General features: G+C 43.3%; 1 protein-coding gene and 1 pseudogene across 2 annotated transcripts; both read right to left on the bottom strand.

Annotated features, from left to right (window-relative positions):
- Positions 1-1,531: 1,531 nt before the first annotated feature.
- Positions 1,532-2,042, bottom strand: LOC147461623 (uncharacterized; annotated as a pseudogene).
- A 20,560-nt stretch (positions 2,043-22,602) lies between these two features.
- On the bottom strand, positions 22,603-94,948 carry HBT (CDC27 family protein). 2 transcript variants are annotated; one of them, XM_086509116.1, is made up of 18 exons: positions 94,774-94,948; positions 77,510-77,582; positions 77,208-77,317; positions 76,704-76,750; positions 76,350-76,447; positions 75,922-76,208; positions 75,653-75,835; positions 75,262-75,358; positions 75,097-75,198; positions 74,263-74,492; positions 39,178-39,243; positions 25,104-25,223; positions 24,461-24,537; positions 24,252-24,371; positions 23,890-23,973; positions 23,675-23,810; positions 23,322-23,603; positions 22,603-23,233 (listed from the first exon to the last, which is right to left on the bottom strand). In XM_086509116.1, the coding sequence occupies exons 1-18, from the start codon at positions 94,876-94,878 to the stop codon at positions 23,180-23,182; spliced, it is 2,271 nt and encodes a 756-aa protein (XP_086365242.1). In that variant the 5' UTR covers positions 94,879-94,948; the 3' UTR covers positions 22,603-23,179. The 2 variants fall into 2 exon arrangements, with proteins under 2 accessions (XP_086365242.1, XP_086365240.1); XM_086509114.1 differs by having other exon boundaries at positions 75,097-75,358.
- Positions 94,949-144,179: the final 49,231 nt, after the last annotated feature.

Raw genomic sequence — 144,179 nt, 5'->3', positions numbered from 1 at the left:
GCTTAAGAGGAATGGAGTCAGAGCTAGGGTTAGAGCCACACCCAGCCTGCCTATAAATGGATAAGGAGGCGTCTGGGCCAATAACAGTAACAGAAATAGGGTCCACATCAAGTAGGGCACTCCATGCCCGATGGGATGGGAATAAGGGCCTCGTTAGAGGCTCTCGGTGGTGAACCTCAACAATTTGGAAATCAACAAAGGTGGACGGCGGCAGGTCGTCCTCCAAGATCTCTCTATTAGACGGATGGTCTGCGCCGCTCGAGAAAAACGGGTTGGCAAACTTAAGGGGGGGGGGGGGGGGGGGGGGGGGGGGCAAAGGGTGTAGTAGAGCCACTCGAAAGTCCCCCTAGACTATCAAAAGATCCAACACTGTCTGAGGGTCCGTCGGCGCTACCGCTTGGAGCGTGATTGGTCGTGCTACCACCTGGTGTCATAAACCGTAGAAAGGCAGAGCCACCGGAGCTATTAGTTTCAAAGATCTGTGAACCCAAACCAAAGCCAATATTTATAGGGTTCTGAGAGGTATTATCCTCCCTAGACCTTTGAGCCATACGTTGGTGAAGATCCTTTGGGAGGTTTTGTGCATTTTTGCGTCGTTCATTCAACCTCCTTCTGGCCAATTGACAAGCTTATCATATTAAAAGAGAGCAACCACCCGCTGGTTTGATACGGGTGGCTCGGCTTAGATGGGCATAGCTACCGCCCGGTGGTGGGATAGAGGCAGCTATTGGGAGTTAGACGACACCCGTTGGCTACATTCCTCAGGGGAGGGCGCTGCATCTGCCCAGCTACGCAGGGTGAGGTTTAGATAGATGATACCTTTAGTCGTTTTCTTTCTAAAAACGATGGTCCATTCTGCAACGAGTCGATATGTAAGAGCCCTATTGAAGGCCCAGATAGGGACCTTGGGCATGCCGGTAAGGTCACACCACTGGCTATAGGCCGCGTATGCTATCTTTAATGCGAGCTGGGTGAAGGCCATTTCAACAAGATGCTGACGCACCTAGGAGTGCATATATACCTCAAGGATTGCCTCCTCAAAGCGTCTTTGTTGGGAAATCTAGGTGCCCATTTGAGAGAAATTTTTTCATTCATAAGCGACCTTTTTTCTTTTACCACCCCCTTTATATGGTTACAATACAAAAGGGGGAGGGAGGATAAGATGGGCTCTGAGTATGAAGGCGTCGGGACCTCCACCAAGAGGACACTTGGAAAAGGGGATGGTATAGGCCCACACTCCCCTTTTCCCTCAACAGGACCCTCCCCAGCAGGAGTAGGGGTATGTGTATAGGTATAGATCATACGTGTACACTGCCAGTATATATTAAATAGTAACATAAGTCAAGAGGAGGCTATAACAATTAGGGTGAGGGCCCCACTGGTTTATCAAAAGGTTGATAAGACAAGAGGAGGATGAGGAAGCTGACCGATTGGAAGACCGTAACACCTATGAGAAACTGAGCAAAAATGAGAATTAAGCGGTTATAAGGTATGGAAAAGCTCAATTTACCCCCACCAAACATGATTTGTTTCACGATACGCCCTAAGTGGTCAGGCGCGTCACAATATTAGTCGTCGTCACTAGCGGATTTAACAAACTCGACCTCTCGGACAAAGAGATGCGCGGATATGATAGCAAGGCATGCGGGAAGAAGGAAGCTCCACATAACCTGAACAACGAGCTGGCGGGTCCTTTCCCGAGTGGCAAACACCTGGACCTTATTTTCACCCGAAGCCCATTTATAGGACGCGACAACCGGAATGGAGGCCCATTTAATGATTCTGATAAGGCCCTCCGGGACAGGTGGTCTGGCCCACCATTCAACGGGTGCAACCTCCGGGCGACTCACAACCCGGCTCCACACCTTGTTACCCACTTCAGTGATGAGCTTTTGGCGCTCTGTATCAGTAAGGGATGTGGGCCCACCTTTCTTAGTCTTACTAACCTTGTTTAGGACAGCAATCATTTGCTTAATAGCGTTGATAGCGGCCTGGTCCATAATATCCTGAAAGACGCCGAGTAACCCAAAGAGCTGGACCATTGACTGAAAGAAACAAACCATATGAGAGATCCCTCCATTAATAGATTGATCAAGACAACCCAGGTAGGGTTGGGGACGATGAACCCATGTGATAGTTGGTGGCGCTCGGCATGGTCTAGGGTTGTTCTGGATGAGGTACGAATAGAGGAGAAAGACAACAGCGAGTAAATAAGGTGGAATCCCGTTTGGTACTTTTAAGCCCATACAAAAGGTAAATATAAGGTTGTTAGAGAGGGGGGGAGGTCGATAGTGTCAATAGTGCCGATAGCCTTAAACATTTCAAGAGCCCTTTGGCAATTCAAAACCCTAGTTGCCACTCCTCTTAACCTTTAAAAATCGGCTCTTAAGTATCTACACACATGGCTCGAAGTGGTTAATTATAGAGAGTAGTGGAGTAAGTCTAACATAGCAGAGTTGCCGAGGGCTAGCTCCTTTCGGACTTCTTATGGCTTAATAATGGTAAAGCCCTAAGCAAGTATAAAAAGACTCCATTATTAAGTCCAAAGCTCTCGAGCTGTGCACCAATTCCCACATAGTGGACTCAACAAAACCGATAATAGATCCCAGTTCCACTTACCCTAATTTAATTAACAACATCAACCATTTATAGGCTACTTAAGAACCTCTCTTCTTAAGCAAGAAAAGAGAAACCAGATGCTCTAATACCAATGTAATGGAATTGGCCTATTAACTTGAGGGTGGTGGAAATTAATGAGAATACTTTTAAGAAATTACTTTGTGAGCATAGCGGGTGAACATAATTGAAGATAGCAACATAATCATAGCAGTTAGTTAACTTGGCATGAACAATACTTTTGCAACCGAGAGAATTTAGAGAGCATGACAGCAGTTGAGGACTCGATTTATGTGGAGCCGGTCCCCCCTCCAATAGGCATTTGTATTATGATTTCTCCCATCAAGAAAGACTACAATACAATCTTTGTGCTCTTTATCACCTAGGTGATGCAATGAAGATGGAAAGCTTCATGCATTAGAAGCATAATATAAACTTTGAAGAAAGCTTTAACTATCCCAAGCCTCAGTCCCAAGACCTCAAACACCTTCAAAGGTGGAGAGAGCTAGCAGGGAATGAGGGTAGGGAAGAGGAAGAAGAAATAGTTCATAGGAGAAAGAATTAGTTCCTCACTTATCATAACTATTCTTGCTAGTATATATAATAGCATAGTAATGGAGATGGAGAAGATGGCAAGCTTGATCATTGAAGCATGGCTCTTGGTTGGATTTGCACTCCATAGCCAAGAGTGTTGATGTAGGCTCTCAACCTCTACTTGCTTGGAGAAGGAGCTCTTGCTTGGAGAAGGAGAGGGAGCTCTTGCACTTTGCACAATACATAATGTGTGTGTGTGTGTGTGTGTGTGTGTGTGTGTGTGTGTGTGTGTGTGTGTGTGTGTGTGTGTGTGTGTGTGTGTGTGTGTGTGTGTGTGTGTGTGTGTGTGGGAGAGTATACCCCCTAAGAAACCCCTAGCTTGCTTTGGTCAACCCCCCTTGTAGCTCATGCTTGAAGCTCATTGGACCCCTCCAGGCCTAGCCAATCACAAGGAGGAGGCATTACAAGCAATAAGGGTAGCCTTGGGACAAGTGTCCCCCTTTCCCCTTTGAGAGAGAGGACTTGATAAATGCAAAGACAATTAATTAAATCTCCTAAATTATCATTGGACCCCTTGGGTGGCCAACCAATAGGCTTCAGGCACACCATGAGGTCAACATGAGGAGGAACTTGACAAGTGTACCCTTTGCTTTCTTTGTACTAGGCATGCCTTGTTTGATTTTGTGTGTGTTCTCTCTCATCCCCCCTCATGTAGGGCTCGCCTCCTTCTTGTAGGGATTGAATTTTGACTTTTGACACCTCAATCCCCTCAAGCGTAGGCTGAGTTCCCAACACAAGCATGGCCCTTAAGCACTTCAAGTTTGTGCTGGGTTCTCACCTCAAGTACAGCCCTAGCATCTCAAGCATGTCAAGCACCTCAAGCATCTCAATCATCAATCACCTCAAGCATCTCAAGCACCTCAATAATCAAGCAGCTGAAGCAACTCAAGCACCTTAAGCTTGGGCCGGGTTCCCACCTCAAGGTCAACCCTAGCTAACCTAAGGTCAAAGGACTTTTACACTAACTATTGGAGGTCTTCAATGAAGCTAATCCTAAGGTCTTATGCTCCATTGGTTAGCCTTGCTCATTGATAGACCATCTCTCATTTGGGCCCCTTTATCATTGGTCCCGTGTTGAGATAGATCTATAAGCACATGTCTATATCGTAACCCTTGTTCCCGTTTATTCTCCCACATTAAATGACCAGTTTAATTTGAGAAAATCATTTGGGTTGGTTAGATATTAGATTTTATGACAAGCTCTAAATCTAGGGAGATCATGCAATCTTATATGCTGAGGGGAAATACAATCATGAGAAAATGCCATTATAACTCTAGAGAGAGAGAGAGAGAGAGAGAGAGAGAGAGAGAATTCTCACACAATCAAGAAAACAAAAGGGGTAGAGCACGTGTTGAACCTAGAGAGTATTAAAAGGAGGACATTGGTATTATTTTGAAAAAGTGTTTCCTACTAAGGAAAAGAAAATCCATGTATACATATGTAGAACAATTAGAAATGGAGGGAGAAAATATTGACCCTCACACGCAAAAATGACTCTCATAAGGCACCATGCACATTAGGCACGAAGTGCACATAGCACATCTTTAGACAGAGAGTGCCTAGAGCACATTATTTATTTCTAAATACACTTGCATGTACTGGCATCATGGAGATGGTACTTAACAACCAACTCATGTGTACGTAACTTACAAGATTCATAAGCTATTGGTTTTCCTTCTTCTGATAGAATGCCATCAATTGCTTGTTCATTTGCATTAGTGAGCACAGTGAATGTTTTTGAGAAGTCGGGAAGTTTTAATATTGGAGCATTCACCAAAGCTTCTTTGAGTTTCTCAAAACTAGCTTGAGCGCGTTCATTCCAAGTAAACACTTTAGCCTTCTTAAGTGTATTGGTCAATGGAGACTAAATCTTTGTGTAGACTTCAATAAATGTACAATACCATCCTGTTAAACCAAAAAATCCACATACTTATTTTACTGATTTTGGTGTAGGCCAAGCTACGGCAACTTTGATCTTACTTGGATCAATATAAACACCATCCTTGGATACAATAAATTCCAGATAATCCACCTTGTCAGTGAAGAAGGTGCATTTACTACACTTAACATAAATTTGATTTTGACGGAGAAGTTCAAGTACTCATCGCACATGCTGTTCATATTGAGTAAGCCAGGATATCATCAAAGAAGACAAGAAAAAAATCATCAAGATTCTCTTGAAACACATCGATCACAAGTTGAACGAGCATTTGTAAGTTCAAAAGGCATAACTAGAAATTCATAATGCCCAAAATGAGTATTGAATCCTATCTTTGGTATATCCTCCTCCTTGATTCGGATTTGGTAATACCCTGACTTAAGATCAATTTTTGTGAAGATAGAAGCTTCATGTAATCGGTCAAGTAACTTGGTATTGCATATTTATTCTTGAATGTTACCTGATTCAATCCATGATAATTATTACAAAGACGTAGAGTACCATCCTCCTTTTGATTAAAGAGAACAAGAGAACTCCATGGAGAAACACTAGGTCGAATGAAGACTTGTTCAAAAAGTTGAATTAGTTACTCCTTGAGTTCTACAAATTCGGGTACCGACATTTTGTATGGCCTACGGGGAATAAGCTTTATTGCATGATCAACATTATGCTTAGGTGGTAACTGTGAAAGCTCTATGGAAAATACATCATCAAATTTTGTTAGCCATTTGGGTTCAGGTGAATCTAACTTCTTCTCCTTAGGGTTAAGATTTACTGTGTACATCATTTTATTCTTCTTACGATTCTTCATTAGTTTAGTAAAGTTCACTCGTTTGAGTTTATGTTTTTCCTGTTTCTCAATCAATGTAACCCTGGAGTTTTGGTCATTTTAAAAAGTCAATGAAGTGTCTTTACAATGTATGTGAACATCAGTGTCCTTAAACCAACCCATTACAAGGATTCCATCATAGACTCCTATGGGTATGAATCTAAAGTTTGTAGAAGTATTGTGACCATCCAAAACAAAATTCAAGTTATCCACTGAAGTAGAAAATTTAACCTTCCTACCCGTAGCTATTTTCAATGTAAGGTACAAATCAGTGTATTCAGGTAAAATGAGATTTATGATGCACCTAAGAGATATGAAAGAATGTGTACTCCCAAAATCAATCAATAAGGTAAAATGGTTACCTTGATGCTCCATTGGGATTTGAATCACTAAAAATTGTTCATTCACTCCCTAATGTTCAATTGCAGCATGAACATATGCATTTGCTTAATTTGCTTTGCCTCGAGCACCTTGAGCTCTGTTAACTTGAGATCTTTCTTAAGGCCTTTGATTTCCTCCTCCTCGTGGACAAGGTTGATAGTTAATATTTCCATTGTTGTTGATGTTGTTGGCGAGAGGTCTTTTCTAGACAAAAGGTGGATTGCCTAGTCTAAAGCTCACTTGGTTTTTGAGGTTGTCTCTGATTTTGGTTAAAGTTCCGTTGACTAAAGTTCCTCTGAGCTATAGACGCAGTCTAGGTCTAAAAATTTTAAATTCCAATTTGGGTTGAAGTTCCTAGGTTCATAATTGTCCACCAGTCCTATGAAGCTTGAATTGATAAATGGATAATCTCTGGACTGATGGTAAGGATCAATACAAGTATAACACAAATGATCCCATCTGGCCTTTATACGCAATAAGCTCCCTCGTCTTTGTTATGAATTTCTAGACCTTTGTTCCTCCTCGGGACGAGGCCTTTTGATTTCAAGAACAGGAGCAGGTTTTGGTTTCCTCTTTTCGCTATTGGTGGATAACTCTAGTTCAATGGGTTTGCTTGCATCAAGGACATCTGCAAAGTTGATAAGATGAAGGCTCTGGAGTCTAGTCTTTGTAAGATTATGTAACCGTGACACAAATCAAGCTACCTTGACCTCTTGAGTCATCCCTGCTGAAGCCTACTTAACAAGGGTCAAGAAATATTGATAGCATGATTCTAGATCTCTGGTTCCTTGGGTACAATCAAGAAACTCATTCATATGTGAATGATAAACTTTGTTCTAATAGTTCTTCTTGAGTTCAGTGGATCTTAAGATAATCCCAAGTTGCTGCATTAGGATCAACATTATTTTCTGTGCAATGGTTTCCTCTTTTCTCTATTGGTGGATAACTCTAGTTCAATGGGTTTGCTTGCATCAAGGACATCTGCAAAGTTGGTAAGATGAAGGCTCTGGAGTCTAGTCTTTGTAAGATTATGTAACCGTGACACAAATCAAGCTACCTTGACCTCTTGAGTCATCCCTGCTGAAGCCTACTTAACAAGGGTCAAGAAATATTGATAGCATGATTCTAGATCTCTGGTTCCTTGGGTACAATCAAGAAACTCATTCATATGTGAATGATAAACTTTGTTCTAATAGTTCTTCTTGAGTTCAGTGGATCTTAAGATAATCCCAAGTTGCTGCATTAGGATCAACATTATTTTCTGTGCAATGGTTTCCTCTTTTCGCTATTGGTGGATAACTCTAGTTCAATGGGTTTGCTTGCATCAAGGACATCTGCAAAGTTGATAAGATGAAGGCTCTGGAGTCTAGTCTTTGTAAGATTATGTAACCGTGACACAAATCAAGCTACCTTGACCTCTTGAGTCATCCCTGCTGAAGCCTACTTGACAAGGGTCAAGAAATATTGATAGCATGATTCTAGATCTCTGGTTCCTTGGGTACAATCAAGAAACTCATTCATATGTGAATGATAAACTTTGTTCTAATAGTTCTTCTTGAGTTCAGTGGATCTTAAGATAATCCCAAGTTGCTGCATTAGGATCAACATTATTTTCTGTGCAATGGTTTCTCCACCAACGCTTGATTGTTTTCTCTGATTTGAACTTAGCAATAATAGCTTTGTTTTCTGCAGACGAATGATCCAAATCAAAGTAGTCATCCATGTGCTCAATCCAACCTTCAAGTACTTTGTCTATATCTTTGCCTTTCTCACTAAAGTTTCCAGGTTGAGACTTGCGAAGCATAGCATCAATTATCAATGATGTTATGTTGAGGAGCAATAGGTGCATTTGCGTTAGCAGCAACCGCAATTCCTCTAGGAGGCATGTAACTTATTGCACCATATCAACCAAGGTCACTCTTAGTACAATATTCTAGTCCGTTCGAAGTTCCTTAAGTCAAATAAAATAGATGATCAAGAATAAGATGAGAGAGATAGTAGGAGAAAGAATAGCAAATAAATTAGACCAATTTCTATACCGCAAAAAATTTAGGGTTCAAAAATCTTGAAGTTTCTAATAAATCCTAATGCCTCTGACATAATGCACCCGATAGTAGCCATTGTGACATCCTTCCACCAATGGATCATAGCTATCCCATTTTTAAGTATATCGGACAGGTGATCCCAATAATCTTTTTTGATCTTTTGTTGAAACATCTCCTCATTAGCGTGTAAATCATACCACTGTTGAGTAAGTGATGGGTTAGTTACACGTACTCTCATTTCTTTGTGAACTATTTTCTTTTTGTAACCGAAGTCTTCCCTTTTATACCATTTGTTTCCTCGAGATACATCTGTGGATGGTATTGCATTCAAGCAGTTTACATGAGCATGTCGTTCATTTACATCATCTCTATAGAAATATCTACTCGAGTTCACTGCCATTGGTTGTGCCTGAGCAAAGTCACTAATGCATATAGGCTTCTCATAGTCATCAAAGATAATAGTGATATTGAGGGTTGTCTTTAAGAATAGGTCCGTAGACTCTATTGTACCAATTGTGAGGTACAATAGAATCGATTTTTGTCATTTGACTTCTTCCAAACCCTGACTATGACTTTCTCACAGAAGCTGTATCTTTGGTTTAGCATGAGTGCCTTCTTACTAATATTGATCTCTTGACTCGGTATGTCCAAAATCGAACGCAGGTTAAGGTAAACAACATATCCTTGTACTTTGAAGCCGCCTTCTTGGATCTTTTCCTTGACCCAGAGTTGTGGATCAACCATACACCTATCAGGCACTTGTGTCCAATATTTAGGTTGGGCTTCAACATACAACTCCCATGCTACATAAGTGTTTGGAACAAGGTAATCTCTAGCCCCTTTTGAAGCTCGAACCACTTCAACTCCCCAATGAATATCGAATCCAACTGCTAATTGAAAAAGACCTTTCATACAAAATCACTTGGGAGTTCATCTAGATAATTATGAAGATCCATCTAAAAGCTAGATAAGAAGAGAGAAAACTTAGTACACATGTGAACCAAAACTGAGTCTATGTACTTTTTATTCATCAAAATTTTGATTTTTATGATTCCATTACAATATTAATGGTGTCTCGGAGCCAACTCTCTAAATATTCTTTTAACTCCCATGACTAGGTATCCTCTTAGACCTCGCATGCAACAACGTGGTCTATAGTTATCTTCTAGAATTTATTTCCCTATGACAATTGCAAGAGCTTCAAACTTATTGGCAACTTCGAAAATCCTTAACATTTGGGAGCGCATTTCCAAGTAGTAGAACATATCTTCTAGACCTAACCACATTCTAAGCTAGAGTAGCCTAAGGTCGGAAAACCAGTCTCTTGGACTATCGTCAATGTAAATAAAGAACAGATGAAAGGGATCTTGGTGACGAGTAAGGTAACTACGGTTCCATCAAGTTGTGTTCCCTGGCATGGTGGCAAAGACTTTGATCTCGATTTTTAAGTAGAAGATTCCCTTGCATCCCTTGATAACTGTGTTCCATACTATCGAACATTATGGCCAAAACCTCATTCCCTTAGCTAAAGCATTCAGACGTCACTTTGGGTGACATTTGTTAGTACAAAACAAACATTCAAAGAAAATTTCAATGCCGTTGTTGAACACTTAAACCACTTCACCGTTACTCAAACCACATACTTTCATTCAAGAAGACAAGTCCAGCAAATACCACCAATCAATGTCACTTATAGATTCACCATGAATACAATATCCTTTCCCAAACAGCATGCATGAATGCGTGCATAACTAATCCGACTAGTATTTCAAGCTTTAGGATATCCCCATAACCTTAAGTATACGCTCTGATTTCAGATGAGAGATACCCTCCCAAGGGGTCTATGCACAAAATATACAATTTACACCTTTATATGATTTTCAATATACATCAGAGTTGCGAAAGCATTTGCATAGGGGAGGAGTTCTCAACGGCCGACCAACAAACATGGAGTTTAGACCATGAGCCGGACTGCATCCAGAGGAACCTAGCAACTAGTTCTACCTTTGAATGGATATTATGAATGAAAGCATCAAGGAAAAATAACATTGTGGATGGTGTGAATATATGTGTACACCACATTGCAGGAAGGAAGAGAGAGAGAGAGAGAGAGAGAGAGAGAGAGAATATAGTGAAGGGTGAACTATAGTGCACAGAGACACGAGAGAATGACAACATAGAATCTTTAAATACCCCATCTAAATGAAACATGCAATTAATGCAATAACAAAATCTGGGTATACTATAACATCAAAAAGAAGTATAACAAGATAACTAGCAGAGCATCGGACCCTGTGTAGGGATCGACAGGTCCACCCATCCACTTCTGCTCTACTACAAAATAGAGAATTTCACTTTTCCAGGAGAGAGCCAAAACACCTCCAACCTACTTGAGCCAAACATAGGAAGGCTGAGGTCTCTTCTCCTCCCTCCATAAACACGAGCTCTAAAAGGATCCCAAATACTAGCAGGTAGTAGGGTATCAACACCAACCATCGGGTGTTTGGACAAAACCAAGGCAAGATCCCCGATGCGTTAGCCATGTAGGTCATTTAGCCCCCGACGCACTAACCGTGTAGACGAGCCTAGAAAAAAAAAAAGAAGACCTAGACAACACCCCCGATCTAGCAAAGCCACAGGTCAATGACCCTTTTATCTAAAGCTAAGCGATGTAGGTGATCCTAGTCTTGTAGCGACGCTGCCATGAAAAACATAACACATAAGTCTAGTCATAATAGAATCTTCCGTATGCACAAACAATCTTTTCCAAACAGCTAGACTATACTGGGCCGCTATGCTTACATGTCATCATAAATCATCCGAATCACTTCATGATCCAATCCCAAAGTCATAAACCATAATCCAATCACATCACACAGGTGAGCACCCACCCAACTCGGGTGAGGCACAACCAATCCTACATAACCACTTTAGAAAACATGGATGTAAAAATTTCAGCAACATAACCATACCAAAGAAAAAAAACAAGAGCCACATCGGATTCCACCATAAAATCACAACCATAATCCATGAGGGATCTTAGCCCTTAACCACAAATCATATTCATATTGAACCAACTTCCACACTTGGAGTTTGACATATCCATTGTAGTCAATTTGAGTCCACACACATGGCCCTTAAGACATGAATATTTATGCATAAAAGGATTTCAACCAGCAACTAAACATGATATAAAAAACCAATTTTGACAACATCCAATCATGCAAAGTTGATGCATCATATTTGCACTTCACCCCTCTATTACATATAGCTAGTTTTAACTTAGAAAAGTGGAAAGCAATCATATCCATGCACATGAGGCATGCAAAACAGCTCTGACCCTTAGGTCAACCTTAAACCATAACTTCACACATATGCGAAAAACAACTTTTGGCCATTTTTTAGAGTATACATAACATGCAAATGAAAGTGTTTGACCTCAAACCAATGCATCAAGCTTAGCTCCATAATATAGAATAAAAATTCATCACATCACTTTGCTCATATGATACTCATACAATAAACGGTAACACAAAAAGAAAGCCACTTTATTCATGTTTGCCTGTGCGGTTCGGGCTGACTAACTATATTCACATAAGTTTATGGACATCTAACTTGAAATCAGCTCATCAAAATAAACCATAAATCATATATAAACAGCTCGGTTAACTCGTAACATCATATGGTACTCCTCGTGGTTAGCACTCCTACACGCCTATGTAAACCCAATTATGGAATGATTAATAACTCGCACACCCAAGATGATAACGGAGACCTAAATACATTTATCATCAAGTATAATCAACCTTTTCAATTTTCTAAGTGGGTTTGCCCATCCGATGAATCTATATAGTGGTTCTCCAAGGAACCTGGGGTCCAAGATTGACCAAGTGTAGTGGGCAACAAGCTATTTTTTGACCATATCTCTTAACTCGTGCATAATTTTCACATGACACCCAAGAGAGAAAATTTTCTAAATGATATGTTTTATCTCTCGTTTAAAGGGTTCGGGATGATTCATAAAGGTTTGTGAGTTATGACCAAAACAATATTCCTACCGCTTTCATGACATGAGACAAAAAGCGTTTTTTATGCACGCACGTGATCATAAACACATCCTGTGCATAAATCAGCATGTTAAACATGATAAAATAATAATGGGACAAGTTCATAAGCACTCGGTAAATCCATACGTACACTCATATATGAAAAAACAACCACCAAGAGGGTATCGGCTATGGAGTTTAGAACCTCTCACCGTGCTTTAGAATTGATTAGGGGTTGTCGAAAGGCTTATTGCTTTTCCACGCAAGAGAGCGGTGATGAGAGCTACTTAGAGGTTTTCACCACGAGAGCCTTCGGAGAGCGCGTACACCGTGAAACGAGAGAGGAGATAGTAAGCAAGTAGAGAGAGAGTATTCTTCTTCTTATTCCTCTTCTTCTTCTTCTCATAAATGAGAGAGAAGAGCTTGCACCACTACGTATAATAGGTACGTATTGCCTTGCGGTAGTAGACGCAACTGATGGCCCTCAAAACTAGGGCTTGCAGGTGATTTTATAGGCACTGGACAAAACTGGAGTGAGCCCCAAGCCAAGAACTAGCGCTACCTTCTCAGCTAGAAATAGCTGCACAGCTTTTCGGACTTTTCTAAAATCATAGCCTCCTTTTTGACAGTCAACTCTTCCACTTACCATTCAATGTTTACAACAAAACTGAAACACTATCCGAGCAACTAATGAAATTGTGACTAGACTATGTCGCACGTTGATGTCCCGACATAATTATGACTTTTTCATACTGCCACGGCGTATTTACGGTACTGCTTTTTATAAAAATAATACCCGTAAAAATCTCGTTTTTCTGTGTGGTCATTTTTAAATCCGACGGAGACTAAAATTAATATTTTTATGTTTAGGTCATCTTAAAATGCACGTTGCTTTTCAAAAACACAGAAAAGCTAAAAAAGACGTAAAAAGCCAAAAAAAAAAAGCAAAATTTTATAAAATTGAACCACGAATTTCCCTTGTCCACAGGAATAAGAAAGCGGACTCATTTTTCACTAAAAAACACTAAAAATCATGAAAAGTCAAAAATAGCGTGAAAATCACTCAAAAAATAGAATTTTACAAAATTGAACCATAACTTCCCTGGAACTTGCAGGTTAAGTATCCGGCCCTGCTTTTTGCAAAAAACACCTAAAAGCATAAAACGCATGAAAAAGCTAAAAATAGCCGATTTTTTCAAAACTGAACCAAACGTCCGCCGTCTGACCTACTGAAACATGGAAACAACCTTGCTTTTTACTTTAGAACATTACAATACTATCAAACAAGCATCTTAAAGAAAAATCTGACAAAACGAACATTGAAATCTTTTTTTCTTATTTTGAAAGAGACCCAAATTATGGGGATCTTACACCACCCGTTTAAACCCAGCCTCAACATAGGTATTCTAAAGATGGTGAGGGTCGAAACTCATCAAATTTTGATATGTCTAGGATACTTGTATATGCTCATTGAAAATCTCTTACAAGTTGGTATGGATAGGTGGATGGTAGATAGGTGCAAGGGAGAGGCTTCCTGAGACTGGGAGGAGAGGTTGGATCTTGTAGCGGAGTGTTGTGTGGGCTACGGAGGGAGGGAGAGAGAGAGAGAGAGAGAGAGAGAGAGAGAGAGAGAGATCATGGGCATTGGGATATTAGTACATCCACAACAACAAAGAAGGGTCCTTTCTTGGAGTCAAGTAATCGTTCACCCCCTCTCGTAGACTCTCAGGCTCACAATCTCTTCATTCAATCATCATGTTTCGGCTATCACTTACAAGTCATGAGTCGCAACGTTTCTCTAGACACTCATCACACCAATCTGTGCACATTGCACTCTAAGACTAATCGTATCTTGATTGATAGCTCACCCAAGCGGAAAAGTATACATGTGGATAGGACTACCCTACCTACTAAGGTAGAGGCAATGGTAGTCCCCTAGTCTATATCAACGTGATACTATCATTTCCTTTTATACTAGTAGCAATAGCGCAATCTTTTTGGGTACATCGGTTTCGTCTTTGTCTAGCTAGAAAGCGTGCTGCAATTGCATGTTGTAGTTTCTTACTTTCTTAGCCTCGATATTTTCTCATGATGATACCAACAATAATGATGGATTGATATATGCTAAATATCAAGCCTAAGGTGGTGTGCATCATCCTTGGCTTCCTAGCCTAGCTGAAAATTATTGAGTTTTCTTTGGAGCCTCCTTTATAAAAATTGATGCTCGCTAGTGTAAATTGTTGTAATGATGATGTTTTGAAAATTATTTCAATGTGTATATAGAACATTTTCTACAAGCCTCAAGAAAAATAGGCACAGGTTGATCAAAAAAGATTTTTTTTTTCTAGCCACAGGGGGACAAAGAGAGAGAGAGAGAGAGAGAGAGAGAGAGAGAGAGAGATTCACACCCTTTGTCTTAGGCCCACCTAGCAAGCCCATAGAGGTCTTCTTCGTAGATGTGAAAAGGACGAGAGAGAGAGAGAGAGAGAGAGAGAGAGAGAGAGAGAGAGAGAGAGAGAGAGAGAGAGAGACTTGAATGCCATGTCCCATTTTCTCTAAGTACAATCTCTAAATAGAAACAAAGACAAGAGTCAATTCGGCCTCGTATTTTTAACCTTCTACTAACCCCTAGACTTTCAACCTTCTACTAATGCTCTATTTTTTAAATTTAAATTCAGTTGATAACCCCTACCTACTAGGCATACACTAACAAAATCTCATGTGCCACAAGGGCATGAGAATCACTCATCCATCGTTTATGTATGGCCCTTTTTTAAGCCCTTGTGACACTACAAATCACCCTATGGCAAACCGTTTTCATGCAAAAACAAGATGTACTCGATTTTTACCATTGGTCACGGATCCAATGCATATAACCTCTGCCCTTGTGGCATGCTTTGAAGTGGCCTCTACTTGAAAACAAAATTCATTGCATTTCACATATTGAATACCATAACTACTTTCAACAAAATAAAACTGGTTGACAGACTATACAAAATCAATGTTCAACATCATCATCACTTGGATATTATAATGATTGACTACTAAACAATCTTGAGCATGGAATCAATGACAATACAAATGGCATATTCAAAAAATGGCACATTAACACTACTCCAACCAAGTTGGACTCATTTACACTTGATTTACAAGAGCTACAAAGATTTTGTTGTTGTATTACAAAAATGGGAAGCTTGAGTACACAAAATTATGGACACAATACTAGTTACACTCATGGCACAGTTGGCCGGCAAGTTGTATATCTTTGGCTTGAATAGCGACCTTCTTAGCATGGATGGCACAAAGATAAGTGCGGTCTTTAAAAAGACCAACAAAACGTATGCTTTGCTGGCTTCTTGAGTTGCTTCCAAAGTCGTCGCTTGCAAGCGCACGTCCATCTTGTAGATTTGCATTATCTTGATATAAGTTATGGTGAAAGGGGCCTTGAAAATTAGCAATGTTGTTCTCTTTTGATAGTGTCATACTTTGGCAAATGCCTTGCATCACCTCCACACTCTTTGCACCCTCCTCATTGGTGGAATGTAAAGCTCGATCAAAGCAAATAATGAATAGCCGCGTTCATAATTAAGACATTAAGTTGATGTGCTAATTTAAATATTGTCGTAAGCAGTCAAAGTACAAAATAACACAAAATAGATAGAAGTTGATAAGAGGCCTAATTTGTACAATGAAATGTGTGCTTATATAGCACTATGAGAGTATAGCCTTAAGCCACATGTCCTAGTGCATGGCATAGGAGGTGGCACTCTTAGGTGAGAGGCAGTGGCATGTAGGTAGCACATAGGAAGTCATGCAAAGTGTAGGGTTGTTTTTCACTCGAGTGTGTGACAGTAGCACCATTAGAGGTAGTTCACATAGGCATAGGATGGAAGTAGGTTTAACCCTAACAATTGGATGATGGGGTGTGTGTGCTCCAAAAGGTGATGAGGGCGTTGGTGGGCAAGCAAGCAGCCCATCATCAACTTTAACCTACAGTACTGCCTCATCATTATATTGCTGCTTCTAAAAACTTGAGCTATCGACTCTCTATTCTTGCTTGCATCAACACTTTCAAACTCCAAGCCTACCACTAGCTGTCATACCCACCCATGCCATTGTTTGGAGCCACCAATTAGCCATGCTAACTGCCTTGCATCAACCTACGACAATCTTGCTTTTCTGTCTGCATGATTCATTGCTTATTGCTGCAAGCTCGGCATTTGCAAAAATTCCCTTTTGAATTAAATTGCAATTTTTTTGGGAGGTTTACCTAAGCATGCATTCCTATTATTATTTACCATCTAGGTCCTCAAAATCTAAAGCTCCAAGGGTTGATTTCCATGTTGCCGTCCCTTCTTGCAAAGACAACCAAATTTTCCTCAAGCCAAGGATTCAAAAGCCTCCAAACTCACATAGTTGAAGCTATCCAGGCATCCAATCAAGGATTCAAGCATTAAGTTTGGAAGGCATTCCCACGATCATTCACAAGCTGAATTAGAAGACCTTTTATCACCAACTTTTCTCATTGTGAAGAGTGACTTCACTTTGTGCAGAGGTGCTTCACAATAAGTGTGATAGAGGATCAAAGTTCAAGGGGGAGCTATACTCACTTGCACAATGCAATCGGCACGTGTGTATACTCAATCCACCATGTATGAAGCACATGTCCATCAAGCTCACACAAACGTGAACCCATGCATCTACCTAAGGAAGCCTTGTATGAACCATGATGTGTTGCATCTATTGAGATCCAGGCATGATGTATCTTAGGCAATCCTAAGATAAAATCAGGTTTAAGGGGACGATTGTTAGGGTTAAATATACTTCCATCCTATGCCTATGTGAACTGCGTTTAATATTACTCCCACACACTCTAGTGGGAAGCAACCCTACACTTTGCATGTGTGTCACCTACATGCCACTACCTCTCACCTAAGAGTGCCACCTCCTATGCCATGCACTAAGACATGTGGCTTAAGGCTACACTCTCATAGTACTATAATATCACACATCATATTGTACAAATTACACATCTTATCAACTTCTATCTATTTTGTGTTATTTTTTTAATGTCAATTTTAAAATTAGCACGTCGACTTAATGTCATAATTATGAACGCAACTAATCATTATCCGCCTTGATGAGCTTTACATGGAACAAAGGTTTGAGGGTGCTTGGTGTGGTGTCACCTACTTTTATTGCTTGTAGAAATGATCCAACTCCTCTTTATGACTTAGGAGGGACCTCACTAATATTGGAAATGTTATACCACCTATTGCATTGTGCTCTCTGACAATTTGGATTTCATCATGCTCCCAGAGAGCCAGATTTGAATCTTATCTCCATCCTTCATCATCATCCCATTGGTACTCATCTATGTGCTCTTGATTTGTTTCTTCTTGGCTGGTATGTATCCAAGATGAATCATCTTCATCATGTTGCCCTTGTAGAGAGACTTCTACCAACATGCCTCTTCTATGTGTGGATCTCTACAATACTTTGCTTGTTCTAGTGTTAGATCTTGGCATTTCCAAGACCTTCTCATTCCCCAAACCTTCTTGACTCACCTTCTCTTCACCCTTCCCTTTGCTCTTCTCTTTGCCCTTCCTCTTCATGGAGCTTTATGCCTCTTATGCATGCAGACAATCTTCTTCAAGTACGTTATTTTTGCGGTGTTCTTTGTGCATGCTATTCTTCTCTTTGGAAGAGTTCAAGTTATAAAGATTTCTTTTGGTCTTTTTATAGTAAAAGAAAGAACAAGTTCACACACAATAAAATCAATTTTAACATTATCTGATTACTTATCAAAAACATGATTCATGAATCATTCTGACACACCCAAAATCTCCCTTGATAGATCCTTCTGGCATGCCATGCATTATGCCTTTGTGGTCTTTGGTACATATGCCATTGTTAAGAATTATTGGTGCAATTAATTGTCACGTCGTCTTTTGTAACGGAAAATTTTGTGTATGCTCCCTACTTTGAGTGCACCCAAATAACTCCACAAAAATCAATCAAACATCTCGGTAAGATAATTAGATGCACTGTGATCACTTTCATGGTGGGTATTCTCAAGTAGACCACTTCCATGGTGGGTATTCTTAAAATAGAACCCCTTTTTACAATAATGTGATTTCTCCATTCCTTGTGTGATCCACATATTAGGTGACTTGTATGTGTTTAAGAATACCCACCACTTCCATGGTGGATATTCTTAAAATAGAACCCCTTTTTATAGTAATGAGATTTCTCCATTCCTTGAGTGCTCCACATATCAAGTGATCCATATGTATTCATAAAGTATGCATTGTTGGCAAACAATATATACTGCATATATGCCAAGCACACTATAACTTAATAAACTATTTAAAGACATAAAAATGCAAAAAATAGCTTCTCTCCCCATGAGGTTATGACAACCCTAGGAGAGACAAGCTATAGATACTTAGGCCTCATACCTTGAGGAGCCTTCTTATTCGCGTAAGATAGCAATGAAATGGTTCTTTGGACCCACTTCTTGTCACATTTTGAAGGGCTTATGGATGCAAACAATTCAACAAAAATATTTGTTTTTTCAATCTCCAAAGTTTACAATGTGTTTCCCTTTGCATTGACTTGCCCTTTGCTTCCATGTGTGAAAGCACGGAATCGGGCATTGACTAAGGTTTGTAAACATCCCAAGTAAAGGTATTGTTAGGAATTTCCTATAGCAAATAACGCAAGCTAGTGCATCAAATAAGATGTAGTAATGGACAAAACATACATGGGATAAAAAAATTATTGGAAATTAATGAAAAACTAAGAGTATTAGACATAGATATAAGAGCTAAGAGCATTAAAAAAAGGGGTCCTACTTATCTATATTTTACCATCATAAATAGCTTGAGATAAAAGTGCAAATACTTTTAAAAGAACTTATCTAGGGAAAATTTCTTGAAGGGAAAAAATATTTGGGGCTTTTCTCGCGCAAGGGGCAACCCATAATGTGGAAGTTTGAGAAAACTGATAAAAGAAATTAGGAGGGGATTGAGAGAGAGAGAGAGAGAGAGAGAGAGAGAGAGAGAGAGAGAGAGAGTGCTCTCTGGTCATGCTGGAGAATATTCCTTGGCTGTCAATAAGTGCCAGTGGCTTGCGTTGATTGGTTGATAGCATGCCTGCCAAGCTTTGGGCTACGGCGGCCAGCCAGCCACGAGGCGGCCAAAAAAAGTGCACGTCAAGTAGGCAGGCCGAAAGATCCATGGTCTAGGGTAAAGGGGCCAGTAGTGGGCCACCTAAGAAGAGGCAGTTGTAGCTTTCTCCTCCAAGCTCAATTTTCAGCGATGAAAAGCTCATCAGATCCGAAATGTCGAGGGCTTTAAGAGGATATAAATTTTGTATTTGACAAATGTGTGTGCTAAAAGATATAATATGATTTATCAATCATGTGTAACAAAAAAGGGGGCCAAAGGAGAGATTGATGTACCCCAAAAGAGAGAAAAAGGAGCCAACAAGGATTGAAATGAAGTGATGACCAATAGCGTCATTTTATTTCAAATGATGTAACCGTTAGACCTCCACTTTTTTGTCTATCTCTTGGGTGAGGTTGTGTGTTATATTAGGTAAAGTTTACCTTTACATTGGGGGTGGACAAAGCCTCCCTGTGGGGGCCGTCCACCTATTGGCCCTTTTACCCTAGAGAGGATACTTGCGGGAAGAGCAAGCAGAGCATGACCCGGGTGGCCGTTGTGTTGGGAAAGGTGAGCCTTGAGCTACACACCGGCCAGCCAGCGATGCTCTGGCCATGAAAAGGCCTGGCCACGTCAAGACTCGAACCCTCAAAAATCAATTTGGCTGATTGGTTGGAGTAGTTGTGCTCATGCCAAGAGTGTTGCGGTAGGCATTGTTTCCACCCAAGTTGGTGTAATTAATGACGGTAGGGCAGTAGCAAGCCAGCCAGCAGGCGGGGACAGCGATATGCTGTTCTAGGCCACCATGGACGTGGGCACCAGAATGAGAAGGGACGTGGACTAAACTGCCAGTCGAGGAGGAGAATGAGCAACAGCCGAATGGTGACCAAGCAGCAGACGAGGAGAAGACGCGGTTGACCCGAGTGGCGACCAAGCAGCAAACGAGGAGCAGACGCCATTGACCAGGGTGGCAAAGGAAAAGGAGCCAATGACCAAGTGTTGCCAATCTCCCACCCCAACTATGGAAGAGCTGTTTATGGTGTGGAATGTAGGAATCACAAAACACAGTTTGAAGAAGAAGAAGAAGAAGAGAGTTTTAACATCGCAGGAAACTATCCCAAGAGACCTTAAAGATCTAGCCGACGAGGAGTTTAGAAGGCCAAGGACAAATGTGACCATAGCGTTGCATTGCAAATGGACTCTGTTCTTGTCCAGGTTTAACCTACCTTGAGATCACCCATCCCCACTTAAATGCCTTGTGCTACTTACTCACTAAGCAAGTAAGCTCAAATCTTGCACTCAAAACACAAGATAAGTTCTGCTAGGCTATGTGGACATTTTTATCTACAAAGACGAGTTTTATGGAATATCAAAGACTTTAAAACAACCTAATAAGTTATGGTGGAAATCATGGTAATGATAGTTTAACCTTGAAAATTTTTATAGAATAAATTTAAACATTGGCGAGTCACAGACATATGATGTGGTTGGTGATCATATCAAATGAACCAACTCAATTAATTCTTTATTTTCAACTACCAAACAATATGTTCTTAAGTTTTGTAGCAGCTTCCTCCTGATGGACAGGAGGAGGGGAGCAGTCTGCTGCTCAAGGGACAAGCCCAAGCCAACCTGACAACCCAAGCAACAAACCACAGTCCCTGGGGGAATCCATTTGAAACCCTCGGTTGACAACCAATTAGGTGTAGGAGCACTGCCAACCCAGAAAGCAACTGTCTTCCCTCCAATTGATCAGTGCGCCTGATGCACAACAAGAAACCTCAAGAGCTTGATCACACCTTTGCAGGTTGGCCCCTTGGCCGTCCAAGTACGAGGCTTAGTCGTCAACAAACTCAACGTTAAGAAGCTCATCTACCCTAACAAGGAGCTCAACTTTCAAGACCACGCAAAAGGAGAATACATCAATATTGCCTTTGCCCTTTGGGCAAGCTAATTTTCATTTAAAAAGGAGACCCACCTCTATAAGGCTTCCCTCTTTGGGCTAGCTGATTAAACGGAAAGTCGTTTCTTTTCATTGGAGTCTTAATTTTCCACACATTACCAACAAAATAGAGGTTTTGTTAATGGACAAGAAAGGAGTGAGTGGAAACAAGGAGTCATTAAATTGCAAGTCCTTACTACCATATCCTATAAATCACACAAGGACTCATTGAACTTTTGAGAGACTTGTGGAGTTTTAGTTAAGCCAAAAAGGATAGACAATGCTGTCATCCTACCCTTTGGGCAAGCCAAAAGAGGACCCTTAAGGACGTACCATATGAGCACCTTAATTTGAACTGCTACCACAAAGACGAAGTAACACCTAGGGGACAAAGGATCCATGGCATGTGCGGATCCAAAAGCCCCTTCCTTTGTCAGAAAGTCAAGGGCCAAACAAAACTAAACCTGGATAAAGGCCCAAGCCAATTTTTATAAAGGCAAACCGAAGCCATAAATGGAGTGCAGTAGCTTGTGGGTCAAAACCAAGGACACCTCCATAACTACCATATGCAGGTTTCATGTTCCTCAAGGTCTGTACTCATCCTGCATCGTTGAACATCCCCCCCCCCCCCCCCCCCAAAAAAAAAAAAAAAAAAAAAAAAAAAAAAAAAACCAAAGAACGTGTCATTACTTGCCAAGGCACAGCTGGAGACCAAACTAATAAAGGTAGCCTTACTGGTAGTTGATGTTCTATGGCTTTCTTGCATTTCCTTGTGGTATTGGAGCTCTAACCTATTGGACAACTTTCTGAGCAATGCATTGGTCACACCATACTTTATCCCATCCAGGCCATTTCTCTCCAGGATGGTTTTGGTAGTGCCCCGACTTCATCCCTCTATTCTATTTAAATCACTACCCAGGGCAGGTAATGCAAAATCATACATGCAGCTACTCATCAATTTGTGAGGAACAGTTTTGTTCTCCAGAAAAGCATTGGAGCCATAAGCAAAACTAGTATTCCACTTATCATTTGTGGTCAAATTAAGTCATAAGCAAAATCATTATGCCATTTACGATTGTCCACACTGGGGATCGGTCCTTCAATACTGGGCAACGCTCCATGGTCTAAAGAAGAGTGGATTGCTTGACACCAACCACAACTTTCGATATATGGTTTTATCTGTCTTTTTGCAAGAAAGGGCAATGTGCCCGCAAAATATATTGCTATAACATTTTCTCCTAGTCAACGCCGGAAATTGGCCATGCATCAGTACAATGGCATGAGCTCTGTTTATGTGTCCTCTTCTTTTGTATAAGCATACAGAGACTGGGTTTAAACCCTGGCCTTCAAGCAGGAGAAGGCAAAACCTTGAAAGGGCTATAACTGACCTTTGTTACAACAAGACTGCTTTTACTGGGTATGCATACTGCAGTCAGCATGAGATATTGTGTACATGAAAATGGGAGACCTTGTCCTTGAGTGACAGATTGGCACAATTTGAAGGTGTGTATAATGAGCAATTGAACTCCTCCTTTTGATAGACTGTAGCTCACAAAACAAAGCTCACCCATCTGCCAGTGGCGCAAGTGTCTTCCACTCCACAATTATGCTTCAACCCTACAAGTTTTCATCTTCTAGGTCATCCGGAACATTTACCTTCTCAATCGCACTCTACAGAACACAGATACACAAGCTTAGTGAGCTTGAGACTATCAAAGAAGATTGAACACAGAAAAGATGATGAAAGTTTAGTAAATACCTTTATGAGATTGACATCAGCACTTGATGGCTTTAAATCTAGGGCAATGCAATAGTGATGCATTGCCTGTTCTGGCATATTTAATCTTTTGTAGATCTTTCCCATTAAGAAAAACACACTGCTTTCACGTGGAGCCACTTCATTGAGATATCCAAGCTCTTTAAGAGCGTCGTCGTATCTCTCTTCACTCATGAGAACATTGGCCTTCTGATACTTTGGAAGAGGGTTTTTGGAATCTGCAAGAATGGCCTGTTCTAACAGGTTTAAGGAATCTCCATTTCTCTGCTCACATGAAGAAGAGACGCTGAGCTACGTTATTAGACATCAACAAATTGCAGCAAAGTGATGCCTACCTTCAAGGCATGCAGAGCCATTCCTAGATAACACAGCAGGACTGAGGAGCGACTGTTGATGAGAAGTGCCTGCCGAAAATGGTATTCTGCAAATTCAAACTTCTCTTGCCGGAAGTAAATGGTGCCAAGCCCATACCTGCCATCATCTAGGGAATTGATTTGGAAACAAGTAAAAGCTTGTGCACCTTCAATAAACCCAGAAAATTGCTATTTACCAGGCATTGTAATGCCGAGGATCAATCCGTATAGCCTGTCGGTAACAGGAGATCCCTTCTTTAAAGTCTTCCATAGCCACGTACCTGAACACCAATGGTGCAATTCGCATAAAACAATGACACCACATATCGCCTATGAGAAGTTCACATAACATGCAATCGATACATCCATGCATGAATCTGTGGTGTGAACTCTTTGCATCAGAAGTGAGACAGTAACATATATGCCGAGGGATATAGATTTAAAGTCTTGATGCATAAGAGCAGCCCAGTGCATGCGAAGTACGCAAATACTTGGGTATGGTGGGAGAATCTAAGAAGCATGCAGAATTTGTGACAGATCAAGGGGTATCAATACATACTCATGGCCACACAATGTGTGAGCATACGTAAAGTACGGATCAAGCTGAAGAGCACGTTGGAAGTACTTGAGAGCAGCTTCATGGTCCTTCTGAAGGCTGAAGCAATTGCCCATCACACACCTGCCAAAGACACAAGCATTTTCATTGCTGCACACTAAGGAATTGCACAAAGGCAAAAGCTTATTTTTCAACGCAAGAGGTTCTCTAACCATGCCTGCGGTGAGAGCCTGTCCATGGCTACTGTTTCTTGTGCAAGGTAGCTTAGTTCGACATCCTTTTTCATGTGCTGTGGCACAAAAAGTCAGCACAATGCTCAAGTTTTCTTGCTGATAAGACATTTTAATAGACACACACCCATGACTTGCGACAATACATTGGAGGTAACTGTGCAGCTTTTGCCATAAAACTTTCTAGAAAGTGTATCTATAACATGTTAAGTCACACCGAGCAATGGGATTATTTTTTACAAATCTGCGATGCATCCCTCATTGCATCTAATAGGAGCAGCTGTCAAATGCTCTATACACACTCAGTCATGTCTTGCTCTACCAAAATGACTATTGAGATGGCACACAATCTGAGACAACTTGCACTAATTGGCTGTTCCAAAATACATTTTGGAACTTTCACTATGCTATGCCATGTCTTAGTCTCCAGCTTTCAAGTGCATTGGTAGTGGGTCTCCTACAAACTTGTAGGGTAAAATATTGGCTCCAGCTTTCAAGTGCATTGGTAGTGGGTCTCCTACAAACTTGTAGGGTAAAATATTGGTTTACAAATTTTTGGTTTAGTATATGATGGGACATTTCTGTACTTCTCCTATCTGTGAAAATAAAGGATGATTACTCTTACATATAGAACAGTGGAATAGGCATCCATGCCTTCCAGACGATAAGGAGACACACGCCTTGCCCAACTGAAAGCCCGCTCAGCTTCAGGATAGTTCACCATCTCAAAATATGCCCTACCAACCTGCATTACAAGAGCAACAGATTCCAGAGTCAAGCCTTCCTGCCTTGTAGAAATGAACTGACAACTGAAAAATTTCATGAAAAGGTAATAACAATCAATAATCGCACAATAATTGAGGAGTGAGGTTGTCAGCCTAAGCATGCGTGCAGCAGGAAACTTTGTAGGCAATTGAGTGCTCTCAGTGCAGTGGTTTGCCTCTATGCAGTACGCAAATTATTAAGACCGATAACAATGACACAGCTGACAATAGACATCACAATTACCGATACAATAGAGCTCAACAATACATTTCCAACCTCTTCTATTTGATTACAATGCTCTTGAACTTGTGATAAAGGCACTTCAGACAAGACTCACTATCTACTGCAAAACTTTACAGAGAGTACACACAGGGTAATTTCAAGAGCAACAGTGGATTCAAATGGATGACTCGGCTTCACCGCCACAGAGGGACCCTTCACTAGCCCCCTTGCCCGCCCCCTACGGAGCCCTCCATCTGACTTTCTGTCTTGCCAAAAGAGAAAACAATCCTTGAGGCGGAGGTTGACAGGCTTCAGGCGACATCTATCATTTGGAGGATTGTCAGCACTCACCCAAGTCACAAGAGCTGGAAAAGGGGAGTTGTTTTTTTTTTTTTTGTGGGGGGGGGGGGGCAGAGGTTGGCAGGCTTATGGACGTGCAAATTCTTGGTCGAGGCTACTACCAGATTGAGTTTGAGGGGCCAGGTATGGTGGCCTAGGTACTGCAAATGAGTCTTGTGGCTATGGGAGTCTCGAGGGCTTACTCCCAATGGTGACACCATGGTTTCAACCCTGCAGTTGATGGAGCTTCCGAGGAGGTAGAGTTTCCAGTGTGAGTCTGCTTCCCCATAAGTACCTCCCCTTACTGTCTCAGATGGGGGATGAATTGGCACATTCATTGACTAGGGCACCACATGCCAACGGAAAAAAACAGATTGAACATACTTTATGCACTTCAAAACAACTAAACTGAAGAGAGGCATGACACACAAGACACAGAGTGGCTGAGTTCCACCCCAAGAGAGCACTGGCCCGAAACGATGGCGCCCCTTTCAGTATTTCTTTATATTGTTTCAACACGTTACAGCACCGGCGGCTCTGCTCTACATCTGGTCCCACTAGAATGCCAAAGAGAGAGCCCACCATTCATATTTAAAGCCCTAGGCCTTCTGAAAGCAATTTATATGAAAAGCTACAAGTCCCAAAAACTAGCACATAGGGTTGCTAGCATGAAATCCAGAAATCCATACAACTGCCACGTCAGCAGCCAGCAACGCAATTCACCGAAGTCCATACAATCTACCACATCATCTGTCACAAACGGGAGCGCATAGCAATATAAAATGTACTCGGATAAATAGAATTTATCACTTAATACTGAAGCCAGAGTATATAGAGAGAAATAGAGAGAGAAATGAAATGAAATGAAATGTTATATTAACGTCTTCAAAAGGCCAAAATGACCTATGAGATCACTCTGTTACAAAATGGTGAATCTAACACCATGTCTGGGTACAAAAGGACTAGATACTACAACTAGAATCCATCCTCATCTGCACTCTCGATATCGAAAGAGTATCGCTCAAATCCTCTGCTGTAGTCTCTGTCGATGTTGTGTAGCCCCTCTCCTCAATCGTGGCCATCTAAATCTCCGTAGCTCTAGTGCTCGGTTGATGAAAATGCCAGTAGTGGTCGAATGAGTGTGGGCCGAGCTCTGCAATGACAACTGCTTGTCTGGCTGTCCCATATCTAGTGAAAAGAAATCTGCAGTCTGTCTCGGGGACTGTCTCTCTCTATCTCTCCCCAATAAAGTGTATCTATATCTGTGTAACTCAAGTAGATATAGCCCAAGACATCTCTGATCCTCATAACTCATGACCCTAGAGAAAGGACCGAAACCCTCTCTGAATAAGCAGTGGGAACGGCCTTGTATCTCATAGTACACTGTGCAATGACATGTAATGTAGCTCTGTCTCTGGCTCTAACCGGCATAAGCGGCATATCCTGCTATCTGCTGGTATCCCTCTAAATCTACCAGTCTCAATCTCCAGCTGATATAAGGATGTGTGTATCTGACCAATGGAACACTGCAAACCATGAGACTTATGTGTGTCCATGTAGCTGGGTCGAATCACAAACCCATCTCCTGTGAAGTGGAGAAGATGCTCTCTATAGAAAGCCATCTTCGTGCCCAACTCGTGTGGCGGCTCTATCCATGTCCTCCTGGTATCCAACTGGATCAGGTCATGACGAATGAGAGAGTGAGAAAGAGAGATAGAGAGTGAGAAGATCGACACGGTACTGGGGACCAGAAGATGGGCTGGTCCCCCCCCCCGTAATAGTATCTTTATTACTGAGGAGAAGTCTATACAAGCACTTGAACCGAACGTATTACCACTAGAATAAGACTTGATGGTTCCCGGAAGCCTCGGCTTCCTATTCCTAGGGCAAACCCCTATTCCAAGGAACTTTCGCTCCTTATTCCAAATCCTCGAGAATCAAGGTTCTCACCTTTGGATCTCACCTTCCAGACTCAGGGCATGGCATCCTTGAATTTCTTTTTCCGACTCAGTTTCCAGAGTCCTCTTCCTCCAAAATAACTCTACTTTCCTGGACACGAAGTCCTTCCCTTGGGAATTTCAACTTCCGGATCACATCTCGAGAGTCTACCGCTCTCGTATCCGTCGATCTACTTCCCAAACTCGGGTACGAAACCCTTCGGCTGATCTGGCTCTAGTTCCTCAGAGCGCTTTCTACTACAGAGGCTCATGCCTTCCTCTGCTCCTACTTCCTCGTGAAGAGGAAGTACACCTGCAAACAAATACTTAGAAATCATAACATGAAAATCGTTACCTTCGAAGTCTCAACGCTCGAAAACGCAACTCAGTTCTCGAAAAGCAACTCCCTGGAAGAGATCTCTACATAGAAAATCCTCTCTTTCAATCCTACTGTCACGTGCACATCTAACCCTATGTGTACGTGGACAAGCTACTTCATGACTAGGGTTCAATTCAATTCAGTTAGCCTAGCTTAGGAAGTGTTCTCGCACTTTTGTGAGTCTGTTCGCAGACTGTGCATGTCCAGACACGAGTAGATGCATATTCTCTGGTTGCACACAACATGATCATCAGCATTACCATCAGATTCCATCAAGAGCATTTTACAATGCAGAGAACCTATTTTCCCCATTTTAGCCATTTTTCACTTATTATTATTAAGTGACTTTTGTTGGAAAACTGGGTATGGCAATTTACCCAAGCTAGTATATAAGAAAAGCTAGCGCTAGTGATTTCTGGCAGAAGAGGCAGCAGGGACCAAGTGTCCAACAGAGCACCTTCTCAGCAAAACCCCTCGGCAACAAACCTAGCGTTTTCAGCCAACAAGGACCAACGTTTTTCAGCATTGCAGATCAGCCCAGCGTTTTGCATTTGCAAATCTGCCTGGCGACAGCATGACTCACCAGATTCCCTAGCGTTTTTGCAGCACTAGCGTTTTTGGATCAGCAGAACACCTAGCGTTTTGCAGATTCCCTGCGGCGATGGATTCAGCCTTCGCATCAGCATTTTTCATTTTCAGCATATAGACACCGCAGAATAGCCCCCAAACCTCGCAGATCTCACCTTCCCACAGCAGATCCTCGCCACACGGTCAGATCAGCAAGCGTTTGCACTTTCAGCCTGCTATTCGTAGATTTCAGTATCTACGTTTTCAGCGCGTCGTCGTCATCGCCGTCATCACCGACGTAGAGTCAGATTTCAACCCTTAGCGTTTTCAGATTTCAGCTTGTCTCGTCGTCATCCTCATCGTCGTCGACATCGTCGGCAAGTCCATAGCATTGTAGAGATTTGTGCAATCAATAGTAGACCGCTCTCGCCATAGAGAGTGGGGCCTTCAGACGAGGGTCTGACAACATTCTGGTGTCGTATTCTTCTCTCTCTATCTCTCAGTCTCAGTACCTTCATTCAATGTGTTTATCCACTTTATTTGTGATCACTTGCACTCTCTCACTAAAGGAACGAAAGGCTCTCCCTTCCTAAGAAAATGGAACCCTTGAGGACAATTCGGAGCACTCATCTTGAGCAAAGTTCAACATTCACTTCCGTTGCACCTTACATTGGTATCAGAGCTTTGGCAGTGTTCTGTATGACTCAAGGAAAGAACCACAAGAATTATTTTTTTGCTTGTTGCGGTCGCACGTAACCCAAGTCCACTTGGGCGTGTCGATTCCTAATCATGTTTTTGAAGAGTGACAGGAAACCCAAGAAAGAAGTGCTTGTCCAGCCTCCCCTTGTGCCTCTTTTCACTCATTGAGAGCGGACCGTGCACTTACCGGCCGGCCAATCGACGTGAGGTGGGAAAAAGCAACCTTGGTGTGAGCGCAAGGCCGCCAAGGGGTGCGTGCACGGGAAAGAGTAGAGCTCGGGTAAGAGAAGATCCTTCTCTAACACAGATTGCAAGCTAAAGAAGAACCTCAAGGCTCAAGAACCTCAAGACTCCAGGGCCTCAAGACTCCAGAACCTCAAGAACCCAAGTTCCTCGTGAACTTAAGAACCGAAGACTTCGGTGTATGGTCATTACGTGAAGCGGAATGGATACTTCGCTTGGAGGTGATCAGCATGGAAGTGGCGAAGAAGAATTTTCCCCACCAGGAGGTTTTTCCGACCCTCCCCCTTCCCCATCTATGCCAACGATTGCACTAACTCCTATGGAGGCTTTCGACAAGATGATGACGGACAGGAAATTAGAACGCGAAGCAAGAAAGGCTATGGCTCATGAACGCGAAGAAAGAAAAGCAGAACAGGATCACGAGCACAAAGAACGAATAGCCGAATTGGATCGCGAGCGTGAAGAAAGGCGGTTAGCCTTTGAGCATATACACGAGCAAGCGCGTTTGGCGACCGAAGAAAGAATGGCAGCCCTAGAGCATGAGCGCGAGCAAGCACGCTTGGCGGCCGAAGACAGAAGGGTAGCCTTAGAGCGTGAGCGCAAGCAAGCGCGCTTAGCGGCCGCAAAGAGAGACCAACACGTGCAACAGTACACGATTCACTCATGAATGAGCACGGATGTATGCGGATTACTTATGAAAAGATGAAATGTTTGCATTCAAGGAGTTCATATTCCATGTCTCCTCCTTGGCATGACACAGTATCAAAAAGAGCACAAGAAGGATTGAGCATCAAGCATCGGCATTTCCATTGTGATTTGCCACAGTTGATTGATTTAGATCAAAAAGATAAGTTTCGATTCCATTGTTTGCGTGTGTTTGATGAACGGTTTGGCACTCCGTCACTTTGTTCATCTGCATTGCATGCACAGTTTTGTCTCTCGCCATAGAGAATGGGGCCTTCGGAGGAGGATTTGACAACATTCTGGTGTCGTATTCTTCTCTCTCTATCTCTCAATCTCGGTACCTTCATTCATAGTGTTTATCCACTTTGTTTGTGATCACTTGCACTCTCTCACTAAAGGAACGGAAGGCTCTCCCTTCCGTAAGTAAAGGGAACCTTGAGCACAGTTTGGAGTACTCATCTTGAGCAAAGTTCAACATTCACTTCTATTGCACTTTACACCTACACATAAAAGAGGTGTGTTCTCGGGTTCCTTCTCGTAAGTCAACCCCGTCTACGACGTTTATGCGCTGAAAACAGAGAAAAAACAGCAGCTCGTTGCGATGGAAACATGCTCCATAGGCACTTCTTCGCGAGGGAACTCACGCACTGGGTCCTAGCGACATCTGGTACACTTAGGACAGCCATGGGCATCACCGGCAACGTCTTCTTTGCGGATGAAATCTGCAGCAGCATCTCCTCCTTGCGAAAACTGGAGAGGGCGTGTGATGCTTATATAGCTCCTTGGCCACGACAAAGATAGCTGAGCGCTAGCTGCTCACGTAGAGATCGCGGCCGTTTTTCTTTTTCTTTTTTTTTTTCTTTTTTTTTGGTTATGCTTGAAAAAGAGAAAAATCACTGGCTGCTTTTTACTGCTTCATTTAATCATAGGCTACCCTCTTATTAAGTGGGCGGCCGGTCACCTTTAAAAATGGTCTGAATCTATCCAAATACTCAATAAAACCTTACAATTAAAAAAACAATGCTTTCACAGCACTTCCCAGGCGTCCCTGGATGCAATCACATGCGCAGTTGCAATGCAAACACAGACTTCCTCGCGGGAAAGCATCTGCTTCCCCGAAAAGCAATCTCGCTTTCTCAGAAAGCATCTGTTTTTCCTCAAAGTTTCCTCTAAACCCATCTTCATTCAAGTGCTTGCTTTTCCTTGTGCACAATTCTAACACAGTTCGGAATTTCCGAATGGTTATGGATATCCCCTTTCCAATGCACCCGTCACCCACCTTGTGACGCATCAGGAATACCCATCACCTAGTCCTTTCCTACCGAACTGACGATACAATCTCCTTCGCAATGCTCTGTCACCCATCCTATGACGCATCAGAGAGGTCCGTTCCCGGATGGTCGGATACTTCTTCCCGATGCTCCCTGTCACCCATCTGATGTGACAAATCAGAAGTACCCATTCCTGGTGGCCTTCCATATATTCTCTTTCACAGTGCTCCCGTCATTACTCCGAATGACGCACTAGAAATACTTTGTACTCGGATGTCTCCAGTGAGAAAAACCCTCTCATATAAAATTCCAATAATTCATTTAGAATTATTTTTCCTGGTGTTCCAAGAGAGAAAACCTTCTCACTTATAAATCCAATAATTCGGTTAGAATTATTTTTATGTCAGATAAAGCCAATTTAGAAATAACCCTCTCACTTATAAACAGTTGTCCTCAACTATAGAGGTCCAACTGAACTGCCCAGGGAGAAACTGGAAAAATTCAAAATCTTGCTCAATGGTGAGTTGAGCTGGTCCTTTCTCAAAAGAGAACTTAAAAATTAGAATAAACAAAAATTTAATAATTCAATACTTACCTTACTTGTTCATGTCCTTCCTCTAGTACCTCGAGGATATCCTTCACCAATCATCAAACTTACGAGCCATGTAAGAACTCGTCATTCGCGTCTTTCCAACAGATCAAAAGTTCCCTTATACAAGAATTTGTTACCTCGATTCCACCTTCTCAATCCCGAGAAGAATAATCCTCCTAGAAATCAATCTAGGTATTTGTCCTTGCGCGTAATCCTGCGTTGTTAGTCCAGAGGGTATTAAATCTCTTGTGTCCTCCCATACAAGGATTGCCCAAGTCATAGAGCATTAATCTCGATGTCTTTCTTTCACAAATAGAGTCTGCAATCACCTTAAAGAAGGTTCTTGTTCCGGGCCGTCACTCAATGTAGGCGGACGGTTCCAATCCGAAGATTCCTTATGCACGGCGGCACCTCCTTCCAACTTTTTCTTCCTGCGAGTTATTACCACCAGCAATGTTTTCCTGACGCCCATTAGCGTCTCTTCCTTGCGGAGACCATCCAAAAAAACGTTTCACCTTGCAAGCATCTAGGACTGCTCACAAAATCTTAGACAGATAAAATTCTAGCCATACCATTTTGTGAACATAAGTTCAAACTCGGCCCACTTAAGGGCGAACCCGCTGTAGATCTCAATGATGTTCTCCATATGTGGTTAAGGTAATTCTTTCCATTTTGAAACAATTGTCGAATTATACTCTTACGAACATAATGGTTCGAATTTATTCCAACAGCGTGTAAATGCTACTTAACCTGCTCATAAGGAACATATACCGCAACCAAAAGTTGTTGCTGTAATGGTGAAAGCACATAGCGTACTCAATGATCAACGATCATCAGAAAACCTCTTCTCCGTAGAGAAACTCAAATTCCTTCTATCGAACACATCTCAAATAGAAATTCTCGTGTCGGATTATCCTTGCGCGCAAAAAGGCGCTGAAGAGAGTATAACAAACTCCCGTCCAGTTCCTATAAAGGAAGTTGATTTATCTAATTACGTTCAGCAAAAAACAAATTTGACAAGTAGATGAACCACCTTGGTATATGTCTGCATCTTCGTGGGTTATCCATGTACCCAGAGGTGTACATAATTCTTAAGCTCTGAGTTTCGATGAACCTGGGAAATTACCTTCCCTACGTAAGATCCTTAAAGCGAAGACGCTCAACATGACAATTCCTTGGCTCGATCTTAGAGCAAAACCCGCTCATCAAATAAACTAGGATTTCAATCCTTGGATTCCTCAAGCACAGGCTGTAGCCGTCGCTTGTTCCTTCCCTCGTAAAGAGAGTGTTCATTCACTTGTGAAAAAGGCACTACCATATCTTCCCTTATCGGGTAAGAAGTGTAGGCTCATAGGGTACTCCAGCTTGATAAAAGATTTTCTTTTCCTGAAAACTCGATATGGCTCCTTCATAATGCCCTACCCGCAAAAGCAGGTAATTTGTTGGAGAACTGTCCGATACCAGATCAATAGTTGACCTTCAGGTTAGTTGAGCAAACCAATTCATCTCAGAAAACAATGTTTCAAATTGATCCTACTCTCATAAATACTCGAGAGTGATTGTTCTGGTTAGACACATGCATATCTCGTGCATAAAAGCAATACGTAGTTTATGAGTTCCTCAAAGATTTAACTCTGATCAAAGACCTGCCCTCTCACTTAAAGTTCAAGGGTCTTCTATTCAAAATATCAGGAGTCAGTTTAAATTTCCTTACTCCAAACTTTCTTCAGATAGCCACAGATAACAAAAATATGATGTTTCTATGTTCAATGGTTCCCATCCCACTGCGGGGATTAGATTTCTATGTACACTAAGGTGTACACTTTCACCTTTTATTGCTAACTCTACCATCTGTTGCAAAGTATCTTGCAAATGCGTCTATAAAATTCGGACAAAAGTCCTTCGTTGAGTTTCATCATCTTTCCTTCCTCAGGGAGGATCGAGAGTGCAGCTACCTTGGCAAGAATGAACCACTACTTGCTTTGACTCGCTCGTGTCCTATGGGGCAAACCGATCCCAATCTTCTTGGATACCTTTCTTAAAGCGTAGAGGAAAAAAAATTGTCGAAAAATCAAGCCTTGAATTGAATCCAAGTCTTGTTGTAGATTCCTTGCAGAGCTTTGGTATACCACCAAGTACTTGCAATTCCCCTTGAGGTGTTTGGTCACATGCCTCACCTTCAACGATTCTAAGAAATTGCCATTTGCAAAGGCAACTTCAAACTGTCGAATCAAAGCGGTAGCTTTTGGGGCATCTTCCCTTCGTCAAAAGTATCAAACTTGACTGAATGTTCTGAGGTCTAAAGACCTTCTTATCCTTCCCGAAAAGACGGGTTTTCTTGGCTATGGTTCTGGATTGATGATCATGAATGGATTCTGAAGGATCTTGAACATTCCGCTCCTTTGATTCTCTAGGTTCTTGAACATTGTGCTCTTGTCGCCTTCTCAGAGAATCCCAAGTCTTGTGTCAACTTCTTGCAGAGAAAAATTTTCCCAACTCTGCGAGCGTTTTTCCTGCAGGACTTAGGGTTCCGCCTGCTAACTTCTCTCTTGCCATGTCATGGCTTCATATCTTCCCAGAGTCGTCCTCCTTTATAGAGAAAGAGAGGAGACCATGCTCTAATATCACTGTCACAAACGGGAGCGGCACTCAGATAAATAGAAAAAGAGAGAGAAAAACCATTGGCTGGTTTTTAGTGCTTTATTTAAACATAGGCAGCCCACTTATTAAGTGAGCGGCCGCTCACCTTTAAAAATGGTCTCAATCTGTTAAAAAACTCAATAAAACCTTATAATTAAAAAAATAATTCTCTCACAGCACTTCCCAGGCATCCTTGGATGCAATCACATGCACCGTTGCAATGCAAACATAGACTTCCTTGCGGGAAAGCATTAGTTTCCCGAAAAGCAATCCCGCTTTCTCAGAAAGCATCTGTTTTTCCTCAAAGTTTCCTCTGAACCCATCTTCATTCAAGTGCTTGCTTTTCCTTGTGCACAATTCTAACACAGTTCGGAATTTCCTCTCGACTATGGATATCCCCTTTTCGATGCACCCGTCACCCACCTTGTGACGCATCATGAATACCCATCACCTAGTCCTTTCCTGCAGAACTTACGGTACAATCCCCTTCATGATGCTCTATGTCACCCATCCTATGACGCATCAGAGATGTCCGTTCCCGGATGGTCGAATACTTCTTCGCGATGCTCTATGTCACCCATCGAATGTGATGCATCAAAAGTACCCGTTTCTGGTGGCCTTACAGGTATTCCCTTTCACAATGCTCACATCATTACTCTGAATGACGCACTAGAAACACTCTGTACTCGGATGTCTCCAGTGAGAAAACCCTTCTCACTTAAACTTCCAACAATTCATTTAGAATTATTTTTTCTGGTGTTCCAAGCGAGAAAACCCTATCACTTATAAAACCAATAATTCATTTACAATTATTTTTATGTCAGATAAAGCCAATTTAGCAACATCATCCATCAGGTTTTACGCCAGGCCTTGTGTGTTCTGTTTTGGGGTGGGGGGGGGGGGGGGGGGGGGCGGGGGAGGGGAGGGTGCTTTATTTTTAGGCCCCATCAGACAGGGTCCCATAAGTTCGCTAGGATCCTAACCCTCTTTAAAATTGGGCCACTCTGTGTGGATCTATAAGTTGGTAAAGACTTCTCTTCTGCTGCTTTTGCTAGGGTTTAGGCCCCTCGACTGGCATCTGCAGGTTGGCTAGGGTTAGGCTCGAGGATCCCTAATGAAGAGGTTAACAAGCTTGTGGACGTGCAAATTCTTGGCCGAGGCTACTACCACATTGAGTTTGAGGGGCCATGTATGGTGGCCAAGGTACTGCAAATGAGTCTTGTGGCTATGGGAGCCTCCAAGGCTTACTCGACGGTGACACCATTGTTTCGACCCTAAAGTGGATGGAGCTTCCGAGGAGGTAGAGTTTCTAGTTTGAGTCTGTTGATAGGACTCCACATGCCAACGGAAAAAAACAGATTGGACATACTTTATGCACTTCAAAACAACTGAACTAAAGAGATGCATGACACACAAGACACGGAGTGGCCGAGTTCCACCCCAAGAGAGCACTGGCCCCAAACGATGGCGCCGCTTTCAATATTTTTTTATATTGTTTCAACACGTTACAACACCGATGGCTCTGCTCTACATCTGGTCCCACTAGAATGCCAAAGAGAGAGCCCACCATTCATCTTTAAAGGCCCTAGGCCTTCTGAAATCAATTTATATGAAAAACTCCAAGTCCCAAAAGCTAGCACATAGGGCTGCTAGCGTGAAATCCAAAAATCCATACAACTACCACGTTAGCAGCCAGCAACGTGATTCGCCGAAGTCCATACAATCTACCACATCATCAACCAACACAAATCCGGATTGTCCATACAATTGCCACATCACCATGTTTTACGCCAAGTCTTGTGTGTGTGTGTGTGTGTGTGTGTGTGTGTGTGCGCGCGCGCGTGCTTTATTTTTAGGCCCCATCAGACGGGGTCCCATAGTTCGCTAGGGGTTTGGATTTTAAATCCTAACCCTTCTTTAAAAATAGGGCCACTCAATGAGGATCTGTAAGTTGGTAAAGACTTCTCTTCTGTTGCTTCTGCTAGGGTTTAGGCCCTTCGGCCGGCATCTGCAGGTTGGCTAGGGTTAGGCTCAGGCTCAGGGAGCCCTAACCCAATCGGGTCTTCAGTGGCTTGACACGTCAGCGGTTTGTGACATCCCCCCTTCTTGAGAGAAGAGTAATCATCCGCGATTACATTAAATATCTGCAAAACAACTCAAGTTAGCTCAAAAAATATATCCAAGGGTCATTTAGGTCAAATCAAAGCTCTTGATATTCACGCATAGCAAAATTAGCCATTACACCCAAACCACGTTGATCTATGGGTGTCACAATGCACTAAACTTACATACCCAGGCAATCTCACCCAATTAGGAATATTCAATGGTTGATATATCACAACGCAAGACAGATGCTCACATATGCATGTTACAAGACACAACAAACAACGCTGCTCAGCACCCCTCCCAGACAACGGTCTTAGGCATGAAGCTACTCAACGACTACCTCCTCACTCCCTCTTCAAATAACCTAAAAAGGTTTGGGCCATGAGCTTAGAGGATTGATACAACCAAACGCTCCCAAGACCGCAACCTATGTCGCTTCGAGGTTTCAACCATACAACTAAACGCTCCCCAGACACCCAGTCTACGTTGTTCAAAGGTTTTCCAACATACAACCAAATGCTCCCTAAACACCCGGTCTACGTCGTTCAAAAGTTTTCCAACAATCCGAAACATTCCTCCCAGGAGTAAATTACAAACCATTGAAACTAGCATCAAAACCAAAATCAAACAATTGTCAAATTGGCACCAAGAAAGGTTTAAAACAAATAAAATCCATTTCAAACAAATTCGAAAAAGTACTTTCTCAAACAGAGATCAAAACGTATCTAAATACAGAGCAATTAGAAATTTCATTCGGCATTTTGTTCAGACAATCTAACTTTGAGGACGAATGGCTTGTCCTTCTACATGAAGGTGATCATACAGTTCGGGTTTAGAGTGTCGCGTCATTCTTGTCGTGTCACGACATGCACAAGAGAGCGTCACAATTGCCCAACTTCATGATGGGGAAATCTGCTTTTCGTTGGTATCCTTGGATGGTCACTGGAAGAGCACCAATGAGTTGTACCACCTTCTAAGTTTGCCTAATGGCTATCTCGACTTCAAGTTCTCCACTCTGTGAATCATAGTCAAAATCCATCTGCTTGAGGAGGTCGGGATGGATGAAATTCTCAATAGCTCCTAGGTCAAAGAAGATTAGGGCTTTCAAGTTGTTGTCTTTTCCATAAGCTCTGCACAATTCATTTGAACTTACGAGATTAATGCCATTAATATCAAGTGCAAGTCTAATGGCAGGTCTAGCTCTCTTAGCCGGAGGTGGTCATGGGAGTCTATCTGCTTTCAAAGCTGGAGGTTGCTCAGAGGATGTCTCGGATCTCTGAGGACAAGAATTGTAAGTATGCCCTATCTGAAAACATTCAAAGCATCTGCCTTATCCTTATTTAGCAAGTCCTAAATTAGCACGTAGGCTATAGACCCGAGTCAACTTCATAAGCCTCCAAGGTTTGTGCAAAGGTCTTGCATCCGAGCTAATCAATAAACAGGTAAGTTTATAGTTTTTAATAAATGAAAGAGAAAAGCTAAAGACTAAGATTAGATCAACCTTCCTCATTTAGTAAGTGGACTCTAGTCTTTGTTTACTAAGCTTGGCTAGGCCACATGTCCAAAGTAGCACACACTTGCTTTGTGTGAACTTAACAAGTGTGTGTGAGTGTGTGCAGTGTCTCCACTTGCCAAGAAGAGTCCCAAGAAAAGGGGAAGGGAGGGGGGGCGGGTGGGGGACGGCCATCCTGGACTTACTAGCCATTCCCATCCTCAGTCCATCGCGCACACTCCCGTCTTCATCGCTCTATCTCAAGGGCCATTAAGTCATAAAAGAACCACATTAAAAAAAAAAACCGTTGTCAAAGAAAATCAGAGCCTCCTAATCTCGTACTTTGTCCCACGTCCTACAAATCTCACTACTCTCGCCCTCTTGGCCATTAAGTGCTTGTACTTGTAGAGATTAGATGGCACTATACTAGGTTGTCCAAGTATCATGGAAGAAAGATTCCTCAACAGATGCATAATTGCTTTTCTTTCTTATGATGCAAGAGCCTTGCGGATGACAAATTGATCTATTCTTGATTGAGCCACAAATATTTTTCCCTATGTCCTACATGAGGTAAGCACCAATAGGTCTACGGCAAAAACGGCATTAAGAAACTTCAAGCATACCTTTATATTGCATGTTATAAAATTACCAGCAGAAGTTGTGGTTCAAGTACCCAAGTTTTGATTTCTAATTAGCAGCATCACTACAATTTTACATGTTCCATCAAAATATTTAAGCAGACCATGAGTTCCCAAGAACCAACCTGGCACAAAACCCAACCCGTAGCATACTGTTGTTGGCTCAATTTTGAAAAGGCTTGCAGAGTGTCCTGTATAAGCATCAAATCATAACACAAAATTTGTGATAGTTAATGAACATATTTCAAAGAAACTAATCCAAAAGCACGTCGACCTTAAACAAAGAAAATGACTCTTTCCATGCAAACCTTTGAATGACTTGACCAAGAAAAACAAATTTATGTCATTCAGGAATAAGCACTTCTATCTGAACATCTCCAAACAGAACATTGAGCAATGAAAAGAAAGCATCATGCAGCCCTTCCTCACAAAAGTTAGTGTAGCATCTTTAGCCTTAGCCTAAACATTCACGAAAATAATATTGATCGCACAGACGTTGGAAAGGGGGAAATAGAAAAACACCTAGCACCCAATATGACTGCCTCTCTATAGCCCAATGATTTCACAACACCCCTATCCCCTATTTAACATACACACAGAGACCCAATCTGCTAACAACTGTTGTCCGAGCCCCGACCCACTAAATGCAAAAGCAAGAGAGAAAACATAATATTTGCTCATATATTGAGAATAGGGAGACTATGACAATGCTGATTCGATTAGCTTCAAGAGTATACAATGATAGAATTGTATAAAAACAATCCTCATTTAGTGGAACATCTGGCCAACAATCCGCGGTTAAACATTAACCAGAGAGCCCGGACCTTCTTCTCAGAGCACCATCACAGGTTGGACGCAATGCTTCCTCCCGTTTAATTCATGTTTTCCGTTCTTTTACCTTTTAATGCAGCCCTCAACGGTCTCATACTCACGGCCTTCAGCCTGCACCTACCGGCTCCTTGTAGCATGCGCAAGAATACCCTACCTCAACTTCTTAGCAGCCTTCTTCACTTTCTTGCCTTGCCCTGGTGACCCATTCATCCTTCTCTTCTACACTCTTCAAGGCCTTGGCAGCCCTTTCTCTTCATATTTTGTTTTGGCCTGTTGAAACCGGCCCATGGGGCGGTAGGCATTGGCTTTCACTTGAAATTTCTTTACTTTACTTTAGACGCACAGAGAAACTTCACGAATAAGCCTGTGACTGGAATTCAACACTTCAAAACAAACCACGGCCTGGCAGCTAGAGCGCTACCAAGCAAACAACGACACCCTGTTGGCTCCAAAGATTGGCGCCCCTTTCGGTACTTCTTTATTCTTATTATACTTGAGAAAAACCTATGAACTTCTACAAACTGTCCCGCTTTTATCGGGTTGAAATTCCTCTACTCCAACTCGATTTCGGCAACATAACCACAGTAGAAGTCTCCACGGACAAAATCTCAAGCAAACATAGACTTTCCACGCACTTTAGAGCTCTTTGCAAAATCTGGCGAGAAATTGCAGCTCACTGAATTCTCTGTTTTGCGCTCCGATCCGCGTGTTGATCACTTTTCTGGGTAGCGCTCGAGCTCTCGCACCTATAGGCTCACTTGCCCCTTGAATTAGACAAGATTCCTCGCGAGAAATCTCTCTAAATTGTCCGCTACAAGCACCCAATGCCTTCCCGAGGCTCCCCTCACAAATAAACGATCCGAACCCTTGCACCTAGCCCTCACCAAGCTGTCCAAACCTGTCCATGGCTGTAATTGCAGGTTTTTGACCCAATTTCGCCAACATAACGACGCAAATATCCCTATAGGTCAAAAGTACACGTCAAGGACACTTTCCCTTGCGGTATGCAAGCTTTCCAGTGAGCTGCAGGTCAATTTCAGCATGCTGTAATTTTCTGTTTTGCCACTTTTAGGTGCCTACTGCCCTATACACACATCCCAAGGCCTTTCCAAGGCTCCCTTGGCGATTCCCTGCAGTTTAGGTGCGAAACCCTAAACCTGCAGAAAAACACAGCAGGCTGTAATTCTCTGTTTTGGACCGTTTCGAGCAGAGCGAGGACGCCTACGCGTGTCTCAGGTACTCCCGCAAGCAATGGGACAATTCCCCTATAAATCGGACGAGTTTTCACACGAGAAAACTCTCCATTTTCGCATTCCTTCGCGATGGAACTATGCGTACCTGAAGGGGATTAGCAATTAGCTAATCCGGTTCCTGTACAGAAGGCTCTTGCCTTGGCATACGCGAATAAAACCCCCATAACAGTACATGGTCATCTGAGTAGCCCAACTAGTGGGGCATTACCATATGTGCAAAGGGGAGAGAGAGATGCGCGAGAGCAAATCATCGCACTACATAGAGCAAGGGAGAAGGCAAGCTTTCCATTAAAGCTGTGAGCACCTGCCCCACTACTCACACACACTGTAGCACTTAATGGGCTGAAATCAGCCCTCTCTTGAAATGGGTGCCCCCTCTTGCTGATTCTTCTGGCAATTGCATCAGGAGCCGCCAAGTGTCCAGTTTGCCTCTTTTGAGTTAATTCCCTAGTACCCACAACTTATAAGTGTCGCGAGGGGCCTAAATGACTTTGAACTGAGCCTAGACACCCTTTTACTACTCGGATTCTAGTGCCGATTAGCCCGACCAACTCGTGGTGACCTGCCCTTCCCGACTGCGGGTGAAACTCTTGGCCGTCGGCCATTTCACACTGGCCACGCAATGTTCAGTCATTTGCAACTTCTAAAAGAGGATCCCAAAAAGTAAACAAAAATCATCGGAAAGAAACCAACAACTCAAATAATCAATTGCCACATCCTCGTGACACCTACTCTCGTACCGGAGGTGGCGCTACCTCCTCATTCTAATGATGGCATCCTACAACCTTGGCATACCCTCATGCTCCCACAATTCTGCAGCAACACTGCCTCCACCTTCTATTTGCTCACGACCTCCCTTACCTTGCTTCTTTTGTAGCGCAACAGGCCATCCAATCCCTTGGAGCCTCGTTTTCCTGCAGCTCATGTAGCGCCTCTCCACCACCATATAGAAGCCCGCTCCCTTCAACAATTGGAACCCTACCTTCCCTTCTCTCCAGTGTTGGTTCTTTATTGACAGTCGTGCCAGTCGTGCCTCCCTCTGTCCATGCAGCTGGCAGTTATTACCCCCCCCCCCTTGCAACCAACACCCTCCACAGCTTATCACCTCCCCTTCTTTGTAAGTGGCGACCTCCAACTCCGTCTCATGCACTATCTGTGTCCCCTGCATGCATAAATGCGGCTTGATATCTTTCCCCCGATCGAGGCTGCAGTTGCAACGCCCTCTCTGTATTCGATTGGCGAATCCTTTAGCTGGTGAAGGCCACCCCCAGATAACACCCACCTCCTGCTCATCACGGGCCGACCTTCTCATGCAAACTGACGCTCACCTCTCCTTTGCCACCCACCTCATCACCTGCTCTCCAGTTGACAGCTATAGCGCCACCATAGCTCATTCGATTCTCTCCTTTTTTTAGCCATAAGCTAATTTTACATTCACTTTATAAAAACTCTAGCTTGGTCCTCTTTCCCACCATCCTTGCAACCTTTGATCGATGAAACAAAAAAAAACTCCACCTCGGTGCTCCATGTCAATCGCTTTTGAGCTGAAAGATTTCCCCCGTAGTCCTATTTCTCCATGCAATATCCGCTTCCCCTCTTTTGAACTGAGCAACAGGCCACAAGGGATATTACATAGCCAACCGTCCACCTCCATAAGCAATGATGTCCATCAAAGTCGAACACTCATAAGCTCCTCGGTCATCATTGTGTACGGTCATGATTTTAGAAGCTAAAATTACAATCATTCTTTCTCAATCTGAGTTTATGTTGTCTCAAATTATAAATATTTGTTTTATCCTCTAAATGATACATAAAATTATTTTATTCCACATATATTACAAACTTCAGGGACCTCAAACTCATACTGTTCACTACATACATATGTACCTTGGAGGACCTTACATAGCAATTGTGTGAGGGCGTACATACCATAGTTTCAGGAAATGGCCATTTTGAGGTCTCCATTCCCCATTCTCATTCTAGGTTCCCGTTTGGAATCCTCGTTCCATGTACATCTGCAACAATGGCTTTTCCCACATTTACACGTGGTTCGGAGAGATGCAAGCATACCAATTTTTCTCACAATAGTTGCCATGTTGATGAGTACAGAGAGATGAGAGCTACTGTACAGAGGGAAATGGCTTTGGACTCGTCACTCATAGATAATCATGCATTCGTTTCAGACACCTTATTAGGCACAAGAAATGAGCTTTTTTAGCCGAGCTGGAGAGGGAGCTCTGTCAGTTGTTTATGAGCAAGGATTCGAAAGAGGCTTGGAAACTACTCCAGACGCACATTACTCCATCCTCAATTACCTCTCTTGCAACATGGAGTCAATATGCAGCCACTCTTCACATGGTTCCAGGGCAGCCCTCAATTCCAAAACCGCCTAAGCATTCTCCCAACTGGTCACCAAGATTGGCTGCAAAGCAGATCTGATGGTATGCTGCCAAGAAACAACTATAAGCCTATATGATAAGATGGAGGGCCCTTTCCAAAACTAAAAAGAGCTGCAGAAAGGTCCCTTGGACATGATTAGGCCAGATCTGCCTACTACGGAAAAGCAATGGCTGGTGGGACCTTGGGGTGAACCGTGACAGAAGAGGTAAGGTGCTACTACTGGAAAATGCCAGGGCAGGCTGATAATGCGCCCAGATCTACCATGGCTACTAGTGCTTTTGATGCCTTAAAAGTGATTCCCAAGGGTCACTTGTGTAGTTTCCTAAACTGGGGCTTTACCGAGAGTTAATATAAACGTCCTCAACTTTTTATACAAGGCCCTTGACAAATGTGCCGTGTCACTATCAGTATGCTCTGCAGAGAAAGTACTTGCAAAGCACACTTGAAATAGACATGCTCACACACATCATGCTGCATTATTACGGCCCGTATTTGACAGAACCACGCACCAACTAGTTCTATGCTACTTGCTAAAGGCATCAGATGCTGGTAAAATGGCTCGGTCAGCAAACAGTGCTTTGACAATTAGTTATGCGAAGAGGGCTACACAGAGGTTCTAGCTAGTCTAATGGATTAGTCCCGACGTGCAACTCCTAGAAAACCGTTGATAAAAGTCCTGATAGCAGTGTGACAGGCACCTGGCCTTCATAAGCCGCCACAGGGACATGCTGCTACGACCTAGAGCCAACCGATACACTAAATGCTTGGGCTGCCAGGTAGGCCTTGACTTGAGATTGTGCAACAAATTGTGCCTCTCCTCCTGAGCATTCGGAGGAAACTCTTCCTTGGAGCTTTGCACGTCTTTCCTTGGCCAAGAGGAAGGTGCTGGCTGATCCAGTGCTCTTGGTGATGATGTGGTACATTACCTCTTGTTGTATCTTCTTGAGTTCTTGTATATGCCATATTCAAAGGCTTAACAGGAACTTCCTATGGCCTGGTCAAACTGGACAGCCAACACACAGCATGGTAGCCTAGTTGGTCATTACTTTACCCTCCTCTCAGGGAAGCCTAGTTGGTCATCACATTACCCACCTGGGCTACCTCTTAGCGTGGACTTAGCTCATTAACCCTGCTTTTAAAGGTCAGACTGCTGAGAAAGCTCATTATTTGCTGTCTCCTCCCAAAGTGTTGAGCCTGAGAAGGGGCTTCTTATGGCAGATTATAAGCTAGAGTTCCCCTTGCAGGTGCCCTCATGGCAAAGAAATCATTTGCAACACACAAACTAAAACTGCAAAATCATAGAGCTGAGAGAGAGAGAGAGAGAGAGAGAGAGAGAGAAGAGAAGGAGAGTCGATACGACACGGCAGAGTTCCGAGCCAAGACACTCTGACCCCAAAGACTGGTGCCCCTTTCAAGTTTCGATAAATCTTTATTATTTCACTTCGCAAAGTACAACTCCCAAGGATCCAACTCTCTCCGAGACTCTACGTCTAGATCCTCTTAAAGAGTGACCCTAGGGGCACTTATAAACGATACAAGGGTTGCCCAAAAGCAGAGCCCCAAAAGCACTGCTCACAAAAAGCGTATGTAAAACTACCAAAACTCAACAGTGTAAAAAGCGGAAATTCGTACAACCGTGCCACGTCAACATCTCAATGCAAACAACGGAATTTCCGTACAGTCTACCACATCAGCATTTTGTACAGCCTACCACGTCATTAGTCAGCACGTTTCACGAAAATCTGCCCACACATCAAGCTTTTGTTGTTTTTAGGGTTAGGTCCTCGGCCGGTGCTGTTTTAGTTCTTTACGTTGCAGCGGGTTGGGTTTTTCAAACCCTAACTCCTTAGGCCCCATCAGCCATCTTTCAGGTTCAATTTCTCTTGTCCTCTTGGCCCTTCCTTTCCAATTGGGCGCGCCACATCATCACTTTGTGACAACATCTCAACAGAGGTTATAGGAGACTCGCCGACCTGAAGCAACTCTGGAGGAGGTTGTCACTGCCGCTACCAGGATAGAAAGGGCAAGGAGGCTATTCAAGGACCCCCCTCAGGTAGCGATCGCCTCAATTCCTATGGAAAGTGCCTTTGAACCTTAATAGGGAACTCGAAGCATTGAAATTACAACGAGCTCTTTAAGAGAGGTCCTTCTTTCTTCGACAAGAGAAGTCCCACCATCAGAAGCTTTGGACCAAATCAAGAGAGAGCTAGCGGACCTCCGGGCTCAACATGTCACGTGCAACGGAATTGAAATGGTGAAGATCTAGACTTTACACTTCCACAAATCTTTACTTCTCTCCTCGCGTTAATGTGTGCTACGTAGCACGAGAAAATGTTCCTTTTATTTCTGTGAAGAGACGAAATGAGAGAGAGGTAGAGATGTGGAGAGAGAGAGAGAGAGAGAGAGAGAGAGAGAGAGAGAGAGAGAGAGAAATGAAATGAAATGATATATTAACGTCTACAAAAGGCCAAACTGATTACAATGGTGAGTCTAGTACCAAGTCTGGGTACAAACAAAGAAAACTACAAACTAGAAACTGAGATAGGAGTGCTACCGACTCCTATGGGTGGCTGGTAAGCTGAGCAATGGTATAATGCCACAAAGGTACAAAATGAGGATAAGTGTCACCATGATACAATATAGCAGTAGCATGAGGTCTATCCTGATCGACACTCTGGGTGTCGTGCTAGAATCCTGTGGATCCTCTGCCGCAATCTCCGTCGGTGCTGATGGCTCCCCTCCTCAGTCGTGGTCGTCTCGATCTTCCCAACTCTATAGCTCGATCAATGAGAGTACCACTGGTGTGTGTATGGGTGGGAACCGAGCCCTGTGGTGGTGGTGGGGACCCCTCTGCCTTTGTGGTACTTGGATTGAAGGAATCTGAGATGCGTCGCTGGGACTGTCTCTGTCTATGTCTATGCGTCGCTGGGACTGTCTTGTAGCATGCATATGTAAGCATTTTTGTTGCATTGTGATGTGCCAACCACTGAATATTCCTAATTGATGAGATTGCTTGGGTATGTGATTTTAGTGCATCAAGACACCCGTGGAAGATCAGTACGGTCTGGGTGTGATGGCTAATCTTACTACGCTGGAATATCAAGAGTTCCGATCTGGACGAAAGGAGAAGCTCACTCCTTAATAAAAAGAGCAAACTGATTGTCCCTCGGAATGACTCCTCGGAAATTTTTGAGCTAGCTTGAGTTGTTTTGCAGATATGCTCTAATCGCAGACGATTACTCTCTTTCAAGAAGGGGAGATGTAACAAACTGCTGACGTGTCGAAACCCTAATTCTACTAAAATCCTAACCCTAAAATCAAAAACCCTAATTCTGCTCGGAACCCGAATTTTGTTGAAACCCTAACCCTAATTCTACTGAAACCCTAACCCTAAAATTAGAAACCCTAATTCTGGCCAAAAACCTAACCCTAAAATCAGAAACCCTAACCCTAACCCTGATTTGCTGGCGTGGCAGGCTGACACGTGGCCTGCTGTACGGACACCAGCGTGATTTATGAAAAGCTGACAGCTTTTGGCATTGCTTTTTGGACCAGGAGCTTTTGAGTTTTGAAGGCTTTTCACTGTAATTGCTTTTTAGGCCAAGGGCCTTTAAATATGAGATTAGGGCTCATTCTTTGGGATGCTTCCTGGAGAAGGTGCAGAGTCTGGAGTACCGGCTTGAACTGTGTTGATGCAATATAAAGAAATACCGAAAGGGGCGCCAAGGTTTGGCACCGATACTCTCTGGGGTGAGATTCCGCCACTCCGTGTCGTGTGTCGTCTCTCTCTCTGAATTCAGTTGTTATTGAAGTGTTATAAGTCTGTTCAGTCTGTTCTTTTCTATTGGCACGTGGTGCCCGGCTTGTGACATACCCCCCTCTTGAAAGCATTGTAATCGCCCTCGATTACGCTTGCAAAACAGACAGAAGCCATAAATTGTCTTACTAGACACTGATTGTTAGTACCGATGCACTAGAAACACACATCTAGCACATGTACTAATCGACAGTCACATCACAGGACATCACATGACAAATCACATTCAAAATTCATTCAGATCTCACACCATGATTAATCGGCAACGTATTTAGCAATCGCATCTAGATCGGGACCTCATAGATGCCCGATTAACTAATCCTTTCGTCTATCGGTTCCTGCACTTAAACAAGTCAAGTACAAATCAGTATCATTTTCATTGTAACAGACTTGGACACTTCAAGTCAAGAATCTACCGCGACAGCACCAAATAACCACTTCAAAACAGTTCACAGTTCACAATTTATTCGACACTTTGCCAGGCGGAGTTCCGTGCCTAGAGATATTGTCCCCAAAGACTGGCGCTCCTTTCGATATTTCTTTTCGTATTAATCAGAGTTCAAAGTACAAGAGTGCGGACAGGCGCTCACACTCAGACTCTGCGTCCAGATGCTCTGAGTTGTGAGAGGCCTGCTCACATATTTAAAAGTACAAGGGATGCCAAAACCCAAAAGCTGAAAATCAAAAGGTTTCTAAAAATAAAGCAGAAGGTTTATCTCTCTCTCTCTCTCTCTCTCTCTCTCTCTCTCTCTCTCTCTCTCTCTCTCTCTCTCTCTCTCTCTCTCTCTCTCTCTCTCTCTCTCTCTCTCTCTCTCTGTTAATAAAATAAAGCAAAGAGGCTTTCTCTCTCTCTCAGTTGCGTGGGAAAAAAGCAAGGCCAAAAAGCTTTGCCCAAAACTGCCGCAAAAGCATTGTCAAAATCTGCCAGCGCTGCCACGTCAGCCCCGTGAAAAGCGCCGCAAAATGCGTTGCGTCCGTATTGCCACATGGCACTGCCTCCGCGATTTCCGGGACTGGCAGCCACATCAACATTTATTTTTCTTCCGGTTGTACAGGGTGTGGGCAGCCACGTCATCACTTTGTGACATACCCCCCTCTTGAAAGCATTGTAATCGCCCTCGATTACGCCTACAAAACAAACAGAGGCCATAAACCGTCTTAGCAGACACTGATTGTTAGTACCTACGCACTAGGAACACACATCTAGCACATGTACCAATCGGCAGTCACATCACACGACATCACTCGACATCATAGGACATCACATGACATTCAACATTCATTCGGATCATAGACCATGATTTATCGACAATGTAGCTAGCAATCGCATCTAGATCCAGTCGGGACCTCATAGGTGTCCAATTGACTAACCCCTACTGCAACCATGTCTATTCAAGATCAATTAGACCAAAATGCTGCAGTCATTTCATCTATCAGTTCTTGCACTTAACAAAAAGTAAAGAACAAATTAGTTTCATATTCCGGAATTCCATTTCATAAAGTCATATAGCAGAATATTGTCAGCTCCTCTCAGTATCGCTGAAGCTCAAAGAGACATCAATGACTCTAGTATTCTAAAAATCAAGGCATCTGTTGACAAAGGAGCGGAGTAACTCCCCTCTTGTGCATCCCACTTCACCATATCTACGGCCAAGCTGAGTTCTTGGTTTCATTTGGAGTAGACTATGCTAAAACAAAAGCTTCGAGGTTAAGTTTCACAATCTGAGGAGTATCTGCTAGATCCTCCTCCTCCATCCACTTCACATTCAATGCAGGATAGTTCTTGAATTTAACCAAGAACCGCCTTCTTACTTTACCCTTATTGTCTGTGTCCTTATGTGCCAAAATCTATTCAAGAACAAAAATCTCCTCGTTCTCCTCCACTTCGGGCTGCTCATCGAGCTCCCCATCGTCAGGCACATCACCTTTCAAAGGTTTCAAGAGATTGACATGAAATGCATTGTGAATCCTCCAAGTGTCACGCAGTTTCAGTCGGAAGGAGACATCATTGATCTTTTCGGAGATCTAGAAAGGTCCATAGTATCGCATACTAAGCTTTGGTAAAAGCCTCTCCTTTCCCTTTTTCTTACTAAGGCGTGCCTTCTCAAAACGTAAGAGCACCCAATCATCCTCCTTCAATTTCAAATCACGACGATGGTGATCCGCTGCCTTTTTCTGTCTTTCTTGAGATTTCTGCAAAGCCTCGCGAACTTTGGCAAAAGCCGTATCTAAGTCGCGCGTGTATTCATCCGCTTCAAAAATCTTATCTGTCGTGCTTAGGAAGGGTGGAACCTTCGCAGCACCTTCAACAATCTCAAATGGCGCCTTCCCCGTCGAAGAGTATCGGTTATTGTAGGCAAATTCCACCAAAGGTAGATACTTTCCCCATTGAATATTCTGATCCTAGATATAGGACTTCAATAAATCTAAAACCATTGAATTGGCAATCTCAGATTGCCCATTAGTCTGCGGGTGGAAAGATGTCGAGAACTGCAACCGCGTGCCAATGTTCTCCCGAATTGCCTTCCAAAACAAACTCGTAAATCTGGCGTCCCTGTCGGAGACAATCGTCTCAGGTATGCCATGTAATCTGAAAATCTGGGCCACAAACAGTCTCACTAAGTGATCCGGCTTGACTGTTTTCTTCATTGGAATGAAATGAGCCTGCTTGCTAAATCTGTCAATAACAGTCCAGATACCATTGTGACCACTCTGTGTTCTCGGGAAATCAAAAATGAAATTCATTGCAATACATTCCCAGGGGCGGGTGGGTATGGGCAAAGGCTGTAACAATCCCTATGCTTTATGCCTGTCAAACTTGACCTTCTAGCATACCAAGCAACTACGCACAAACTCTTCCACATCCTTCTTGAGTCTCGGCCAAGAGAAGTATCTACACCTTTCATGGTGGTAGCAATGTCGCGGTGACCCGTAAAAGGCGGACAGTGGCATTCGGTCATAACCTTTTCCCTCAACGGCTGTGTAACGCACAACATGGTTTTCCTCATCAAGTAGCCATCCCGAATGGAATATCCCACTACTGTCTCCCCATCCCGTATCCGTGTGAAAACGTCTGCAAAATCCGGATCTGTGGCATACTGATCGACCATATCCTCGAAGCTCCTATGATGTATCGCGGAAATAGCCAGAACCAACGGCATCTGAGACAAAGCATTTGCCACCAAATTCTTATGTCCATGAACATGGACAATCTGGAAGTGAAACTGTGACAAGATGTTCGCCCACCGCATCTGCTTTTCCGATAGCTACTCCTGCGACAAGAAGTAGCGCAAACTTTGATGGTCTGTAAAGACAGTAAAATCCGCTCCGAGTAGGTAATGCCGCCACTGAGTAAGAGCATGGATAACCGCCAAAAGCTATTTCTCATAAATCTGTGTTGTCATTTCCGGCCTTGAGAACAATCGGCTCTCGTAAGCAATGACATGGCCTTCTTGCATTAAGACCGCACCCAAACTACGACCACAAGCATCACAATATACTTCAAATGACTTCTGCAAGTCCGGCAAAGTCAAAACTTGTCCCGTAGTCAACTTCTCTTTCAAAGTCTGAAAGGCAGTCACCTCTATGGGTCCCCACGAGAAAGGGACTCCTTTCTGTGTCAAAACATGCAAAGGGGAAGCAACCTCTGCAAACTTTCTAATGAACCGCCTGCAATACAAACACAGTCCCAAGAAGCTTCTAACTTCATGGACATTCTTCAAATCGGGCCAATCACGGATAGTCTCTATCTTGGCCGGATCCATCTGCACCTTGTGCTGACACAATGTGTCCCAAAAAGTGTATCTCTGGTAGGAAAAATTCACTTTTCTTCGCATTAATCACTAACTTGTGATCTCGTAATGTCTGAAAGACTTGAAGCAGATGATCTCTATGTTCTGCCTCATTCTTGGAGAAAACAATGATATCATCAAAGAAAGTGCCAACAAATAGCCTGTACTCTCAAAAAATCATGTCCATCATCCGGCTAAATATCGCAAGAGCATTGGTTAAGCCAAAAGGCATCACCAGAAACTCAAATAACCCAAAAGTCGTCCGAAAGGCTGTCTTGTAGACATCTCCCGACGCGATTCTGATCTGATGATATCCACTCTTCAAATCAATCCTGCTAAGACACGAGGATCCCTGTAATCTGTCGAGTATATCATCAATCCTAGGAATTGGAAATCTGTTCTTGATGGTGATTTTGTTGAGAGCTCTATAATCGATGCACATTCTCCAAGATCCGTCTTTCTTCAAAACCAACAACATTGGAGAGCAATACGGTGAAGTACTAGGCTGGATAAGACCCTTTTCCAAGAGGTCTTTCACCTGGTTCATAATCTCTTCATTCTGTGCTCGGCTCACACGATAAGGTGGCCGGTTCGGTAGTGTGCTTCCAAGTATCAAATCAATGGTATGATCTTCACGACAAGCAGGTGGTAACTCGCCTGGCAGGCCCTCTAAGAAGCAATCGCCATGAGAGTGGAGAAAATCTTGGCGTTCTTTATCAAGTTTAGACATATTTGTCCTATCCTCATTACTCAACTCTTTCATAAAGATCGAGTAAGCCCCTACCCTAATTGTTTGGACTCGCCCCTGCCCTATTTTTTTTGGACTCGCCCCAGCACAAAAAATTCGCCCCTACCCTAATTGTTTGGAGTAGCCCCTGCCCTATTTTTGTTTGGATTCGCCCCTACCCATTTTCTCTCAGCAATTCGCCCCTACCCTCTCAGCACAATTGGATTCGCCCTGCCTATTTTCAATTCGCCCCCTATCAAAATTCGCCCATACCCCCTCAGCACAATTAAATTCGCCCCTACCTAACTTCATTCGCCCCTACCCTAACTGGCCCAATTTGCCCAACCCTTATTAATTCGCCCCAGATAACTTTCTAGCGCCTGCACTCTTCATTCGCCCCTACCCTAACTTACTCGCCCCAGCCTAACTCCCTTCGCCTATTAGCTCTTGATTCGCCCCTATACCCAATTCTCAATCGACTCCTCTCGCCCAGCCCCACAAAATCGCCCCAACTCCCTTCTGTCCAGCCTTTGCCTAGCCCAATCCCAAATCGTTTTGCAGAAAGTCCACCTTGGTCTGCGTCTGATCGTGGTGCTTTTCATCACTTGGTCCACTCAACTGCTCACTGTTTGTCATCCACCCGACCTCACCATGGCAGGAGGTAGCAAGCAACAGGAGAAACAGTGTAGCAGGGCTACAGTGTCACTTTATAGGACATAGAGTTGGACAGTGGGTTACATTGGGACTGGTTCACACTAGACGGACCCTCTGGACGGACGTCTGGTCTAGGAGTGACACGTGGTAGGGTACCTACTGACGACCGACGGTGGCCTAGTGGACCTCGTGGCCAGGTCACCACATGGCTGACATTTATGAGCCGTTGGTGGCTCTTTACGGTGGTACATATGAGTAGTCGTTTGGGGCAGTTCGATTATCTTGCACGTAGTCGTCTAGAGAGTCGTACACAGAGCACTGCTTCACCATCCCTGCACATCTGAGCCTCGACACCCCATTTGTACCTGTGAGTCCTGGGCTGGAGCGGAGTGTGCTGCCACGCCAGAGTCTGTACATGGTTCTTGGAGCTAGTCGAGTCCACATGTTCTGGTCCACTGTTGTGTCTCTGTTGTTATCCATTGTTTCTGTGTTGTTATCCGTTGTTTCTGTGTTTCATTCTGTTTGAGAGAGTTTTCATTTGTTTGAGTGAGATTGTCACGCTCATTGCACTAAGGGGCACCCACACTGTAGAGAGCACGACGCATTATCCGCGCTACAGGTGCTCTCATTTTGGCGATCACGGTGGGACCTCAACTGAAGTCTCACTCTATTGAGTAGTTGGTTTCTTCGCTTCGCCTGTGCAGTCTAAGTCTCTCGCCTTGCTGGTCTGGTCCCCTCTCGCCCTGGTCCAACTTGCCCTCGTCTCTGGTCTAGACCCCCTTGACCCTGGTCTAGCTGGTCTAGTCACTTCTCTGGTCTAGACCCCCTCGACCCTGGTCTAGCTGGTCTAGTCACTTGTCTGGTCTAGACCCTGGTCTAGACCCTGGTCTAGTCCTCCTCGTCCGTGGTCCAGCTGGTCTAGACACTCGTCTGGTCTAGTATGGTCTAGTAGAGTCTGGACCAGTCTTCAGCCAGTTCAAGGTTTTCTTGCCCAAAGCTTGGTTGGTTTGGAGGGCACTGTATGACACATACAAGGAGGTCAGTTGAGCGTCAAAGCCCACTACTGAGCCCTCTGAAGTACTATCACAGAAGACGACCTTTGACACCTTGTAGAAATCCTTCAACCTCATCACCTATACCTCCACATATCACATCACCCATTCCTTCATCAGGTTCCCCATCTTCGCGATCACCTTCTCCAGAAAAACTCTCTCCTATTCTTCTACAACAAGCTATTGTGCAACAGACTCAGCAAGGAATCATGGAGCCACTAGCTAGTGTTTTGGCCAAAGTGAACATCAAGTTCCCTACATTCAAAGGGCTGTCTTCAGAAGATGCTGACGACCATGCAAGAAGATTTGTATCTCTCTGTAGGGGACGTGGTCTGAACAGAGAAGATGCTTATTTGGTACTATTTCCATCCACCCTGGATGGCCTAGCAGATAAATGGTACAGTCAATTTGCAGAGAACCATTTTGCAACTTGGGCAGCCTTAAGACAGCAGTTCTGTGCAGCTTTCAGACCAGGTGACTACCAGGAGAAGGTGTTGGATGAGTTGGCCAACATGGTGCTCAAACCTGAGGAGACTTTTGCAGAGCTTATGACTAAAACTAAGTCGCTGGTGGCCAAGCTCCCCCAACAACCCGGTGAATTCATGGTTAAAAAGTGGATGGAGAAGGCGCTTCCCAAAACTTCTCAACAAAAACTCCGAGAGAGTCTCCGACCCGACGCCACTCTCGAGGAGTTCATCGCAGCTGCTACTAGGATAGAGGGGGCTAGGAAGCTGTTCAACAACTCTCCTCACATAGAAACTCCCTCTGCGTTCTCGGAAGGTAGTCCTGCTGATCCTTTAACTTCTTTACGCAGGGAACTGGAAGCCCTAAAGTTGCAGCGAGCTCTTCAAGAGGAGAGGTCCTTCTCTCTTAGACAAGAGAAGCCTCCAAATCATGAGGCATTGGAACAAATTAAGCGCGAGCTAGAAGAGCTCAAGTGTCAGCAAGAGACTAAGGCTACGGTTTGGTGTAGCTCATGCCGCTCTCCAGGGCACCCTCCGCAGGAATGCCCCCTTCGGGTTTACTGCCACTTCTGTGAAAAATCTGGACATGAGGACAAGGATTGTTACTACCTAAAGGGATTGCACAAAATACAGCAAAGTCTTGGTCCTTCTCTCCAACAAGGGTTAGCACCATCATCCAACATGGTTTCCCACTACGGCCATCCCAACTACATGCCACCTTTGCTCAATACCCCTGCTGTCCAAGGTATGTCAAAAACTTTCCCGACTCAAAGTTTTTATAATGCTAATGCCACCTCAACCCCTCAGAGCTTCTACACTTCAACCTCCAACTCCATGCAGCAACCACCTCGTCCCCCGTTTCGCCCTTCCAATCGGCCCATACTCTGCTACAGATGCGGAGAGTATGGGCATTATCAGAGCAAATGCCCTCTGCCAGAAGGCTCTTCTCCGTGCCAACTTTGCCCTGAGGCTCAGGATCACTACACTAAGGATTGTCCAAAACAACGCGCCTCTACCTCTACGAGCCCAAGTCAGAGCCAACCTAAATTCACCTTTCCCAAGATCAATTTGATAGCAGTTAGTACCAACCCCAAGCCACCCCTTTCTGCCCATATGATTGCCTCTCAAGACAAGTTGCAGCTGGTAGAGGAGCCAGCTGATGTCCTCACACGAGCTCAGAGGGCAGCCCTCGGCCTCAATCTTCCAGCAGGTACAGCCCTTTCCTCCCCAATGCCTACACCTCCTCCAGCAGCTGACATGCCATCCCCTAGTGCTAAGAAAGGATCTTTTACTATGCTCTCCGATATTGATGGGGCTTTCTTAGAAGCAGTTGTTGACTTACAAAAGATCAAAGTACCACAGGAACAACAACAGGTAGAAAAAGAGAAGCATACAGCAGAGACAGTCTTGAAGAACACTTTCCAACAAGTGTCCCTCTATGACATGCTTCGACTAGATGCGAGTTTCAGAAGTGACACCCTTGCAGTTATTCAGTCACTTTACCCTGGAGCAGGTCCTAGTGGCGGGCACCTCCCAGTGCGACAGTCAGAGTCCTATATGATATCCAATCCTGTTGCTCCACTCACTGATTATAGAAGCCCTCGCCTGACAGTGTCCATTTTAGGTCGGCAATTCTCAGGAGTGATAGTGGATGGTGGATCTGGCATCAACCTGATGCCCGAGTTCACTATGCTAGCTCTAGGTCTACAGCCTACTCGCCCTACTCCCTTCACAGTTACATTGGCCGACCAGCGAACAGTCTACCCAGTGGGTATAGTGGATAATGTGCCTCTGCAGGTACAAGACTTTACTTTTAACTTGGATTTTGTGGTGGTTCGTCTTCCCCAGGTTGAGGGCGGATTTCCCTTGCTTATTGGAAGACCATGGCTGCGACACACTAAAGCACTCCACGATTGGGGAAATGATGCAATGTGGATACATAATTCTGGCTCCTCGATGCAACCCATTCTCTTAGAAGGTGGTATGGATCCCGTGGTGCAACATAGTTCTTTGTCCTTAGCAACCAGCCTCGAATTGGAGCAACCTACTCCACCTGACGGGTCAGATGAGGATCTGTTGGAATGGTTGGATGCTACCAAATCTATGCCCTGTTTTGGAGTTTCAATTCACTCTTTGCTTGAAGGTACACCCTCTTCCAATGTTTCCAAGGTAACTAAACCTTATGAGCCACATGAGCCAGCTCAAGAGTTGAAGGTCACAGAAGATACTCTTGATGCGCTCTCGGTGAAAGCCCTCTTGATAAAAGCCGTTGAATTTGGAAAGCCAAGGAAAAAGTATATAAGAAAAAAGAAATCTTCCCTACAGGAGTTCAACCCCCTTCAAACATCAGCCCCATTGGTGTCTGCTTCTCCAACCAGAACGAAGCTAACCTCTGTGTCTAGCCAACTCCCTTCACAGAGCAGGTCCTGCTTGATGTGCTGGATGAATTCCCTACTCCTGCTCGTTGTCTTGCTGAGAATAGTTGGTTTTGTCCTCAACCTGCACTTTCATAATGCTCTGACCTTCCTCGCCCTTACCAACACACCCTCGTCCCTAACCACCCCCTCACATACCCTCGCCCCTACCGTAACCCTACTCGCCCCTACCCACCCTCCCCCTTCCCCTCGCCCCTACCCACCCCCCCTCGCCCCTACCCACCCCCTCACCCCCCCTCGCCCCTACCCTACCCCTACTCGCCCCTACCCACCCCCTCACACACCCTCGCCCCTACCCTCCCCTCTCGCCCCTACCCACCCTCTCCCTTCCCCTCGCCCCTACCCACCCCCTCACCCCCCCTCGCCCCTACCCTCCCCCTCTCGCCCCTACCCACCCCCTCACCCCCTCTCGCCCCTATCTAGCCCTTCCCTCTCGCCCCTACCCACCCTCTCCCCCCCCCTCGCCCCTATCTAGCCCTTCCCACCCTCTCCCCTACCCACTCCCCCTCCCCCTCGCCCCTATCTAGCCCTCCCCACCCCTCCCACTCTCCCCCTCGCCCTCACCCTACTCTCCCCCTCGCCTAGTCCCCATCACTACCCTCGCCCTCGCCCTAAGTCCCTCCCCCTTGCCCACTCGCCCCTACCCAAACTTTATTCACCCTACTCTTCCTCTCTCGTCCCTTCCCAATCCACCTCCAATTGGCCCCTACCCAATCCCCCTCGCCCCTACCCTCTCCAATTGGTCCATACCCAATCCCAATCCCCGGCCCTTACCCAATCCAATCTGTCCCTACCCAATCCAATCGGTCCCTACCCTCTCGAATTGGTCCATACCCAATCCCAATCCCCGGCCCCTACCCAATCCAATCGGTCCCTACCCTCTCCCATTGGTCTATACCCAATCCCAATCCCCTCGCCCCTACCCTCTCCAATCGGTCCCTACCCTCTCGAATTGATCCTTACCCAATCCAATCGGTCCCTACCCTCTCCAATCGGCCCCTACCCTCTCGAATTGGTCCCTACCCTCTCCAATCGGCCCCTACCCAATCCAATCGGTCCCTACCCCCTCGAGTTGGTCCCTATCGCCCCTACCCTCTCCAATTGGTCCATACCCAATTCCAATCCCCTCGCCCCTACCCTCTCCAATCGGCCCCTACCCAATCCAATTGGTCCCTACCCTCTCCAATTGGTCCATACCCAATTCCAATCCCCTGGCCCCTACCCTCTCCAATCGGCCCCTACCCAATCCAATCGGTCCCTACCCTCTCGAGTTGGTCCCTACCCTCTCCCATTGGCCCCTACCCAATCCAATTGGCTCCCACCCCCTTAAGCCCTCGCCCCTACCCACCCACCCCCCCCCCGGTCCCTACCCACCCCCTTAAGTCCTCGCCCCTACCTACCCCCTCTCGCCCCTACCCTCCCCTCCCTTGCCCTCGCCCCTACCCACCCCCTCACCCTCCCCCTCACCTCCCCTCGTCCCTACCCACCCCCCCTTCCCCCTCGCCCCTATCTAGCACTCCCTCCCCACCCTCGCCCCTACCTACCCCCCCTCGCCCCTACCCACCCCCTCCCTTGCCTCAGCCCTAACAAGCCCCCCTCACCCCTGGTCAGACTGGCATCCAGGTCAAAATGCTTGCTGGGAGCTCTATCCAGATGGACAGATGCCCAGTAACAAGACTGTTGGTGGCGGTGATGATGCCTTTAACACCTTCTTCAGTGAGACAAGATGGGAGCGGGAAAGCATGTTCCTCGAGCTGTGTTTGTTGATTTAGAGCCCACTGTGATTGATGAACCAACCTGGTTACTTACCCCAGAATTCACTTCATGCTTTCATCATATGCCCCAATGATTTCGGCAGCTAAGGCCTATCATGAGCAGTTGTCCGTTGCAGAGATAACCAACACATTTGAGCCATCGTCAATGATGGCAAAATGTGATACTAGGCATGGTAAATACATGGCATGCTGCACAAAGGGGCAGAGAAATTTTGTGTAATCCTATCACAGTAGCAAGTTTATGAACCTTTTTGGCTGTTTCCTTGGGGCTTTCAAGCATTCACCGGATGCAGCACCTAGTGGTTTTCTTTCACAGTTTTTTCAGTATTCCTCTCACCGAGACGGTGAGCGGTCTTGTGGCGGGCAACCTGTAGCAGGGCTACAGTGTCACTTTATAGGACATAGAGTTGGACAGTGGGTTACATTGGGACTGGTTCACACTAGACGGACCCTCTGGACGGACGTCTGGTCTGGGAGTGACACGTGGCAGGGTACCTACTGACGACCGACGGTGGCCTAGTGGACCTCGTGGCCAGGTCACCACATGGCTGACATTTATGAGCCGTTGGTGGCTCTTTACGGTGGTACATATGAGTAGTCGTTTGGGGCAGTTCGATTATCTTGCACGTAGTCGTCTAGAGAGTCGTACACAGAGCACTGCTTCACCATCCCTGCACATCTGAGCCTCGACACCCCATTTGTACCTGTGAGTCCTGGGCTGGAGCGGAGTGTGCTGCCACGCCAGAGTCTGTACATGGTTCTTGGAGCTAGTCGAGTCCACATGTTCTGGTCCACTGTTGTGTCTCTGTTGTTATCCATTGTTTCTGTGTTTCATTCTGTTTGAGAGAGTTTTCATTTGTTTGAGTGAGATTGTCACGCTCATTGCACTAAGGGGCACCCACACTGTAGAGAGCACGACGCATTATCCGCGCTACAAACAGCCAGAAGGAAGTAGCAAGAAAAAGGTAGAGTTGAAGAAGAGGAAAGCTATGGTTGCAGAATCAGAGAGCGAAGCAGAGGAAGTATCTGCGAGCAGCAGCAGCCATGACATAGATGACTTTACCTCCAGTGACCCAAGTGATGAGAGCTACAAAGCAGACTCAGCAACATCTGATGATTCACATGTAAATTCCGAGTCAGATGCTTCCAGTGATCAGGAGGAACATTCAAAAGTGGCTCAGGAAAAAGACAAGCAGCCAATCATCACTCATGAAATCAAGAGGCTTGCTTCTTCGAAAAATCGCACAGCATTCTCATTAAATTTTCATATGCAGCAACCTCGACCATCTCTCAGTGAGGTGCTTTCGACTGCTCAGCTACGGACTCTGGGCCTCACAGCATTGGCTGATGCAGATTTACCTGATACGGTTCCAACAGAGCTGATACATCAACTGTTGAAAGACTTTCCAAAGGTCCGGGGCCACAAGCTAACAGCTACAAGGATTGGCCATGCCATGGGTATGACCAACTTTCCTGTTGTGAAGTCTACTACTCGCACTTTCTCTTTGCTGTCCAAGGATGCGACAATTCAAGCATGTCAAGAGCTATTGAGTTCGGATCACCCAAATTATGAGCGAAACACACGGCTTCTCGCAATTTTCAGGTATTACTTTCTCGCTCGAGATGCCAAAGAAGATAAGGAAAAAACTGATCTTCTCACTACATTCTCCCACTGCGACGGGCAAGATGAAAACGGGACTGGTTCCAGATTGCGTGGGTACTCTCGGCAACTCGCAGAGATCCCTCCATAGCTGCGTATGTGGTGGAGTGATACTGGTGGGTTGCAGCTAGCTGCTCCGCGCCTAGCTCGATGGTGGCAATAGCAGCTCTGGAGTCCTGAAGTAACTTCTCTGAAAGCTGAAATAGACAAGTGGAGTCGGTCCTACCTGAAGATCCCTCAGATGGATGTGATGCTGGAGGGCGCACAGATGGCACAGCCGGCAAGCTAGAAGTAGGTACAGTTGTAGTAGGTGCCTCGGAGATTGGTGTTGTAGGTGGAGCGAGAGATATGTTGACCGGTGTATGAGTGAAGATGGGAGAAGAAGGAAGAGGATCCTGTATGGGTGAAGTGACCATCCTGTCCTGAGGAGCGGCAGTAGACACTAGTGCCGGCACAGCAGAACCAGGGGTAGAAGTAGACGTGTGACGCTGAAGATGTACCCTAGTCTACTGGCTCTCAGAAACTGGCAAGGAGAGTAGAGACTTCACTGTATCCTTCACCACTTTCGCCTTGATCTTCTTTTTCTTGGTGACTGTGGGGTCAACCTGCATGCTCACGGTTTTCCTTTTCCCTTTCGAGGTTCCCTGCTCTTCATCCACTTCATTGATGTTAATAGGTATGTTTATGACCCATGCCAAGAGAGGTGCCGCAAAACATTTAAAACTTAACTGCACAGACTGCACTTGGGCCCGAAATCTTTTAGCCCTAGACTGCAAAGAGCTGAAGAGAATTTGGTGGAATCCACATGGGATAGTGTGGATTAAACAATATAGCCCGTCGCAGTGGGAGAATGTAGTGAGAAGATCAGTTTTTTCCTTATCTTCTTTGGCATCTCGAGCGAGAAAGTAATACCTGAAAATTGCGAGAAGCCGTCTGTTTCACTCATAATTTGGGTGATCCGAACTCAATAGCTCTTGACATGCTTGAATTGTCGCATCCTTGGACAGCAAAGAGAAAGTGCGAGTAGTAGACTTCACAGCAGGAAAATTGGTCATACCCATGGCATGGCCAACCCTTGTAGCTGTTAGCTTGTGGCCCCGGACCTTTGTAAAGTCTTTCAACAGTTGATGTATCAGCTCTGCTGGAACCGTATCAGGTAAATCTGCATCAGCCAATGCTGTGAGGCCCAGAGTCCGTAGCTGAGCAGTCGAAAGCACCTCACTGAGAGATGGTCGAGGTTGCTGCATATGAAAATTTAATGAGAATGCTGTGCGATTTTTCGAAGAAGCAGGCCTCTTGATTTCATGAGTGATGATTGGCTGCTTGTCTTTTTCCTGAGCCACTTTTGAATGTTCCTCCTGATCACTGGAAGCATCTGACTCGGAATTTACATCTGAATCATCAAATGTTGCTGAGTCTGCTTTGTAGCTCTCATCACTTGGGTCACTGGAGGTAAAGTCATCTATGTCATGGCTGCTGCTGCTCGCAGATACTTCCTCTGCTTCGCTCTCTGATTCTGCAACCAGAGCTTTCCTCTTCTTCAACTCTACCTTTTTCTTGCTACTTCCTTCTGGCTGTTTCTCCTGTTGCTTGCTACCTCCTGCCATGGTGAGGTCGGGTGGATGACAAACAGTGAGCAGTTGAGTGGACCAAGTGATGAAAAGCACCACGATCAGACACAGACCAAGGTGGACTTACTGCAAAACGATTTGGGATTGGGCTAGGCAAAGGCTTGACAGAAGGGAGCTGGGGCGATTTTGTGGGGCTGGGCGAGAGGAGTCGATTGAGAATTGGGTATAGGGGCGAATCAAGAGCTAATAGGCGAAGGGAGTTAGGCTGGGGCGAGTAAGTTAGGGTAGGGGCGAATGAAGAGTGCAGGCGCTAGAAAGTTATCTGGGGCGAATTAATAAGGGTTGGGCAAATTGGGCCAGTTAGGGTAGGGGCGAATGAAGTTAGGTAGGGGCGAATTTAATTGTGCTGAGGAGGTATGGGCGAATTTTGATAGGGGGCGAATTGAAAATAGGCAGGGCGAATCCAATTGTGCTGAGAGGGTAGGGGCGAATTGCTGAGAGAAAATGGATAGGGGCGAATCCAAACAAAAATAGGGCAGGGGCGAGTCCAAACAATTAGGGTAGGGGCGAATTTTTTGTGTTGGGGCGAGTCCAAAAAAAATAGGGTAGGGGCGAATTTTACAGGGTAGGCTGGGGCGAATTTTTTGTGTTGGGTAGGCTGGGGCAAATTTTGCAGGGCTGAGGCGAGGGGTCGATAGGGAGGGGACGAGGGCGAAGGCTGGATAGGTAAGGGCGAGGGCGAGGGCGAGGCTGGAGAGGGGAGGGCGAGGGCGGGATAGGGAGGGGACGAGGGCGAGGGCTGAAGAGGGGTGGTCTAGGGGTTCAATAGGTGGAAAAAGGGCGGGGGAATTTAATGGCTAGGATGAGGTGTAGATAAGGGAAAAAGTGAGGGGAATTAAGAATCTGGGCCGATTCTTACCGCAGGGGTTTATGTGGTACTCATTTAAGCCAAGGAACACAGCTAAGGAGAGAACATGGGGAAGGTTAAGAGATGCTAAGATACTTATTGAGCAAGGGAACAATGCAGTAGAAAAGGAAGGAACAAGGAGGAGAGAAAGAGCTAGATATAAATGCTGTGAGAGATAGAGAATAAAATTAAGTTAGAGACGAAAAAGGGAGATGCAGTTGAGCTGCTTTAATCTTCGAACACTATCCCATAATCAAAATGGCTATTAAATGAGACTTGAATTCGAAAATTACAAGAACAAAATGTAGCAGAGACAGAGTCAGAACAATAAATGATGCATCAGTGAAACAAGGGGAGTTTTCCAAGATAAGAACTGCCATGATGAAGTTTGGAGAAGAGATGAAGATGGTAAGCCCTAGAGAAATACCGAGCTGGGGAGTTGATAATCATATGGTGGTGAGATGGCTATCCTCATTAGCTTTGTATATGATTAGGGCTAGTGATAGCACTTAATCCTGGATCCGTTGACCAGTGGCAAAGGAACTCCTGTCAGGGTGACTAACTGGACAGTCCCCTGTGGCAGAATCTCTTCCACCACGAAGGACCCTTGCCAAGCCGGAACCAGCTTCTTTGCTTTTTTCAAATATTTTGCCTGATAGAGTAGCACCGATGTTCCTCGCGTTATTTTTGGCTTTCTGAGGTGGCGATCATGCCACGCTTTGCGACGAAGTTGCTCCGCTTGCAGAGCATGAGAAGCTAAAAGGCTGCTTTCATCCAATAAGGTAAGACGAGATATAGAAGCAACTTCCATGCCCCAACTTGCACACAGACTCCCCACCCTAGGGGATCCGGAGTTGAACTCAAATGGAGCTATGGCTTCCAAACCGAAAGCGAGTTGAAAAGGCGTGTGATTCGTTGTTGCTTTGAAAGATGTGCGGTATGCCCAAAGAGTGCCGTGCACAGCCTGAGCCCACGATGCTGGATGGAGATGACATGCTTTCCTCAGGAGTGCGATCAGAACCTTGTTGGTGCTCTCGGCCTGCCCATAGGCTCTAGGGTAATAAGAGCACGACTTGCGATGAAAAATCTTGTAATTGGCCAGCAAAGTTGAGATCAGGTCATTGACAAAATGACTGCCCCTATCACTGGTGATCTCTAAGGGACATCCAAATCTGCATAAAATATTTTCATATAAAAATTTGGCTATTGTATTGCCAGTGCAATCTACTGTCGCCACTACCTCTGCCCACTTTGTTGCATAGTCTGTAGCCACTAGCAGATATTTGCGACTACCTGGTTGAGCCGGGGGATATATTGGACCCACAAAGTCCAAGCCCCATCTCTCAAAAGGTAGCCACGCCATCGAGACTTGCAGAGGACGGTTGGATTGCTTACTTGGCTTCGGCCCACAACGCTGGCACACATCACAAACCTTAGAATATGCTATTGCATCCTTAAAAACGTAGGGCCACCATAGACCACTCTGTAGAATCTTCTGGGCGGTGATGTGACTAGGGTAATGGCCACCAGTGGGACCATTGTGGGCATCCTCCAAAATATGCTTCACCTCATGAGGTGAGACACAACGCTTCAGAACACCATCTGGTCTCGATTTGTAGAGCTGGCCCCCAATCAGAGTGAAAGGCCTGGACTTCAACAGCAATCTCCTCTTCTGCAGTGGAGATGCCTTCTCTGGGTACAGCCCAGTAGAGAGAAAATGTAGGACCTCGCCGTACCATTCCGGTGTTGTATCGATTTTAAAAAGACTGCTATCTGGAAAGTCATCCGCAATCCCGGTAGCTTCTTCACCTGTGTGAATGCGAGAGAGGTGGTCAGCCATTACATGATGCTTACCAGGACGGAGTACCACTTCAAAATCAAACTCTTGGAATAGGAGGAGCCATCGCCATACTCGACCTGCGACCTGTGGCTTATTAAGCAGATAGCGCAAGGCATGGTGATCAGTAATAATTGTGAAGTGGACCCCAAGCAAATAGTGACGAAATTTTTGTAGAGCATACACTATAGCCAAACCTTCCCTCTCTGTGGTGCTATAGTTGCGCTCTGCTTTGGTGAGCAGGCGACTTGCATAATGTACACGGCGATCCAAGTTGAACTCTTTGCTAGGCTGAGTCAGCACAACACCCACAGCCAGCAAACTGGCATCTGTATGCACATGAAAAGGTAGGGCCCAATCCGGGGCAACTAGAATAGGCGCTTCAGTGAGGCGTTTTTTGAGATATGCAAATGCTTCGGCCTCAGGTGTTGACCACTGGAAGGGAACAGCAGCACCGGTGAGCCAGGTCAATGGTTGAGCCACCTGTGCATACATACGTATAAACCTACGATGATAGCCGGTGTGGCCCACAAAGCTCTGAACACCTTTGGGATTTATGGGAGGAGGTAACTTCAAGATGGCCACTATCTTCTCTGGGTCAGGTGCTAAACCTTGAGCAGACACCACATGGCCCAACAGTGTGCCCTCTGTGACCAAAAAATGACACTTGTTCGGATTGAGCTTCAAACGTGCCTCTCTGCACCTGAGGAAGACTGCAAAGAGCTGAGCAAGATGCTCCTTTAGATTTTCTACTGGGGTCGAACATTGAGCACCCGAGAAGGTGGAAAAGTCGTCCATGAATATGCGAAGGTGATCAGTAAGTAGAGGACAAAAGATGAGATATACTATGCGATTGAAAGAAGGCGGTGCATTTTTAAGCCCAAAAGACATTCTAGTGTAGATGAAAATACCCCAGGGAGTCACAAAAGCTGTTTTGATTTGGTCGTCAGGATGTATTCCTAACTGATTGTAGCCGTTGAACCCGTCCATAAAACTATACAGTACATGGCCAGCGACATCTTCGAGGACTCTCTCAGTGAAAGGTGTCGGAAATCCATCCGGGATTGTGACCTTATTCAGAGCCCGGTAGTCGACGCAAACTCGAATTTTGTTGGACTGCTTCTTTGGGGCAATAACCATAGGGGACAACCATTCGGAGTGCTCTACTGGTACAATAATACCTGCTTCTTGCATTTTTTCCAACTCGATTTTGACTGCTTCTGCATACTTGGGATTCAGTTTGTAAGCCCGTCCTCTCACCGGCTTAGCCCCCTCAACCAGAGGAATTGTGTGGGACTCCTAGCTCTGCTGGGATTCCTTCCAAATCGTGGTAAGACCACGCAAACACATCCTTGAAAGAGCGCACGAAAGAGATTACCAGGTCGAGTAGAGCGGGGTGATCCCATAACCAAGTGGCTAACAAGATGGGCTGATGGTTGTCAGGGCCGCCTAGGTTGACCTCTCTAACTGGGTCAGGCGGTGCAGTGGACGAGGCTGCGTCAGGGAGAGAAGACCGTGCCGCCTCTGTTAGCTTCTGGACATTATGAGCTGGCGTTCGATCAATGTTGAAATCAACATACTCTTCCTGCAACCATCTTGATGGAAGCTCTATAAATGGTAAATCCTCAGATACCTCAGAGTGCTCCGGCATGGGTGGAGAGTCAGATGGAGTAGAGGCTAAGGAAGGAGCTGGGGTGTTGGCCAACTCTTGCAAGGGAGACTTTTTCCCCCTTCTATGGTGGGTTATAGGCTCACCCAAGCCGACGGTTTCCATCAAGGGACCCTCTGAAGGATGGGCACCCGAGACCGGTCCACTTGGTTCTAGCTCACTTGGCTGACTGGGGTTACTGGCTTCAGGTGTAGGATCAGGGGGAGAGGGTGAATTTGTTGGCAAAGGTTGAAGAGAGACTACATAGCATGGCATCGAAGAGGTAGCTTCTAACCACTGTAGTAAGTCTTCATCGGACCCATCAGGAACGATCGGCTGCTCCAAGTCAGGGTTGGACTCTACTGACAAAGAGCTATGCTGAACGACCGGATCCATACCTCCTTCGAGACGAATTTGTTGCATTGGAGAGCCAGGAGTATGTATCCACATGGCGTCGGTTCCCCAGTCGTGAAGTGCTTTCGTATGTCGCAACCATGGCCTACCAATCAGCAAGGGATAACCTCCCTCTACCTGGGGAAGATTAACTACCACAAAATCCAAGTTAAAAGTGAAATCTTATACCTTTAGAGGCACCTTGTTGACTATGCCCACTGGGTAGACTGTTCTCTGATCGGCCAATGTAACAGTGAAAGGAGCAGGTTGGGTAAGCTTTAGACCTAAGGCCATCATAGTGAATTCGGGCATCAAATTGATTCCAGATCCTCCATCAACGATGACGTCGGATAGCTGGTGCCCAAGAATAGATACAGTGAGGCGAGGACTTTTATAATCGGTGAGGGGAACAGATGGATAGGAAATCAAATAAGACTCTGAGGGCTGTACAGGGAGGTGCCCACCACTAGGCCCAGCCCCCGGGTACAGAGACTGAATGACTGACAGGGTGTCACTTCTAAGTGTTGCGTCGAGCCTTAGCATGTCATATAGTGACACCTGCTGAAAAGTATTTTTCAAGATGGCTTCTATTGTGGGCTTGGCGCCTTCAAACTGGGCTCCCTTTGGGACCTTAATCTGTTCCAAGTCAGCCACTGCTTCCAAAAAGGCTCCATCAATGTCAAGTAACAGGGAAGTTGGTTTGCTCTGAGCAATTTTGAAGGACTCGTCCTCTGGGTCAAATAGACCAGCTTGAGGAAGTGGGGACTGGCGAGGTGGACCTGTTCGCTTGTCTGAGAGAGAAGGATCTCTCTTCGTGAAGGGCCCACTGTAACTTTAGGGCTTCCAGTTCCCCTCTTAAAGAAGTCAAGGGGTCTGATGGACTGTCCACGAGTACAGAGGCAGTATCTAATTGAGGAGAGTCAGTGAACTGCCTTCTTGCTCCCTCTATTCTAGTAGCAGTAGCAACAAAGTCCTCCAGACTGGCTTCAGGACGGAGACTTTCTCTGAGCTTTTGTTGAGAAGTCTTAGGCAGAGCCTTCTCTACCCACTTCTTCACCATGAATTCCCTTAGTTGCTGAGGCAGCTTGGCGACCAGGGACTTTGTTCTGGTCATGAGCTCTGCAAATGTCTCCTTGGGCTGGAGTAACAAGTTGGCCAACTCATCTAGAATCTTCTCTTGATAATCCCCTGGTCGGAAAGCTTCACAGAACTGCTGTCTTAACATGGTCCAAGTAGTAAAGTGGTTTTCAGCAAACTGACTGTACCATTTATCTGCAAGACCATCCAAGGTGGACGGGAAGAGCACCAGGTATGCGTCTTCTCTGTTGAGGCCACGACCCCTACAAAGAGAGACAAACCTCCGAGCATGGTCGTCTTCATCTTCTGCGGAGAGACCTTTAAAGGTAGGGAACTTGATGTTCACCTTTGCCAGAACACTTGTTAGCTCCTCCATGGCCTCTTGCGCCTGAGTCTGTTGCTCCCTAGCTTGCTGTAACAAAATGGGGGAGAGCCTTACCGGAGAAGGTGACCTGGAGTATGTAGAACCGGTCGAAGGAATGGAGGTAGCCGTATGAGTAGGTATGAGTGATGGGGTTAATATGCTTCTATTGGGCACCAAGGGTTGACGCCTTCTGTGGTAGTACTTCAGAGGACTCAATAGTGCACTTTGACGCTCCAATGACCTCCTTGTATGTGTCATGCAGCAACCGCCAACCCCACCGAGCTTTGGGCAAGAAGACCTTCACTTGGGCAAGACAACCTTCACTTGGCTGAACATTGGGCTAGACTCTACTAGACCAGGGCGAGTGACTAGACCACCTGGCTGGACCAGGACGAGGAAGGACTAGACCAAGGACGAGTACTGGGTGGACCAGGGCGAGAGAGGACCAGACCAACAAGGCGAGAGACTAGACCAGCTAGATTAAGCTGTCAAGGGTGAAACTGGACCAGACCAACAGGCTGCACAGGCGAAGCGAAGAAACCAGATACTCAACAGAGTGAGACTTCAGTTGAGGTCCCACCGTGATCGCCAAAATGAGAGCACCTGTAGCGCGGATAATGTGTCGTGCTCTCAACAATGTGGGTGCCCCTCAGTGCAATGTGCGTGACAATCTCACTCAAACAAATGGAAACTCTCTCAAACAGAATGAAACACAGGAACAATGGATAACAACAGAAACACAACCGTGGACCAGAACATGTGGACTCGACTAGCTCAAAGAACCATGTACAGACTCTGGCGTGGCAACACACTCAACTCCAGCCCAAGACTCACAGGTACAAATGGGGTGTCGAGGCTCATATGTGCAGGGATGGTGAAGTAGTGCTCTGTGTAAGACTCGCTACCTAGACGATGAACCGACCATCTATATAAGATAATGATAATGACCCAACAGCTACTACTCATAGATACAATCATAAAGAGCCACCAACGGCTCATAAATGTCGGCCAGCTAAGTGTGACCTGGCCACATGTCCAGCACCTGTAGCGCGGATAATGTGTCGTGCTCTCAACAGTGTGGGTGCCCCTCAGTGCAATGTGCGTGACAATCTCACTCAAACAAATGGAAACTCTCTCAAACAGAATGAAACACAGGAACAATGGATAACAACAGAGACACAACCGTGGACCAGAACATGTGGACTCGACTAGCTCAAAGAACCATGTACAGACTCTGGCGTGGCAACACACTCAACTCCAGCCCAAGCTTGACTCACAGGTACAAATGGGGTGTCAAGGCTCATATGTGCAGGGATGGTGAAGCAGTGCTCTGTGTAAGACTCGCTACCTAGACGATGAACCGACCATCTATATAAGATAATGATAATGACCCAACAGCTACTACTCATAGATACAATCATAAAGAGCCACCAACGGCTCATAAATGTCGGCAAGCTAAGTGTGACCTGGCCACATGTCCAGCACCTGTAGCGCGGATAATGTGTCGTGCTCTCAACAGTGTGGGTGCCCCTCAGTGCAATGTGCGTGACAATCTCACTCAAACAAATGGAAACTCTCTCAAACAGAATGAAACACAGGAACAATGGATAACAACAGAGACACAACCGTGGACCAGAACATGTGGACTCGACTAGCTCAAAGAACCATGTACAGACTCTGGCGTGGCAGCACACTCAGCTCCAGCCGAGGACTCACAGGTACAAATGGGGTGTCGAGGCTCAGATGTGCACGGATGGTGAAGCAGTGCTCTCTGTAAGACTCGCTACCTAGACGATCAACCGACCATCTATATAAGATAATGATAATGACCCAACGGCTACTACTCATAGATACAATCATAAAGAGCCACCAACGGCTCATAAATGTCGGCCAGCTAAGTGTGACCTGGCCACATGTCCACTAGGCCACCATCCATATCCCTGCCACGTGTCACTGCCCAGAGTGTCCGTCCAGTGTGAACAGACCAGACCAACTGTACTAGCTGTAACTGTGTCCTGTGAAAGTGACACTGTAGCCTGCTACACAAACAGACTGGATTTCATTAATTTAGAAATGGCCGAAGACGATACAATAGGGACAGACTCGCTCTTCAGTTTTATATCGAGTACAATGGTTCTGCCCTTCTCTGTAGTCAATGTCGCTTTCCTCGCCCGATAGTCAACCATGGTGTTGTTCTTGTGGTACAAGGGAATTCCCAAGAGAACATCGCAACCTTCCAAAGGCATTATGTAAAAGTCCTCATGTCCCAAATACCCCTGACAATGCAACGGAAGTTTGCCAATGACAGGTGTAATGGCTACGTCCCTGCCGGGTGCCGCTAGAACTGCCTCCACAAGTGGTCCCATCCGATCGCGAGTGATCTCGAGCCGCGCCACCAATTCCGGTGAAATGAAGTTGGCCTTGGCTCCTCCATCAAATAAGATCAGGGCCTCTTGGTCTTTCACTTTGCCCCAAGCTCGGCAAAGTTCTGTACTCTCGTCCAACGTGCTGGGATCGGTATCCACGCAATCTGGAACCAGTCCTGTTTTCATCTTGCCTTTTCTTCCACGTTCCTCAGTTGCTCTCAAACTCTCAGGCCTTTCATCGTCCTTGTCGTTCTGTTCTTTCTGTGCCTATTTAGGGCACTTCACGGAGATATGTCCAATTTCCCCGCATCCAAAGCACTTCCCTTCCCTGATGAAGCGAGCCCGCTCCTGAGAAGTAAGCTAGGGTCGTGCATCTTTCTTTTCTGAGTTGCTCTTTCTCTTTCTACTTTCATCTGTCGAAGTCAGTTCAGCTCTTTGTGTCATGATCTCATTGGTGGGGTAAGTCAGACTGCCAGAGTGAATGGCAAAACCCCGTTTCGCATGATTCATCAACTCTGGAATAGAAGCTGACTTCTGATCCAAGAAGTGGTCTCGGATCTCTGTAGGTAGACCCAAGGTAAACCGCTCAATCTGTTCCTTGAACGAGATCTTCTTAAATGAAGAGGCGGGTAGAAAAGAGCTTCAGAATCTCTCGCAATAAGCGTCCACTGTATCTTTCTTGGTCATCCGAAGATGGTTCCAAGGAGTTCGTATATCACGTTCATACTCTCGAGTCAGCCAAGAAGAAATAAAAAGCCTCTTGAATTTCAGTCATTTAATTGGCGTAGTCTTGCTTAATAGAAGCGTGGACCACCAAGTTCGAGCATTCCCCTTAGAGTAAGAGACAGCTCTCCGAATCTTAGAGTGCTCTGAGTAACGCCCTTCCGCAAAAGCGATGTCAAACTGCTCTACAAAAGACAAAGTCTTCGAAGCATCTCTATATCCCGAAAACGTGTCAAATTTGATTGACTGTCCACCTTCCTTAAACTCTCTGACTTTCTTGCTTTTGTCTTCCAGAAAGTCATACTGGTTAGCTTTGTAAAAATTCTTCTTCTTTGCATAAAAGTTGTTGTCATCAGAGTCTGAATTGTCTGTAGACGAGTCCTCTATAGAACTGTCACTCACGGGGCGAGATTTAGACTTCTTTGCCTTTTTCTTGCCCTTTCCGAAGCGTTTGTTCTTGCTTCGCTTTTTACCTTTTCGGTCTTCTTCGCTCGAGTCAGATGAGCTAGAAGAACTGTCAGAAGAAGAAGAAGAAGAACTGGGTACTTCTTCAAATCGAACACGCTTCTTCTGTTTCTTTGCCTTTTCAAATGTCGACTGACGACCCAAATAGCCCAGGAAGTCAGTGCCTTTCTTTTGCTTTTTGCGGTGCTTTTTAGCTTTGTTTTGCACGTCAAAAAGCTGCCCCCAAAAGCACCTCCCTCTGAAGTCTAGCTCTGGTCTCTCGGCATTCCTCATCATACCAGCTGTTCTGGGGAATGCTCCCAGAACGACGTCTTTGCTCAGGCTGTGTGTGTGGGTATGCCTCTGATGCTGCATCGTGTAACGTCTGCGTCAGTATAGTAGTAAGCTCCTCCAAAGGTCGCCCTGGCTCTTCTGTACACAGGCGTCTATAGATCACATCTATGTATACAGAGTCCGTCTCCCGCGTGAAGGTGTAGCGAGTAGGAGCTGCTACCTATGGCCTGTCTACTACACTAAACTCAAAAGAGATGGTCAGCGACACAAGAGCATGGTCCACTGCCACACCAATAAGTCTAGGTCCAACTGTGAGGTCCTAGATACTAGAGATGAGACTCGGTTGTGCCATGACATAATCCACTGTGCTAGCTCCATGTCTGTGTGGAAAGCATGTAAAACCCCTGCAGCGGGAAATCTGTGTAGGCCATTCAGGATGACCAATCCATGTGCAGTCTCCATGTCTATCAAGTGTCGTCCATACTCAGTATACTCCCCATCATGTGATAGTCTGGATAGGCCTGTCTCTGCAACATCCAACCCTCTCAGCATCTCTTCTAAAGTATCATAAAAAATTGTCTGATGATGAGCAGTCCTAGCATTGAAATCCCCTAGAATGATGATGTCACCATCTCTAGAGAACTCCCAGATGTCATCATCCAAAATAGAAAAGGGGGACTGTCCTCTGGGTGGTGCATACACTGATGTACTCGGGGGAAAGTAGCAAATAGCAATGTAAAGATACCTGCATGTCTCTGCTCTCAATCTCACCCACATGTACCTAGCTTGCTCATCCCTGCGAGCTATGTGTATCAATGGCTGCAACTCCTCCCTGAATAACATTGTCACTCCACCTGAGCCCCGCCCTCTGTGCTCTGATCGTGTCTCCTGTTTACATGCGGTCTCCCATCTGTATCCACTAATGTGAGGCATAGACTACCCAGGGGCCTGATGTGTCTCAGAGTAGAAGATGATATCTCTCCCACTAAAACTTTCCCCAAAAGCACCCACATCTAGACGCACAGATCCATTACAATTCCAGGTAGCAACTTTGAGTGTGGTCCCATAGGTCTCACACTGTCATGTGGAGCGTGGCTCCAATATCACCACTCTTCCATCTCGGTAAAAAGCAATCTTACCTTTTTCCCTTGCCACTCTAATCTCTGGCATTACCTCCTACATATGAGCTATCTCTGAGAGGGTAAGGTCATCCCAGAGGAAGATGCCCGTTTTCTTAAGAGTTGGTCTCTTCTTCAAAAAGTCCTTCGCTTCCATGGAGGGAAAACGAAGGATGCGTGCTCTTTCTTTCGAGGTTTCCCCCTTGCTCCCATTTTTCTTGTTGCCCACTCTCCAAGCTCTTGAGTGCATCGGCTCATGAATCCCCATCAAAGCCATGAGTTCTTTTACCTCTTCGTCCACATTATCTTTGTCTTTAAGACCGCAAATCCTCACATGTAGAGAGCGCACACGTCTTCTTTGCTCCTCTTCAAGTGTCAAGTTAATGATGGTGGGTGTGGACGTAGTTGTTTCCTTGCTTTTCCCTTTCTTGGCAACCTCAATCCACTTCTCGGCCTCATCTGCCTTCTGCCGAGTCTTTGTAATAACGTCCACCCAAGAGGTCGTCGTTTCTTTGTGTTGCTCTTCCCGCTCTTTGATGGCTCGCACTTGCTCTTTGATCGTGTTTAGCTCTTCTATTACTGAAGGTTGCAATTCTCCCTCTTCAAGTGTATTTCGTGATCGTGCCTCTGCGAGCTCCCTCTTGAGTGACGCAATCTCTTCATCTTGGGCCGTCACCCGATCTCCCAGTGTAGCTATCTTGCTTTCTTGGGCCAACACGCGTTCGTCGAGCATTTTTATTGTGCCCAATACAAGCTCTGCTAATGACTCAATAACCAAATGCAAGTGGGGTGGGGCTCCCTATATAGAGACTCCCCAAATATGCCCTACCTGCCGCATAACAAACCCCACGACCAGAAATATGAGACTCTGACCTTGAAAATCCTAGGAACAAGGGTCATGCCTCATGCCACCCTACCGGATGGGCACAACACAGCCACAAAACAGCCCCCACTCCCTAATCTGCTCCTAGGAGATACACAAGCCACCACTGGACAGGAAACTGAAACTTGAACAGTCCTCTTCCGTTTTGCTAGAGAGCTTTGAATTCTTGAACTCGTAGTACTCGGACTGCTATAAAGGCAAAAGGTCCCCCATACCTCAGCTGTGTATCCAAATTCAGCCTACTGCAGTCAAGCATCAGTTGTATTGCTTTATTTTACGCTTAGGCTATGAAGGTATGTTTTTGCAGTTTTTCCAACAATGCCTCCTGTTTGCACTACTCTCAAGTCATCACTTCCCCTCTCATCATCCTTCTCTCACAATCATGCTTCCGCATGCACATGCTTAGTTGAGCAGCAGAGCCATGGCCAACACATACTTCTACACACACATATAAATATACTCCAGTACGTACATATGTAGACTCAATGCAGGAATGGTGCATACCTTGATCCCACTTACATGTATATGAAACAAACATGCATGCATGACACGTACATTATGTACAATGTTCAAGAGTCTGCAAACCAACATATATTATTATGTGCAAACATGTGCTCATCTAATAAACAGGAAGGCACACCAAACAAAATCTTGCACTCACAAAATAACGTGCAGATGATTTACATGACATGAATACAGTAAACATGGGACTAGAATCAGACTCACCTGACATCGATACAAACAAAGGTTTCTAAATGCCTCTCCTAAAAGCCTGAACAAGCTCAAAATTTCCAAAGCACCCTCCATAGACCTTCTTCCTCGTGGAGGAAAACTGCTACTGCCTCTACCTCGAGCTACTGAATCCTCTTCTGCACCACTTGTGAATCCGCGCCTTCCACTTGCCATGCCGCCTTCATCACTACCCGGATCATCATGTATCTCATAGGTTCTTCTAGCTGTTAGAAGTGGTAAAAAACTATTTAAGTTCATGTAATATAATACCAGGGATTTAATGAAGTGATTTTATTATGCTGTCAGGGATAAGGCACCCCTTATAACATGTTCAAAAATGAAGCTCACTTAACAGACCTTTTTAGGTGCTTGTGGAGCTACCATGTCTCATAATAGAGCAATGATAGCTGTCAGAACTTTAGCAATTTCCTCATCAGTAACTCCGCTTTCTCATTAGCAAGTACAAGAGGCCCTAAACTACAAGTAGAGTGTCTATCCAGACATTTACCATACAAAGTAGTTCCTGTAGTATGAGAATCCAGACTAAACAAATCCCTGCTTAAGGTCTTTAAAAGCCTAACTGAGGACTCAAGAGGTAGTAGAAAAACGAATGTCCAGAAGTCTGTGTTAGAATAAGTAATGACATAACCTTTCTTCAACTACTTCAGAATTTGCTTTGCCTTCAAACATATCAAAAAGTGAGGCTCTGTTGACTAGATAAAACCATCCCCCACAACATGGTAAATGAGAAAAACTTGAGACCATACTCTCTAGAAGAAAATGTGCATATTATAAGTCAAAGAATAGGTCAGGAAAATAAACCAATACCATTGTCAACATTGGATTCAAGTAGTCCAACTGTACTTCTTCGAGATGTGCTTGAGCGAAGGATAGGAGCATTCCCACCCCTTGTAGTAGGACCAGTTATCCCTGTGGCACCACTAGATGAGTTTCCCATACCATTCCCACTCGAAAGTCCTAACAAGCCACCACCTGCTGATGTGCTTTGCTGGGCTGTCCCGACACTTGAATCACCCGAAAGTCTGGTACTTCTTCGAGGAATAGGCTCAGCAAATAACCTTCCAGATACCTGTACCAAGCACAAAAGCGGGTTCCAGTTCTAAGGCTGTAAGGCGTTTTCCAATAATTCGACAATTACAAAGTAAGTATTTAGTCATCCTAGATTAAGTTTGAAAAGGAAATCGCAATATCAAAACAACCCAATCTGTTACTATTCACAGGCGTAAGGGCTGCAAGACAAATAGCTACAATAGCTCTTGTACACCCACAGAAGGATCTCCTTTGTTAGCATCTGCAGGTGCATATGTACATTGTATCCTTAGGTTAGCACTTCATTACTTAGCAGGTAAAATTTGTTTCACACCTTTTTGAGTTTTCCTTCCTCCATTACTTTCCGACGTTGCTGCTGTGCAGGTGCATGCAAACCCCTTGGAGATAACTCTCCCACTTGGGATGCCAAAAAACTTGAAGTTCCCGATCCTCCCGTATTAGAGGATCCAAACATCCCATGCATTGTCCTGTTCAAAGCTGGAGGCCCAGCCGGTATCTGTGAATCAGCCAAAGCAAACAGGTAGAGACAAATGTGTTTCAAGCTGTACTTGAAAACAAAAACAATCACAGAGTTACCCGTACCTGAGAGGGACCTGGCGAGGGTGTAGTATACAAAGAAACCCCTCCTGACGATGGAGTATGGATTCCACTTGTGGAAACCAAGTTAACTCCCATATCATTAATATGTAACCGTGTCTGCTTTGGACTTGCATCAATGGAATACGGAGACCCTCTAGGTTTTGAAGCAGTAGGTGAGTCCATCATATCCTGAGAATTATGCTGAGACTGAGGGTCCCACTGTAGTTGCTGCCTCTGCAGGTGAAAAAGAGCTACGTCACCATACAATGCAGCTGCCTCGTCTTCTGCACCTGCAGATCCTATGTTTTCAATAGTGTATAATAGAAAATAAAGACCAGCACTCTCAAAAACGCATTGTGAAAATCAATCCTTTACATAAAATATGTCACAGCAAGTAGCTACGGATAAGACCATAGAAACCTCTCACTGACCAAGTATGCACAAGTCTTCATAGGCTGACCAGAAAAACAAGTCCAGCGATAAAGCCTGGGTATAGTGGGTTATGGCTGCTTGCCTCCGATCTGTTTGCCTGTCAAAGTGTTCCAAAAATTGGATTTCTGTCTCTCAGATACTAATACATAATGCTTACTGAAATCACAATGCATGAGTTACGGAATTTTATTTGTTGAATGCATGTAATTATTACAAGATTCATAAACAGAAACATGTCCTCATTCACGTGACCCAAGTGCACAGTACAGAAAGTACAATCACATAGAGACCACCTGTTGTCCAAAATCCAAATGTACTAATTATAGAAAAATGTAGAATCTCCCGTGGCTTACCGACAGATCAATCCCAAAAGGTAGTACCCTGCTGCGCCATTTGGTACCTACAGAATAACAATTAAAACAAGGCTAGAATAAAGTATTCCATTACTCATCAAACAAGTTCACGCATTTTGCATAGATGTTGTGAAGGGCAATGTACACGTAAATATGCCCACATTAAGCAGGAAAAATGCTAAAACAAATCAGCAAAATTGGATTGACGTTGCAAATGAAAGAACAAAACCTTCCAGGGTATAATGAATCATTTGATGGACGTTCAGTAGGTGCGCATTAATCAAATAGCAGAAAACAATGCAGGAAAAAGCTCTGAGACTTTCACATCTCGATACTACACATACAAAACATTTTACTCTCCACGACTCCACAATACATAGCACTGCACAACCATGATTTCACATCTTGATACTACACGTGCAAAACATTTTACTCTCCACGACTCCACAATACATAGCACTGCACAACCATGATAGAGTAAAGGAAATAGAGAGACTTGTACACCTCTCCTCCTGGATCGCCAGATTGCGACAGGGCTGACTCAGCCTCAACCAAGTTACCCATCTCGTAGCAAGCCAATGCAAAGAGGTATCTCAATTGTGCAGACTTTTCCCCTGCAAAATTGGAAAAAACATACAAAGGTTACGCGAAAGAAAAATTGATCTGAACAAAGTGAAGAAAGCTCCAGACTCCTAAGCATAATTCCCAAGCATACGATAATTACACAAATCTATTACATTTTGTGGATAGCACTTGGATATTAACAGACCTCATGAATCGAATGACAGAATCAAAAGTAGACTTGCCTTTCAAAATGTGGTAAACTCGATGAGCTTGGTTATTCCTGAAGTAGCACGTTGCAAGCAAATGAAGATTATTCTGAAACAAAAAGTAAAAGAACTGATATAATGGTCCAAATACATCTTACGTTCACAACTAAAACTAATGTATATACTCAAACAGAGCCAGCTACTTTTCTGCTTCATGCACTATTCATCTGGCCTCTAATCACAGCCTGACAATAACATTATATAATCATCACGTAGCATTTATGGCAAAACAATCTTTCTGAGAACCCTGCTGAGGTAGTGTATCAAAATGATTAGACAACGCTTCTTCGCACAAACAATTTATTCCGACCCAATATCAGATTGTCATCCTCCTCTTGCTGGTTTAAATCTTATGCTAATGCTTCCCATAATCCAGTAAAGATTCCTCCCATTCCCATATTTTCCACTGACAGTCAGTTGGATACAAACAATTATGACACGAGGTGAATGAAAACGCTGAAAGTACTCAACTTCCATGATCTTGATCAATGGGCCTGAACAGTCACTCAGAGCTCCAAGTGGGGAATTTCTTTATTTCTTTAAAAGTTTGGTACCACTCCCTTGAAATAAGTTCCAAGTGTCACGATCCTTCCTTCTTCTGCAACCAGAAAAGGTTAACCATGTGAGTATCCCTATGTGTTGGGTCTCAGTGTCCCCCCGTGGGCCCTCCTTATTGGATCCAAAAACTAGCACCCAAAAGCTGCAGTTTTTGCCAACATACTCGTTGCCGCAAAAAGAATGACACAAAGAAACATCTTTTAAAGGCCGAAGTTGGCCTATGAGACAAAAGTCTACAGTGTGTGTCCTTTGGGTATCTAAAGACGGGCAAAAACGTGAAGTCAAACATATGGAAGCATGATCCAAAAGGCATAAAGTATAATCAATCCTCAGATCACACACAAAGGCATCATACTGCTACTATGAAAGAGATACCAACGGTCAAGGGGCGCTCGGTAAGAGGATTGAACATTATGCTGGAAAGTGAATCCTGAATCTCCATCATGTCAAAGCAGCCACAAGTCCAATGCATTACAAGAACGCATCATACGATCCCATGCTTGACATTCCACACGCAACATGTGTGATTGGCCAGTAGTATTATCCACATGGTTTGGCGCATTGTTAGAATATCCACAAAGGAAAGCATCAAAACGCCAATAATACAAGGAGATATCATTCCATAATCTGGTGCGATCGATAGAGGCTATGAAAGCATATACCCCTTAAAATTCAAAGAGTTCCCCATTAACAATACATTGAACCACCATCCACCTACCCGTAATTCATGCCGAACAAGCATAAGCACTCCCGAATAATTAGCATTGTCTCCATAAACTATCCAATATCCCGCAAAATAAGATGTCTGACCGACGGAAGGATGTCGATTATGCTCTTGATGTCACAAACTGTTGACATGTCAAAGCCCTGAAGAATGGGGTTGTTATGTCCCGCTCTTAGGAGAGGGGATCTAGCCCATACGCCGTCGGGATGGGCGTCCAGTGTTTGGGCAGATAGTGTGAACACGACGAGTTTTTTGGCCATTATTATAAAAGGGAGGCCAAGGCTTCATTTGCAGTTATCGACCCCCACTTGCAGAGTGCCAGTGGTTAGCCCGTGAGGCTAGGAGTGCGCGAGGTCACCTCAAGGAGGTGAGAACAGGTGGTATGGGACGCTCGGTCTTACAGGTACATGCCTACGTCCTCGGACGCTTGCCCAGCACGGGGGAGCTGTTGGATCGTGGTTGAGGTCGGGTGGTTCCTCCGACGCATGTCTGTAGGCGGTCCATGTAGCCGAAAGATCCACTCCCTGCGTTCGTTTCATGGTATCAGAGCCGGCTTGGCTACGAAATGGACCGTGTGCACACCTACAGGCTGGTTAGAGTCGGATAATCACTATTTCCTGCAAGTTTTGATAAAATAACTGTTTAATTGATCATTTTCTTCTCATGAGCATGTTTGCAGGTGAAATTTAATGTGTTTTTCACTAATTTTTTATTAGATCCAGCAATTTAGCATGCGAAAAAGCTGGGAACTGCAAGTGTTTCATTAAATTTACTGATTTTTGACGAAAATTAGTAAATTTCTCATTGAACTGCTAATTTTAGAGTAAATTCAGCACACTGTAATCTCTCTATGTAATGCTCTCTGTGCAAGGCATGGAGCGAATAGAGAGGGAGACTCTCTGTCACGTGACACATCCAACCCTATGTGTCCATGGACAAGCTGCAACATGACCAGGGTTCAGTTCAGTCAAGTCAGTCTAGAATAGGAAGTGACCTAGCACTTTTGTGAGTCTGTTCGTAGACCGTGCATGTCCATACACTTAAAGTAGATGCATATCCTCCGGTTGCACACAGCATGATCATCAGCATTACCATCAGCATCTGTCAGGAGCATTTTCTAGTGCATTAAACCTAGTTTCCCTATTTTTGACATTTTCACTTATTATTTTTAAGTGACTTTTGTTGGGAAGTGGGTAGGGCAATTTGCATAAGATAATATATAAGGAAACCAGAGCTAGCACTTTCTGGCAGAAGAGGCAACAGGAACCCGGTGTTCATCAGGCAACTTCTCAGCAAGACTCCCCCCCGCGACAACTCTACGTTTTCACTCACCAGAAGGCCTAGCGTTTCTGCATTGCAACAACCTAGCGACAGAACCACAGCAGATCAGCCCCAGCGTTAGCAGATTCCCACCACAGGAAGACATTCAATCCTAGAGTTTTTGAATTGCACTTCAACCTTAGGGTTTTGCAGTTCCATCGCGACAAGACCATCAAGAACAACAGCATCTTCAGTTTTCAGCATAGGCACACCGCAAGAAGTCCCCCAAACCTCGCAGATCTCACCTTCCCGCAACAGATCCTCTCCGCACGGTCAGATCAGTCAACGTTTGCAGATTCAGCCCGGAAAACGCAAATTTCAGCATCTGCGTTTTCAACGCGTTGTCGTTGCATCGTCAGCATCGACATAAAAGTCAAAATTCAACAAATAAAGATTTGCAAAGTTCAGCCCTTAGCGTTTTCAGATTTCAGCCCGTCTCGTCGTCATCCTCATCGTCGTCGAGATAGTCGGCAAGTCCAAAGCATTGTAGAGATTTGTGCAATCAATAGTAGACCGCTCTCGCCATAGAGAGTGGGGCCTTCAGAGGAGGGTTTTGACAAATTTCTAGTGTCATATTCTTCTCTCTCTATCTCTCAGTCTCAGCACCTTCATTCATAGTGTTCACCACTTTGTTTGTGTCCATTGCACTCTCTCACTAAAGGAACGGAAGGCTCTCTCTTCCGTAAGTAAAGAGAACCCTTGAGCATAGTTCGGAGCACTCATCTTGAGCAAAGTTCAACATTCACTTCCGCTGCACCTTACATTGGTATCAAAGCTTTGGCAGTGTTCTGTATCACTCAAGGAAACAACAACACATTTTTTTTTGCTTGTTGCGGTCGCACGTAACCCAAGTCCTCTTGGGCGTGTCGATTACTAATTGTGTTTTTGAAAAGTGACAAGAAACCCAAGAAAGAAGGGCTTGTCCACCCTCCCCTTGTGCCTCTTTTCACTCATTGAGAGCGGACCGTGCACTTAGCGGCTGGCCAATAAACGTGAAGTGGGAAAAAGCAACCTTGGTGTGAGCGCAAGGCCGCCAAGGGGTGCGCGCGCGGAAAAGAGCAGAACTCGGGTGAAGAGAAGATCCTTCTCTAACACAGATTGCAAGCGAAAGAAGACCCTCAAGAGCCTCAAGAACCCAAGAACCCAAGAACCCAAGACCCACAAGAACCCAAGTTCCTCGTGAACTTAAGAACCCAAGACTTCAGTGGATGGTCATCACCCAAAGCGGAATGGATACTTTGCATGGAGATGGTGAGCATGGGATTGGCGAAGAAGAGTTTTCCCCACCAGAGGTTTTTCTGACCCTCCCCCTTCCCCATCTACGCCAAGGATTGCACTAACTCCTATGGAGGCTTTCGACGAGATGATGATGGACAGGAAGTTAGAACGTGAAGCAAGAGAAGCAAAAAGAAAGGCAAAACACACAGAAAGAATGGTAGCCATAGAGAGTACATATAACGAAAGAATGGTAGCCATAGCACGTGACCGCGAAGAGTTGTTGCGACTCTTTTCTAATGTGCAGGTACAGATTGCAAAGGATCAGGAGAAGGAGACTCTCTATCTCTTCTTTTCCAAAGCATGATCGGGATAAGCATGATGAATTGAATGATAATGATTTCATGATGATAAGCATGATTAATTGCATGATAATGATGAGCATGATGATTTGGATGATAAGGACAAGCATGATGATTTGCATGATGATCAAGATGTGATTTCTCACAAGCATGATGATTTGCATAAAGAGGATGTGATTGTTCACAAGGATAATGTGTTAGTTGATACTTTCTCTAGTGAAGCTAACCTCATTGCAGATTCGATCAATCACAAAGAACCGATCTTGGCTCTCGAGTCGAGGTCCACAAAACCCCCACAGGAAGATTCGATCAAACACGAAGAACCGATCTTGGCTCTCCAGCCTAGGTCCAAAGAACCCCCACAGGAAGTATTATGTGTTCAAATGATTAGTCAACACGCATTGTTTGAGTGTTTCATTCGTGATGCTCTCCTGTATTTTAGTCATCGTCCTTATGTGATCCCTTTTCATAGGCATGACATATTGTTCGATGAGCACGATTCACTCGTGAATGAGCACGGATGTATGCGGATGATTCATGAAAAGCTGAAAAGTATGCATTCCAAGAAGTCACATTCCATGTCTATTTCTTGGCACGAGACAGCCGTAGAAAGAGCACAAGAAGGATTGAGCATCAAGCATCGGCATTTCCATTATGATTTGCCACAGTTGATTGATTTAGATTCGAAAGAAAAGATTCGATCTCATTGTTTGCAGGTGTTTGATGAACGGTTTGGCACTCCGTCTCTATGTTCATCTACATTGCATGCACAGTCGTTAAGGAAGACTAGAATTTTTCTAGTCACTTTACATAGAATGGGTATGTTCATGTTTTTGTGTTAGAAGTGGTATCAGGAATTTTCATCCTCGGAGATTCTTGAAGAAGGTAGAAGCATGACTCTAGACGAAGTGGAAGCATTGAAGATGACTTTGTGTCGCTTTCGGCTCGGCCCAAAGAAGAAGACTTTGCAGACCTTTATGAAGTTCGAGTATCGCATGACCCACACATCAGAGTGGGCCGGCAAAGAGTCCTTTCAAGGATTCCGGATGTTGTTGGCGATCTCCCTTGACGCCATACAGTTCGGTACCCGTATCTCACTTTGAAAAGGAGGGGATGTCACGTGACACATCCAACCCTATGTGTCCGTGGACAAGCTGTAGCATGACCAGGGTTCAGTTCAATCAAGTCAGTCTAGAATAGGAAGTGATCTGACACTTTTTGTGAGTCTGTTCGTAGACCGTGCATGTCCAGACCCTTAAGAGTAGATGCATATTCTCCGGTTGCACACAGCATGATCATCAGCATTACCATCAGAATCTATCAAGAGCATTTTCCAGAGCATTAAACCTATTTTCCCTATTTTTGACATTTTTCACTTATTATTTTTAAGTGACTTTTGTTGGGAACTGGGTCGGGCAATTTGGATAAGATAATATATAAGGAAACTAGAGCTAGCACTTTCTGGCAGAAGAGGCAGCAGGAACCCGGTGTTCATCGGGCGACTTCTCAGCAAGACTCCCCCCCGTGACAACTCTAATGTTTTCACTCACCAGAAGGCCTAGCGTTTTTGCATCAGATCAGCCAACGTTTTTGCATTGCAACAGCCTGGCGATAGAACCGCAGCAGATCAGCCCCAGCGTCAGCAGATTCCCACCGCAGGAAGACATTCAGTCCTAGCGTTTTTGAATTGCACTTCAGCCTTAGCGTTTTGCAGTTCCATCGCGACAAGACCATCAAGAACAACAGCGATTTCAGTTTTCAGCATAGGCACACCGCAGGAAGTCCCCCAAACCTCGCAGATCTCACCTTCCCGCAGCAGATCCTCGCCGCACGGTCAGATCAACTAGCGTTTGCAAATTCAGCCCGGAAAACGCAGATTTCAGCATCTGCGTTTTCAGCACGTCGTCGTTGCATCGTCGGCATCGACATCGTCATCGACATAGAGTCAAAATTCGATGTGCAAATCTCAGCCCTTAGCGTTTTCAGATTTCAGCCCATCTCGTCGTCGTCGACATCATCAGCAAGTCCAAAGCATTGTAGAGATTTGTGCAATCAATAGTAGACCGCTCTCGCCATAGAGAGTCGGGCCTTCGGAGGAGGGTTTTGACAACTTTCTGGTGTCGTATTTTTCTCTCTCTATCTCTCAGTCTCAACACCTTCATTCACAGCGTTCACCACTTTGTTTGTGTCCATTGCACTCTCTCACTAAAGGAACGGAAGGCTCTCCCTTCCGCAAGTAAAAGGAACCCTTGAGTACAGTTCGGAGCACTCATCTTGAGCAAAGTTCAACATTCACTTCCGCTGCACCTTACACTCTCTCGGCAATGCGAAGAGAGAGAGAGAGAGAGAGAGAGAGAGAGAGAGAGAGAGCGTTGTACCTGCCAATCTGCTGGTGGCTTTCCTCAGCGCTAGAGAGAGGGAACTTTTCGATTGCAGACCAGTGTGGAGTTTTTCTGCAATTAGCGTGGAGTTTTTTTTTCCGTGCTGGCTCCTTGCTGGCGCCCCTTTCGCGTGTTGGCCACCCGTATCCACATGCCCCATGCGATCCATTCAATATCTTCACGCGTTCGTCAACGTTGGCTCCTCGTTGGATTTTTTTTTACGCTATATGGTGGGTTATGTTTTTAATTTATTACGAGACGCTTTTGTTTTAACATGGCCAAGACCTTTTTTAAGGTTGAAACCTTGCATATTATTAAAATCACTTATAGCAACTCACCAGTTTGCAGAGAATTTACTTTTTGGATCTCCTGCTTCTCATCCAACGCTCCTCTCTCTCACCTGCTCGCACTCCCACGCTCCCGCCATCACCTGCTTGCCTTTGGATGCGTACGCCGATGCGTAGCGCTCTTCGGAGTTCAACTTTTCACAATCGGAAAGTGCAGAAAAGGTCCAGTTTTGTGTGAAACTTCTAGTTTTTCACGCACTTTGCCATGGATTCCTCCAACTCGGATGTGCAACGTGACGACGTGCCAAGTAATGTTCAAATTCCGTTCACGCATGCTCTATACACATGGATTACAAGTACTTTCCAAAGCTTCGACCAGCGTGTTACCGCTCTAGAAACGCGAACATTCAGACGAACATTCGCTTGGCCTCTCTCGAAGGGGTCGTGCAAGGGCTTAGTTCCCGACTTATCGCTCTGGAAAATACGGCTCGGTCGACGACTGCGCGAATTTCGGAGGGTGAAACCCACCTCTAGCCATTGCGGACGCAGATTGCTGCTTTTGGGCGTTCACAAGGTGGTCCAACTGCCACGATTCCGTACAAAACCACAAATTTCTCAAGGGAGGAGAAGGAATGTACAGAACTGGCCGTAAATAACTGGCTGCATCAGTGGACCACGTATTTCGACCTCCGTGGGGAGCATGATGAACGGAGGATTCCGACAATTCCTCTCTATCTGCACAGTAAGGCGCTTACCTGGTGGCGCGACATGACAGAGAAGCCTACGACGTGGGCTGACTTCTGTGTGAAATTCAAGAGGGATTTCGCCAAAAGGGATCCTTTGAAAGCTTACGCCAAACTGCAGAGCCTTTCGATGAAAACTCTATCTTTTGATAAGTACACGACGGCTTTCAAAGAAGCACTCACCTTCTGCGAGGTGAATTCCACGCAGGCTGTGCACATGTACCTGCTGGGATTACATAAAGATTACCGTTGGGCCTTAATCAAGAACAAAGCCCCGACTGACGTCGAGGACACAATGGCAAAGGCCAAGACGTTCCATTTGATATGGCTCGTGGCGAGGATACAGATGTATGGAATCGGATGGTTCCGGATTTGTCGCTCGAGCTAGCTGATTATAAAGAGAACCTGGATTTCCACATCATGCGCCTGGATAGAGCAAATGTTATTTTAGGAATTCCATGGTTTTATGATAAACAAGACTCATTGTATATAGACTATGTACATCACTCTCTTGTTTTTGTTAAGCAGGATATGCCTCATGTATATGTGTCGCTTTGTAATCAGATTTCTGTAAATAATGGTTTTGCAATACCAATTGTTACTGCTTTGGAAATGTATAAAGATACAAAGTCTTTTGATGTTGACTTCTATTAATGTGTACCATCTGCTTGGTTTGATTCATTAGTGCTTGGTACTTCCGTCACTAAATTTCATAAAAATGTTTCATGTGCTTCTGTTGAACTTCGGGATTCTGACAAATCCAATCTTATCCGAGAAATCATGACTGATTTCAAGGATGTTTTTCTTGATGATCTACCTCCTGGCTTGCCACCTTCAAGAGGAATAGATCATGGCATTGAGTTGGTGGCTTGTAGTTAGCCCTTCTCAAAGCAACCTTATCGGTTTAGTAAAACCCGAGGAGGACGAGATTCAGTGGCAGCTGAAAGATTATCTCGACAGGGGTTTTGTTCGACCAGAGAGCTTCTGTACTTGGGTCACATCATTACTCACGATGGAATTTGCGTTGATCCTGAAAAGTTGGATATAGTGCGAAATTGGCCCATTCTGAAGAATGTGCGCCAAGGAAAGTCCTTTATAGGCTTTACAGGATTCTTTCGCAAATTTATCAAGGACTACCCTAAAGTTGCTGCTTCACTTATGCAACCTTAAAAAGAGGGGTGAAAGGGCCGAAGATTTCGGATCCTCACCGTAAAGATAATCCCCCTGTTGTCTGGAATGGGAGTCTCAACGAGAGCTTTCGGACACTAAAGCAGTTGGTGACTACTGCGCCAATATTGCACATTGTGGATCCTAGCAAACAGTTTGTGGTTGAAACGGATGCTAGTGATTATGCCATTGGTGCGACGTTATACCAGGATGGACGTCTTGTTGCGTTTGAAAGTAAGGAACTTTCTGATGCTGAGATGCATTATCCAACGTATGAGAAGGAGCTTTACGCCGTAGTTCACGCCTTGAGGAAATGGCGACACTACTTGTATGGCTCTACATTTGTTGCATGGACAGATCATCATTCCTTGCGCTATGTCTGTGATCAGGGTGATCTCAGGGGCCGGAAGGCTAGATAGGTTAAGCTTATGCAAGAGTTTGACTTTGAGATCCGTTACAGAAAAGGATCCAACAATCGAGTTGCTGATGCACTCAGCAGGATTCCTGAGGTTAATGCCTTGTCTATGGTTGAAATCTCGACGGATTTCTATCTCTCTCTCCAAGGGCTATGTCGTTCCGATGGCCATTTTGGCAAGATATGGAACGAGGTCGAAGCGGGGCATGACTCGCAAACAGGCTTGGGTGATCTGGAGACCCAAGTGAGTCATGCCAGAGAGACGAAACAGCGACAATATTCCATTAGAGTTGGACTATTCTTCAGAAATGGTAAAGTTTGCATGCTGGAAATCGATGGGTTCGACAAAGGATTTTGTGCGAATGCCACGATGTTCCTAGCGTTGGCCACCCAGGCATCCCAAGAACTTTGGCTTTGGTCAAGCGATATTTCTATTGGCCAAGGATGCGCTCTTAAATAGAGAGCTATGTGAAGAGATGCGCTCAGTGTCAGGTCAATAAGGCAGAGCGCCTTAGGAAAGCTGGCCTGCTACATCCATTGGAAATCCCAGATGCCAAGTGGTAGAGTATTTCCATGGACTTTATCGTTGGTTTGCCAAATACTAGTCGGGTCAATGACGCCATTTGGGTTGTGGTCGATAGACTCACAAAAATGGCGAAGTTTATACCAACAAAGTCGACAATGAAAAGTCATGAGTTGGCGGTTTTATTTGTCGATCAGCTTTATACGCTGTATGGTTTGCCAGAGGATATCGTTAGTGATCGAGATACTAAGTTCACTGGCCAATTTTGGCGAGATGTGTTTGCTCATCTTTAGACGAAGTTGAGTATGTCGTCTTCTGACCATCCTGAGTCCGACGAACAAACTGAGAGGATGAATCAGACGTTAGAGGACATGTTGAGAGCCTATGTCTCTCACAGGCAGTCTGATTGGGAGAGGTATCTTCCACAGTTAGAGTTTGCCTATAATAGTAGCAAGCATTCTGCTACTAGATTTAGCCCGTTCATGCTGATGTATGGATTTGAGCCTAAATCCCCGATTGCTATTGGCTTAGAAAAAGTCAAGGAACGCCAAGCTCGTGATTTCATGTATGACATGCAAGAAATGCTCGAATTGGCTAAGGATAGTATAAGAACGGCTCATGATCGAGTCACTACTTATGTTAATCAAAAGAGATCTCCAAGGACTCTAGAAATGGGTCTATCTGAAGATACCCAAGGATTCCAAGACTATGCAAACAGGAAAGCATTATAAGCTTTCAGCTAGATATTGTGATCCGTTCTTGATCACAAAGAAAATTGGCCAACTTGCCTATAAACTGGCTCTTCCTTCGGATGTTAGTGTGCATCCAGTGTTCCATGTCAACCGCTGTCACGTAACACATCCAACCCTATGTGTCCGTGGACAAGCTACAGCACGACAAGGGTTCCGTCAGTCTAGTCAGTCTAGATTAGCAAGTGTTCTGGCACTTTTGTGAGTCTATTCGTAGACCATGCATGCCCAGGCACTTAGTGTAGATGCATATCCTCTGGTTGCACACGGCATGATCATAAGCAATCCCATCAAAATCCTTCAGGGAAATTTTCCAATGCATTTAACCTATTTTCCCTATTTTTGACATTTTTCACTTATTAATTTAAGTGACTTTTGTTGGAAAGTAGGTAGGGCAAATTGAGTAAGTTTGTATATAAGCAAACCTAGGCTAGCACTATTTGGCAAAAGAGCAAGGAGAACACAGGCCACAGGCAGCAGGTTCCCCCTCTTTCTCTCAGCAAGACTCCCCTCTTGGTGGCGTTTTCCCTCCAAGCAAGACACCCCAGCCCTAACATTTTCATCAAGAAGCCTCATCGCCATAAATCCCCCCTTTGTTGGCGTCTTTCAGCAACTCATCATCGCCACAGTTCCAGTGCATAGCATTTCCAGCAATGGCAACATCGCCCCCTTTCCTTGGCGTTTTCACCAGCGATTAAGCATTAGAAATATCAGCGATTAAGTATCAGAAAATCAGCGTTTCGACAGCAGATAAAGAGCAGCAGGAATCAGCCCCAAACCAGCGTTTTGGTTTCCAACAGATTTCAACCATGGGCGTTTTTGGACAGCAAGGAAGTAGCATCAGTTTTCAGCCTTAGCGTCGATCTCGTCATCCCCGTCGTCGACCTCGACATAGCCTAGACTTGCATCAGTTTTCAGTCATCCACTTTGTACCAGTTTGTGCAATCAATAGTAGACCACTCTCGCCAATGAGAGTGGGGCCTTCGGAGGAGGGTTTTACGTCTCTGGTGTCGTATTCTCTTCTCTCTCTATCTCTCAATCTCATACACTTTCACGCACAGTGTCCATTCACTTTGTTAGTGATCATTGCACTCTCTCATTAAGAACGGAAAGCTCTCCCTTCCCTAAGAACAAAAGGAACCTTGAGCACATTACGGAGCACTCATCTTGAGAAAGAACAACATTTATTCCGTTGCACCTTACATTGGTATCAGAGCTTTGGCAGTGTTCTGTATCACTCAAGGAAAGAACCACAAGAATATCACAAGAATTCTTTTTGCTTGTTGCGGTCGCACGAACCCAAGTTCACTTTGGCGTGTCGATTCCTAATCGTGTTTTTGAAGAGTGATAGGAATCCCAGGAAAGAAGGGCTTCTCCAGCCTCCCCTTGTGCCTCTTTTAACTCATTGAGAGCGGACCGTGCACTTAGCGGCTAGCCAATTGACGTGAGGTGGGAAAAAGCAACCTTGGTGTGAGCGCAAGGCCGCCAAGGGGTGCGCCTACAGAAAAGAGCAAAACTCGGGTGAAGAGAAGATCCTTCGCAAACACAGATTGCAAGCAAAAGAAGACCCTCAAGAACCTCAAGACCTCAAGACCCTCAAGAACCCAAGACCCGCAAGAACCCAAGTTCCTCGTGAACTTAAGAACCAAAGATCATAGTGCATGGTCATCACCCGAAGCGGAATGGATACTTCGCATACAGGTGATGAGCATGAGAGAGGCGACGAAGAATTTTTCCCACCAGGAGGCTTTTTCGACCCTCCCCCTTCTCCATCTACGTGACGAGTTGTACCAAATCCTATGGAGGCAATGGTCAAGTCGATGTTGGACATGATGGCACAACAACAAGAGGCGAATCGAGTTGCGCTGGCACAACAACAAGAAGCGACTCGCGTTGCTTTGGCACGCGAGCGCGATGCACGAAAAGAAAGAAAAGCACAAAGAAAGGAGGAAGCCGAAGCAAGACGAGCGACCTTGGAGGCCGATCGTGAGGTTCAAAGAGACCTACGCACTCAAGAATTGGTGCGACAAGTTCTTGCCTCGAAGTCTGAACCAGCCAAAGATATTGGTAGTTCCTCAAGTGGCGCAAGCCGGGATGCGGACTCCAACAGCCCAGTCACAGAGAAGTTGACTTTCAGTAAGTATGATGGTAAGATGGATGCTACTGTTATTCATTCTTGGTTGCATCAATTTAATGCTTATTTTGCGACAACTAAGAAGACAAGAAATAGCAAGGTTTTGACGATAGCTATGTACCTTGCCGGTGATACCATAAATTGGTACCACGCATGGCAAGAGGCACAGTTAGCCGCGCACCTAAAGGAGGCCGACGAATTCACGCCCCTTTCCTTTAGTTGGGCTGATTTCCAAGACAAGCTCAAGGCACGTTTATGCCACCTCAATACCTAGCACGATTGAAGGACGATTGGCGCGCTCTCAAGCAAAATGGTATACCAGTTATGTCTTTTTCAAATCGTGTTTTGCAGCTCGGCACTCAATTACGCAAGACGCATGATGAGCGCAAGGAGGCATTCCTTTATGGATTGGATGAGTATATCAAGTACGATATCGAGGTGCTCGATCCAATCGATCTCAACAAGGCGGTAGCGATTGCTCTCGCACAGGAGATGAAGCACAACAAGGGAAAGCCTAAGGAGAACAAGACTTCGACAAGTACCTCCCAGACTTCTTAGAACCCTCAGAATGGTAAGAACGGTAACTCTTCTAACCAATCTTCCAACAGTCTCTCAGAAAAGAACTCTTCCAATGAACCTAAGGGTAAAGCTAACACAATTGCTAAACCTAAGCTCACTCCAGATGAAAAGGTAGCACAAGGAATTTTAGAAGGATACATCACGTTGGAAGAGCAAAGCACTTATTCTAAGGAAGGTCGTTGTTTTCATTGTCACATTAAGGGTCACATAAAAAGAACATGTCCTAAGCTTGACTCTAATGAATCTAAAGAATCCACAGAACCCACTTCCTCTGTCAATGCAATCAATGACAACACGAGTGTGCCCCAAGTTTCTCCTGACCCTCCCATTGATGAGTCTCTCATTAAATGTTATGGTCATATGACAGGGCAGCGTTTTGTCATATAGAAGAGAGTTTTAACGTCGGAGAGAGAGAGAGAGAGAGAGAGAGAGAGAGAGAAGACCGACAGCAGATAGGGTCCCAAACCCCCCTCCAAGGACCCCCCTCTCTATTGCTAGAAAGCGCTTTGCTTTAGGTCCTAGAAGCAACTGAGGAGTGGCCTGGAGCAACACCAACCCGCTTGCATGGAGGAGTGCTTGATATTGCCTCTTGTTTGGAACCTCAAGGTTAGAACACACAGAGGCCACTTGGTTGGCAGCAGGCCTCATGTAGCTAGAGGTCCCATGGCAGAGGGTCCAGCCTACACTTTCGGTGACTTGCTACAGTTTTTAGTCTTCTCGAGGAGGTTCAGTGCATCCAATAACAAGGGAAGAGGGGGGTGCAAAGCATGTGTCAGGACATACAAGGCTATACCAGTAGAGTGGCACACCCCTCTTGAGATCACAGCTCCCAGATGGATGGGGGGCCTTCACGCACTTGGAGGTCCTCATTGCCATTAGGGCTTGCTCGGAGACAGTGCCCCACATGTTTTTCAAGATTCGGGGCGACGATCGGCTTCATAGAGTCTCTGTAGAGACACCACAGGTTGCACAGTGCTACTTTCAGAGGATTAGAGTTGTAGGACTTGTATCGTCGATCCTCACCCGGTAGATCTTGAGTCAGGACACTGGCGGCTTTGGGCTTGGGAGGGCCGCCCTCTAGTACGAATGCAGTGGGACCCAAGAGAGTAGTTCTCGTAGGATCCTTTCTCTTCAGTCGATCACCCAGAGACTTCTTTTTTCCAGTACACAGCTCGTTTGGAGCGACGCATACTGACAGCACACAGAGAGGCTCGCACAGCTGCAACACTTCACTTGTCAAGTGCAGCGGAAGTGTTTAAGGGTTTAGCTCGGATCTATTACTCCGCACAAACACAAGGTTACTTTACTTCACTTGAAAAGAGAAACTAAACTGAACACAATGAATGAGAGAGAGACGCAAAGAGAGAGAAAAGAGAGACGACACAGCATGTCGGGTCCAACCACCCTCAAGGCTCAAGGGCCCCCTTGCACTGTTGCCAGAGCAAGTGCTTTATTACTTGCACAAATGCTGATACAATGATGCTAAATGTTGAGATGCTGAGATGCTAAAGCCTAATGGGTACTTGATGCTACTGATGTTGGGTATTGCTGAGGTGCTGATGGGTACTACGGTGCTTGATACTGCAGGTACTATTGGGTACTGAAGGTTCTTAATGCTGCGATGCTGCTGAGGTGCTAATGGGTGCTGTTGGAGATGCTTGATACTGCGACGACAACGACGACCTGAAATCGCTGATCTACTGGTATTGAAATCGCTGATCTACTGGTGCTGAAAATGCTGGTATTGAGGTGAGAAAACGCTGGTACTGAGGTGCTTACTGCCGGTTCTTCTGCGTCTTCTGCTTCCTAGCGCCCCTCTAGGGCTACCTATGTACTACACAACAACTGGGTCGAGCAGCTATAAGGAAGACTCCATGACAATCATAAAAAATAATGCATAAAGTCACTTATACTTGGATGCCATGCTAGAGGTGGTTCACACACAATAAAGTACATATGCTGGAATGACTGTATTGTGCAAGAGAGGGTATGCAATTATGATTATGACCTGCCTAGGCATGCACGTCGAGTTAGAGGCTCACAAAGTGCCAAGCTAGATCCTAAGCTAGAATATGATTGATGCTAGACCGTAGTAGAAGCTTGTCCACGTGGCGCAAGTGAAGTGTGCACATGACATAACTAGCAGGAGGGTGGTCTCACAGCTGAATTCTTGTCAGGTTTTTGGAAGCAGTTGTGGGACAGCAGGCAGCCGAAAAGAGTTACTATGTTTCAGTGGCTAGTAGCGCACAGGGCTACAGCAATTGGGAGTTGGTTGGTACACAGCGGCTTCTCAGCAGCATGTGCAGCCTGTGGGCATCCTATGGAGAGTCAGCGACATTGTTTGTGGGACTCTCCCATGGCACAACAGGTTTGGCTTCAGGTTCTTCGGTTGATGCCAGCCCGACAGTACACTTGTTGGAATGTTGCAGCTTGGTCCACTCTCACGGGCCCAACACTCCACTTTGAGATGGCTTTTACCAGCAGGATGATAGTGATCCGGGAGGGTCGACCCACACTACAGCTTGCCACAGAGCTCATCCCCCAGGAGGGGTGCAGTGACAGAGAGTGGTGTTAGGAGCTCACGTGCGGCCTAACATTCTGGTTCATTTGGCGGGTCCGCTGCTTTCGCATCTTCGAGGCTCAGCCTGATAGTGATCCAGGAGGGTCGACCCACACTACAGCTTGCCACAGAGCTCATCCCCCAGGAGGGGTGCAGTGACAGAGAGTGGTGTTAGGAGCTCACGTGCGCCTAACATTCTGGTTCATTTGGCGGGTCCGCTGCTTTCGCATCTTCCAGGCTCAGCCTGTTCCACCGGCAGAGACTATTCGTGACATTTGGCTGGAGCTGATACACAAACTCAAGGGTCAGTTTGAGAGACTTCAAGCCAGCTCCGACCACACGCAGGAGCCTATGGTGACCAAGGCCTTTCTTCCCCATGGTTCAGGGTGCGCCTAGATGGCACTACCGGCCACCAGTGTGGCTTTTTCCTCCTCCCATCTCGTGATCTAGCCCTCATTGTACATACTTTTTCTCACTAGGAGAGTCTTGGATCTCCCCATGTTTCTAATGTAGCCCTCTCTCGTAGAGGTGGTTTGTAGCCTTCGGGCAGTTATTATTAACTAATGGAAGGATCTATTTTCTTGCAAAAAAACAACAGTTTACTGAGTGTCATAAACCTGCTACTTTTTGTCACCATTCTGCTATGATAAACCCACTACCATCTTAACTCCTTCCTCTTGAACCTTCTTTTCTGCCTCTAACTGGCCGTGCTGCTTGCAATCCTACCTGTGAGGCAAATTGACTGAGGAGCTTAGTTTGGAAGCCGCTTTACACTACCAGCTTCAGTTCTCTACTCAAATGATCAAAATTGTAAGACTATTGCACGTAATTTGATATCCCATGCCACAATCGAACCCATAGAGATATAGATTCAATTATGAGGAAGGTTCGAATGGTACTGTTTAGCTGCTGTAGTGTTCAACTATGGACAATTCTAGTTGGATGGCATTGCTTTGTTTGTATGGCAATCGACTAGGGACAACGCTGCAGTTCTCTTCTCATGAAACCTCTTTCAAGCAGTTGCTCAAAGCTCACTTCAGCTCCCTTGGATTCCTGTCTGTGCATGAGCTATGCAGCAGTACATCCAAATTACTATGTTGGGAGTGATGGTCCGCCATATTTAAGGTCCATATTGTTCTCAATAGCCGATGACCTGCTGCTAATGCACTCGTAAACTGCCCGTCTTGCATGTCATTGCACGTTTAAGAGCATACAGTCAAACCGCAGTCTTTACATTCCAACCGCTTGGCTCCTTCAAAGAGGAAGAAATTTTGGAAGAATCGGTGAGACAAAACATTCTAGAACAATATAAATCCATTTAGAGTGGGCATTTCATTCTACTTAGTAAACTAGCAGAGCAAACTATAGTGGATGAAGTCACTACAGCCATGAGAGATCTATGGTAGATCCTATGCACAGAAAACGACAACTCGAAGGAGAGCACAAATATGTTTAATGCACTGTGTGTGTGTGTGTGTGTGTGTGTGTGTGTGTGTGTGTGTGTGAGATTGCAAAAAACAGACCTCTGATGGGAATTCCGCGAACAAACGTTCGCAGAGGAAGGTAGCATTGCGGTACATGTACACCTGAAGCGACGACGTGATACAATCCACCAAGAAAGCTTCCATAGCTCGTTAGGCGCATCAGACAGTGAACCCCCCTTTTGAAAGGAGCGCCAAAAGCTAGTCTCAAACGTCAGTGAGGGAAGCCACACCAAATAAACCGTTCATTATAGTGTTAACTAGCTTTTTTGGCTTGGATAATATTAATTTTTATATTAATTTAATTAGACTGGTGGCTACATGTGCATTAGCTCTATCTACTAACATAATATGGCGGAGGACGTGACCCTTTACACGTGTCACCTTCTGTGAGATGAAGGCTATAAGCCAAAAGTGGGGGAGCGAAAAAGAGAGAGAACTCAAAGGGGGAGCGAAGGAGAGAGAGACCGCCAAAGGCGACCGGCCGTACTCGTATCAAATAAAATCAATTAATTAGGTAGCAAGATCCAGCATGGCTAACAATCTTGTTGTATATTCTCCCGCGCTTCGCGAACAGCCCCTAGCAAAGACTCGGATAGTGAATTCTCCCCAACTCGTAACACGAGCCCTTGATCAATAATCTCGTCATGAATTCTCTCATCTCAAAGAGATAGGGGCGGAGAGAGAGAGAGACAGAGAGAGAGAGTGCTCTTGCGGCATGCCTCTTCCTTCGGCCCCACCTTATGCACATAGGGGGCTTGCCATGAAGGCTTGCATAGTTGTGCAAACATAGCGTGCGGAGGAGAATCACAGAGAGAGAGAGAGAGAGAGAGAGAGAGAGAGAGAGAGAGAGGGGGGGGGGGGGGGGGGGGGGAGGGAGAGGGAGGGAGGGAGATGTGCAAGGGCGACAACTAACATATGACCTTCCATGGATACAACCTCGACTACAATTGAAAGAAGAGAGCATCTGCAAAGATTCTCGCTATTTTTGCTTGTTTTAATATTGGGACACATACCCATTGTTGAGTACGAAAACAATCATTAGGTAAGTGTAAGCTAAAAACAATAATGAAAAGTGAAGATGTAAATCATATTCATTGTCTTCTATCTTAATCTAAAGGAAGAACAAATTAGTGGCTCAACAAAATAGGTTTTTCTCTTTTTCTATTTATATATATTAAAAGACTTATGAGAATACGCTTTAAGAAGTTCTGAAAAAATGCACAAATTTGAGATAATTCTTTAAAGCACACGTTTTGAGAACCTATGAGACCGCCATCTCGCACAAGTCATCACTGTTGACTGTGACGTGTCACACATGATAGATGTCACACCAGTGAATAGCTGCATATGCATAAACGACTCTACAATAGGTATATAGTGTAAAATGCACAATTCAACGTAAAAATCTACGGAGTAACCATGCATAGGCAAGCATCAACGCGAGATCTGCAAGCATAAATAGTGTCACTAGACCAAATGAGCCCAATCTAGGGACAAACAGCTCAATCGAGCATAAAACACATACATATAGGCAAATAATGAGCAAAAACAGAGCTCAAAACACATCCCACAAAAACTATGTGAGTAATGATTTGACAACGGTGCAAAGGTCTGTAGTAGAATGTACAAAGCTTCTCACTATCTATAAGTTATAGCCAAACAAGCATACAACAAGACCACAAAGTCGTGTCGAGACTGACAAAATTTATCAAAGATGAGAGTCAACACTCGATCATCGTCAAGTATCCCTCGACCAATAAAGCATCAGAGAGTAAGCTACAAATATGTAGAAAGCATGGCGAGAATTTGGGGAAAAATGGATAGAGTTTCCTCTGTAATTTGAGCAAAATCTCAAAAAATCTCGCCAAAACTACATAGACCATAAACAAACACTAAGTGTCTCTGTAGCAAATACACCTATGGTATACACAAACTGCCAAAACCTTGGCAATCTAGCTCGCTCTTGAACGAGTAGCTCTATGGAAATTGTACATGTTCAAAATCATTGTAAACTTGTGAATTTGCCACCTGCAAGCTATAACTAGCTTACTTTGTATCCACATATGTATACATAGCAAAAATTGCACAAAACTATGCTAGAAATACTCTCTAAAGTCGCCCACGCAATCATACATGAGCACAGAACCTGTACATCAAATGCAACCTATGCGCAAAAAACCTCAATCAAATGTCTCGCCAACCAGTAAACACATAGGCTATAACATGGCACACTACCTCATCGGCCAAAAAGCTCATCGACCAAAAATCAATCACATAAGAAAGTTAATCACATGTAGTGTCGTGGCCGAAAACAACACCTCAATCAGAATGAATCGTCGACTAGATCTCCAATGTGCTCCACCTATTTTGTCGATGCAGGCAACTTTGCCTCCAAGCCATGAGCTCAAGAATATGGTCTCTCAAAAGACCCCAATGAGAGAAAAAGCGTGCTCCCACTACAAGGCTACTCACTACAATCTCCCACTTTTTCCCAGTCACGTGCTAGGTCAAAGAGAGGTTGTGTTGTAGGAAATGAGAGAGCGTAAAAGATACTTGTCAAAGTCTCTCAAATTCCATAGATGAATGTCAATGGTAAGCCGAGAAAGGCAAAAGATTTCAAGGGAAGTCGATGACGAAGTATTGCCATCTTTCATCACTAGACAGAAGTGCCATAGGAGAGCCCAAAAATATACTCTCTCTCACACTCAAAGTCCCATGTCCATCGTGCGTTCTGATGCCGAGAGCTCTATGTGTCAAGAGCCCATGAACCTACAAAAGTACACCACCCTATAATCTAATGCAAATATCTCTCGAATATGCTCAAAATATGGAAATTTTTCTTTTGGAAAAGTTGAAGAGCACAAAAAATTGATCAAGATTACGAAAATGAGTCGCTTCTAAATGGGAGAAATTTGAGCTGCAAAAATCTGCCACAACATATCCATGATCAGGAGAAAGTCCGGACAATCTATAACAAAATCGGTGAGGATTTTGGAAAAAAACATTCATCTACAAAGTTGTCTCCTTCCCAAAAATGGTCAAAAATTGGCACAACTTTTCGATATAAACTCTTTACACAAGGCAAAACAAATGTGCGGAAACGGGCTCAAATTTCTTCTGCAAATCTTTTTGCACATACACTCCCAACTTCTCTTGTGAACCAAATGCAAGCTCATACCTACTCCTATATTCACTATGAGATGAAATGAAGCTCACCAAATACTTCTCGACTCCAATCTACTTCAAATCAAAGTGATATCACCTACACCAAGCTCCAATGGTGAGCTCCGGAATGGCCACGTATTGGCCGATGCATTAATGTTTGAATGCCACAAAGTGAGATCTTTCTATGATGAGCTCTTCATGTATAACCATGCTCTAATACTAGCTGAAAGAGCGTGTGTGCAAATGTGTGAGTGTGAGAGAGAGGAAGGAGAAGATGGGGTGTGTGTGTGTGGGTGGAGCTAACCCCTAAAGCAGAAGACTGAGAGAGCTCTTGGGTCCTTATTATTGTATATTACAAAGAATAAGGGGAAAATACATGGGGGTTGGACATTGTGTTCGGCCCGGGGTAAGGCACACCACCTTTACCTTAACACGGCTTCCATGCTTAGACCAGGCAACTAGTGTCTTCCCAACTCATGCTCAACATAGGATTGTCACTTTTTCTTTTTTGAACCCTGACTCTATGCATATAGCATCTTGTACTTACCGCCTCGTCTTTGATACTATAGGCTCTAGCATGGCATCTTGCCTCTCTCTCTCTCTCTCTCTCTCTCTCTCTCTCTCTCTCTCTCTCTCTCTCTCTCTCTTAGTTTGAAGAAGAAAACCCGGTTCAATGCTACCAATATCAAATTCTATACTAATGTTATGAGCATTGTCATCATCTTCATCTTCATTGGATAAAGCATCTAAATCCTCAAAGAGATCAACATTTTCCCCCATTGTTTCATCTTCCATACCATGAATGGTAGAAAAAGATCATATATCTCTTAAGGGTTCACCATTCTCAAAAGTGATTTGTCCAATTGGCAACCTAAACAAATTTAAACTTGCTAGATCTATTGCACAAGGTTTTGATGGGTGTAAAGGGCATTCAATGATGACATCTAAGTTACTCTCCCCTAGGTCTCTACAATTGATGGCTTCCTATGGCTAAACAGCTTAGTCAGGATGATTCTTTTCTCTTTCTAGTCCTCTCTATCTATAAATCTATCCTCTTGTTCAACATTAGGCTCCTTGGTAGTCTTTTCTTTTACAGAAATGTTTTCATTATCCATGACAATGCTATTGATGATGCTTCCAACTGCTTGACCTATGTTTGTTGCATCCATTGTTGCAAAATGGTACCAAGTGTCATTAAATATCTAATATCTAACCAACCCAAATGATTTTCTCATATTAAACTGATCATTTAATATGGGATAATAAACGCGAACAAGGGTTAGAATATAGACATGTGCTTACGGATATATCTCAACATGGGGCCAATGGTAAAGGGGCCCAAATGAGAGATGGTATGTCAAAGAGCAAGGTTAACTAATGAAGCTTAAAAGACTTTAGGGCTAGCTTCATTAAAGACCTCCAATGGTTAGTGTTAAAGTCCTTTGACCTTAAGCAAACTAGGGTTGAGCTTGAGGTGGGAACCCGACCTAAACTTAAGCAAGCTAGGGCTGTGCTTGAGGTGGGAACCCGACCTAAACTTAAGCAAGCTAGGGTTGTGCTTGAGGTGGGAACTCCACCTAAGGTGCTTGTCATGCTTGATGACAAAGGTACTTGAGGTACTTGTCACATTTAATGAGGAATTTGCTTGAGAAGCTTCCTATGCATGGGGGGGTAAGATGCTTGAGTCAAAAAGAGAACCTACACACTTAATGAGGAAGTTGCTTGAGAAACTTCATATGCATAAAAATCTCAAAGTTAGGGGAATTCTAAAAGAGCACATGGGACACATGTCAGACTTTCACTAACCTTAACCACATGGTGTGCTTGAATGCTATTGGTTGGGCTAAAGAGGGGTCCAATGAGCTTCTACTTCCATCCAACAAATATCTAGATATTTCAAGCTCTCTCTCTCTAAGGGGTAAGGAGGACACTTGTCAAGAGACTACCCATGTACTTGACTGCATGCTGCATGTGATTGGCTAGGGGGAGAGGGGTCCAATGAGCTTGCAGCATGTAGAAATTTTGCCCAAAGCAAGGAAGGGGGGTGCTAGGGGGATATACTCCACACCACACTCATTTGCAAGGCCATTCTCACTTGGTGAAAGTTGAGGAACACCACCTCCTTCTTCAAGCTTGTGAGAGTGAAAGCCTATACCAACACTCTTGGCTATGGAATGCAAATCCAACCAAGAGTCATGCTTCAATGCTTAAGCTTGCCATCTTCTCCATCTGCTAGCAAGAAGAGTAATGATAAATGAGAAACTATTTCTTTTTCCTATGGAATGTTTCTTCTTCCTCTTCCCTACCCTCATTCCCTGCTAGCTCTCTCCACCTTTGAAGGTGTTTGAGGCCTTGGGATAGTTAATGCTTTATACAAGTTTATGTTATGCTTGTGATGCATGAAGCTTTCCATCTTCATTGCATCACGTAGGTCACAAGGAACACACAGATTGTATTGTACCAAGTCTCTCTTGATGGGAGAAACTATAATACAAATGCCTATTGGAGGGTGGAGCGGCTTCATATGAATCCGGTCCGCAACTATTGTCATGTTCTCTAAACTCTCTCTCTTGCAAAAGTATTGTTCATGCCAAGTTAACTAAGTACCATGTTTATGTTGCTACCATCAATTAAGTTCACCCGCTATGCTCACAAAGTAATCTCTCAAAAGTGCTTCACCTAATTTCCTAATTCCGCTACTCTCAAAGTTCATAGGCCATTTCCATTACAGTGGTATTAGAGCATTTGGTTTATCTTTTCTTGCTTAAGAAAAGAGGTCCTTAAGTAGCCTATTAATGGTTGATTTTGTTAATTATATTAGGGTAAATGGGACTGGGATCTATCATCGGCTTTGTTGAGCCCACTATGTGGGATATGGTGCACACCTTGGGAGCTTTGGTCTTAATAATGGAGTCTTTTTAGAATTGCCTACGGCTTTACCATTATTGAGCCATAAAAAGTCTGAAAGGAGCTATCCCTCGGCAACTTCGCTATGTTAGACTCACTCCACTACTCTCTATAATTAACCAATTTGAGCCGTGGGTGTAGATACTTAAGTGCCTATTTTCAAAGGCTAAGAGGAGTAGCAACTAAGGTTTTGAATTGCCAAAGCATACACTAAGTAAACACCTAAGTTTAATTAACATGGCTTACAATAACCAAGAGAATAGAATGAACATTGATAACTTTGATTTTGCACATGAAGGTGTTAATGCCTCCATGTTTGTTAATTATCTTGTCACTAGGTTGCAACAAGCTATGGGCAACCCCGCTTTGCAAGCCGAAGTTACTCAACAACTTCGTGATTATGGTATTTCATTTCCTCTCCAAGAGAAGAGAGAGCTTAGGAGGCCTCTTGATGAGACCCCCAAAAGAAGACTCTCTCCCATACGAGAGGAGGAATCCAAAGAACAAGAAAGTAATGAATCCCTAAGTTCCTCCAAAGATGTGGCTCCACGAAGATCGCGGACTAAAAGATCGCCAACTCCTCCCAAGAGGAAACGGTTAACCCATAGTCCTTCTCCTCGTCACTCCAAAAGGGAAGAGAGGAAAACAAGGAAGAAAAGGGCAAGAAAAAGGTCACTCTCTTCTCCTTCTTGTTCACCTTCCTCCTCTTCTGATGAAAGCTCTGGCTATTCTCCTAGAGAATACAAGAGGGGAGGACGTAGCAAATCTTACCCTGCATGGTGAAGGTCACAAAAGCTAAAGAAGTTCAAAGAGGGAGGAAAGAGTATCTCTTTTCTCACCTACGATGGCACCTTTGGTGCTACCGACAAAGTATTGGCCTTCGTTTTACAATTTGATGCGGCCTTTGGAGACGAGGGCTTCATGAAGTCCTCCAAGCTACACCATGTAGCTATGCACTTCCAAAAATGAGCTCGTCAATGGTGGGCTAGCCTTCGTGGCAACGACGAAGCCCCAAAGACATGGAAAACTCTATGAGTTTCCATCATGAAGCAATTCCTTGCAAGTGATGCAAAGGACAAAGTGCTTACCAAATGGTGAAGTTTAAAGATTCTCTCTCATGAGTCTATCCACAAATATGTGGACAAGTTTTGGGATTTACATCTTAAGACTACTATCTTTCAAAAGATAGAATTTGTCATGCAAAAGAAACAATTCTGTGCGGGATTATCCAAAGAGATGGCCTAGTATGTCAACTCTCAATGGCTGGTTTCTATCACCGAAATAATCCACCACACCATGGTTGCTTCGCGCATCAATTTCCAACAAGGGGCTAGATGGAATGTCAAGCCCATGGAAAATAAAGACAAAAGTGATGCCAAGAGGAAAACCAATGCCCAAAATTCTTACCAAGGCTATTCCAACAACACAATAATCAGTCCAAGGAGAAGGGAGTTTACAAAGGTAAATATAAACTCTCTCCTAAAGAGCTAGAAGTTTTTTTTTGAAAGGACCACAAATGTTTTAAGTGTGGGGAGCAAGGCCATGGTTATCGTTCTTGCCCCAAGAGAATTGCCCGCAATGAGACTCCTAGAGTCTCTATGTTTGAAGCTCCAAAAGAGAATGTTCATTGCCAAGGATTTCTCCTTTCCTATGCTTGGGGAAAGATGCAAGAGAATGTTCATTGCCAAGGATTTCCCCTTTCCTATGCTTGGGGAAAGATGCAAGAGCATGATGCCTTTATTTTGTTTGACCCTAGTTCAACTCACAACTTCATATCCACGGAGTTGACCACTAAGCTAGGCATACAAGCCCGCAAGATGGGAGATGCATTGAAAGCCAATGGAGCTATCAAGGGACAAGACGTCTCAATTACTTCTTTCATTGGAAAATTAAGGCTTCATGTCCAAAACTAATTGGACAAAGAGGATTTCTTCATCTCCCCTCTCAAACATGAGAATGTTATCGTTGGGGCACCATGATTTAACCACATGGCTTCCAACATAAAGCTCCTTGAAAGGAGAATCTACTTCACCTACAGGGAAAAGAGCATGCACATAGATGTTTATGAGTTGGGAAACACCATATCCTTGCAATAAAGGGAATCAAGAGGAATTAGAGCTGTCTAATTTTCTTAATGGATCCCAAGATGTTTTCATTGATGACATCCCTAGTGAGCTACCTCTAAAATGAGAGATGATGACCATGCAATTGAGCGCCTACCAGGGAGCTCACTGCCTAACAAGCCTCCTTATTGAGTTTCACAAGCTCAACAAGAGGAGATCATGAGGCAAGTGCATGAATTGGTGGAAAAAGGGATGGTGAGGTCTAGCTCCTCTCCATTTTGTTCACCATTGCTTTTAGTGCAAAAGAAAGACAACACATATCACATGTGTGTCGACTATAGAGCACTAAATAAGATTACTATGAAAAATAGATTTTTCGTGTCGCACATAGAAGATCTATTTGATAATTTACAAAGTTTTGGCCTGACAAATGCTCCAGACGCATTCAAACTCATGATGGACAAAAATCTTCACGCCACTCAAATTCTCTTGAGGAGTACAAGCGACACCTCCAGGTAAACCTTCAAGTTGTGAGAGAGAATAAGCTTTTAATTAATCAAAAGAAAAGTGAAATTTTCCTATAAGAGATTCAATAGTTAGATCACATTATCTCTAAGGATGGCATCCATATGGATCCAACAAAGTTAGAGATAATAAGAGGATGGCTTAATCCAAGGAATCTACAGGAGGTACAAAGCTTTATAGGTATGTGTGCATACTATAGATGCTTCATAAAAATAAAAATAAAAAAAATTATCGCTAATAGCAGGTCTATTACATGATTTAACATAAGAATAACGTTAAGTATTCATGGACTACAAAAGTGCAAGAAGCTGCTTAAGGAGAATCTTATCTCTCAACGTGTGCTCACACTATTAGACCTCTCAAAGCCATTTGAGGTCCAATGTGATGCTTGTGGTAATTGCCTTGGAGCTATTTTGCTTCAAGAAGCGCATGCCATAGCATACGAGAGTCAAAGACTCAACTTCAATAAGTGAGTAATGGAAAATACAGAAAATAGCTACTAGCTATTCTATATGCCCTGAACACATGGAAACACTATCGCTTGGGGACTCCATTCATCCTACGAATGGATCACAAAGCCTCAATAACTTCATGACGCAAACCAAGCTCTCTGACAAACAAATGAGGTGGGCAAATTTTCTTGTACAATTTAAATTTCATATTGCTCACATTGTTGGCAAGCACAATCAAGTGGTCGATGCACTTTCACAACGACCAAGGGTAAATATGGTGTCTATAGCAACTCACAATGATCTATCTTTTATGATAGATGAGTATGCTATTGATAGAGACTTTAAGTATATAATTAGAGACTTTAAGTATGTAATTAGAACCTTTGCATTAGGGAAGAAAAAAGAGCCATTCACCTTGAAGGGTGGTTATCTTCCAAATGGCAATATGCTATGTGTTACTCACTCATACAATAAGAAAGTCATGTATGAATCCCATAGTTCTCCTTATGTTAGGCAAAGAGGGAATCCATAATCTACTCTTCAAGGAGTAGAAATGTATTTTTGTTGGTCTACCATGAAAAGTAAACATACAAGAGCATGTTTCAAAATGCGTGGTATATCAAAAGTTGAAATTTGATCGAGGGAGGAAACTTGGATTGTTTCAGTCGATAGGCTTAACAAGAAAACACACTCTATGCCTGCCAAAAAGACTATTAAGGCACATCAAATGGCAACCCTCTTTAGATCTCAAATTTTCAAGTATCATGGCTTTCTAACATCCATAATGTCGGACAAAGATCCTAGAATGACCAATAATTTCTAGAAGGGTCTTTTTGAGGAGCTAGGAAGTAGATTAAGTTTCTCTTTCGGTCTATCATCCACAAACGGATGACCAAAGTGAAATAACTAATCTAACAATTCTTGATCTACTAAAAGCCTACGTCATGGAAGTGGATCAACGTTCTCAATGAGAGAAGTACCTACCTCTTATGCAGTATACGTGCAATGACATTGTACATACTTCTATGGGGAAAGCACCTTTCGAGGTTAAAAAGGGAAGATCCAAAAGTTCCTTATCACTTAAAGTACATGGGAAGATCTTCACTGCAGATGAATATAGCTGAGACTCACAAGAATCTTTTCCAAATATTAAAGAGGTTATATCCATCTCAAAGCAAAGGCAAAAAGGGCTATTGCTAATAAGCATAGAAGAGCCTTAGCCTTTAAGAAAAATGATTGGGCTTGCTAAAGTTTCTCAAGGCTCATCTAAGGCATACTACGGGCAAGAATCCTTCGGGCCACCAAGAGTACTAGGCTAAATTAGCAAAAAGATACTATGGTCCTTTTTAAATTCTTAAGCCAATCAATGAGATGGCTTATCAATTAAAGTTTTCCAACCATTGGCTCATACACAATGCTTTCCATGAGAGCCTACGTAAGCCTTACAAAGGAGCACCATCAAAAGAAGTAATAGTTGCAGACCCTCCAAAAATCGAAGATCAAGAAGAAGTACTTTAACCTAAGTCCATCCTATGACATGAAGACAAGGTATTAAGAAACGGTAAGATTATATGATGATATCTTATTAAGTTTAAGAATTATTATTTTAAAGATGCTAGATGGATGCAAAGAACCTAGCTTAAGGATAATATGAAACTTGTCAATGCTTGCAATGTTGCACTAGAGTAAGCATATGAAAATGAATTTTAAATGAAAAATGTTTTTGTCTTATAAGACTAATTCTCTCTTTATTGTGCACAAATTTAAGTAGTATGCATACTAAGAATCATGTTTGGGATGACGACGTCTCTCAAACACCATGTAGAATTTGTCACTCTACTTGGGAGGATGAAATGGACTAAAGAGCAAACATGCTTGCGACAACTATGTTTCCCAAGCACCAAATGGATTAGTCATCCATCTTGGAATGATGTCGTAGGGTGAAAAGGGATCCTCTACCTGCTAAGACAAATTGACTAATGACTATAACTTTATCTCTTTTACCTCATAGTCGAGGACGACTATGATTTCAAGAGAGAGGTAATGCCATTAAATATCTAATATCTCACCAACCCAAATGATTTTCTCATATTAAACCGATCATTTAATATGGGATAATAAACGAGAACAAGGGTTAGAAATAGACACGTGCTTACAGATCTATCTGAACATGGGGCCAATGGTAAGGGGCCCAAATGAGAGATGGTCTGTCAAAGAGAAAGGTTAACTAATGAAGCTTAAAAGACCTTAGGGTTAGCTTCATTGAAGACCTCCAATGGTTAGTGTTAAAAGTTTTTTGACCTTAAGCAAACTAGGGTTGAGCTTGAGGTGGGAACCCGACCTAAACTTAAGCAAGCTAGGGCTATGTTTGAGGTGGGAACCTTAAGCAAGCAAGGGCTATGCTTGAGGTGGGAACCCGACCTAAACTTAAGCAAGCAAGGGCTGTGCTTGAGGTGGGAACCCAACCTAAACTTAAGCAAGCTAGGGTTGTGCTTGAGGTGCGAACTCCATCTAAGGTGCTTGTCATGCTTGATGGCTAAGGTACTTGAGGTACTTGTCACATTTAGTGAGGAAGTTGCTTGAGAAGCTTCCTATGCATGGGGGGGTAAGATGCTTGAGTCAAAAAGAGAACCTACACACTTAATGAGGAAGTTGCTCGAGAAACTTCCTATGCATACAAATCTCAAAGTTAGGGGAATTCTAAAAGAGCACATGGGACACGTGTCAGACTCTCACCAAGCTTAACCACATGGTGTGCTTGAATGCTATTGGTTGGGCTAAAGAGGGGTCCAATGAGCTTCTACTTCCATCCAACAAATATCTAGATATTTTCAAGCTCTCTCTCTCTAAGGGGTAAGGAGGATACTTGTCAAGAGACTACCCATGTACTTGACTACATGCTGCATGTGATTGGCTAGGGGAAGAGGGGTTCAATGAGCTTGCAGCATGTAGAAATTTCGCCCAAAGCAAGAAAGGGGGGTGCTAGGGGGATATACTCCACACACACACACACACTCATTTGCAAGGCCATTCTTGTAAAGTGTGAGCTTTGTCCTAAGGTGTGAGTCAAGGAGAGGAGAGTGGATTTATCCCACATAGTGTGGAGCAAGGCTGTAGAGCTACTTAAAGCTCATTTCTTGAATCAATAAACAACAACTCATTTTTGCACTACATGCTTGTCTATGGTGAGCTTGTGCTAAGCTAAGTCAATACTCAAGATTGTGTTTATGAGTCCAAGCTAATCTATCTTGGAACCTAATTCACTTGAGTGATAACCTTGCTTACACACACTCACACACTTGCACCATGTTTCTCTTTCATCCACCATAGCTAGCACGATCCAAATCCTAACATTTGGTATCAGAGCTATGGTGTGCTAGCTAGGATTTTCATTATGCATTAGTGTGTGTTAATCATTAGCATCTCCATTAGATGGATTAGCATCTCATTATCACGGCCCATTAACATTCTTCATGACTAGTTGCATCTCACCAATTAGGCCTTAATCTAGTTGTGTGTGGGCATGTCCTTGGCACACCCAAGAGGCCACTACCCTCCATGGCTAGACAGGTTTGATTAGGGAAAAGATTAGCATCCAATTTTTGCATTTCTAAGTCACTTTTGTGTCAATTTTCTAGTGAGTTGCACCTCCAATTAATCTCTCCATTTTCACAATTGCCTAACAACACTCACATCCTATCAAAGTGCTTCTCATTAGCTTTCCATAGAGCCTTTCAACTCTGCAATCTGAGCTCGGAAACACCTTAAACTCCATCCCCAATTTTTTACTAAAAAAGGGTGTGTGTGTTATGTGTGTGAGTTTGTGCCTGCCAACTTGAGCTTAAGATTATCCTTTTCAGAGCTTTTCCACAAGCAAACAAGTGGGCCTTGTTGGCTAGTGCACCACGAAAAGAGGCGTTGTCTTGTGTGTCTGAGGCTCAAATTGGATTTGCCTAAATCCGGCAACCTGGGCGGACCCGAAACGGCGTCTTAAATCGACCTTTTGTGGAGCTGGTGGGTCCGCAAGAAGGGAGTCCCACCCGAAAACGGACTTCAAATGTGGCGGTGAACTGCAATTTATTTGTTGGCGGGTCCGCTGGGGTTGATACCCACATGCGCGCGCGCCTTCCCTTGCCCAAAGCGCTTTTCGGCGCTGCCAAGAACTCGGCCGCCTAGCTTGCCCTACTGCCCACGCTTTCCCGGGAACGCTGCCCGCCGCTCGGCCTGCCCCCGCGTGCCCCACTCACTGCCCGACGAGCTGCCCCGCGTGCCCGAAGTTCCCCTTGCCACGTTTCCTTCACCAAGCAACCACTCCCGCGCTGCCTCAACAAGTCTCAAGAACTCCAATCAATTCCCTCAAGGGGGAAGTCCCACAAACCTGCTGCCTCAAGCAAAACTCCTAGGGCTTTTCAAGCCCCCTTTCCCACAGCCTGCTGCCGAGCACTCCAAGAGGCCCAAAGCCTCCCTTCCCGAGCTGACTCAAGAGCTCCAAGGCAAGTACACCAAAGCTGCAGCAAAGCTTCGGAAAGCTTTTACACCGGCATTCAAAGGCGGCTTTTTCGAGCATACAAAGCTTTTAAAAGGAAGCTTCAAAGACATCCAAAGCCAACTTCGAAGGTTCATTTCAGCCATCAAAGAAGAACTCAAAGGTGTATGTGAAGGATGACTTCACCTCGAGTGAAGAGGTACTTCACATTGAGAGAATTTTTTATTAAAGTGACATTAAAATTGAAATCTTGCAACCAAGCACAATTTTGCAAATTAAAAATTTATATAATCAATTGTGAACATTGTAAAGAGGCAGACACTGGCTAGGAGAGTCTCCTAAGCTAAGACCCCTCTATTGACACAAATGGGGGACAAGGGAATAGAGAAATTCAATGGGGAGGGATTTCACACTTGGCAAATGAAGTTAAGAGGCTACCTTATGAAAAAATGTTTGTGGTCTGTCATTAGCATTGCCCTCGAGCAACAAGCCGAACCCGATGGAGTGCACACTAGGGCATCTACACTCATAGCAAGTGCACAAAATTTGGCCAAAGACGAATAAGCATTGGGAATTATCATCACTTCTTTGCATGATAACTATGTGCATTTTATAGATGAATGTAAGCATGCACATGAAGCCTGGCATGTCCTAGAAAGTAATTTTGGAGCTAGAGCCAAAAGAAGCAAAGTTAGTCTTAAAAGACAGCTTTACAAAGTTACAGCTATGCTTCAAGGGGAGGACATTGCTAGCCTAGTGAACAGGCTTAAGAGCATTGTCACACAGCTCACTTACATCCAAGTTGAAGTACCAGAAGATGACAAAGTGGCCATACTTTTAAATGCACTTCCACCTTCTTATGACCACTTAGTCACAATTCTTGAAGAAAAAGAACCAGCACCACCATTCTAAGATGTCATCAGCTCAGTCCAAGCAAAAGAAAGAAAGCAAAGAGATTCACTTACTCCATCAGGAGGAGTTTTCATCGCAACATCTTAAAGGGGAAGATATTCACCATCAACATCAACAAACGGAAGAAAGTGTTATGAATGTGGAAGAATGGGACACGTAGCAAAAGATTGCTACACAAACAAACCTTGCAACAAATGTGGTAGGAAGGGACACCCTCCTTCTCGGTGCTACTCAAGTGGAGCCAGTAGCAGTGGAGAAAGCAGCAGTAGTAGAAGCAACAGCATAAGCAACGAAGGCAAGAGACGTGACAGAGGATCAGCTCACATAGTAGAAGACAAAAAGGACGAAGAAGAAGGTAGCGTTTGGGAAGACCCATTTTGAAGATGCGGACTCTCTACTTGTAGGGGAGGACTTTTTCCTGTGTGGATACCAACTTATCATCCTGTGTGGACATCACCATCCTTTGTGGATCTTTCTTATGTGGATTTTACCATCCTATGTGGATATCACCATCCTTTGTGGACTTTATTTTCCTGTGTGGATATCACCATCCTGAGTGGATTTTGTTAGCCTGCGTGGATCATGCATCTTCAGTATCTTGTCTTAATCCAAACCTCAAGGGGAGGATTGTAAAGTGTGAGCTTTGTCCTAAGGTGTGAGTCAAGGAGAGGAGAGTGGATTTATCCCACATACTGTGGAGCAAGGTTGTAGAGCTACTTAAAGCTCATTTTTTGAATCAATAAACAACAATTCATTTTTGCACTACATGCTTGTCTATGGTGAGCTTGTGCTAAGCTAAGTCAATACTCAAGATTGTGTTTATGAGTCCAAGCTAATCTATCTTGGAACCTAATTCACTTGAGTGATAACCTTGCTTACACACACTCACACACTTGCACCATGTTTCTCTTTCATCCACCATAGCTAGCACGATTCAAATCCTAACAATTTTCACTTGGTGAAAGTTGAGGAACACCACCTCCTTCTCCAAGTTTGTGAGAGTGAAAGCCTACACCAACACTCTTGGCTATGGAATGTAAATCCAACCAAAAGTCATGCTTCAATGCTTAAGCTTTCCATATTCTCCATCTATATTACTATGCTATTATGTATGCTAGCAAGAAGAGTAATGATAAGTGAGAAACTATTTCTTTCTCCTATGGACTGTTTCTTCTTCCTCTTCCCTACCCTCATTCCTCGCTAGCTCTCTCCACCTTTGAAGGTGTTTGAGGCATTGGGACTGAGGCTTGGGATAGTTAATGCTTTCTACAAGTTTATGTTATGCTTGTGATGCATGAAGCTTTCCATCTTCATTGCATCACGTAGGTCACAAGGAACACAAAGATTGTATTGTACCAAGTCTCTCTTGATGGGAGAAACTATAATACAAATACCTTTTGGAGGGGGGACCGGCTCCATATGAATCCGGTCCTCAACTATTGTCATGTTCTTCAAACTCTCTTGCTTGCAAAGTATTGTTCATGCCAAGTTAACTAAGTACCATGTTTATGTTGCTACCATCAATTAAGTTCACACGCTATGCTCACAAAGTAATCTCTCAAAAGTGCTTCACCTAATTTCCTAATTCCGCTACTCTCAAAGTTCATAGGCCATTTCCATTACACCAAGCATGTATCACACTACTAGAGGCTCTTCAAGGTATCGATGCTCAGCATACGACACTTTTGGAAAAATTAGTCGTTGATATTAGCATCAATATGTGCATCGCAAATAGCAAATGTGAAAACGATAGAAATATTGGCACTAATATGGACGCTTTGAAGGGTTAAAAAATTGAACTAAGCCACGAGCATGTTTTTAGTTATTCGTGGCAAGAAACACGGTTTTGCCTTCTCGAACTGTGCTGTAAGTAATCCTCGTGTGTGTGTGTGATATACTATTGTGCACAAAGAAACACATATACACACATACACTGCAGATCCACACATACATAGTGTAGATATGCATACACATAGTTGAAAACAAGCATGTATACTATTGTGCACAAAGAAACACATATACACACGCACACATACACTGCAGATCCACACAGACATAGTGTAGATATGCATACACATAGTTGAAAACAAGCATGTATGCACAAAAATTCAAAATTACTTTAGAAAAGATTTTTATAATTAATTGTTATATTGTTGAAATTAATTGAAATTTTAAAGATTTTAGAAAAGTATATTTATGCTCTTAAATTTTTTGTGCTATTTCTTATTACATTGAAGTATGGCAGTACTTTTGTTGATTACTTTTATTTTTTCAATCTATTTTAAATATAAATGTAAAATTTAAATTTTGATTTAAATTGGAAATTTAATTTTAAATTGTAAATTTAGGTTTAAGTTTAGGTTGAGTGTTTGGGTTTAGGGTGAAGACTTAAATTAATGTTTTGGATTATAGTATGCACATTGATATATATGATAATGTATCATCTATATCACAAATGATATGGGCATCAATACTATAGCATAGCAACACAAATATCGATGCATATATCAATGCCCATATCAATGCTCTCTTTGTGACACAGATCAACACCCATATCGACACCGCGAGCAGGAAACACCAAGTTCATCTACATCGATACGGGCATGTCATCAAATACCTCAAGTACATATATGGCCACATATCTTGCACCAATAAATTGAAGGCCACATACTTGCAATGGATTAATGGAAAGAACAACTCCACCTACCTTCCTTGTAAAATTGTCCACAAGTAACATTGAATCACTCTTTTTAAGTCCCTCCAATCCCTTCAAAGATCAAAAGAATAAAAGCCACATATTTGCAATAGATTAACAGAATGAACAATTCCACCTGCTTTCCTTGTATAATGTCCATAAGTAATACTGAATTACTCTTTTTAAGTCCCTCCAACCTCTACAAAGAACAACTCCACCTGCCTTCCTTGTCGAATTGTCCACAAGTAAAAATGGATCACTCAAGATTAGTCCCTCCAACCCCAGCAAAGATCAAAAGAAGAATGAGTCACTTTCAATATAGTCTTATATATTGAAATTTAAGTTTCAAACTTTTGTTTTGAGTCTTACAAGATGTAACATGGCACCTTGCCACACCAGGTTTAGTTTCAAAGAACATTTCTTGTTGCCAAAAACTTACATTGAAGGCTTGTATTAAAGCTAAGCCGCATAAAAAGGTAATGGCTTCCAAGTTATTGTCTCAAACTTTGGGTTGAGCTCTAAAGAATGTTCATGGAACTACATGTTGGTGTCTTTGCATATCGCGTATGGTTGTACACTTTGATTTGAGGCTCAAACTCAAGTTTGTGCTGGATGAGTCAAAGAATTCTCATTCAAGCTCAAGCCTTTTTTTTAAAGCAATACTTACTCCAATTGAAGTGAGTGGTAATAATAGTAATTCAAACAAAAAAAAAAAACAACTCCATGCTCAACTCGAGCCATGGAGGGAAGCCATCAATCGAAGAAACTTAGAGTCAAAAATAACGGTCCATAAGAGTGGGCTTTTATAGGGAAGCCCAAATCTCGTACAAAGGATAGAAGCACCATAATAAAACCATAGCCTAGACCCCACATACCAACCAACACACAACCAAGCTCAGTGTCATGAGACCCACCAGTCCACGTGGCATGCCACCCCAAAGTGCACATGGCACTAACAAACACGCTTTCTATCCATTCAAGCTCAGACTTAAGTTCAAGCAAATTGTTGTTGAGGTTTAGTGTCTAGCCAAAATAGCCATGGATTTTGCTATGAGGCTCAAACTTAAGGTGAAGCCTGAAGTTCGATACAAGGGACTAGAATCTATAGATTCAAAAGCTTGCAAAGACGTTTTTAGTAGACAAAATACATCAAAGTGATAGAAAGCATCCAACAGGATGACTACTATTTTTCTTAACTAATATTCAATGAGTTTGCAAATTTTGGCCATACTACTAACATCCAATTGGTCCACACTTCCTATAAAGATCAAGCCAAATCAACACGAGTCATTAAATCATTTAAATCCAACACATTTACTATTACTTGAAGGACTCAATAGTCCTATAAATATCCATCAATCAACTAGTATCTTGCAAGTATACTCATTGACCAATCTTAAAACACTCTAGCTCAAAATCTCTTCTCGTAGCCATATGATTTGATCAAGTGTATTTTGCGAGTGCATTTATTTTTAGCCAACCCTTAAAAATATGGACACAATAACAATATTTGTCTAGTCGCCTTCTTGTAAATATTGTTAAGGGGTGGATCCGAGACCTCAACCCTTCACATTTCTGTTTTGAACCCATCTTTTTATTTCTATTGCCAGGGGGATTGGGGGGGCAATGACTAGCCAAATATTACTATCATGTCCATATTTTGCTTATAATTTTGTTATGGTTTTAGTAAAAAAAGGGGAGCAATTTTGATCACGATTTTGCATGAATTCTATGAAAAATTATAGTGTTTAAAAAGCTACCTTGCAAAACCTCCATTAGTTAAGGCTTTGGTTAAAAACATAATCTGCTTTTATAACACACAAAAGCTAGCATGTTCAAAGAATAAAGTTTTAAGGAAAATTCATTTTAAAAGCTTTGCAAATACTATTATTATAAGCATTAACTGACAGCACTAGAAACATACACACATAGAGAGAGGTTTTTTGGAGCCTCATTAAAACCCCCCACCTATTGGGGCGCATGCATTGTAGCACCTCATCTATGTGAAACCCCTCTCCATGTAAACATCTATGTGTTAGCCATGTGATAGTGATGTGTTAGCCATGTGATAGCCATCTATATGTTAGCCATGTAAGCCAAAGCCATGTGATAGTGATGTGGACAAGTCTAGTCATAGCCTATGTGGAAGATAAGGATTCTAGTGATGTCAACCATGTGTGTGTGTGTGTGTGTGTGGATACCTCTTAAGCTCTACGAAAGAGCACACCTTGTACACACTCTAATAACAAGCATTGATTGAATATACTTTGCATTAGCACTCTTTCTTTTCCTTAATCTTGCGCTACTCTCATTAGGTCTACTAATTACATATATTAGCCATAAATGGTTCTCTATCCACCTTAACCTTTCATCACCCTCGTACGACACATTGTTCCAAATGCACACACTCTCTTTTAATTGCTTTCACCCATATACTCTCTCTCTCTCTCTCTCTCTCTCTCTCTCTCTCTATCTATCTATTTTGATGTGCAAACCTATCACTATATTCTTTCTCTGACATCTCCTCTATCCTACTGGGATGCGTAGGTGGCACAAAACCATGTGGTAGATTGTGCAAAAGGTACTCAAGGGTGTGCATACCCACGGGGGTCATTACTAGAAGGTGTAGACTCACCTAGAGTTAGTTAATGGACTCCTAAAGTGGCTTGAAAGGTCACCCACAAGTTTTCAAGTCGGATGGTCTGATTTGGAGCCTTTGTATGATGCCAGATGAGATGCCTTAGCCAGCTCTATATAATGAGCCTTTTGTACACACCTTCAAGTTGAATCAATCAATCTAGTCTTTTGCATCTACATTCTCCTCTAACTCCATTGCGTATTCAAGTGTTGTAATAACATGTCAACATCATGAATGGCTCTCTAATCTTTCCCCACTAATCTCTAGAAGTGGTATCAAAGCAATGTAGAGATTAGTATTCTTCATTAGCTAAACTCTTGATTTCCATTGCATTCATTCAAATTCATTAGCACCTTCTTAATCTATGTGTGATTAACCAAGTGTGGGCACATTCATGGAAAACCCATTGAGCCACTACCCTCCTTGGTGAAATCATGATCGATTAAAGAAGGATTGTGTGTCTAGGTTTTGCATTGCACATAGTTTTCTCGCTTAACCCACCTCACATTGGATAGATTTTCTTTATCAATTGAAAGCTCAACCCTTTGTATCCAAAGATTGCATTTAAAGCTTACTGGCTGAGCTCTGCAATGAGCTCTTACACCCCCAAATTTCCAATAGTAGGTGTGTGTGTGTGTTCTTGCTCTGCACGGCCAAAGTTATAATTTACATTTGTGGAGCTTCTCACACAACAAGTGGCTTGCCCGCATGGTTAGCTTGCCAATTATAGTGCATTGTAGTCCCGTTGGTTTCAAAGTTGAAACCCTTGCACTACTTTGGGCATCTCGGGTGGACGCAAACGTGGAGGTTCAATTGGGCTAATACTCCAGATGGTGCCGTATGTAGAGCTTCACATGCTGATGCCTTTTTACAAGCTCACTTGGACGTGGCCAATCTCTCCAAAAACATTTTATCCTTTTTTGGGTCCTTTTGGCCCCCCTTCCTTATGCCTGCTTCTGAAGACCACTGACCATGCCCCGCTGCTCGCACACTGACTGACATTTTGTAGTGCCACTAGCCCTGGAGCTCCAAAGGCTCAAGCCCTTTTAAGGGCGCTTTTTGCCAGACCAAACCCTCAAGCAACCCCTATATAGAAGTGATTTCCTCCCTGTAGAGAGCATAAGGGGTACTCCTTCCAAAGGGGATGTCACACCTACAGAGCCACAAAAGTTTAAAGGGTGAGCTCCAATGCTTGCAATAAAGCAACACAAGCAAAGGAAAGGTATTGTCTCGATGTATCAAGGCACATTCAAGAAAATGGCTTCTACAAGCTATATCCGTTGATGAAAACTTTGAACCTCAAGACCTCTCAAAGCAAACTCCAAGGCTTCACCAATCACTTCAAAGGCAACCATTCATTAAGCATTCAAAGACGCAATTTTTTCTCACTTTCTCACTAAGATTCTTGTAATTCCAAAGCTTAAAATGTTTGCATTTAAGCACAGTTTTGCTATGTATGTTTACACATCCATCACTTTAGGATATTGACGTGTGTGCTTCTAAGGAGTTAGACACTGGCCTTCGGTTAAGACCACTCCATTGCACCATGAGGGATTGGGGGATTAGAAATCTCATTTCAAGGACAGGAGCATTAGCATTGGTTTTTTGTTTTGCATTAGTGTTACTTAGCTTTGCATTTTCATTTAATAAAACTCATGAGAAAGCTACGACAACAATAGCACTAAGATGGTGCGGGTAGCAGAGTCGGAAGACAAAGAAGTAGGAGGGGAGGAGGACAAACAATGAAGCTGTGGTAATGAAAGTTTTTGTAGACTCTTGGACTAGAGCTGTGTGTTGGACTCCTCAATTGGAGTTGTACTTTTGGATTGGAGTTTTCATCATCAATTGTCTCCTGGATTGGAGATGGTCTTCTGGATTGGGGATAATGGTTAGCCTAGATTGGCGTAGCTATTTTCTATTTTCTATTGTCATAGTCCAAACCCCAAGGGCCGGGTTATTGGGAATTGTGGGCTTTGTCCTATGTTGGTGTGTATCTCCTCTATCCTACTGGGATGCATAGGTGGCATAGAACCATGTGGTAGCATGTGCAAAAGGTACTCAAGGGTGTGGGTACCCATGGGGGTCATTACTAGAGGGTGTGGACTCACCTAGAGTTAGTTAATGGACTCCTAAAGTGGCTTGAAAGGTTACCCACGAGTTTGCAACCTAGATGGGCTGATCTGGAGCCTTTGTATGATGTCATCAGTGATGCCAGATGAGATGCCTTAGCCAGCTCTATATAATGAGCCTTTTGTGCACACTTTCAAGTTGAATCAATCAATCTAGTCTTTTGCATCTACATTCTAGTTTATCTCCATGGCGTATTCAAGTGTTGTAATAACATGTCAACATCATGAATGGCTCTCTAATTTCCCCCCCCCTAATCTCTACAAATCCATCTTCTTGCTCTTAAAAGATCCTCTTATGTCTCTAATCAATGTTTCTCTACAAATCCATCTTCTTGCTCTTAAATGATTCTCTTATGTCTCTAATCAATGTTTCTCATGGCTGATTAGTCTCTAATGTATGTGATTAATCTTAATTTAATCATTTATCTCTCATATTTTGTTACTCTAATCTAAGTGCTCTCTAATCAATGTTTGTCATGGCTAATTAGTCTCTAATCTATGTGATTACTCTTAATTTAATCCTTTATCTCTCATATTGTGTTATATCTCTTTTCATTCTTTGTCTCTATATTCATGTTGGGGTAAAGGCCTTTGTGCCTTGCCTAGCCGTGCAACTATGGATGCCCGCCCACTGACCACCTTATTGTTTTGTACATATACAAAGAAAAAGGGGCAACTCATCTTGAGTGTTGCTCCACCCACACACCTTGCACTCCTTCTCCTTCTTCCCCTTCTCGCACAACGTACCGCACACATTCTGCACTGCACAACACTCTTCAACTAGTATCAAAGCCGATGGATGGTCTCACGGTGAGCTCACCGGCTATGGCGGAGCTTGGAGCTTAAACATGAGCTTGGTGATGGAGTACGGAGTGGTACGGCGTGGATCCGGAAGGAGAAGGTGCATCGATAGGAGATCTGACGAGTCTCGGGGCTCATCTTCTCCACCGCCTGTGCAGCCCCTCTCCTTGAGAGAGGGAATATTGAGAGAGAATAGTTGCTTGTCACTACCCAATGGTGCATGATATATGCTACGACATGTGCTCTATGTTCCTCAGTGGAGACAAAGCTTGATCTTAGTGAGACAATTAATAGATTGTGGGTGTTAGACATTGCTTAGAGAGCAGCCTTTCCAGATGCATTGCGGTTCACTAGTGATTGCCAGAGGAGCCTATAGTGGCTTGGGTTATCCTATGCATGTGTTTGAGGTTTGAGACGTCATGATATCGGTTTTGTTGTTGGCATGCAGTGAGGGAGAGACGAGACATTTTTCCTTCACGGGTGAGCTCCACCATGCTCACAGGATAGAGCATTTAGTTGTGTAGGACATGCCAATAGACTCTGTAGAGATAAAGTTAGAGTGACAGTGGTCTAGTGAGACATAGCAGTTGTCATTGGGGTTTGTGCAGGTAGATGTAGAGAGGATCCGCTCCCTAGAGACACAAACAAAGATAAAAAACATGGAGTTCTTTGATATGCTCATGCTAGAGCCTGATGAGTTGGTGCCAAGACGCACAGTTCCGCCTATGGGTGAGAGGGAGGTAGCCATCCCAGTGTCGACGCGCAATGGGTAGTCCTGATGATGTAGTACATGCATATAGCACAAGGGAGACAAGGACAACCAGCTTTTGCAATTTTCATCAGCTTTTGGGCGTCTCATGTAAGACCTACTAGTGTCAAGCCTGATCTAGCAGCTGCAGTGGGAGCATTTGCAACAGGGATTGTCAGTTGTGTGATGACTGACACTAGCATGATGCATAGTGGAGTTTTACAGACCATACAGAGTTGTTTGTGGGATTTACATGTAGGCTCTAGCATGGATATGCACACTCGTCTATCACTAGACCTGATAGGCTGCATGTAGATCAACTGAGCGATCCAGTGGATGTAGGTTGAGAGAATCTCTTAGCCATTTTCTTGTACATACTAGTAGTTTAGCTACTAGAAACCACTTATCGGCACATTTTCCCTTAAAGTGGATATTGTTGGGGTAAAGGCTTTTGTGCCTTGCCCGATCGCGCAGGCTATGGGCACCCTCCCACTTACCACCTTATTTCTTTGTACATATACAAAGAATAAGAGGCAACTCATCTTGAGTGTTGCTCCACCCACACACCTTGCACTCCTTCTCATTCTTCCCCTTCCTGCACGCATTGCATCGCATGCATTTTGCACTACACAACACTCTTCAATTCAAACATCAAATCTTTCTCTCTCTCTATTGTCCCTTGACCTCTATTATTGCTATTAGTCTCTCTTCTCCTTTGAATACTCATCAATTCCTCCTTGATTCTCATTAACCACTATTATCTACCAAACCAAGCTCTACAAAATGGCAAGTAAGTAATCACCTTCTTATAGAACAATGAGGTGTTTCATACAAATTAAGAAACTTAATAAATAATGGTTAAAAAATCAACAAGTTAAAATCACTTACTTGGTTTGATTTTGAGTGTTCCATAATTTTCTTCATTATGGTTTGATTTTTGAGTGTTCCATAGTTTTATTGACTATGGTTGCTTGTTAATGATGGCTAACTGCTTTGAATGCTAATCTGCCAACACATTGCATTTTATTGAGATCTTAGAATAGTGGACATATGCTATGAAACCCACACTATTTTACAATGCTATTGACAAAACTACTATCTTTACATTTACAAGGGCTTAACTAGCTTAGTATTGGAAGTGAGGCTTAAAAATAAGCTTGAGCCTCATTGACTCATCCTAGGCTACCACTAGAAATTAATTTAGGCTATAAGTGAGGCTTAGCTCTAGTAATAGCAACACATGCAAGTGAACCTTGAGCCTCATATTTATGTGTTTGTGTAGTACATACAAGTGAGACTCCAACTTAAGTTTGAGCCTCATTTGCTACTGCTCCACTACCTTGCAGAGGGGGGAAACTCAAACTAGAGAGTTTGAGCCCAATATATTCTACGAATTGTAACAAGCAAGGGTCAAACTTAATTTCGAGCTTCACTTGCTAGTGCTCCACTAGCACATACATGTGAGTCTCAAACTTAAGTTTGAGCCTCATGTACATATTGTATCCTCTACACTCTTGGTAGCCACAACTTACAAGATAGTTCCCATGATCCCCTCCATCCCTTTTCCTTGCATCTTCAAAATCTACATCATCTCCAATTTCTCTATCATCATCCATGTTGGTTTTTCCATCAATATGATCACCTTCATCTTCATTCTCTGTACTTGGCTATCCATCAATTTTAAGATTGTTAAGGTTCTCTTTTTTTGCATCATCTAGCATTTTCTTTCCAAGGGCACCACTTGCACCACAATGCTCTTGCAAGGATGAGTGAACATCCAAAAGAGTAGAGCACTCTAATTCTAATGCCATTGCTTCCAAATCATCTTTGCATAAAGCAATACATCATCTCTTCTTTATAAAGATATCCTCTAGCACAATTCCACCACAATATATCTCTACAACATAGTTGTGTTCAGGAGACAACCTTGTAATGAGGCAGTCAATAAAGCCTTTGTTATGAATTCTTTATTTTGGCTGCTAGAGCTTGAGATGAATACCTTTTTTGTGAGAACCTTGCTAATGATGAGAACAACAGTTGCAATCTCAATTGCTCTAGTTGTCCAGGAATCATCTTTTTGTGTGTGGATCATGCCAAAATCATAGTGCACCTTTGTTGACTAGCTAGAAATCTCAACAATAAGCATTGAAATGGTTATGAAATCAATGAAACAAAAAAAAAAAAGAATTACTGTGAGTTTAATGTGTTGAGAGCAAGTGCCAAGTTGGAGAAAAATTATGTAGACAGTTGCTCCTTTGTACCATGTAGGTCCATGACTACTAGTTGAAATGGTACATGCTCTTCACTTCAGAAAGAAGGCTATAATCTTTGTCATATTGAAATCCACTATCCAAGGAATAGAATTTTGTTGAGATACAATGTCCATAGTTGGTCTATATAGGTAATTGAGCAAAGTTACCACACTTTTTGAAAGTGACAGATTTTTTTAGAGCAATTGAGAGAGTTCTTAACAAAGGACTAGCTGCAACTCCTCTATTGATTATACTCATACTCTCCTAGCTTATATGTTTCACACACTTGTTCCCAAGTCACCTTTTCCCTTGTCAAATCAAAATAGAATGCATTGTGTGTAGTGTGTGCTTCGTGGTCTTCACAAAGGTAGGCAAATTTGCAAAGTAAGAAATTATGACCTTACTATAGACATCACAAGGTATACGTGCAAAACATGCATCTATTCTTTTCCAATAATACTTATTTCTAGTGTAGCACTCGCATATGGAGCTCATGCTCAAAATTAAGTTTGAGCCTCACCTCCTGAAAATAGCACTTGCAAGTGAGGTTCAAACTTAAGTTTGAGCCTTGATTGGATATGCAAGTGCTACACCATCATAGAGAGGTGAGGCTTGAACTTTAATTTCAAACTTCACTTGCAATTTTATGTAGTTTGAGAACAAACATGCATCTTTCCTATGCTAGTGCTACACTAGCTTGAGGAGACGAGGCTCCCCCAATGTAAGCTCAAGCCACACTTGCAACTATAGGTTGATAGGATTCTTGAGACTTGTTATCTTATTTTAAATATTACAAAAAGAAAAGAAAAAGTATGCATGTCTATGATCTACCAAGATATAGCAAAGAATCGAAAGAGTGCCTTGCATGACTTATCCATGCTGGGTTGATTTGACATCATTCAAAGGTTTACTAGGATGGCTGTTTGCAAGCTTGTAGAAGTTGATAAAAAAATTGGCTCCTTTTATATTTCCTTTGCAATATAAAAGGCTCCTTTTATAATGCCTTTGCAACAAATATATTTGCATCCTTGAAAATTTTACGAGAGACCTTGGGTAGGGAATTCAGGATTTTGCTTGATCTCTTAAACCAAAATTGTTGATGCAATTGAGGGGTCACTTTTGCAATTTTTGATAGCTACGAGCATTTTTTTGGCTCTAATGGAGTTTTGACCAAAGATAATCCAATATTCGACTTTGTGAATATCTTCTTTTACAAGTTTCTCAAGGGGTAATTTTGCAACATTGATTACAAGCCATCAAAATTGCCAATATCTCCTCTTGCATTGTGTTCTTGAGAGATTCTGATGTCAAAATATGAACCCAACCCTTATTTAATCTTCTGTACACATGTTTAAAGGAGCATGATAACATTTCATCACATCAATGCTAAAGACATCAGTTAGACCAAAGGGATAATATCCCTTCTTTATTTTTAAGGAAATCATTGCCTTTGTTTGGGGCCTCAACCTCCATTAGCTCGTCATCGGATGCATCTACCTCCTTGGAACCACTTTCACGCTTTGTCCTTTGACTCTTTGAAAATATTTCTTATACATGCTAGTAACGTTTGAATATGCTAGGTGTAAAAAGGCCTAGAAATTAAGCTCTAAGGCCTTGCTAGGTACAATGTATTGATGAGGCTCCAACTTAAGTTCAAGCCTAGCTTCCATGTGATAGAAGAGCACCAGAAGTTGACTCTCAAACTCAATTCCAAGCCTTTTTTTCATGTGAATAAAAGATGAAGGTGAGGCTTGAACTGAAGTTTGAGCCCCACTTGCATGTGATACACTATGAAGTGGGGGCGAGCCTTGAGCTTTAATTTGAACATCACTTGCAAGATTCTAGTGGTAGCCTAAGATGAGTTACCAAGGCTCAAATGTGTTCTAGTTTCAAGCCCTTGCAATTGCAAGGATGCTACTTGTGAGTGCCACCAACACTCCACCAACATAGTCGGATAGTGTTTATTCCTCACCTCTCCACCTCCATTTGCAAGTGAGGGCCCAACTTCAGTTTGAGAAGTTTAGCAAGCAAGTATTTTCTATAATAGGTTTGAAGAGGCTTAAAAGTTATGTTTCAAGATCTTAATAGCTACAATATGCTGACAAGGCTCAAGCTTAAGATTGAACCTTCCTTCCATAAGCTAGTGGATCACTAGAACTTGAGGCTTAAACTTAAGTTGGCCCTCACATGCAATTATATGTTAGTATTAATTACTTGCAAATGTAAAAGCATTGATTGTGAGTGCCAACAACATAGTCAAATAGTGCAGGTGTTTCACACCATCATGTGCAAGTAAGCGTTAAACTTAAGTTTAAGCCCACGCTTGGTCTGCTAGCATGGCAAATGAAAGTGAGTATTGCATATGCTAAGTTGACAGAGGTTCAAGGCTTCAATTCTATGGCTTTGGTAGGCTCCCAACGAATAACAAGTCTTTGTCTAGTAGAAACGATGAGGCACACTTATTATTAACAAATTACACACTTAAATAGCATAGTCTCATCATAAATCTTGTTGTGAAGGTATTCATCACAAAAGGATCAATTATTACTCTCTTAACCAACAAAAACTTTGAATTAAAGCTTAATTAAAATTTGACCCTCACTTAAATAGCATAGTCTCATCATAAATCTTGTTGTGAAGGTGTTCATCACAAAAGGATCAATTATTACTCTCTTAACCAACAAAAACTTTGAATTAAAGCTCTCATTAGAGTGTCACTTGAAACCCTAGCTAGCATTAAGCGACATTGAAGCATAGTGACTATTTGAAACTTACTTGAAGTTCAACTTAAGTCTGTTGAATGTCACCTCCATATCCTAGTGTAGCACTAGCAAGTGAGGCTCACGACATATATCTCCAACCTTGCAGATGTTATCCAACACAATGCATAATCTCAAGTTCATCCATATTTACTTTACCCTTGTAGGTAAAACTCAAACTCAAGTTTGAGCCTCATGTGAAAGTCTTAGCAACCAATAAGTTTCGCATCCTAAAGAACTAAAATGATAATATGATTCCTAATTTACTATAGGAATTCACTCATTGAGTGATTTTTGGATACAAAATATAGTTGTAGATGGGTGAAAGCATGGAATGAGCTAGGGATTGAAAACTATTCTAGAGTTAGTGTAATGGAAATGGCCTATGAACTTTGAGAATAACGGAATTGAGAGAATTAGAGAGCATTTTTGTGAGACTACTTTGAGAACATAGAGGGTGAACTTAATTAGCGGTAGCAACATAATCATAATACTTAATTAACTTGGCATGAACAATACTTTTTCAAGAGAGAGAGAGAGCTAGAGAACTAGACAACAATTGAGGATCAGATTTATGTGGAGCCGGTCCCCTCTCCAATAGGCTTTTGTATTATAGATTCTCCCATCAAGAGAGACTTGGTACAATACAATCTTTGTGTTCCTTGTGACCTAGGTGATGCAATGAAGATGGAACTTCATACATCACGAACATAACATAATCTTTGCAAAAAGCATTAACCATCCCTGGCCTGAGTCATCCCAAGGCCTCAAACACCTTCAAAGGTGGAGAGAGATAGCGGGGAATGAGGGTAGGGAAGAGGAAGAAGAAACATTCATAGGAGAAAGAAATAGTTCCTCACTTATCATCACTCTTCTTGCTTAGCATACATAGTAGCATATTAATGAAGATGGAAAGATGGCAAGCTTAAGCATTGGAGCATGGCTCTTGGTTGGATTTGCATTCCATAGCCAAGAGTGTTGGTGTAGGCTCTCAACTTGTCAACAAGCTTGGAGAAGGAGATGGAGCTCTTTCACTTTGCACTTCACACAATGAGAGAGAGAGAGAGAGAGAGAGAGAGAGAGAGAGAGAGAGAGAGAGTATACCCCCCAAGCTAGCCCCTAGCTTCCTTGGTTGACCCCTCTTCTAGCTCATGATGGAAGCTCATTGGACTCCTTCAATCGTGGCAATCACCTGTAGAGTGCATATCAAGCAAGCATGCTAGCCTTGGGACAAGTGTCCCCCTTTCCCCTTTGAGAGAGAGGACTTGATAAATGCATACACAATTAATTAAATTAGCTAAATTATCACTGGACCCCTTGAAAGGCCAATCAATAGGCTTTGGGCACCTTATGAGGGCAACATGGAGAGGAACTTGACATGTGTCCTTGTTGCTTCATTAGGCAAGGCTTGACTTGTGTGAGGGTGTGTGTGCTCTCTCTCTAGCTCCCAATGAGGGCTCACCCCCCCTTGTGTAGGAATTTGTTTTGACTTTGTGAAACACCTCAAGCCCCTCAAGCACCTTAGTCATGGAGCACCTTATCACCTTAGTCATTAAGAACCTCAAGCACCTTAGTCAGCAAGCATGACAAGCACCTCAAGCTTGGGTGTGGTTCCCATCTCAAGCACAACCCTAACTTGCCTAAGGTCAAAGGACTTTTAGCACTAACCTTTGGAGGTCTTTAATGAAGCTAACCCTAAGGTCTTTAAACTCCATTAGCTAGCCTTTCTCTTTGATAGGCCATCTCTCATTTGGACCCCTTTAACCTTGGCCCCGTGTTGAGATAGATCCATAAGCACATGTCTATATTCTAACCCTTGTTCATATTTATTATCCCACATTAAATGATTAGTTTAATATGAGAAAATCATTTGGGTTGGTTAGATATTAGATTTTATGACATTACCTCTCTCTTGAAATGTAGAAGAGATAAAGCCTTAGTCATTAGTAGTCAATGTTTCTTAGCGGGTAGAGGATCCCTTTTTACCCTACGACAAGATGGATGACTTATTCATTTGGTGCTTAGAAGATGTAGTTGCCACAAGCATGGCTGCTCTTTGGTCCATTTCATTCTCTCAAACTAGAGTGACAAATTCTACTTGGTGTTTGAGAGACGTCGTCATCACAAACATGATTCTAAGCATGCATACTACTTCAATTTGTGCACAATAAAAAGAGAATTAGTCTTATAAGACAAAAACATTGGTCATTTAAAAGAAACATGTACATTTGCTTACTCTAATGTAGCATTGTAAGCATTGACAAGGTTCATACTATCCTTAAGCTCTATTCCTTGCATCTATCTAGCATCTTCAAAAGGATAATTAATGAACTTAATATTGTTTGATAATCTTACCATGTTGTAGTACCTTGTCTTCATGCCGAAGGATAGCTTTCGATTGTAGCACCTCTTCTTGGTCTTCTATTTTTGGAGGGTTTTCAATAATTGGTTCACTTGGTGGCTCTCCTTTGTAGGGCTTAAGTAGGCTCACATGAAAAGAATTGTGCAGTGGTTGGGTAGCTTGAGTTGATAAGCCATCTTATTGATTGGCTTCAAGATTTGAAAATGACCATATTATCTTTTTGCTAGTTTAGCATAATGTTAGGAAATATGACGTAGCTAAGTAGATAATTGAGTAGATTACTTAATGGAGAGAGATAATTTTCACACACAAGAGATTATAGAGTAGAGAGAGAGAGAGAGAGAGAGAGAGAGAGAGAGAGAGAGAGAGAGAGAGAGAGAGAGAGTACACATGATATACGTGGTTCACCCAACGTGGGCTACGTCCACGGGAAAGCAGCCACTCAATGGCTTTAGTACTTCAAAACAAGAAGTAGGTTACAAAGGGATTATACCCTTTTGGGGCTCCCGCCTAGCTTCACTCTCACCACCTCACACCTACCTTGTTGCATCAACTTCACACTGTGAAATGTGTGTAGAAATGGCCTCCTATTATAGGCGAGAAGGGATGCCCTCTCTCATGAGAGGTAGCCATACGTAGCTGCCCTTGTGTAGATAAGTCCAAATCGGACCCTCCAATCCGCCCATGTGTGGCCGCCCTTGAAAAGACAAGTCCGCTTTTGAATTCGGCCACCGGTTACCGGCCATTGACTATCGAACCGGCCAACCAACCAGTCGTTTTCTAACCACTTTATGGCCGTAGTCCGGTCATAATATTCCGGCGAAAAGAAATATTCCAGCGAAGCCAGTCTCGAGCTTGGGCTCGAGACTGGGTGTGAAAATTTTGGTTTCCGACAAGTGATTTTTATTTTTGGTGAGTGATTTTTCTTTATGCACGATGGCTTCTCCTCATAATGGGGGCCTTACAAATGTGCGTTTTTAACACAAAAAATTAAAAGGGGTAAATCAGGCTCTATACTTAACAATCTCCCACTTGGTGACTAATCTCCAAACCAAACCTGTGACTGCTTTCCCTCGTAGCTTCTTATCCTTGAATGCCGATTGAAGATGAGTAAAAGCTCAACTTCTCCTTGTTGACGACCTTTGTAAACATGTGTGTAGGATTTTCACTTGTATGCACCTTTCCTAGCTTTAGTTGTCCCTCTTTCAAAAGAGTGCGTATGAAGTGATATCTTACCTCAATGTGCTTTGTCCTTGAATGAAAGGCCGAGTTCTTCGCAAGATGGATAGCGCTTTGGGTATCACTGTACAAGACACAATTGTCTTGTTTGAATCCAAGCTCTTCTAAGAATCTCTGAAGCCACATAATTTCTTTGCTTGCCTCCGTCATTGCTACATACTCTGCTTCCGTGGTAGAAAGTGAGACAACTTCCTATAGCTTTGAAGCCCAACTTACTACTGTGCCTCCAACTGTGAAGACATAGCCAGTAGTGCTCCTTTGAGTATCTTTGTCACCCGCCATATCCGCATCAGTATATCCTTGAAGAAAAATATCAATTCCTCCAAAATACAAAGTATTTGTTGTTGTCTCTTTTAGATACCTAAGTATCCTTCACAGCTTGCCAATGCTCTTTACCAGGGTTGTCCATGCACCTACTTACAACTCCCACTGCATGTGCAATGTCTGGCCTTGTCTAGACCATAGCATACATAAGAGAACCTACCGCTGCAGCATATGGAACTTTAGACATATAGGCTATCTCCTCTTGTGTCTTTGGGCACATATCCTTAGTTAGTTTAAAATGACCAGCCAAAGGTGTAGAAATTGTTTTTGCATTTTGCATTGCAAACCTTTCTAGTACCTTGTTGATGTAATCCTCTTGAGATAGCTTTATTGTCTTCTTCGTCCTATCCCTTGATATCTTCATACCAAGTATCCTCTTTGCAGCACCTAAATCTTTCATTGAAAAAGATTTAGACAGCTCCTCTTTTAGGTCTTTGATGTCCTGCATGTTAGCACTTGCAATCAACATGTCATCAACATACAACATTAGGATGATGAACTTCCCTTTGGCACTCATATGCCCAAGCCGGTAGTGCCACACCGCATTGTCGACTTTTGTGGTTGTTGCACAAGCTGAAGGTTGCATGCTAACAGTACAAGTAAAGTGTACCAACCTTTTCTCCCTTGGCACCCACCAAATTCCCTTTGAGATCTTCCACCGTTTGCTTCCGAATGCAATGTTGTGACCTTCATCGTCCAATTGTCCTGTAGAGATCAAATTTTTGGGAAGAGAAGGAACATGCCTAACATCTTTAAGCTTCCATTCATTTTCGTTAGCAATTTTGACACAAACTGTACCTTTACCGACAATTTCACAAGCTTCATCATCTCCCAAGTATACATACCCAAAATTACCTTTGGTGTAATCTTGGAAATGTTGCTTGTGTAGTGTCGCATGGAATGAAGCCCCGGAATCTACTATCCAAGAATTAGACACATTGTCTAATGAGAGAATTAGAGCATTTTGCTCTACTTTACTTGCCACATTGGCCTCTGATGTTGGCTTGTTGTCTTGAGACTCCAACTCCTTCGTCTTCTTGGACCAGAAATCCTTCTTAACGTGGCCCTTCTTGCAGCAGTTCCAACATTCAAGAACTGACTTTGTGCATGACTTGATCTGTCTTGAGCGATCACGACCCTTTTGGTTTTTGAACCTCTCCTTAGGCCTTCCTCTTGTTTCCATTGACAGTGTAGCACTTGATGAGTCTTCTGTGCTTCTCCTTCGTATTTTCTCGCTTAGGAGAACACCCGCAACATCATCAAACTTAAGAGTATTTATGCCAGAAATAGAATTACTTATAGCCATCACAAGGCTGTCCCAACTATCTGGTAGTGACGATAGTATAAGGAGAGCTTGCACTTCGTCAATGAAATTTATTTTCACCGATCGAAGTTGACTTATGTTGGTGTGAACATCATTTAGGTGTTCTGCAACTGAACCATTCTCTGCCATCTTTAGATTGAACAAGAGCTTCATAAGAAATACCTTATTGGATGCCGATGGTTTCTCGTAGAAGTCATCAAGTGACTTCATCAAGTCCTCCGTGGTCTTCATCTCCGAAACGTTGAAGGCCAATGTTGATGCCAAGCTTAACCGGATTGTTCTCAGTGCCTTTCGATCAAGGACAATTCATGCTTCATCTTCCATCGTTGCGGGCTTCTTTGGAAGACCGCCTAGTAGCAAATAGAGGTTCTTCTGGTAGAGATATTCTTCAATCTGCATCTTCCAATGTTGGTAGTTTTTGCCGTTGAACTTCTCGATCTTGAGCTTCCCTTCCTCTACCATTACTCCCACTCAATTCAAGGAATTCTTTCCTTGAGATAATTTAGCTACGAGAAAACCTTGCTCTGATACTAGTTGTTATGAAATATGACGTAGCTAAGTAGATAATTGAGTAGATTACTTAATAGAGAGAGATAATTTTCACACACAAGAGATTATAGAGTAGAGAGAGAGAGAGAGAGAGAGAGAGAGAGAGTACACACGATATACGTGGTTCACCCAATGTGGGCTACGTCCCACGGGAAAGCAGCTACTCAATGGTTTAGTACTTCAAAACAAGAAGTAGGTTACAAAGGGATTATACCCTTTTGGAGCTCCTACCTTGCTTCACTCTCACCACCTCACAGCCACCTTGTTGCATCGACTTCACACTATGAAATGTGTGTCGAAATGGCCTCCTTTTATAGGCCAAAAGGGCTGCCCTCTCTCATGAGAGGCAGCCACGTGTAGCCACCCTTGTGTAGATAAGTCCAAATTAGAACCTCCAATCCGCCCATGTGTGGCCACCCTTGAAAAGACAAATCCGCTTTTGAATTCGGCCACCGGCCCGACCACAGACCATCGCCACCACCGGCCATTGACTATCAGCCACCACTGGCCAACCGACCAACCAACTAGTCGTTTTTCGACCACTTTTCGATCGTCGGCCGGCCATAATATTCCAACGAAAAGGAATATACCTGGCCTGAAAATTTTGGTTTCCGGTGAGTGATTTGTATTTCCGGCGAGTGATTTTTCTTTACGCACTATCGCTTCTCTTCATAATGGGGGCCTTACAAATGTGTGTTTTTAACATAAAAAATTACAAGGGTAAATCAGGCTCCATACTTAACAGATAATACTTTTGATGGCCTGTAGGATTTTTTCCCGTCGTTTGCCTCAATCGAGCCTTGGGAAACTTAAGTAAGACCCAATCATTTTCTTTGAACGCTAAGGCTCTTTTGTGCTTGTCAACAGAGCAGCTTTTTGCATTTGTTGAGAGATGGATATAGCCTCCTTAATCTTTTGAAAAGATTCTTGTAGGTCACGTCTATACTCATTGGTAGCAAAGATCTTCCCATGTACTTTAAGTAGCAAGGGACTTTTAAATCTTCCCTCTATGGTTTCAAACGGTGATTTTCTTGTAGAAGTATGGACAGTATTGTTGTATGCATACTCTGCAAGAGATAAGTACTTCTCCCATTGTGAGCGTTGATCTACTTCTATAACATAATTTTTTAGTAGATCGAGTATCATAAAATTGGCTATTTCACTTTGGCCATCCGTTTGTGGGTGATAGGCCGAAGAAAAATTCAATCTTGTACCTAGATTTTCAAAGAGACCTTTCCAAAAATTAATGGTCATTCTAGGATCTCGACATGATGGATGTTGGCAATCCATGGTGTTTGAAAATATGAGATATGAAGAGAGTTTCCATTTGGTGTGCCTTAATAGTCTTTTTGACATGAATAAAATGTGCTTCGTTGCTAAACTTGTTGACTATTGTCCATATTCTCGTATTCCATGGATAGACTTGGGTAATCCAAAGATAAAATCAATGGATATACTCTTCCATGGTGAATTAGCGATTGGCAATGGCTGAAGTAATCCACGTTGCTTCCCTCTATCATACTTGGTCTTTTGGAAAACCACACATTTTGAAACATACTCTTGTATGTCCACTTTCATGGTAGGCCAATAGAAGTACATCTCTACTCCTTGAAGAGTAGGTTGAATGCCTCTATCCCCCACACAGTGAGGAGCACGGGATTCATACATAAAATTCTCCCGCCATGGAGAAGATAACTATCCTGCAAGGTGAATGTTTCTTCTTTCTTCCCAACTGCAAGGTCTGAAATTATGTCTTTAAAGTCGGGGTAAGTAGCATACTCATTATCATAGAAGATAGATCATTTTGTGAGTTGCTATATAGACACCGCATTAACTTTTGGTTGTCGTGAAAGTGAATCGGCCGCTTGATTGTGCTTACCAGCAATGTGAGCAATATGAAAATAAAATTGCGAAAGAAAATTTTCCCACCTCATTTGTTTATTGGAAAGCTTGGTTTGCTCAGAAATACTTGAGACTTTGGTGGTCAGTTTACAAAATAAATGGAGTCCCCAATAGATAGTGCTTCCATGTGTCTAGGACATGTAGAACAACTAAACGATCTTTTTTGTATATGCTTAAGACTTGTTTGGTTTGAGCCTTTGGCTCTTATATGCTATGGCATGCCCTTCTTGAAGCAAGACTGCTCCAAGGCATTCACCACAAGTATCACATTGGACCTCAAATGGCTTTGAGAGATCCAGAAGCATAAGGACTAGCTAGGAGGTAAGCTTCTCTTTGAGCTTGCAAGAAGTATTTTTCTCTTTAGAGGTCCATGAGTACTTAACGTTCTTCTTTGTTAAGTCATGTAATGGCCCTGCTATTTGAGAGAATTTTTCTATGAAGCGTCTATAGTATGCGCACATACCAATAAAGCTTCTTAGCTCATGTAGATTCCTTGGGTTAGGCCATGCTTTTATTACCTCCAACTTTGATGGATCCATAAGGATATCAACTTGAGAGATAATATGACCTAAGTATCGAATCTCTTGAAGGAAAAATTCAGTCTTCTTTTGATTGATAAAAAACTTGTTCTCCCTCAAAGCTTGAAAAATCACCTAGAGATGTTGCTTATTCTGGCTCTACTTATGCAAGAGTTTGAGATGAAAGACTCGGGAGACTTGCAGTATTTCTTTGTCATTGAAATTATTTGCACAGAAGTGGGATTGCTATTTCACGACTTTGGAGTACAAGCACAGAGACCGGTTGTCATCTATTGTGACAACCTCAACAACATAAAATAGTTGGCACAAAATCCAATGTTTCATGCCAGGATGCATTACATTGAGGTGCACTACCACTTCATTAGAGAGAGAGAGTCTTGGCAGGCGACATCGACCTTGAGTACATGGCGACGGATGAGCAGGTTGCAGATATCTTCACAAAGGCCCGTAGAGCAGAGAAGCTACAGCGTTGAGCTTGAAGAGGAGGGTTGAGATGTGAAGCTTAACATATATGACTCCTAGATGTCTACCATCAACAATCATCAACACTAGTGTGCCTTGGTGGATATGCATATCTTGGCCAGTTATACTACAACTATGCTACACTGAGTTGGTCTACCTACTAGAGTGATGGCACACTTATCTACTCACCTCACTCACTAGTAGTTTACATTAGACCATTGTACTAGTTCCCCTTTTATTTTGTATTTTCCCCTATGTTTTGTAGACCTCTTATCTTGGGTTAGTGAAGAAGAATAAGTCCAGTCTTTTGCCTCCATCTGTGTGTGTGTGCTTGCAAGAGCTCAAGCTCTCTCCTTCTCTATCTCTTGAGAGTCCAGCCTACTATGAGGGATGCAAGAAACCTTATGGAATTTTTGCAAAAACTATGCAATATGAGGAAGTACCATATTATCCATGGTAGAACACTAAAACCTTACACCAATCCTCATATGTACCACAACCAACAAGAGATCACTATCTTACAAACAAGAACACTTTGATGTTTATAGGAAGTCCAAACTACAGTCTACAAACCTAGGGTATATCTAGCTAGCTAGGCCAATCAATGCCATTGACATAGCCACCTCAACCCATGGGACCATGCTATGAGTCCGAAGGAAAACATTGAGCTAGAAACTACCCACACAAAGGAGAGAAGTTCATAATTTATAATTTTTTTCTAGATTGCAGCAAAACACACTTTATTTGAGGCTGCCTAAAAAATCTTGATAAAATAGGGAAGACATTGGTGAAAAAGATATGGATCCTACCTACCTCTAGTGGATCAGATTTATAGCAAATTTCTCCAGTCAACATGGTAACAAAATCTCACGCTCAAGAATCCTTGAATGACAAGAACAATGGAATGAAGCCCATAGAGATAATCCCTACAAAAACTGGATGTTGAATCGATCTGGACACAACACAATTCTTGGAAATCCAAGAGGGAGAAAAGAAGCAACCATGGCCGCAGAGCTCTCACAAGATCAAGAGCAACTGAAAAAACATAATGAATGGGAAACTTGAATAGACAAGCCAAACAAAATCCCTTCAATTGGTTTAAGAATCTTCAATAGCTAGGCCAAACAAAATCACTTTAGTTAGTTTAGGAGGATCAATGCTGATCAACAAAGTCTTCGAGCGAGTGGATGCTTATTTGTAAGCCTATGAGGCTAGGCCAACCAGATGCTAGGGCAAAGATGGATGACATATCCCTATGCAAAAGCTGAGAAACAAAGGTGAAAAATATGTAAAAGTTTGATAGAGACTGCACAAGACTTAATGGAGCCTACTCACACTCCACAGCCAAATAAAACAAAACAGGTGAAGAGTTGAGCTTGAGATACTAAAGGAGAAAATTGATGAGAAGAGTTTATTGGAATTGATGTACACACCCATCCAATGCACCATAATGTTAGCAGAGTTGTTGAAAATCAGACCACATGTGTGGACCAAAGTGGGAAAGATTTTGGAAAAAATGGACATAAATTTTTCGTTCAAAACCATCGAAGCAGAAACCAAGGAAACAAAATATGCAAAACCAAAGAGTAGCAAGACTGTGCCTTTAAACAAAGTGGGAGAATATTGCAAAGGACAAGAAGGAAATACCACCTAGTCGATAGAATACGGGAAAGTAAAACGACAACTATTTTAGATAGCAGAGCAAGTGTAGCTATAGGTACCAAATAAATATAAGAGAAATGGTAAAAAACAATGCCAAAAAACCCCGTATGAAATTGCAACTAGCACATGGATACATTGAAAAACCCATAGGAATAACGGAGCAAGTGGTAGTGAATTTGTGTGTAATAGAGAGCATACATTTGCCATTATAGATTTTGGGAAAGTCAAATTTTTTTGAGTTACCCCTCCTCCATCCTTTAACTGCACCTCAAAGAGGTGCATTTACAAAATGGCCTTATTACCCCCCTCCCTCTGTGTATGTGTGAGGCTCGTCACATCAAAACCGTAAATCAGCTTTTGTTTTATGATTACCCCCATCCGTGTGGGGCGTACCTAAGGGGGTGTGACCACAAGATGACTAGTTATTCATAACAAGTTAAAATTGAGAGTAAGCATATGCCATTATCTCTTCCTCTCTCTCACATGTGGTGTGGGCTCCATCGACACACTCATAGTTTCACACTTTCTCCCTTAGGTGCCCTCCACACACAAGAGGGGTGATTGTGACATGGACTCTCTCACACACATGAGTAAACACGAGGGGGTGAAGGGCTCTATAGATTCCTCTAGACGTGCTCTATCTATCCCTAAGGTTAAAATCCAGTTTCAGTGCGTGTATTGTCCATAGGCAACAAAAAACAACTCATAGATGGGCACGACTAAAAGCACACTTTATTGCAAGAAACTTACATTAAAAGAGAGAGCTTTCACCTGCAAAGGCATTGGTATGCTCAGAATAGCAATGCAATACCGCACGTGAGAGAGACAAGAGATTGAAAAAACAGTAGACAATTGTTGAGCTGCTGCAGTAACACTTACTCTTTAATATCCAAAACTTAGGTCTTAAAGTTACAAAAATTGTCTTTTATACCTTAGACAAGGTGTAAAAATGGATTCCTAGCTAATTTGGGCTCAATATAAGGTTAAGAGAGTGCATAGAATTACAAACGTGGAAGCCATTGGCCCCTTTAGACTCACTCGTACTCAATAATATTACAACGGCTTTGGACTTGCAGGAATTTTCAATAATAAAATGGATTTGAGTACAATCAATAGGCTTGAAAAAATGTGTGGAGTCCTGATTGATGCTCTTCTTTTGCTCTTGTTAGAGAGTAGCTGACATTCCCCCCCTCCTTGCGTGTGTCATCCGCAACACAACTACTTAGGGTGCTAAGTAGTGGTCGAGTTTTTGCATCGCCGTTCTCTTTGCTTGATGCTCAAGACCTTGGTGGTACTTGAGATGCAGCTCTTTGTCTTCAGCGAATGTGAATTGCATTTGATGGCATTCTTCAGCTCCATTGCTGGAATAGCTAACAAAGCAAGCCCGCAGGTTTGTGATGACAGGACCGAAGATCTTTGATCTGTAAGTGAAAAATCCCGTGTAGAATGCTTCTTGATGGGAGAAACATGTCCCTTGTGTAGAATCCATGGAGTACTTCTTTAGATGGTTGACCATAGAGATCATAGCATAGACCTTGTGTATCGAGGAAGGACATCCATGCGGAATCTGTTTGTTCTTCCCTATGAAAGGTTTGCAAACAAGTGAGGAGCATCTTCGCAATGTTTACTAGCATAATGCATGCCAAATCTGGGATTGATCAAAATAGCTGTATAGTCAAAGACAGTGTCTCCACCATGTATGACTCTATAGGTTGGTTATTTGGAGGTGGTGGAAACTGGGGGTAGTTAAGCGAGGTTGGTCTTTTCTGTTGGAGGATAAGGTGTTGTTGCCAATTTTTGACTCTTGGTACCGAGCACTGCACATGATACTGTTTGATTAGTAATGGCGCATTTTTGAACAAAATGAGATACCTGGGATGCCAAATAAGCCAGATCTCGCACCATTTGGGGTGCTATAGTGAAGGATTGGCGTGGAGATCCTTGAGCAGTCTTTCTTTGATTGGGAGGCCAAATTTCATGAGAGGATAAGGGAGAGCTTGTTGATGCCACGTTTCATTGATTGTGGAAGACGTGAGTAGATTGACATTGATTGAGTGTATAATTCATTCTTCCCATTGCATTGCCTCCTTCCAAATGGTCTCGGTTTCGTCTTCTATCTGCTTCTTCAAAACGGCCTCCTCCTCAATAGTCAGGCTTTTTGGAGTAGTGGAAGGTTCCACTTTTGCTTGAGAAATTTCAATCTCTGGAAGACTGGCCTCTTTTGCTGTTGGCACTTCAAGATCCATGAATTGAAGGGCATCCTTATCTTGCATTGCGATAGTGATTTGCTCATCTCTCAACGTGATTGCACGTGCCACGACAGCTTCTTTAGCCTTGCTTAACTCCTCATTAAGCTGAGGAATTTGCTTTTGGTAGTTGTCTTCTTGAGGCATGAAGCTGATTGACAATTCTCTTCTTTGCATCTACTCAAGCTTTAGCTCCATCATTAAGTCCTTAACCTTCTACTCCATTTTTTGATAGGTAGCATTTGTGCCCTGTAGTGTGGCTACTGTTGGGTTATCCTTTAGCTGATTCAAAAGTGCATTCTATTCTTGGCATTGTGCTTCCGCCTGGGCCAGTTTTGTATTTGCAATGTTAATCTGAATCTGTAGGCATTGTACCGTATAAGATGATTCTTGTATAGCAGAAGTGGTTTCTATATAGTGTTGTTGCTCTTTATGTTGAGACTGAAGAGTCTCTAGATCAGCTGCTGATTTTGCTAGCAACTCAACAATTTATTTCTCTTAAGCTTCCATAGCCTCTTTGTAGGCATCATTAAAGGTTGTTGCTAAGTCAAGCCTTTCATTTGAATGTTGTAACCTCTAATTGAGGTTGTGGAGTTGATGGTGGCGTGTGTAGATCTCCTCTTTCATTTTGTCTACCACATCATGAGCATACTGAGCATATTTCTCTATGTCATCTAGACTTTCTAAGTTTCTTGAGTGGCTTGCTTTAGGTTGATCTGCTGACGGGTCGTGAGCCTCAGTTGTGGTTGGCTCATCTGCTTGCTCTTTATCAAAGCTTTGGTTGGCTTGGACTTTGTTTTTTTTATTGCTAGCAATGGGAACTGTCTCCTCTGGTTGTGGTTGCTCTCTTGGAGGAGTGAAATATGGAGCTCCTTTAATGTATAATTGTTCGGTTGGGGATTCTTCCTTAGGTGGTGTTTGTTCTTTGTCTTGTTCTTTTGCCTGTTGCGGGGCTTGTTTCCTCTGATGTTCTTCTTGTTGGTGGTAAAGCTGCTCAAAACCTTCCATAGGATCATCTTGCATTTTGTACATTGGGTTTTTGGTCCTGACCTTGAACTTTATCGGGGAGGGTTTCCACTTTTCTTCAAAGTCTCCCTGAAGTCCTCTTCAAGCTTGAAGAGTGCTCTCTCTCTCTCTCTCTCTCTCTCTCTCTCTCTCTCTCCCTCTCTCTATTTTGATCGCTCTTTGTGCTGGTTCTTCATCATCAATAACTACTGTTGGCCTATGTTTCTTGGTCTGTTTTGCTTCATCCACCTTAGCTTTCCCTTTTTCTTTTGTTTTTATTTCAAGAGGAGTGTCCTCCTCTTTCTACACTTCCTCCTCTCTGTTACCTTCTTCTTTTGCTGCTGCAGATGTGGGTTCTTGAGCTGGTACATTAACTAGTTGAGTCCGTAGTCTTGTTGCCATTGGTGGAGCCCATGTTGTACTTTTGGCTTTTCATTTTTCTTGTTGAGAAACTATAAATTTTTCTCTAGGGCAAGCGATAGATTCACTACTTGGCCTATAGCATGATAAACAATTCTGGTGAGCACTTTTGGAGCTCCCAAAAATGTGATTTCCTTATGCTTCTTCACATGAGTGAGGGTTGTGTAGATGTATATTTCGTGGTTCACCTCTGTCATCCCCTCTTTCTTTGATGCTTGTGTGAAGGTGGAAGCCACAACATGATTGGGAACTGTATACCTTAGTGGTCTCTTGGCAGTGAAGTGAAAATATTGGTGATAGAGCCACAATGCTCACTCTATTTCCCTTTGCTTTAGATTCAAAAAGGAGGATGGTCGGCTGGTGAAAATACTATTGGTTGGTAATTGTCTTTCCCCTCATAGGTTTTCCTCCTTTCTGAATCTTGAGTGCTTATGCCACTTGGTCTTCAGTTATGTTAACTTTGATAGGAGAGCCTTTGAGGTCATATATGGTGGCTTGTCCTTCCTCGATGATGTTGTGCAAGAGCTCATACGCTCTTTTGTAATTGAAAACCACGGGGGTCCATCTCTATGTGGTCCTTAAGGCCAATCTTTTCCCAAAGTGGTCGGATTGCCTGTTCTTTGATGAGGTCCTAAGCTTCCCTTGGTAGCATCTTTACTTTGATTTTGGTTCCATGAGCACTCTTGAATGATCTATGGTAGACAGTGACATGTTGGCTATCCAATTGGTCTTTTGCCAACCAGGTGACATTTGCCTCTCTCAAAGAGTCTTTCTCCATCTAATATGGTGGGAGTTCAACAAAATTCTGCTTCATGGTCTTTTTCTTTTGAGCTCCCAATATAGATGAGAGAGAACCTAACTGTGTATTAGCACATTCAGAGATTAGACCATTCTAGCAAGTTAAAACCAAGTAGCACATCAAATAAGAAAAAATGAGCTCTAAAAACTACAATTTTGGCAAAGTCTATCTTTGGCGCACCTAAGATGTAGATGGGCGTAGGTGCATGCAAAAATGGTGTCAAATGGATAATATAGAAAATATAAGTGTTGGTGGTGATTTGCAAGAATTCTGAGAGCTTTTGGACTTTTATGAGGGGAGCTATGAACAATTATATGTCCACTTGACCGCACTTTGTACTTTTGGTAATTGACCAAGTCAAAATTTATCAAACTTGATGAAACTTGGGTAAGTGTTTAATAAGACCATTGTGAACATATCTGTGTATCACAGATGCAAGTTAGGCTCTTCCATTGCCATTTCCATCTTAGGCACGCCTAAGATAATAAGAGGGTGCGATCCATGTCCCCCTTGACCATGTGGAGATGAGATTTGACGTAGCTGATATAATTTGGAAGAACTATCCCAAAAAGTACAATATCAAAAAATTGAAAAAAGTTAGTCAAAATAGCCAAACACAGAAACTAGTCAGGGCAAACCGAAAACCTTGCCTTTGACTGAGAAAAAGTTATCCAAATCCAAAAAAAAAACCGGTGGATTAGACTATTGACACTGTAAGTAGTAAGCTGGCCAAATTTGGTGTTCAGATCTGATGGAACATGGATCGCAATACATGACCCCCATCAAGATTTTTGGTTGAGATTTAAGAAGTTGGTAGTTGAGACATAGATAAACACTTTTCCAAAAAGAACCATATGCAAAAAAGTTGTAAAAAGTGGTCAAAAGAGCAAAAAACAGAACATTGTCAAAACTGTCACATCAGACTATACATTTCACTTTTGGTTGAGTAAAACTTATTCAAATTCAAAAAAATTTGGGGGAGAAGGCTACAAACATCAAATGCTATCGGTTCACCAAATATCAAGTCCAGAAGTGGTGGAACATGGATTACTATCCATGACCCCCATGTGAATTTTTGGGAAGAAATTATATCAACCTATGCAGAGACCATTGTGAATAAAAATTCCCAAAGAAGGTTTTTCAAAAATGGCCAAAAACCTCATCAAAAGAGCAGAAAACAACTCAAGGTGGAAAACCGCTAAAACAGTCCTGGGATTGACTTTTGATTGACCTAATCAAGTGCAAATCACACAAAAACCATATAGCTAGCATCAAGGGACCAAGGGCAAGTTGTGTGCCAAGTTTCAGTGCAATTTGACACAAGGGTACACGGATCGCGATCCATGTCCCCCTGTCACAAACTAAGATCAAACTTGTACCATAGCTAGGCAGATCACAAGGAGCCTAGTGGCTTTCTAAATTGAATTTGGATATAAAAAACCAAGCCAAAAGACCAAAACTATCAAGCATTTTGACAAAGTGCCAGAATTGACCTAATTTTCAATCTAGAGGTCCATTCTCACAAAAATTGGTATCATAGCACCTACTAATTATGCTGATATTGATGGTACCAAGAAAAGTCACTTTGGCCTCCAAACATGGACTACGATCCATGTCCCCATAGTGACAATTTGACTTGAATTTTCTAGAACAGTAGTGTATATACAAGGAAACATATCACCAAGTCCAATTTTGGAAAAAAACTAGCAAATTTGGGTCAAAAGGGAGCAAAACAAGTGACAGACTAAAAACCACATTGTAGACATATTATTGGGCATTTGACCTATCAAAACAAGTCCAAATTTAAAAAGATATGAGATTTAGCTTGTGGACATAGTCAAGAACAAACTCCTAAGAGATCAAGTCCAGAAGTGGTGGAACATGGATCGCGATCCATGTCCCCCAACCTCAAAATTTGATGAAAATTGGTACAGAGCTTGCATATGATCTTGTCTACATATTGTCAAAATTTGACAGGGGGTCATGGATCACAATCCATGTACCTTTGCATAGTGGGGGTATCTAACTTGATAAGCTTGTAGACATACTTGAGTACATCTCAAATCTCAAGTTTTAGCTAAAAATACCTTCTAGAGACCAAGATACAAGCCAAAGTTCCTGTGTCCTGGCCTTGAGTTTGTTTTGAGTGCTATTTCAAGTGCAATTCACCAAAATTGCTTGAACTTTTGATAGACAACTCCAAATTGAGTCAGGTATAGCCAAGAAGAAAGCTTATGGGAAATAGGACACACCTAGAGCTGAATATTTACTGGTTTCATAGTTCCAAACTTTTAGGGTACCCCAAGGCCAGTTTCTAGAGACCAAAGAGTCACAAAGACCTAACTTTTGAGAGACCTTACCAGGGGCAAAAAGGGATAAGTTGCACTAAGCCAAAGTGGGCTTGTTAGAGACTATCTTGAGAGTTTTGAGTGAGTCTTAACAATGACAATCCTCTAATCAACAAACCGAATGTGAGATTCATCAAAACCAATGAAGCCATGAGAGTTAACACAAATTATGCTCATGAGAAATTATATAGGTTCACAAATGGAGAGCAAATTGTATTTGTATATCTTCTACAAGTGTGAACCCAATGCAGGAGAGTTGATCGACCATAAGAACCTCTATGCATTCATGTATACAGATGCCCACGGAGTGCAAGTATTGATGGTAGATAAGTATGGATGAGAGTACAAACTTATTGATCCAATTGACTTAGAATGATACACATACAAGGATACTCTGATCTCTACTTACTTTCAACCAAACAAAATGTCAGAGCACGCATGAGAGAGGATTCCACCAAGATTTTCTCCAAGACAAGAAGAGAGAATGAGAGACGTCTTTCTAAGAGACCACAAATTGGTTAGAGTGGTGGCTAGAACACAACAACTAAGAGCATATCAGGTAGCCCAATGTTTTAACACAAAGTACAATGGGTCAAGGGATCCATATGATCATGCTCACTCTTCAAACAAGTTTTAAGAGCTGAAAAAATTGCATATTTCCACACACAGTATGAGGAATTTGGGTTGACATTGGAAGGAACAGCCTTGACTTGGGTTCCAACCACTGAACATATATATATATATATATATATAAAAGTTCAAGCTCATTTGTTCAACGCCCTTTTGTATGTGAAAATGTGAGAAATATAGAAAAAATAAATCCCTACCGTTGAACCCACGTGGTAGGAATTTTTTTTAATAATATTGACCTTCGAGCTCTCAAACGTGGAGTCAGCATAAATGGGACTCTTCTCCATTTCCCAACACCATGTCTCACATCAAAGGGAGGGGGAGCTAAGAATGGCTACAATAGTGTATATAAGGCTAAGTATGATTTCCTCTTTCAATGAAGAACATGGTTTTGTAATTGGGGACAATATGGGTGGTGAAATGTATGTAGCATGACCCACCCGATTTCTCCCAAGCAGGAATACATTTGGATTGTACAAAAATCTTCATTCACTTTCACATCTATTTAAGCATCATATGGCAAGTGTAATGCATTCCATCTCCCAAAACACTTCTTGATTTCTTACATCCATCCTGTGCTTAAGCATATTCCACAATCCTCTCCATTCCCACCAATAGAGAGAGAGAGAGAGAGAGAGAGAGAGAGAGAGAGAGAGAGAGAGAGAGAGAGAGAGAGAGAGAGAGAGAGAGAGAGAGAGAGAGAGAGAGAGAGAGAGAGAGAGAGAGAGAGAGAGGGACCAGGGGGAGGGAGCAAGAGTGTAGGCTAATAGAACGTGCATAGGTGATAAATATAATGAAATGAGGGAAGCCCCTTGCCAATACATGTATTCACAACAAGCTCTTAAAACATTAAAATACTCCATACATAATATCCACATGCCTTATTCTCACCAAAATGGATTCCAAAAGAAGAATTTTTTGAGACACCACTTATTGGTACCCCCAATACATGCTTTGACCCTTATACATAGGCATTGATCCCCATATGTTAAGCCCCTTAAAACAAATCTTACATCTCACTTGAGTCATCTCCCTCCTTTGAAGCATCATCTTTGCTTGCACCGTAGCCCCTATCAACGTGATCTATTTTTTTAAAAAGGATCATCCCAAAGCATCTCAAATGGAGGCATGATCCATTTTGACACAGTTTCTTATGAAGGTGGCTCATTCAAATTCCAACTATGGGAAGCTTATTGTGACCCTACCTCCCCATCCAATAACATCCCTACCACTTGCATTTATCTTCCTATGCAGTTCACATGTACCTTTGTTGAATTTCCCTTTTAGCAGGTTGCTTTAGCTAGGGAGTCCATTGAAGGATATTGCTTGCCTATGTGTATGCTTTTTTGTAAAATCACACAACCACCCATCAAACTGGCATGTGAAGGATGAGATCACTTCTCATTTTTCATTCTAATTCTTTCCAAGGATCCCCACAAATGGATTCATGTTAAGCACCTTGTGACATAGTATTTGTGTAAAAAATGAGAGAGTCCTATGCACGAAGCTATCTTAACAGGAATGAGATGGTCAATGATAATGGGTGGAGGGACTCAAGGACCTAATGGATTGACCTTGTGTTTGAAAAATATGTGTCAGTGTGTAATCCTATTTCTTGAGGATTGAAGAATTTTGCTTAAGAGCAAGGGAACTACTCTTCTTGGTTGACTTGAGTAGTTTTTTTCCTTTGTAGTCTTAGGATCCTCATTTCCAAAAACTAGATCCTTGAAGAGGAATGGAGACATTAATTGGACTATTCACCTGCTAATGGGTGGGTACCCCATCTAAGAATGCAAAGTAGAGAATTTTGTTTGTCAAGCTATAAGAAAACCATGTAACTATTTAAAATCTTTATCATGCAATGAGGAAATGACACAAACTACACACTATATAGTGCGCTGTGCCCCATAGTCTACTTGTGTTTTCCAAGAAAGCACATACATACGGATATCTAAATGTAGATAATGAACACTTTGAAATTTTGGTGTAGATTTTTTCTCATCGGGGTATGTAGATGCTCCCATTATCAATTTACAAATCTTATCATGAATAGAGTTTAAGTCTTGTGGCACATAGGGCAAGAGGTCAAGATTTGTAAATAAATACAAAGGAGATAGGTACAAAGACAACTATGTTCCATCCCTCTATGCCTCTCTATGTTGCTTTTTCTGCATGGAGTTTGCCAAAGGATGGCTATAATTTGTTGAATAGTTGTTTTCATAATACTTAACTTCCCAAAAGTTGAGAGTCCAGTTCAATAATTTCCAAGGTGTGAGGCAATGGAATCCAATAAAGTGGGCCTCTAAAAAGTAGTCCATTGTAATAGTATGTGTCTCAAAAGACTAGCAAGAATCATCATACCTCCTCCTCATGGGCTCTTATTGGCTAGGCTAGAGGAGGGCAATGGTGATTGTGAGTAGAGAAGTGGATAGAACCTGCATTATGTGTGTCTAGGAAATGGGACATGTATCTTGACCTAGCACTAAATCAAGGTCATTCACAAAATTTATCTGTTTGACATCAATGTCCTCCCTGAGGCCTTTGAGTTGGTTCCTCTAGTTACAAAAAACCATGCACAACAAGCATTTTTTTTTATAAATGAGGTTCTAAAGAAAGATCATCCATATTCATTCTCAACTCATGCATGACTCCTAAACTATAAAGTTGTTCCATAGCTGATATAAGAGCCTATGGCTCAAGAACCATAAAATTGAAGGTCAATAAATCAGTAACACCCATAGCCTAAAACTCAAATGTTGTATTGCATAGATTTATTCTCTAAATTTCACGTACAATTTCTTGGTAACATTCCATTCCTATATGCACTCTTTGTGAAGTGTTACGCTTTCTTGGTCTCATTCTACTTGCTCATCATGCTCTTTGATGTGTAGAAGCTTAAGAAAATGTGTGATATGACAAGTGAAAATAACCTAATATTGGGATTATAGATATTGAACCTAGTAAAACGTAGATCTACCACATAATAGATTCCATCAAATGTTAAAGATGCCTTTGCAATGTTGGTTGCAACCACTACTTTCCTTGTTCTTGGCGGTGCGCTAGTGAAAAAATCTTGTTTGCATTTGACTAGGAAGGGTACTA

The sequence above is a fragment of the Adiantum capillus-veneris genome, chromosome 3 (assembly GCF_014529385.1).
Source record: "Adiantum capillus-veneris isolate H3 chromosome 3, ASM1452938v2, whole genome shotgun sequence".
Taxonomy (NCBI): Eukaryota; Viridiplantae; Streptophyta; class Polypodiopsida; order Polypodiales; family Pteridaceae; genus Adiantum; species Adiantum capillus-veneris.
This window is presented reverse-complemented; position numbering and strand designations above follow the sequence as displayed.

Bases quoted from the DNA above. Each gene is read 5' to 3' on its own strand.
- HBT (XM_086509114.1), bottom strand. From the start codon at position 94,878: ATGGAAGCTTTCTTGGTGGATTGTATCACGTCGTCGCTTCAGGTGTAC. The intron at 77,318-77,509 runs GCAAGTCTACTT...CCAATTTTGCAG, and splicing joins AGTTTACCACATTTTGAAAG to GGGAAAAGTCTGCACAATTG. The intron at 76,751-77,207 runs GTGTACAAGTCT...GTTATTCTGTAG, and splicing joins CTGGCGATCCAGGAGGAGAG to GTACCAAATGGCGCAGCAGG.